Below are 144,179 nucleotides of genomic sequence, written 5' to 3' on the forward strand. Positions count from 1 at the left end.
TTTTTTAGATCCTTTTGTGTTCTGTTAAAAATGTGTTACTGACTTTTGATGTTGTCTACTTTACAACATTACTTCTTTTTATATTTCACTAAGGGCATAAGTTACTTTTAAAGTCTGTATTCATTAAAATTGGGAGGGTTTGTTTGTTTGCAATATAAATGTACATTTTATCATATATGTTTTGATTAACAATTCATTGCATATGGTTCTATGCTTGCTTATAATTGGCAATACTTTGCATTTAGTAATAAAGTTCACAATATTATTAAGTTCAGTATACTTAAGGAAATTGGACATAGAACACAGTGGGAGGCACAGTTTGGTATCATTGTCATTGTCATGTGTGTGTCTCCCCTCCAACCCTGCCCTGGATTATGAACATAATTCAAAAGCCATGATGATTTGAAGAACATTGCCCCCAGATATCCAGGATCTCTTAGAATGTGCTCCACTATTTGTATATTAGCAACAAAGAACACTTACAAAACCATCATTAAACTTGGTCCTTAGAGAGCTGAGAGCTTATACATGGAACAATATATCTGTAATGATTGGGTGTGATGATTGCAATCAATCCATTTTGAACTGCCAGATTATGGATTTTTAGTATTTATATTTATATGTTTTATTCCCAGAAGTCCACGTTAAAAGGTGTCCTATTCCTCTGTACTTACAACTGCAATACACATTTATAATTTTGCAAGAGTCACAAGATTTTAACCTTCATAAATTCTGGTTTATTTGATGGTGTTTGACACATGGATTTTCAGATTGCATTCAAAGTAGCTCATCTGTTTGAATGAATTTTATTACATAAATAACATAGAATATTATAAATTCTAGCCTCTTCTTAGTACTCAGAAATATTGAGCATTAGCATAATGTAAATATGCTTTACCTTCAGTCAAACTTGACAGAAAATGAGATAGCATGTCTCTCAGATCCTGTTCTCAAAAGGGACATCTTTGAGAAACTCACACCTTATAAGGTGCTGATGATATTGCCCACTATTTACACTGCTGCATTGCTCAGCTGATGAGATATCAGCAAAACAAACCTGTCTGCTAACTTGTCTTTTTGGAGACAAAAGCATTTTATTGCTGAAAACAAGATTTGCATTTAAAACTTCTTTATAGCTTAACTGAATGTAAGGAATGCAGAAAGTGGGTGAAAACATTTGGTTTATTTATATTTATACTTTTCCAGACATGAAGCTTGTTCTGAAATTCAGAAGAATAGATCATCCAGACTGCAATCTAAATCCCTTGCTTTTAAACTGATGATATTGGCTGAAAATCAGGCCACCATCATTTCAGATTACTCATTTTTGCTTCATTGATAACATATGCACTTAGAAGCAAGTTCTGCACGTTAAAAAAAAAGAAACCACCTCCCCTTCTATGCATGCATTTTTCACATATAGACCCAGCTAGTATATGCTAACACCAAGCAATTTGTTTTGCAGCATGTCACATAATTCTCTTTTTTTTATACCCAATATCTATGATTAAGAAATGTAATACATACTAAGAAAGTCTTAGATAATTTACACTATGCATTAAAGTGTTTTGCATGAGAATATAGTATGATGCAGACAGCAGAAGAATTATGTCTTTCATTAAAAGGTTCGCAACTCAGTGTGCTATGATATAACTATAGCAGTTTTTCTGTCTCAGTGAAGGTTTTTTATTTTAAACACTGCCTTGAAGACCAAAGGATGCATATGCAATGGCACTATTTTGGCTATATGTTTTAACTTAATATCACCTCTTAGTAATTACACACTGTCAGTTTACCTGCTGTCCCAGTGTTATGGGTGAACAGCTATGCTGTCACTGTTCTTCATCTCTCTGAATTCTGAAGTAAGCAGTAAAATAAGATGGCATTTTTTTCATTATTTAACATTAAAAAAAATCCTTGTTCAAAGCCTATTTGAAGCAGTTCAGCAAGAATGATATACATTAAGGTCAGGATTAAAAGAAAACCAATTACCTGGAAGAAATATGATTTTTGACACAGATCCTTTATGTGCAAATTAGGATTTGTATTTGCCACCCAACTTAGAAAGCACCAAAGGGACAGCTTGCAGGGATGCAAAGTAGGCTTTGGATGCATTCAGCATTTGTGTTTCTTGGGGAATTTATTCAGAGGAGAGGAATGTACTTCACAAGAAGGTTTGTGTTCAGGGTAAATCCTGGACATTGGTCAGCATGCTTTTTACTATCAGAAAAACACCACTTTTGGTGTAGACCAGAAGCTTGGAAGCTTCTCTGGCTTGGAGTATGTTGGCAGTGTGCATGTTGAGTATTCTGTATCCTCTTCTTACCTTCCCTAAATGAATAAATGACAGCTCTAAGCTGGTACATTTTGATGCTTATGACTATAAGAATGGTTCACAGACGAGGTTTCAGCTCTTTGTTTTTCAGGGTCTATTTCAGAGGCACTACAAACCTGCCTAGAGCCTTACAAGTGTCTTCCATGTCTCCCGTCCACTGAAGTTAAGAACACCCTTCTGGGACAGTTACTACCTGTTTTCCCTTTCTTACATTGTCGTCTCATCACTTGTCTACCTAATTTTATGTTCACTGGTTCTTCATGTCTTTACACTAAGTATTTGCTTGGAATATGAAGTTATGAAGCTGTTCTTTCTTTCCATGTCAAAACTCCAGTGCTTTTTTTTCAGGGGACAAAGTGGATTGTACTTCCTTGAAACATCCAGACATGGATAACTTTATCTCAGTAGATAGTGCAGACAGTGTAGATCAGTATGATGTGTAGTTGCTTCAGACCCTCCCCAGCTTCACCCAGGTCTATGCATCTACAACATCAGATGGTAAGTGGGGATATGATACTTTGTTCCCTGCTCACTACATTGACTATTGTTTCACTTGTGCTGCTTTAAACATAAAATATATTTGAGTTTCTGGTCCAGATAAAAATGACAATACCTAAGAATGATGACTATAAACTAAAATGCAGGATATTGAGTTTCACTTGATAGTAATTAATATTAGCTTGTATAATAACTAATACCATTTTAGCTAAGTAGTAAAATAGATTGTAATGTTTAGCACTCAAACATAGCTCCTCTATTATGCTGTTCCAGGCTAATATAACACATATATTTGATAAATCCAAGGCATTAAAAGGACTTTTTCTGTAAGATATTTTGTTAGTATATGGGCTTTAGTTAAATTTTTCAAGCTGTAGTTAAAAACAAATTGAAGAAGCAGGAAATCTTTCGGCTTTTGGCCAGAGCTTGCTTTTACTTTGGTGCAGAAAAATAGTTATGTTCTCCTTGGAGTGCAAGGCAGCCAACATTGAGGGTCTGTATATCCTCCCAAGACCTTGTTTATAAAGACAAGAAAACTCAGCATGGCTTGTCAGGACACTTCACCTGGGTTTTTTCTCCATCTTCCTGCCCAGAGCTGTGGCAGGTTGGAGTCACAGCCCTTGAGAGTTTGGCAGGCGTTCCCAGAGCAGAGGAGAAAACCTCAAGAGATGTAGAGCTATAACTAACCCCATGCAACACAGTGTGCTCAGATTAAATGTAGCAACAAGCAGATTTTTGCCTACTGTAATGGCCTTTAAGGCTGTAGGCATTCTGGATGCCTTTTAATCTATCAGAGTCAATGGTACCATGCCTCATGACCTGAATGGTACAGTGCTATTTTGGTCTCTTTCTTCCTACTAACAGCTGAATTCCAGACCCCTGTAGTGAGATCCGTGACCCTCACTCACTGCCTAGTTAATTTTCTGCATGAATTGCAAACTATCTCCCAAATGCTCTGGGGATCTGGAAAAGTGAGAGTGACACTGACTTACCTTTGGAAAATGTGCATTGAGCTATGAATGGAGCTATGTTAATGTGGCAATTGGTGTGTCCTGGGGCAGGTGAACCGACAGTGGGCTCTTGCTACTCTTCAAGGAATAGTCTTGTGGGATCTTCTTTCTTGCATACCCAGTTGGCTCTGATGAATACTGAATCTTCAATCTAGTTGATCATCCTTCAGCTCAGATGTTTGGAGCCTATGAGCCACAGCTGATACTTCACTTACTGTAATTCTCCCAAGACCAGGGCTATACCTGAAATCACTGATCAAAATTTAGGAATTTAAATTGAGTTCAGCCAAAGGAAAACTCTTCCTGGATCTTCCTGGGTCCATCTCTACCCCACAAGGTCTTAGTTATGCCATGTATCTTGCTCTGCAGGAAATTTGCACATGGTCAATAACTCTTATGTGCTGTGACTTTCAGCACTAAAGATTGCTCACAGCGAAAGTCACTGGCAGATGAATTTTGAATGTATGAAGTACTACATGCTGTTAATCACTCCTCTTCTCTTTTGCCAAATTAACTATCTAAAATGTGTAGTCAAATTTATTGGAAACTTCTAATTTTAATATCCCTGGGACATGGCATGCCTGGATGTAGGGACAGACTGGGAAATGAGAGGCTGGAGAACAGCACCATGGAAAGGGACCTGGGGGTCCTGATCGATGGTGAACATGAGTCAGGAGTGCCCTGGCAGCCAGGAGGGCCAAGTGTGTCCTGTGGGACAGCAGGCACAGCAAGGCCAGCCAGACAAGGGAGGGATTGTCCTGCTCTGCTCTGCTCTGAGGCGGCCTCACCTCCAGTGTTGGTGCAGTTTTGGACACCATGATATGAAAAAGGTATTAAACTATTAGAGAGCATCCAAAGGAGAACCAGTAGGATGGTGAAGGGTCTGGAGGGGAAGCTGTATGAGGAGCAGTTGAGGTCACTTGGTCTGCTCAGCCTGAGGAGAGGAGATTGAGGAGAGACCTCAGTGCAGTCACAACTTCTATCAGGGGAAGAGGAGGGTCAGGCACTGCTCTCTTCTCTGGGGTGGCCAGGGACAGGACCCGAGGGAATGGCCTGAAATTGTGTCAACAGTGGTTTAGATTGGATTTCAGGAAAAGGTTCTTCATCCTTTCAGTGTTGTCAGTCACTGGAACAGGCTCCCCAGAGAAATGGTCACGGCACCAAGCCTGACAAAGCTCAAGAAAAATTTGCTCTCAGAATTATTAAAAATATTGTGATTCTTAGGGCTGTACTGGACTTCTGTGGGTTCCTTACAGCTCAGGATATTCTATGGTTCTCTGATTCTTATCCATCTACCTTCAATCAACAGCTGCAAATTAGAGGTAGTACCTGTTTATCTCAAAGAGGTAGTAGGAAGATAAGTGCTTCACAGAAAGTGCTGTATTAATGAGGACCACAGACATTCACCTGGTAAAATGAGGATTTCTGTCTTCAGAACGTGGTCTAAATAGTGCATAGGAAGAAATTCATAAGCTGGCAATAAGAGAAAAAGTAATGATTCAAGAGCTTCTTATTAAGGGGCCACTGCTCATCCTGTATATATTACCTTATCTTGGAACTTGAGAAAAATGTTGTGGAACTTGTGAGAAATGTCTTGTAATTTCTATCAATAGCCACATGTAGTCATGTAACTAAAGGCTCTTGTAAGAGGCATGCATGTAAGAGGTTTGAATTAGTTTTATACATGTATTTCCATTTTTCTAGTGTTACTTGCTAGGCTTGGCTTTGTTAGCTTATTAAAGGTATATTAGAACAGTTGGGTTGAAAAATTATCGGAATTGTTATACTGAGAGGAAGAGATGCTTTAAGATATATAATCCACTGATTTTTTCAGATCAGATTTTGTTGATATTTGCTATCTGAGCCAATGAGTCAAAACCAGATAACTGACTATGAAAAAAAAAATCTTTGTGCATTTTCTCAATATCAAAAAGTCTTGCATATGTGATTAGGATTTTTTAAAATATAGTTCATGTTTGTTTTTTACTGACACATGCAATTTATGCTGGTCTGTCTTCTGTACTCTGACAGGACAAAAATTCAGAAGTGAGATGAGGATGGGAGAACCCCAAAGGATGTCCCAGGATTAGTAGTCTGCATCCTAAGGGCCCAAAACATGGCTCTTCCTCTCTCTTCAGAACATCTGTCCTTTTCTTGCATAAAGATACATCTTTAAGAGATGCTGTTTATCCTTAAGAAGCTGTATGTGTTCCTATAATGCAAAATAGATACACCCTGAAATATCTGCCCTGTGGAAATGTTGTAATGAAATGGCAGTTCATTTGAAAAAATGTAATGAAGTGCCACTCAGATTACACCAGGAGTCGGTTAATATCTTGTGTGTGAGCCATCAATGACTTACTGTTTACATCCTCAGGAAAACATTTCACACAATTGAAATGCAAAATGTTAGAGATTTTCTTTCTTACCCTAGTTAATAGCAAGTTTGTAATGCAACATACACAGATATCAGGGGATGTAGAGGCTTATTACCTCTGCCAGCAACACCCACAGTTTTCTATTGATGGAGCAAGTGGTTTTCTCCTTAAAGCTGCAGACCATTATGAAATGTCAGGCTTCCTGCTGGTGCTTTAAGATGGGAACCAGTCACAGAGACTGGAACAAGTAATATAGCTAGCCTAGTTTACAGCATCACTGCCAGAAGTGTTTGTTTTATTTACTAGCATTAGTCACTAAGTTCACCTAAAGCCAATTTCAGTCATCAGTCCAATGCTGAATCAAGGGCTGAAGTGAAAAGAGGCAGTTAAATGGAATGTGTCCAATGATGTTCTAATTTAAAGTGCTCTAATCAAAAGCAATTCAAGTTTTAGCATTGCATATTCTCATCCAGCTGGTGCAGAGATACTGTTGTCTCTATGTGGAAAGTAGGTGCTCAGTAGTAACATAGCATCATAGCGTAATCTGAGTTGGAAGGAACTCACCATGATAATCCAAGTCCTACCCCTGATCCTGCACAGGACTTCTGCAAATATCACACCATGTGCCCAAGGGCATTGTCCAAATGCTTCTTGAACTCACAGAATGGAAAAACCCAGTACTGTGCTTCCCTTCCTCACAGGCTTCTGCGCATAAAGAACTGCAGAATAGGCTCTAAGCAATGTCTCTTGGATCCCAAGTTCTGTACTCTGAGGTTTTGAAGGCTCGTAAGGCCTTCTAATGTACTTGTCTAGTTGAAAACTGAACAGAAAATACTGATAATAGTTCTTTCCCTCAGTGTTGCAGCTTGTACATAAATTTGTATGCCCAGGAACTCTCCCAAGAGCTGTCTTACACCTCCAAGGAACTCAAAATATAGTGTTACAATTTGGTCCCCTATTTACAGGTAGGCCCATTTGATAATGTCAGGAATGAATGAGCTGTTTTCTACAAGTATGGGTACATTTTTTAGAGAATATTTGTTGTCAATATTAAAATTCACATAAACAAGGTGATATTGCAGGATACTGAATGTAGCTATGTGCTGTGTGCCTAATGATGGCTCTTTTAAAGCCAATGGGAGTCTGACGTCAGTAGCCTCATTATGTTAATTGCTTTAGCAGAAATTAAATGTTTTGTTACAGACTTTTTTTAAAAAGTGAATCCTTACTTTTGGAACATTTTGCTGATTTTTTCATAATTACCTATCTTTACATGAACTGAGAAGGCTTCCTAGCAACACTAAATGTTTGAGTCCAGCAGGGTCTTAATTTTGGTACTGCAAGTCCAAATTAACAGCTTCTGAAAACTAAAAAAGTTTAGTTCTTGTAACTACCCTCGTAGTTCAACAGTAAATATACATGTTTGTTGGCAGAGGAACATGCCCCTAGACTACTGAGGTTGAAAGTACATTTTCTATGGCTGCTGAGAAAAAAACCAAGAATTTAAGTCTTGCATCCTCTAAGATGCATAGCAAAATTCCCATAAAGTTTAACAGTCAAGGATTTATCCAGATGCCTAATCTAAACTGTAGTCTCTGACACCATCTACAGAGATGGAAAGTACCTTAGAGTGAAATCAAAGCTTCTTTTGCCATATATTTAAAATTTATATGCAAAACATACTGATCATAAGTGAAATATGTTCTTTCATAAATTGATTTTACCCCACTACCATTGATGCATCTGTTTTGGCAGCAATGTACAGACCCATTACTAAATAAGCAATTTCTAGGCACCCTGTAATAAATTTTGCACATTCCTAATACTTCAAGTTTCTGGCACTGCTCTCCTTGTTTGAGAAAAGACAATGTTTCTCATATTTTAAAATAACATGAGTAATTTTCTAAATGTGTGGAGTGAAGAATGTTTATTGTTAAGATTTAAATTGACTTAAAGAAGAGTGGAGAAAGGCAGTTTAATGTTAGCATCTTTTTTCCCGTGATGCTACAAGGCAGTGGATGTAGCCATGTGATCTACATAAACATGACCCTTCCAGAAGAGGCTGCTGGCCTTAGAAGCACCTTTTACCAGCAAAATTATAGAAGCCTGGATGGCCAACAGTATCAAGAAATAATTGCAACTTTATCAGGCTGATTTCAAGTATGTGCTGTCACTGCCTGAATCTCGTGATAAATTGCATTGATCACATAGGTTACAGAACCCCTATCAGTATCAAAGGAAAGACATTATAGTTTGACAGTGGTGTCTTCATTGTCAACTTCTGGAAGTATTGTACTGCACTACATTGAATGGCTCATTTAATAACTATTTACAAATTAAACAAGCAGAAAAATTATTTCTAGCAACTAAAAATGCTTGAGAGAATTTTTAGTTTTAAGAGACACTTCAAATTAGGTAAAAGTTTGAACTTTGGATGTTACAGTAATGTTGGCCAATGTTATTGTAAATAATGAATAGTGAATGTGCACTTTAAATGGTAATATCAGGCTCAACTATTTTAGGAACACCCATTTTTATGCTATATGTATTATGGTCAGTTAATAGGAGTTACAGAGGAGTTTCCACAAGACATGTGGAAACCCTGACCTCAAAACCATCAGGAGTTTTCCATATTATAGCAAGACTGATCCAACATTCACTTCTTAGCTGTGTTTTGAGATTGCTTATAAAGCTTTGAGATTGAACCCCCCGTTCAAGTATTTAATTTGAATGGTATATTGGCAGGCTGTCACACTGTATGCTGCTATATACAGGTAAAATGTTACGTGATGGCACTTGATTAGTTTTAAACAAAAGGTGGAGCTCACAGTAGTCACAGCCCAGACCAGACTTACGCCTTAAGCCTTGAGGAAACCTTTTGTCATCTCTTCTGGTTTGAACAGCTTGCCAAAATTTAGATTTTGAGTTACTCTTAGGAGGAAAATTCATGATCAAGTCAGAAAATTTAATTTGGAAACTTCTACTTTCTTAATATGAGAATGTGATTTATAAGAACATGATGGAAAAAGAATTTTCATTTAAAAGTAGCATGAAATGAGGGTAAGTTTTGCAATTTGTCTAGCAACATTTTTTTTCCTCTATACTTATTATTGACACATACAGAATAGACTGTTATGAACCCAAATCTGTAACTAGAAATTGACTCTTTATAGGGAAAAATCCATTATCCATGTTCCTTGGGCTTATTGGGCCTAAGAAACCGGAAAAGTTTTGCGTATTTTGAGACAGTTTTCCCCCACGCCTTTTTTTAATTGATTCCGCTCTGAGTCTTAAGAAATCTGGGTTTTAGTGCTCGGCCCCATCTCAGCCAGCTTCAATGAGGAGAGCTGGGAATTCAAAATAAAGTGTCTCATAGGTTATGTCTGCTAACAAATTTCCACTAATTGACATCAAACTGGTTAATTTCCATATAATAAGTGTTGATTGATTCAAGGGCTGGAGTCAGCTGGCCAAGACTGTCCTTACAATGATCACTTATGGGCTACCTTTTTGGAACACAGTGGAATATTTAATGTCTTGCCAGATTTGAAGGATGCTGGGAGTTGGAACAATGTTTTTAATCTTGGCTACTAATTACGTGGCAAAGGTATAAACTGGGCTTTGCAAATCATTATTTCCATTAGAAAGGTGTTGGAAGCAATTCCACTGAGGGCTTCCCTCCTATTTATGCAGCTGTTATTCCCATGAGAGGAGGCCATTGCAGTCATGGCTGAAACATGGGCTTCTGTTCTGTTTCCACAGCACTTGGAAGAAAAACAAAACAGGACTAATGAAAAACACACACGGGAAATGCTTTATTATTTCATCATCCTCACCTACTGAGATCTGGCACCACTCTGTGTTTAGGAAGAACTTCTCCCGCCCTCTCTCTCTCGCGCGCAGTGTGGTTGTATAAGGCTGACACTCTGTCATTTCCTGTCAGATCATTTCAGAGGAATTTGCTCTTATTTCCTCCCAGCCTCATCCCCTCCTCCTGGCCTCAGCCTTGGCTGTGTGCCCCAGCAGCCATGCCGTGTTTATTTAACCGCATGGAGCGCTGGGCTGCCCGGGCTGCTGATGCTGGGGCACACACGCACATCGGGAGCTCGCTCACGGGACCCCACAGCACCCCTCAGGAAACACACTGTTCTTTTGTGAAGAAAACATGCAGGGACAAAGCCAATCCTTACGCAGGGTCTTTGTAGGCTGTAGGTGAGGGAGTTCTACATGTGGAGAAAAAGAATGGATTTTTTTTTTTGGCCCACAAGTGTCCATGTAAATTCTCTTGGAAGTGGCGTTGTTTGTAATTTCAAGTGTTCAAATTAGGGCATTTTTTAAACTTATCTGTGTGTCATGGAATTCATAGTACGTGACTGCAAGTTAATTCAGCATTCAAGTTATCTCTTAGCATTAGCCAAACATATCTGGCTCGAATAGATGTTCCTGCTACATTGCAAATATAAGTGATTACTGCTAGTAGTTCTTCTACTCTGGCATACTGGATAGGTTTGCTAAAAATGTCTATGGTTTATAAATGGTATAAAACTATTTTAGCACCCAACAATGGTGTGAAAATAAACCATGCAGAAACAGGACATTTATACTTGAATGATGTGTGAGCTTTTCAGTGGGTAAAGTGGTCACAGTTCATTGTTTAAAAAAAAGTAGTCAAGTCACTAACAGTCTCCACAGCAAGATTTATAGCAATGGAGAAAAAGAACTAAGTAAACTATCTGACTGAGAAGTCATTTCTTCCTTCCTTGGCAGCATAGGATTTGTTTAAACGCTGTTAGGAGAAGGCTAATTAAAACAATTTTGCCAGAAGTCTGTGAGATTGCTAAATACAACACCAGCTCAGTTCTCTTGATCTGGAATGACAACTTTTTCCCAATATTAACTAGGAGTTTCTTTCTGATGCAGAAAATTAGAAGTCAGAGAGAGAAATACCTCCCTCTGACATAGTTAAGACAATAACCATTATTTTGAGTAGCAGTCATAAAATAAATGATATTTGACATTTTATGACAACATTTAAATTTTATTTAATATTACTGCTGATATTTATTTAATTTAAAGCTAATGGGCTATCTGCCAGGTCAGAGAAAGAATGAATAGTTTCTATTCAACTTATGACAGAATTTTCTTGTCCAGAATACTGTCAGAGTTTAGAGCAAAATCATGCAGTCATAATTTGAGTAAGTGAGGGTTTTAATCCATTGTCTGGAATTAATGTTTAGTCCATGTCCTTCCATAATCAGATACAATATCCGGTGAATTTCAGTTCTTTGTTTTATGACTCAGATGATTTTTGTTTTCTCAGTTCCATTGTACATTTAATAGAGAAATAATATAACATTTAACACAAACATAGAAAAATATAACACAATAATACAAATAAGAAAATAGAAATATTTATTTTCATTTGCTGTATATCACAGTATTGGGCCCTAAATTCACAATCTTGCAGTCTAGTATTAAAACAACTTTTAGAATTTTCCAGTTTCTAAATTTATGAAATGAAAATTAGAAAAATCCTCAATTCCTTTTTAAAGTTAATTCTTCATATTGGAAAGTTGTTCCATTATGAAGTTGTTCTATCATGAACTTTGCAATGCAGCTATGTCAGTTAGGTCTTTCTTCAAGTAAACCAATCTACCAAATAAGATACCTTAATTTTCCCAGAATTATATACATATTTTCTTTTTATTTTCCAATTTGAATCATATTTTTGTTAAGTCAGAGGTACTCTTGTGCAGTTGTTTGTTTTCAGGATCATCACTGCACACTTTTAGCTTTCTAAAGTTTCTTTATATTCCTATATTTCTAGGTCCTTCATAGTGATGACTGACCAAAACAATACATAATCTCAGTAGAGACATTTCAAACCAAAAGAAAATTTAGCATTGTTTAGATCTAAACATTTTTTCCAGAAAAATAAAATACAAATGATACAGATGTTGCTAGAGTAACTTGCTATTTGTGGTAGAAAGTATGGAAAATTTATCACAAATGCTGACACCTCATTTGAACATGATCCTGCTTGTACCCACCAACAATAAAGATACTTACTACTCATTTCTTATATATACTCAGTTTTTTTAACTCTGGTTAGTTTACTATGTACATTTTCTGATAAATATTCTTTATATATTACTTTAAGTCTGCGCTGTGTTTCTTAGGGGTAATTGGGCAGGGTGTATGGTCTCAGTGTCTGCTCTTGAATTTCAATATTTTTTTCTTGCTGAACCAATCTGTGAGAAGGAAGGGAACTGATTATTGCTGCTGGGAATTACTCAAGGCTATTACAATCCAAAAAAATTAGGATAAGTCCATTAAGATGCATCCTACTGCAAAGCAGGAACATCCATGGAGTTTTTAGCAGATCCTTATCCAATCTGTTCTTAAAGGCTTGCATGGATGGAAACACCTTACCTGCAGATTACACAGGAGCCTAAAAACCTGTTTAACCACTGTGAGATACGGTAGTCTATGAAATACCAGTATTTTGAAGAAGAGAAGAATTGAGGGTTTCCAGATTGAGATAGATCTATTGAAAATTTGCCAAATTTGCCAGAAAATGACTTTGGTCACCACCAGTGACTAAATCCTCTGAAACTGTAAGAAAATGGACCAAAAGGAAGGTGGGATGGAAACCTAGTACTGAAGATCAATAACAAAGTGGTTTCAAGTAAGTGTACTCAGAAAGGGAAAAAAAAAATTCATCCTGAGGCAATAAGCCTAGAAAAAAGATCTAGCCTAGGACTGTGGTGCCTCTTATTCTTTTGAACCCTCTGAAGAGCAGAGCTGAGTTGGAAGAAGATCTATTGCAACTTTCTGTGGTAATGTCTCACGTGGTGGTTTTTTTCTATTCCAGGAACTATAACTAAACTATTTTAGCAGAAAAGACATATACACTTATCATGACAGGCTTTATGACAGGTTTTATGACTTATTAACCAGCAGCAACAGAATGACTGAGACAGCATCTACAGCAGCAGAAAAATTGGAATATTACTCTACTGGGAATACTTTTTTGTGATCTAGTATTTTCCAAGGGAACGTTACAAGACACAGGGAGGAATTTCATGTCTATTTTGATGCACAGGCTGTAGATAAAATCTGGGATTGTACTGCTATATTACAAGTGTTTTATTATGATTCTAAAAACCTCAGTCAGTATATATCTGCATGGATAAGGCACAAAGTAACTCTAACAGTAATTGTTCATCTAAGGGTGACCTAAGAGTAAAAAAAAAAAAAAAAAAAAAAAAAAAAAAAAAAAAAAAAAAAAGTCAAAAAAGTTTCTCCTCTGAACTCACATATGGAAATAAGAGGTTCCATTAGACCGGACAGTAAACAGAATTCAGAAGTAGAAATGTTGTTAAAATGCATGCCTTTACAAAGTTTGAAGGTAGTCAAACAGCATATTCAGACAGCAATGCTGAAGTCATACCATATGCAGCTAGGAAGAAATTATGAAAACTGTTCTCACCTGCATAAATATTAAGGTTCTTGGACAACAAATATGATTACTTTAATATACAGACTGAGTCCAGTCATCAAGCTGAGCGCTGCCTCTGTCTCAAGATGTGCTGAGATTGCCTTGGAAGCATTGTAGTGGCCAGCTGGAGGAGGCATGGTGTGCCCCCTGAGTGAATGGTGCTGGTGTGAACAAGGTGTGACTGGAGAGGGAGATAGCAGTTGGATGGTCAGGAGCAGCACACTTGTGTGGATAAGGTCCAGCATACTCTCAGAACAGTTTTGTCTAAATAAACTGGGCTTATGCATTTTAGCACTCCTGAGATACTTAAAAACACATTTCTATAAGCCCTAAGGAGATATAGGTAAGAAATAACAGACCATGGAGCACAAAGACCAGGATTATGAGATCAGTCAGTTCATAGTAGGAAATGTCTCCCATGCTGCTACCAAAGCATTTACAATGTCCTTTCTAGAGAACCCAAACACACTGAATCTTTCTCTCTGATCCTTGTGGTGATTTGTAAGTAATATGATATCTTAATGATGAATTTAATAAAGGTATTGCATTTTTGCAAGTAAAAGTTCTGGATGGGCAAAAGGCAGCACTTGTATTTGAGGATTCTGCAAATGCTCCTTCATAATGTGGAGGGAAGGTCTCTGGAGCAAGAAGACTCAGTGAAGATGATGTGTAACAAAAGCTGAGGGCAAGGCAGGAGAGATGCAAATGTATAATCAATCCTCTTCAAAGAAGTATTCAGGTCGTTTTGCCAAAACTGAATATCAGAATTTGAATTATTTCTTTGTATTTCTAACTGCTGACAGTGTGCTAAGTACTGCAAAAGAGAAAGCCCATTTTGAGAGGCTTCCAAAATAAATATTAGGTTTTTTTCCTGGAGTTTGGCCCAATGCCCATTAGTAGCCAAAGTGTGATAGTCCTAGACATAATGATATACTGTGCTCATTTTCCTCTGAGAAAGATGACTGATGATAATGCTTTTGAAGAATTTCAACTTTCTCACACGGGGACACGTACATGCACAGGCTCCAGGGCCACGTGTCGTTTGGGAAACAAGCATGCATTCAGTATCTTTCAATGCTGAGTTGCTTGCGTTAATGACCTGAATTTTGCGGGTAATATTCACATGTATAAAACTCACCAGGAAACAATTAGGAACCCAAGATAAAATCTTGATCCCATTGTAGATAACAGGAATTTTCCTTTTGAATTAGAGGTTGATATTACCTGCATTTGGCTAGGTAAAGACTGATCATTTTTTTATTCTAATTCTGTGCTACCTAGGTCCAAAACCTACAGCTGTAGTATGGAACTGTCTTCTGTCAACTCATTAAATATAAGTTCCAAATGAAACCTTAGCATAGCGATTGTATAAACTAAAACTTCACATTATTTCTTGATCATATTCTGCTAGTTTTAACTTATCCTTTTAAATAAAAAATTAAACCAGAATTTTACAGAGCAATAAAATAAGGAAAGGTCCTTCTTTTTCTGTCTGCTAGAATGACAGGTTAAACCTAATTCCACAAGAGTAAAAAAGAAATGTATCATTGTAATGAGAATGAGAATCCAGATTTGAGTATATTTGCACATAAGCAGGGATGTTTCATCTATACCCTCAAACAGGGGAAACTGGTGGATATTTTTATGTGTTTTGCTTCATTAGGTTTGAATAGGGTCTTGTTTATGTGAAATCCGGCTTGAATTCCAGTTCAAACATTGTTTGCTTTCTTTTTTTGTCTTCCTACTCTTAACTATTTCTTTGCAGTGTGAAAATACCACAGCTTATGGATGATGTCTTCATCACAGTGGAATGCTTTTAAACTTAATGAAGAGTTGCAATAAATCAGTAGACTTCATTCTGCTTTCTGTCATCAACACATACATATTTTCTTAGCTATTAATCCCCTCAGAGATTATTAGAAGTCAATAAGAAACATTAAAAATAATTACTATTAACTTTAAAAAGGGTTAGATAGCTACTAAACCTAACCCTAAGGCTAAACCTAAGCCTAAGTCTAAGCCTAACCCCTAATCCTAACCCTAACACAAAACTAACCCTAAACCTAACCCCAACCCTAATCCTAAACCTAACCCAAAACTCACCCTAACCCTACACTCTAACCCTACACCTAACCATAACCCTAACCCCTAACCCACCCTAACCCTAACCCCTAACCCTTATCCCTAACCCTAATCCTAACCCTAAGCCTAACCCCTAACCCTAACATGATAGCTGGCATCATAGCTACTAGATGTCTTGTCTCTAGTGAAATTATATTTGTACATTGTCCACTTCTGAATTTCTCAGAAGGAAAAAACCCAAAATTACATAACTTGCAGCATTTGGTTACATCCTTGCTTCAGGATACTGAAGTTAAGGATGTGCATTTTGTGCAGAACTGGGGCCTTAAGAACTGGGATGACCCTTTCAAGCAAGAACTTTATGTCGTTCCATGTTTGCCTGGTACTTACCCCAATGCACTCAGATCCTGCAGGACTCTATTAATGACCATAAAAACCATCATATTGATTTATTCTTTCTGATGTTTCTTAGTTCTAGATGTGGCAGAATATTCCAAGGGTAAGGCATTTTCCCCCTTGAGTTAAGGGTTCAAAGGTTTTTACCCAAACCCTATAGTCTGTCAGGGCCGTGAGGGCACTGTCTGCCTTGCCTGGCCCACAGCCCATGTCCCCATGGCAGCCCCCTGGGGCCAGCAGCCACTGCCCCAGCGGTGCCACAGCTCCCCGCCAGCCCTTCTGCCAGCCCACATCCATCCCAGCGCAGCCTCCGCCCGGCCCGGAGCCCGGGAGGTGCCCGGGGCTGGGCTGCCCCTCTCCTGGCCAGGACAGGAGCCCCCGGCCCTGAGGCTGCCATCCCACGTGTGTCCCACCCGCACAGCTGGGCACAGCTGGACACAGCTGCTCTGCCCTGGAGTGGCTGCTGGGGCTGTGCAGGTCAGTGTGAGAGCGCTGCTTCTCATCCCATCGGCGACAAAAACCAGGCTTAAATAGCCCAAACCCAGACCCTGGTGTTTACTTCAATGAACTTGGAAAATCTTCCATTCAAATTGTAATCTTTCAGCCTTCTCTCTACGGTTGTGCAAAACTAAACCAAACGTGGTTCTGCCTTTTCTTACCTTTAGAAAAACTGAGAGGCGTGGATCTGCTGGGAGCCAGGAGCTGGGCAAGGGATTCCGCAGCTAGTGTTAATTCTTAGAATTGCGGTTTTGATATTCTTGAAAAGGTTTTGGTCATTTTCTGGGCAAATGTACAAGTCGATTCCTTTGCTATTTGAGTTTGGTTTTCCTTATTTTCCCTGCCAACATAGCTTAATCATAATTCAATGTGCTGTACCTGAAACATGCTTTTTAAAATGCTGAGAGCAATGAATATGACAGGTTGCTACATTTTGTAGCAATACATTCAGGCTTTGCCTCTTAAAGATAACAAGGAAACTAATAAAAGGGCACAATTTTTGTGAAAGCAACACAAAAAGCTAAACTATGAGAGTGAATTCATTATAACAGAGAAATTTTTACAATATATTTGCTTATAGGGTTGTCCCTAACCGAGGCTACTATCTTAGTAAGGAGGTTACTATGGGAACAGTGAAACAGGGTTGCACTGATTTCTTGATTGCCCTTCTCAGGCTTATTATGTTCCTTGTTGAAAAATAAATTTTGAAATCTCTCGAACAAGTCCCTCTTGTGTGCAATGGGTATTTAGGTTAGTAAATAACTTATTGACATCTTACAACATGTCAGAAGTCCATTTAATGGTTTCTTTTCCATGAGGAAATAATATATTTTATGAGATTTTTGGTCTAGAATGAGTTTAATACCACTCAGTATTTAATGCCATTTAGTATTCAGTTTTTCTGTCTTTGGGCCATGAGTAATAAGCCTGTAGTAGAAACACAGTTGACTGATAGGCAGCATATGATAGAAAATCAGTTAATAAAGCTTGAATTAAAAGCATTTTTTTAAAAGAATAAATCTTTAAAATAGTTCTTTATAAGAAAAATGCCAAGCATGACACCATGTGCTCTGGGATATCCCTTGGGTCAGTTGTGGTCAGCTGTCCTGGCCATGTCCCCAACTTCTTGTGCACCCCCAGCCTTCTGGGATGGGGTGGGGTGAGAAAGCGAAAGGGCCTTGACTCTGTGTAAGCCCTGCTCACCAGCAACTAAAACATCCCTGTGTTATCAACACTGTATTCAGCACAAATGAAAACCACAGCCCCTTAGCAGCTACCATGAAGTAACTTTATCCATCCAAAACCTGCACACATTTATATTGTAGATGTTTCCCTGAGAATGACACAGGAGCAATGTCCACAAGACATGTTCCACCCATGAAATGGGGTGCCCCTCAGCAGATTCTGCAGGAGTTCAGCTCATGTCCAGAAAACTGCTCTGCTTTCTTCACTGGGAAGCAGCTGCTTTTCAGAACAAATTGAATTAAGGCCTAAGTCAGTACCTTTGTGCTTCAAGTCTCAAGTGGTGACCTTAGAATTGAAAGTTGATTGGAAACAACTCTTTCTGTCTCTCCTGGTTAAGAAGAAATGCTCAATATTAATTTGCAGTAAGAAATACAGTTTGTTTAAGTATTGACTGCCTCTACTGAAAGCCATGGTTCATTGTTTTATTCCAAATCGGAGCAGATGTTCCCCTTCTTCCATGGAAATAAAATACAGACTATGGAACAGCCAGGGCTGGCCTTTCCTTAGTGCGGTTTGGAAGCAATTTGGGAAATTGGACTTTTTGTCTGGTGCTTTTCTTACAGTGCTGCGGAATCACGTGGCATCGGGACAGTCAAGCAGTGGAGAGGCTGGCCAGACCCTGTGTAGGCTCCATCCACAGAGGTTTCAAACCCAGCCCTGAATAATTTGGTCTGGCCTCAGAGCTCATCCTGCTTTGAGAAGTCTGCGCCAGAGACCTCCTGAGATCCCCTTCACTACCTTGTGATCCTGTTTCTGGAGGAAACTCTCCCAAACTGGTCATCTGTAGTATCTCCACAAAGCTACAGCTTTGCTAAGGAGATTAAGATATCTGATCCACTCCCTTTTCCCTTGCATTGACATCGAAAGTCTTCTAAAAGATGATTTGAGTATGACAGGAGCAGGTTACTCCTCTCTGTACTTTCAAGTGCTGCTCCAGAAAAGAACAACTGCTTCAAGAGCTTTGAGATGTGAAAAGCAGCAGAATGTTGGATTAATACACGTTTCAGGCTTTTTCCCTAGCCATGCATGCTCCTTGTAGTTGAAGACAGGAGCTGAGAAAGGTCTCTGAATTTCCCAACAGATTAGGACTGCACTACAGTTTGAGAATTTCTCTAGTAGATTGGTGTTACCTAAGTGACGATTGTGAGGAATGTCAACTGTCCTGTACAGCAGATGAATTGAGAACACCTTTCCATACAGGGAAACACTCAGCAAAAACCTTCCTGTAAAAGGCTCAGCTTTGAAATGCCTTTGAAATCTTACTTTTGCAGATGATGCACAGGCTAAAAGATTTCCAATTGTCTCTGCTATTAATGTATGACATCTATTTGTTAAATTCTGCCTTGGGCTTAACCTGTTTTCTCTAAAGTACATCCAAATCAGATAGTCTAAATTCATTTTAGAGTTGGAGGTTTACACTTTATATATCCTAACTAAGAGATACATCAGTTTCTTAAAAGTTGAGCTTGACTGTGTTCCTGTGGGCACTGAACCAGCTGTGTATCTAACTGCTGACTATACTGAACAATCATATTATTGTTATGTTGCTCCTAGAGGCCTATTTTAGCCTGATAAAAATTATAAATTAATAAATTAAACTGTGTTTCCATATTCAGCCTTTTACTACTGCTAATAATTTAGGAGTTGATTTCCTTTGCCTATTTTATTAATGTATTTATAGTACACAAGGTATATGCAGAGGTTTAATTACTTTTTATTTTCAGTGCTTACAGAAATTAAAGTTCTTCACTGGGCCAAATTCAGTTCTCAGAATGGAATTTAATTTAAAATTTACCCTCAGTGGTGTCTGCAGGAAAAGTGTTTAAGCCTGCTATGATTACCCTGTTTTCTTATTTGGTTTAAGTGTTTTAAAAAGCTGAACTGAAAATGTTTAAGTATTAGGTAATACTTCAGGCTGTCTAACAGAATCTGAGCAGTTTTTTGAGGAATACAGATAAACAAGAATGTCTCAAAAATTTATTAGGTGTAGTTGCTCTTTTAGACAGGTGCAAAAAAGACAGAACTAAAAAAGAAACAGTCAATTTGTCAAAACCAGCCTTGTTTGAAATATATGCAACACAAACTGCAGAAACTTCTTGTTTTGCAGAGGAGAAGAAGTGCTGAACAGAAAAGGTTGGCTCTTATCACAGACATCATTTAAACCCTTCTTTTATAGTGCCATAGGTACACACTTTACACACTTTACAGGGTTATAAAAAGTCAAGGTACTTACCCTAGTGGGTTTACAACCCACAACCATGAGGTTAAATGCTTTGATGGATCAGGCCCTTAACAAGAACAAACTATGAGTGAGACAAAGTAAGAAGATGTGAGGTCATTAAATGGAGAACAGCGACATTGTATTTATACCCTGAGTGAGAGGGGTCTCTGCCTCAGAAGGCCATGGCTGGGGGACAGAGCTGTGGTACTCTGGGTGCTCCAGACACTTCTTTTTCTTTCAAGTATCTTTCTGCTATTGAACCCTAAGAGTATAAGCCCTGTGTAAGGGCAAAATGTGACAAAACATAGAGGAAGATTTTTTTTTCTGTAAACAGGAAAACTCCCAGCTCAAGTTGAAAGTTAAGCATTGTAGAAATAGAAAAACTAGACTTAGCTGAAAAGGGGACTTAGTAAAATAACATATTTGGTGCTTTCTCAGTATTCGTGGACAGAATTAGAACAGACCCATTATAGTTTTTCATGGAGCAGACTTCAAATTTGGAAAGAGTGAGTTTGCACGGTTTACAAAGGAAATAAATCTGCCTGTCTTTTACTTGTGCTTCCACACACAGTGAAATACTTTTCAGTCATGGTCTCTGTCCTCCAATCAGTTTTTCAGCCAAGTAAAATAAAAATACAAGAATGAAGGGGAAAGTTAATAATCACAAAGACATGTTGCGTATGTGCCATGACAGCCATAGCATCAATTATGTCCTGCCAATTATGTCCAACCCTTCTCCAAACTGGGACAAATAATGTTCAAACAGCAAATGGACTTTTCAATCATATGCTCTTAAAGCAGACCTGTGACTCTTCAACTTCATCCTTCTGAAACCAAAATACCAATGTCAGATGTATCTGTTTCTTGGTAAAATTAGTACCTTAGCAATGAACAGCAAAGACACTAACATTTGGGTGAAGTTATTTTGCAACTGTTTTCTCCAGCTGGCAATTAATTGCCAGAGATTTCCCAGTTAACACCCTGAAAACAATAAGAATGTAATTTTTTATTATATAGGTGTGTAATAGAATGGGGCTGATTGTGATGGAGATTTCCTCATGTACCTAATAAAATCAAAGTGAAGAATAAAAGTGACAGCAAGCTTCAGTATACAGTCATCCAAAATGACATGTGACCAAACTTCAGTCATTCAAAACCTATATGTGACCAGTCACCCTCACAAGAGCTGGGAGGACAAGACTGTTACAACAGCCTCTTCAAGTAAAATATAGAAAAGAATGAGAGTAGGCAAACTGGCATAATCAAATCATGTGTGCTGTGTTTCATACTTCCAGAACAAAAAATGTTTTCAATCACAGCGCTTGAATGATGGATATGTGCATTGGGCCTTGTCAGAGTCCTCGGTCTGCCTACAGAGCCATTAACCAATTTGCTGGTTGAAACCATAGCTGCTGAAGTAAAACTTAATTCAAAGCAAATGAATCCCTAAATCCTCTGTCTGTAAGGCCCAGACGGGTAACTGTATCTTAATAACAGAAGAGATCTAGTGACTAGATTTTTAGATCAATATATTGAGGAAAAGCATGAAATGGCTAGCTGTCCAACTTCCTCCTGAATGCTTCTGCTTTTGCAAGTAGCTGATCTTCTTGAAAAGAGGGAATTTATATGCATCTCAGCTATTCAGTATTCTGAAAATGTATTTACTTAACAAAATGCAATTCAGAGATTGAAATGGTCCTAGCATAAGTAGTAATGACCATTCATGAGTGACAAGAGCATTTTTGGGTCCCAAAGCCAGGCACCTTACCAAAAGAAGAAGCCGGCCGGTTGCATGGAAACCAAAAGCAGAAGAAAATCTTAATGTACTGTCTTGCTGGCAGCTCAGTGTATCACTGAACCTCCTGGGGCATGTCAAATTGCAGGAAGCAGGGAGCATCAGAAATATCCTATTCACAACCAAATCCTTGCAACATGCATAAACTGTTTAATCCTCAAGGCAGGCCTAAAAGATAGGTCTGCAAAGCTCAAACCTCTGCTCTTCAGAAGTTATGTTGATGATAACAAGTGTTTGAGTAAGATTCTTCCCATTAAATTAGGGTATACCTCATAAAGGTGATGATGAACCTTTGATAGTTGCAGACAGGGAAACATGGTGTAAATCCATTTTCTGATCCTAGTGGAGGTTGGCACAGGTGCAACAGAGAGGCTCTTGGGCTGGGTTAAGGGTCACTGTGGACACTTAGTGCAGTGCACAAGATGAACACAGCTTTGGAAAACTTGCAGATGCTTGAAACATGAGAGTCAGTTAAACAAGGAAAGAAAGAGATAGCAGCTGCTGGAAAAACAGCACTGTAAGAGCACACAATAAAACAAAGCATCTCCAAATGTTCTAGCATCATCTGTGGGACTAAATTCAGCTCTGACAGCTTGTGGAGCTCCATGTGTATTCTTTGAACATGCTGATTATCAGAGACTTGTTACTTTCCGTTTCTAGAGCAGTTGAATGACATATTGATGTTAATTGTTGGTTTGCTGAAGTGTCCAAGAGGCCTAATACTTCCAGCACATTCATCAAATGATGCAGAAATATTCTCATGTGGTTTTTATTCCAAAGAAAGGTGCAGAGTTTCACAGAAGTGGGCAAATTAGATAAAATAAAAGATCCTTTATGAATTATATCCAGTAGAGGAAGTTCATATGGTGAATGAAAAGCAGAAAGAAAACATTTAATATCTCTTTGCCAGCAGAGCACTGTAACTTCAAGCCTTAATTAAACTAAATGCATGACTGAATTAAATATATTGTTCCAAATGATCCTCCAGGTCAATGAAATTATTAACTGATTGATCTGCAAAGTAGGACAGGTAATGAATCAACCCAAATTTACTCAGTTTTCACACACATACACACTCCCTCGTGCAATTTGTTCTTGACAAACTGGGTAAGTAGATAAAAATGGATAAGTCATTCTGCTGATAGCCTGTTAAAGTGTTCTTTCTATTTGTGTTAATAGTGCTTATGTGTTTCTCAGATTAATGCCAGCATCTCTTCTTTCATGTATATTTTTTGGCTTTTAATGGCAGGGCCAGGCAGGAGGCGGGAAGGACTATAAATGACTGTAAAAAAATAAGTGTATCCCAGATTTTTTTTTCAGGTAACCTAACCTGTGAACTGCAAATAAGGGGATGTTTGCAGGGCAAGCATTCTGGATTTCAGCATTCCAGAGATTAATAGCCCATTCAGTCAGTTAGTTACCATTCAGAGTTTCAGAAGCTCTTTCAGAGAATCAAGTATTGTGTGTTTATACTTTTAACAGTGAATCAGGTCAAGGAGAAACCCAAGCAAGCCCCAAAACCAAATATTCCTATGCACCATGAAAAAAAGATAAGAGACACAAAGAAGAACTAAATCTATATTTGCAATATTTCCATTGCTTTTCTGCTAGCCACAATTACATTTCTGTAATCAAATAGAAGGTGAAAGAAAACATATCACAATGCCTGATGCCATAAATAATGCATGAGTGGCTGTCTGAAACAGTGAAAACCAGGTAGCAAACAGGCCAGTTTTGTGAAATGCAGTCCTGTAATGCTGCCAAAGACAACGTCTGCCTAGATTATCTGTGCTGTAAGGGTTGGCTGTGTAAACTAAAGTCACCTGGGGACACGTTAAATTTTACTCTTGAAGGTCTTAAAAATGTTCAAATGCTTTAGATCATAAATCAGCATCTTTTGATCACTTATTCCCCTACTTTCTTGGTCTCTGAGCCTGTTAAATTTCAAAAGGCAGGTAGGGGCTGGAAAATGGAAGAACTTCTAAGGAAGGCATAGGCCAGAAAAGATTACTTTTGTGAGTTTTGTTCTTCCTTGTGCATTGACACAAAATGACAATTAATTAGAGAGAATTGTAAAATGCAGTTAGTGGTATAATTATCTAGACTGAGCTTTAAGGCCACTGGGGTCACTTGCAATCTCATATTTATTTTCAAAATGACAGAGTGATTTAAGGATCTTGTGTTTTATTTTCAAAAGCGACTCTCTCCCGTAATGAGATTTAGGTTCCAAGATCTCTTTTGAAAACATACCTATGCACTTTACTGCATTCTAGGGTACATGTAGGTTTTATGTCTTTAAAGCACAGTGAATTTAGGTTACAAAATGTCTTCAAATATTTAATTCTACCTTGCTCTTGAAACCAGAAATTTAAGCCCATAAGGCATTTCATTTGAAGGATTTTCCTTCACTTCACTTCTTTCTGATAGGAGTAATTTCCAGTTAAAACTGTGTGACTATTAAAACTATCATAATTCACTGGAGTTCTTTGGGTGCAGTAACACAGCTAAATAAGTTCAAGTTTTAACATCCTGCACATTCTATTTTGAAGGAAAATACAAGAAAAAAAACCCTCCTTTTTTTGTTTTAGCAGGATAACCAGTCACATTTATCTGCTTTGCAAAATCTAGCGAATAATACTGCTTGTCTCCTGAGGTAGATGATGGTGCATCTATGTAGCACACTGAACAGGAGTTCATGTGAGGTGACAGCCATCACTCAGCCACTGGCATCTTATAATAAATCTGGCACAGCAAAGGAAAAAATTGCAAGTCCCATCACTTTGTGATAGTATCAAAAGCTTGCTTGTTCCTGTGAAGGACACAAGACAGCTTTGGCCACAAACCTGCCTGGACAGAGCCCTCCACACGATGTTCTGCCATGTGTCATTTGAAAAAGGTTTAGCAATGAAACCAGAACAGAAGCAGAGGATGTGAGTGGTGAGAGCGTGGCCATTGCTGGCAGCTGAGCAGGTCAGAGCCCAGAACAAGGGCCAGGGGAAGGGGCTGCTCTCCAGGCCTTGCACTTCTCTGCAGACAGGAGACACTGCAAACACTGCTGATGTGAGAGCTGGTTAGGGAAACCATCTGGATTTGACCTGCCAGTACCGAATGCTTGGCCGTACTCATAGCATCCCATAGAGTGTTGCAAGACGTATGAAATATCTGACAGAAAAATTACCTATATACCAGAACTAAAAGCTGCTTGGCCCCTGGAAAATGACAATTTATTCACTGTGAGGGAAAAGTGCCTTTGAAATATATCCTGTCCTATCTTTTGCTTTGCTTGAAACTCAGGTTGAGTATAGTGAGTACAGGGTTTTGCTTTTTTTCTTTTGGTTGTTTTTAGGCTGAGTTGGAAGGGACCAGTAAGGATCACTGAGTACAATGCCTAACACTGCACAGTGCCATCCCCAAGAGAGTCACACCATAAGCCTGACAGCATTGTCCAAATGCTGCTTGAGCTCTCTAAGGCTTGGTGCTGTGACCACTTCCCTGGGGAGCCTGGTCCAGTGCCCCACCACCGTCTGGTGAAGAATCTTTCTCTAATATCCAACCTAAACCTTCCCTGACACAACTTCAGGCCATTCCCTCAGGTCCTGGCACTAGTCACCACAGAGATGACATCAGTGTCTGCCCCTCTTTTTCACCTCATGAGGAAGTTGTCGACTGCAATGAGGTCTGCACTCAGTCTCCTCTTGGCTGAACAGACCGTAATTCCTCGGAGTTTTGCTGCAAGACCATAACCTTTTGAATGTTTCTTGAAGGAAGTGGGTTTAGTAGTTAAGTTAGAAACAAAATAGATATGCATGCTTTTTCTGGGCAACTCATAAAAACTGATCTCACATTAGTAAAGGTTTCAGAAATTAGTCCTGCTCCTTCGTGTGTGTACATAAACTGCCTCTTGGTGAAAAGGGCTGTGTGACATTTAGTTAAATGAGATTGATTGCATTAGATTATACAGATTCAATTAAATCATCTGTTATTCTGAAGGCAACGAATTCACACTGTTCATTAGGAATGTGAAAAACGGATGTTGTATCTGCCTTCCTTTATAACTTGCTCTGTTACATTCTACCACGACATGCTGAGCTGTAGCACAGTACATTGGTTTGGATTACATCAAATACGAAAATTCATCTTTATCTATTCTGTTTCTCTGTGGGGATTGAAGCCCTTCCATAACAGTGTTGTAAAGCCAGAATGATAAGGAGTCAGATCTATTTTGTTTATTTTCCTTAGCACCTGCAAGCAACAATTTCAAAGCAAAACTATTGTTTCAACAACCACTAGAAACAGCATTTCAGAAATCCAAAAAGACCCATGTAATTGCACTCTTCAGTCCAAACTGCTTTGATCAATTCCCTCAACTGCCAGCATGGGGACCAAAGGGAGCAAACAATTGTCATTTTATCAGCAGTCCATCATCCTTGGTAATAGTGATACTAGGTAATACTGATGATATTGAGGCAAACCAAAGCCTACAAAGCCATAGAAGGGCAGAAACATAGTGAGACCTTGACTTCACTCCTGCAGCCAGCTGACCAGTACCAGAAATTAATCCTCATGCTGGATCTTGGAGTCTTTTGAAACCATGCAATCATTTGAGAGATACCCAATTTTACAAAGAAAATATGATTATTTTGTCTGATACACAACCATTTTCCCTATCCAGTAGAAAATTCTTTCCTGTATGGATGCAATGGACTAAAATCATCTGTAGTGGAATTTTGTTAATAATTTAAAGGAAAAATATATCTTCTGTTTGCCTTTCAGGGTCATGTAAGTGATCCTTCGGGGAAAATTGTAGCTAATGTGCTTCTGTCTCCTGCAGAATACAGAGAGTCCAATCATTGTCTGCTCAGAGGCATAACCTGAATCTTAGAAATGAGTGTGTGTTTATACTGTAAATAAAGTAATTATTGGTGCTTTGATAAGGAAGGCGATTGTAGCTGTGACTGAGCATACTGCTGATAGCTGCTTATTAAAGAATGAGACAGCACACTAATCCCTATTTAATCTTGGGTAGTCTACACTTATTTTCCTGATAATGGCAACAATCACTTTGAGCTCCTATGCCATCTCAGTGTCATAATCCAAATAGGAAAACAATTAACTCTTTGCTTTGATGGTGTTATTTAATTCTATGTTATTAATTTAAACCTTACAGACTGTGGATTGTCACACACAGTTAGCTTTAGAATACATGCTGAATCAAGCTCCAACAAGTACCCAGGCAGAGTTCCCTTCATATTTGTAGCTTTAATGTAGTCAATTAAAATGCGATGAAATGATAAATCACATGCATGAATTCTGTTTACTTTTCTATTAAGAAAAAAGCAACTGCTTGAATTTATGAATCAGGTGATCCTTCTAGGGATTAGGTAACTCAGAGTCTTGAAATCAAATCTTGATCATATTTTTAGGGCTATGAATATAAATTGTTAATCTATCCTTTCTTTTTTTTGTTTTTCTTTTTTTTTTTTTTTAAACCCAGTTCCTTAGAATAAATGCTTGGTGTAGTAAAATAGAGCTCTGAAGTTTAGAACCCTGGCATATATCAGCTCTTACTACCTTTTCATATAATGTGAAATGCAGCAATCATTTTGTGGTGTCAAAAACTGTTTGGGCTGCAAGACAGATGGGACTTTCAAAATGAAATGTACCCATGACCGTTTGCTACTATATATATAAAACATCTCATTTAGTCTCATCTGTGATTTTCCAAGAGGAAAATGTTTCTGCAGGTAATTTATCTCAGTCTTACAGGTTCGGATCATTGAATGACCATTTCCAAACAGGTCTAGCAATTGTGTTTCTAGTTTTGTTAATTAAACTTCAGCTTTTTGTGTAATTTATCATGAACCCTTTAATGCTTTTTTGAAAACAAGCACACAATTAATATAGCTATCTTGTAACACAGGAATGAACAAACAGAGTTTTATTCCAGATTTTGTTGGTTAGTAGGTGTTTTTTTCAGACCTTAATTTAGCAAGATATTATGTGTAACTTTAAACCTGGAGTCAAGTTCATTAATGTAATACATAGGGCATACATAAAAGTTCAAGAGTAAATATATTTCAATATGAAAACCTTAAGAAAGTCTTTGATCAACAGGACAGATGTTTCACCCCCGACAGGTGCCTGGTTGAAGCTCGGAGAGGGAAGGAAGGGAAGACAAGAGTTATTGCCTTAAAGATCAGTGTGAGAGCAGATTTTTTCAGAGCTAATCATATGAGGAGTGAATCTTCTGTGTTGCTTGATACAGCAACTTCAGCAAGCAGCTTTGCTTTTAACTCTCTTTGTAATGGACATAAGCATGGGAATTTTATATCTACAACATGGAAAAGAAACATTTACTCATTCTAGAAGAAAATGGACATGTTTTCTGTGTTTTGGGTAATGAAGTCGAATACATTAGCAATAATGAGGACTAGAAGACATGGAATAAATTTAAAAGCTTTAATTTTGTTTTCATTTAAGCGAGGCTATTTATGATAAATTATTTTTCTGTGTACTAACTTTAAAAATTATTCACTTCCTGACTTTTGCAGAGTATAAGGATTGTTTGATAGAGAACATGACTGCCATGTCTAGTTCTTAAGCATGTGAAACAAGAATCTTGAAAATCAAGCAGAATACTGGAAGCATCTAACTAATACAAGGGCTTGCAATGCATTCCCTATACTGTAGTTGGTATGAAAATTCCTGCAGTGCTTTTTTTATGCACAATAGATTTTGTTGTGTTTATAAATACTTTAATGAATGATTAGTTTTCTATAAAATAGTGATTTTAATCTTAAAATTATCTTTTACCTTCTGTGTTTTCTCCTCTCCATGTCTTTCTCTCTGGAGCTACCATTTTGTTTTGCATTTAAGGATGCAATTTGTTCTGGTTATTTTGTATTTAAACAGAAGTTTAAGTACATTTTCTACATACTTGTTTGATTATTGTGTTAATCTTTCTTCCTGTGTTGGCACCTCCTCTTAGACTTTTAAATGCAACAATCTAACAGCGGATAATCCCAACTAAACTGCCTTTCTATCACTGTGAGGACAGAGAAGGGTCTGACTATAAAAGTATCTTGGTATTAATGGGGAGAAAAATATGTTGCTGGAAGACACCTAAGCAAAAAAAAACAGCAATCCTGAGGAGCTGATAAAGAACCACATTCTTGTCTCTATCTCCAAGTCACTTCTGCTCAGGGGAAGCTGCACTCCAATGACAGCAGGAGCACCTGTGTGCCAGCAATGCCAGCACTGCAGGAACAGGGTGAGGCAGCACTCTGAGTGCAGTGGATGAAGAGTGGGGCACTGAGAGCTCTGTTCCCAGGTCTGTCAGTAATTTACTGGTACAAAAGTAGCATTGGGGCCAGTTGTAGAGGGCTGGAGCTGAAACAACAAGCCAAGCATCTGGGGGGAAAAAATCAATGTACAAATGACAGTTGCCAGTGGTAAGGCAATAGAAGGTTCTCAAAGGTGGTTAAAAGGTGGAAACAATGTTTCAGAGCCAAAGGAACAAAAACAACAGTGCTTTTTTACCTTTTATGGTACAAATTGTACTAAGTACCGCTTTGGAGAAGGGTGTTTTACAATAGTTAAACCACAACCAAAATTCACAAAAATCAAATTTATTTCAGGCACAGTTAGTGACTTTCTGGCTCAAGGACACATGGCCTTACAGTGACATGGACTACTTCATGTCATATCCCTTCCTCTGTGCTGGTTTTCTCAGGTTTCTGAGCTGCACTTCTTTTTCTTCCCCTCTGAGCCCGTGCCCCTGCACTGTGCATGTGCCCCACCACAGAGCAGTTCATAACAGGACAAGGTCATGTTTCTGCAGAGGTTGCAGGGTCACCAGAATTCACATTTCTTTCTAGCCACATGTCATTTCTCTCCTGGCATGGAAAAAGTAATTAGCTTTCCCCATACCCCCCCATATTGAGAACAGAGTTCATTTCCTTTGAGAGGAAGGGTGCCGCTTCCTTTCTTTACTGGGTGAACATCAGCAAATGAAAATCATTACTGGGTTCACTCAATATATTTGTCAGGAGACATTTTAGCTGATTGTTTTGAGTGAAGGGAAATTCTGTTCACAGGGCATTGCTCACAAACCCTTAATCTGATGTTCAGAGAGAAAATGAAGCTGAAAATGACAGCTTTCACCCAGTTGAGATAGAAACATTTTTACATGGTTCCATAAGATGCAGAGAAATTTCTCTTATAGTTCCATTTATTTTTGCACTATTGTCTTTATGTGGGAACATACAGACTACAGCTAAAGCCTTTTTCACTACTTTCAACCAAAACCAGTATCCAGATTTCTTTCCCTTTCTCTACGACCTCCTTTTCCTACTAAACCAGTCATCTTCTACTGCCATTTCAACATCCTACAGATTAGGTGAATTTGGAGGCAAAAATCCTGATTCTTCCTAATCCATTATCCAATGTCTTAGCTGAAATGTTCAGCTCTAACCAAATGGCAATGGGGATGTTCTACACACAAGCCTCAAATACAGGCTGGTCATTTATCACTTCAGTCTAACTTTGGTTTTCTTCTAGTGTGACCATTTGACTTCATCCACTCCATTGTGTTCCAGATTATCAGCAGGTACAGGTTCTCTGACTGATGTTTTCTTCTTCTTTACTGGAGCCTTGTTAGAATCAAAATCTACACATGTGCAGATGAGTATCTGAAGTCTTTAGTGGTATATGCTTGGTATAAATTTCAGAAAGATCAGAACTCTGACTCTTTCTTATTTTCTTTGACTAGTTGCCATCTTTATTTCCTGTGAGGTTATTGTTACACCACAGAGCAGAATTGATCATGTTTACTGTACATGTTATTGAATGGGGCTTTTAAAAGCTCTCGTCAGAGCCCTGCTCTCCTTTGTGCCTCTTATCACACTGGTGGCATAACTCCTGATTCACAGCAGCTGAGTAGTAGAGTCTTGATGAAGGGCAGATATACCTGCACTAATTTTATCATTTTTCTATGAAAAATCATTCCAAGTATGACCACAGATAAAGCTGAGAAAGGACTCACTTGCCTGAAGCTGGTCGTGGGTTAGTAGCTGTACAGACAGGAAGAGGATTATCAGCTCATCAGCAGTGAAATGATGCCACATATTTGTCTGAACTGTTGAAGATCTACATGGCAAATTGAAGTCCCATACAATACTGAGAATTATTAACCCTAACAATCTCAGTTCTGTTATTTCAGATCCAGGTGTGATTATCTTTCCAAGAGCAGAAATTAATTAAGTTTCTGCAGCTTACCATGAATTAGAAGTGTATACAAAAATACTCCCTTCTGCAATACTTAAACTTGATATTTTGCTTAGAAACATATTGAAAAAATATATTCAGTCATTAGCTTTGGAGAGGAATTAGGGATGAGAAAGGAAACCAGATCTTACTGCTTCTATCTCAGCCAAAACATCTCAGAGTACAATTTAAAGAAGCAAAAGAACTGCTTAAAATAAATGGTTCCCACTAACCAGTGAACCTGCAGCAAGCTCTGTGCAGTGTTCTTTGGTTCTTCTTTCCTATTTGGAACAAGGGGAACAAAGCAAGAAGCATTGCTGCATCCTAGATTGTAAGGGCAGCTTCACTGGCAAACTCAGCAGAGTTAAGGCCAGATTTAGGATGTTTCCTCATACTGAGTATTATTCCCCATTGCCAAGTAATTTCACTGATTTCAGAAAGGAAGACTTATAGCATGAAATGCTGCTTGGTATTAACAAGTACAGTAGAATCTACTTTCTAGATCCTCTGATTTTAATAGAGATACTTAATTTTGCCTTACACAACAACTCTCTTAAAAATTCTGACAGCTACGCTTTGCCTTATAAGTCTTTCAAAAGACAGAGTGCTAAGCTAGCTGAAGAAAATGCTTCACAAATCTGACATGTTCAAACTATCCATATCAAAAGATTACTTTTTTATCTTCAATTTATTCTGCAAAAAGACTCTGGGGGTTTTATTTCAAAAAATGAAAAATGGCCCAGCAGAAACAGTGGTATACAGCTCCTATTTATCTGGTTTACAGCTATCAGTTTGATTGCTAGAATAGCACTAGAGAAACTTGATGCTTTCTTCAATGTGGTATAACAAACATTCTATTAATACAAAGGGAAAATGAGTTAAAAGCAGAAAGATAAGCCTGAGATGCCAGATATTTTATTTTATGGACAAGATGAGATTTGACTCCTGAGATCTCGTGAATTTAGCTGCAGAGGATCCTGCTCCAGTCACAAGGAAAGCAGAGCGGGGTCTCAGTGCTGCAGCTCAGACCTGGCTGTGTTGCAGGCTGTGTGCTGGGGAGAGAACACTGCTGGCTCTGCCCAGGACAGCCGCCCTGACAGTGCAGGGGGCAGCCACTGCTCACACAGCACGGCTCTCTCTTCTCCCTGACTTCCTCAGCCTAAATCAAATACACTTTCTAATGGGCTGTTACCTGAATTATCTCGGAAAAAGTTCAACGTTTTCTAGGCACCAGAAGCACAATTAAAAGTCTTCCCCAATAGGAAATAAGGTATTTTTAACAGCCCATTTCTTTGATCACAACATTTAATTTAACCACTGCTGTCTGCTTCACATGGGCTGTGATCATTGAAGCTGTTCTATTTTCTGAACAAAATGGGAAGTGCACGTAGGTACCTCTGCTTCTGTTACAGACACATTGGAACAGCTTGGGGAGAATTCAAACCTGTCTGATGATCAAATTACAAACCAGCAATAACAGGATAAAGAAACACGTTTGATGCGTTATTGCAGTTAGGTGAGAGCAAGGGCAGTCATTAGAAGTCATGTGTATCCTGTCCTGCTACAGCTTTTAGGAAAATCAGAGATCACTGGAAGTTTGTAAGACAACTAATTTATTTTTTATGGGTTTTTTTCCCAACACTAGTTGTGTTTAAGGGATTGCCATCAGAAACAATCAGTGAAGATTTAAACAAACCCCAAAAGCAGCAAGTAAAACAGGTTTTTTATGATATTTGAAAATTTTTCCTTTGTGATAGAAACTCTGGACTGCACACATGGTGCTTTCAGGACACCAACTGAGAATAAAGCTGCTTTCACAGGCAGTAAGTGATTTCATTCTATTAATGTCCAGGTGATTTGTGGTGCCCATTACAGCATCACTAATGTGATGGCAAACATTTCCTGGGCATGCCATGTTTTCAATGTTCTGCAGAACATAGTCAGCTCAAGTGCTTGTACAGTGCCTGATTGGAAAAGACAGCCCCTGGGGTTCATTCTTTTCATCAGTCAAATACCAATTCTGAAACAAAAGGGGATCTTTTCATTTTCAAAGATGCTGAAATAAACCCAGTGTAAAGGAGCAGAAGGACACAGTAGAAACCCCTACAAAGCAGGTGGATAAGTCAATAGAAACAGTCACCGAAATATTCTGTATACCGTTCCTTTTGCAGAATGCTTGCCATGTTTGTTCCATATTCTTCTTTGTTGAAAAAGCAAGTCAATATTTAAACTATGTCCATATATGTTTGTTGCTATCTAATTATGTGAGAAAAAGCAAGGACAAAATGAGGCTTATACTTTGAGTGGGAAATGGAGATACTCCTAGTGAAATATAAATAAATGTCCCCACTGTAGACAGACCCTTCAAGGATCTCACTTAACCACTGCCTTTCTCCAGGGAAAAAAAGTCAAATTTTATCTGTCTAAAGCTGAATAAAACATGAGACTAACCAATCAAAGTTCCTCTCTTCCCCGTTGTTTTGCTCAATAGAGAGAACAAGGAAGTTATGCCCCATGGGACTAAAAAGAGGCAGCTGCCTGAATCACAGCCTTCCCCACAGCTTCCAGCTCCAGCGAATGCTGGGACACCTCGTGTGACAGGACCTCATTGCTGTCTGTCACCAGGAGAAGCCTGGGGAGGGGCAGGACTTCTGAAGAGAGGGCAATGTCTGTACCTCAGATGTCACATGCTGTAGTGCTAACGCTAAGGAAAGTGGCAGGGGCTGCAGGAGAGGGTAACAAGGTGGGCTGTGGTTTGAGAAGTCACAGTTCAGAGGTGCCAGTGTCACAGCTTGAGAGAGTTGTTCAGCTGGGAACTGACAGGTCCCTTGCATCTTGCCTGATTCCAAAGGCTTTGTTTCCCAGGAGGAGAGTGTAGTGAAAGCTCCATGTAGGTCAGTGTGTGGTGTTTCCTGGTGTTTCTCTCTGGGGAGTTGCGACAGGAGTGTAGGCAGCAACTTCAGGTGAGAAACAGGGAAAATTCACAGAGGAATGAATGAAGCTTCAGGGCACTGCCTTACACTACACTTGCTTCCTACTAACAAAGAAACTAAGTTTCGGTTTGTGGTTTTAGTGATATAGCAGAAGAAATTATTGAGGCAGTGGAATAATTATATAACACAGTATGATTTTAGAATGAAAATACCACTTGATCCAAGGTTTGGATTCTATGTAAACCAACAGAAATTTTAAAAAGAATGATAGGGTAAAATCAATATTGATTATTAGGAGTAAAAGTGCTATAATTGAGGCCATAAAACCTTTTAAGATCCAACTAAAATTTTCCAGTAAAGCTACAATAAATTATTCCTAAAGAAGTAGAATATTTGCATGGAATTCAATGTCATTATATCAGAGCCTGTTTAATGAAAAAAAAAGACTATTACTGATTCTGCCATGAAAGCTATTATGAGGAGGATTAGTGTAGTTATTTTGGCAAGTTACCTTTCCCTACTAATATTTCATTGCATTCTACGAAAGTCCACTTTTGAAGTCTCTACATGCTTTTAAGATCTCACTTTTCATTATTGCTTGTTTTTCTGCTTCTCAGACCTTTCAAATCTGACATATTAGCTCCCTTATTATAGCTCAGCAAGAGCAAGCCCTTTTAATTTATGGAGGGCCCTAATTTTTATAATCTGATATCAGTGCAGGCTGTAAATCCTTTTAATGATAAAATAAATGGAAGCCTAACATGGCATTTTTGTCATCACTTCTTTAATAGTTTCTATCTAGTTTTTCAGATTTGTGATTAGTAGAATTATGCAAAGGAATAAAATCAAATAATATTGTGAATCTACATTTACTGTGTTTGTGAGACGAGTCACTCATGCATTATTCGTTTTACCCCAAAATAACTTGAAGGTCACGGATTTAGCTGATTGCCCAGCTGACTTTTCTTGTTCAGTGGAAATCCCAGAACTTTTAACTGTTATCAAGTAAGGAAACAGACATAACTACATGAGTTATATCTGTCACTTACATACAGCAAGAAGTTTTTGACTAGTACACAAATGCAGACTTTTTGATTATGCTTCCTTCAGAATCAGATACTGCAAAATCCCCTCCCAGACTTGGAGTGGAAATTATCCAGAAACTGAAGCTGAAGGAGAACACAATATTCTGATAGTTCAGGGGTACTTCTTCCTGCAAACTGACCACTGTCATGTAAGGGGTACCTGTGGGTTTACCTGTGAAAATGGAGGCTTTGCTTTTAACCGAGAAAGCCCGGTAGTGTCTGAAATCCAAATGTCTGAAAAATTGCTTCTCCTTCCCTTGTGCTGTAAGATCAGTAAAAGATCCTCTGAACAAAGAGGCACCAGACTGAGCCAACCATGGCTTCTGAACCTGCTCCTCTGTGAAATAGCTTGGTTCTGATGGACTTGCATCTGGTGGACTGCACCACCCTGAGGAACACCGGCCATGTTCCTCTGGGTGAATTGTTGATGCTGTTAGAGGAGCCATTAGTTTAGTGTCCAGGATTTATTCTTGTTTGGTGAGACATGCTTAAGAATACTTCTTGACGCAAGCTTTCTCTTATTCCAGTATATATACATCATGTGATTAATATTTATATTCACTGTGGTGATTTCCACTGTGCAAGGGTAATTATCACCATGGTCATTTTATGTTGCATTAAACTTCAGATGTATAGGAGTTCTCCGAAGAAGCATATTAGTCTGATGTGTGTGTACCCAGCCCCGGATGGGAGGAATTTCCTTTAGGCTCTGACAAAGTGCTGAGCTACTTTATGTTAGCATTAGCACTCTGCATCTCATGTGTGTCTCTGCTTGTGAAGGAGGCTAAGCTGGCCATACCATGAGGTGCCGTGGACACTGGTGTGGCCCCACAACAAAGGTACTGTACAGGAGCCACCTCCCAGCACACCCACAAGAGCCTCCCCTCGTGTGGTGCTCTCTGCCCAGAGAGCAGCACCCATCCTGTGGTACAAGACTGCTCCCTCAGGGGTGAGCAGCAACTCCCAAGATGTGTGAAGCTAATGGAGGTGTTCACCACTGTGCAGGGACTGGCTCCTCTAGGATCATCTGTTGGATTTCACTGTGACATTTGGGAGAGATAAGTTTTGTCTGAATGCAGGGCCTCGCTGCAGATGGATCTGTACATGGAAGTTTCTCACCACAGCATGCCAAGAGCATGGAATTTTTCACATTGAGTTCTTGTGGTTTCACACCACAAGGTTTGAGCCTAACACGGATCAAGAAAAGAGTCAGGATGGGAAACTGGTGGGTGGGTTTCATTCAATTAATTGGTGGTAAGACAGCCTTCTGCTCTGCAGCTCCCACCATCTGGAACAGCCTTTCTTTATCTCTCTACCTCATTGACTCTCAATCCGATTTCAAATCTCAACTGAAAACATCTCTCTTCTGTGCATTATACCCTGTAATTTCTCTTTCCTGTTATTATTTCTTTCTTATCTCTAACGTGTTTTCAGATGGAACATAAGAGTTACCACACAACATTAAGTGATGCAGCACCGTTACTCTAATCTGCATCAGGCCAGGCAGCAGCAGTGAGCATTTTTCCCACTAGAATATAAATAGATTTTAAATGCCCAGATGTATGTCAATTGTGTCACTTCATACATACATTTCAATTATTGTTTTAATGAGTGATTTTGTAGGAGGCTTTATTACTTTTACTTGCAATGTTGTCTCTTTCCTCAAAAAGTTGCCTTAAAAATTGGAAACCATTCTGACTCTAAGCACTCCAACCACTACTGGAATTTTGCATCTCTTGTTTATAACAGTGTATCTCTACTACACTGAAAAGTATCACTGTAAGTCATGGACACATGCCAAAATAGCATTGACCTGACCAGCTTGAGTTGCTCAGACTGTAAAGGCTGTAGGCTTCGGCACTCAGTGTAAAGGTATCTGTGCAAAGAGGGTTGAACAATGTAGGTGTTGCTGATGATGGCACTTGCATGCTGCAGAATTTTTCAGCCAGAGCACATGGGAATGGGGTGTGGGTAAAGGAAGGAGGTGAGAACAAGTATTCACATTGTGCCTTATAATAAATCAACTGCCTCATGTTAAATCAGGGTATCTGTGGAAAGGGAATGAGCACTAAAATTGCAATAAACCTCATCATTCCAGTACTTAGAAAGCAAGGACCCACATCAGAGAACAGTGTGTTACTGTCCAGATAGGCCAAATTTTGAGTGGTAGTTATCTGAGTGCCTGACAGGAATTATCCTGATGAGGATTTGATGTTATGAGTATGTGAAAGAGTCAGAGCAGCAAATTTACAGGGATAAGTGACATTTCATAAGGGTGATTGTCATCACTGAGAAAAAAAGACACTTGAACTTTTGAGTGCATGAACCTTCCTCCTGGCCTGAATAGAAACTAAATGTCAGAGGGCAATAGCTCATAGCATCCCCATATGGCTTCTTTCTTGGGAGACTGATGGTGTTTCAAGAGACCACTAGTACAGAGACTACAGTATGGAGATGGCTCCATAGGTTTCCTTTTCCCTTGGTCATGGCTCTCTCTTCCCTATGTGACAGGGAATGATGATTTTCTGTGACTCGTAGGTAGGCAAGGAGTGTTCACCATTGCCCTTGTGTGTTTCAGATCTGCCACAAAACTGAGCCATTCAGTTTGAGCTAAGGTGTTCCACCTTGAAAGCAAGGATAGAATTTGATGGCCTCTACTACAACATCAATGATAATAAGATTTAGTTTTAAAGGAAGTGCATGTGCAAACCCCACCTGGCTGCTTTGTCTCCCATAGATAATGGTAACTTCTAGGAAGACCTTCTTTGAAAGTGTCAAGGTATATGAGCTTATTACTAAATGGGTTGTGAACAGATGTTAGGACATTTTGTTATTTCTGTATAAAGTAGTCTTTGTGTGAGACCTATGAATGTGGTTCCTAATCTGGGATTGTCCCAAGCAGTTCAGGACATGTGGTAGAATAATGTGTAGTGAACTAAAATCACTGATCATAAACCATCTTGAAAAGAAAAATATGTGTGTTTACTGCCAGAGATCACTGAGAGTAAAAACCTGTTTTAAATCAAGAACTGGAGCCATTTCAATCCCTGAAACTAGCTCTGGTTTGGCCTGGAAGTTAGCCCTGCTGTTAAATCGAAAGCATCAGATTTAGCCCTCTGTAAAAGCAAAGTAGCATAATAATTGAAGTATAATCTTCTTTAAGTACTTTTTAAATATAGGCATTGACACTGTAGGATTATACATTTTATGTCATATACTTATTTGCTGAATAAGTTCTTGTAACAAGCTAATAGCAGTTGGAGGCCCAAGCATACCAGATTTTACACATTCTCCATTCTGAGTTGAATCAAATTGGAATTGAGGGCTCTACCTTGCTAAAGTTCATAGTCCATTTGTTGCAATTTTCTTCTCTACTGTTCTCTTGAACCTTTTATCTGCAGAAGGTAAAAAAGGACCTTAACAGAGAAATGGTCACCTTTATAGTACAGTCATCTTGGATGAGAGTTCAGAGTTCTTCTTTTAAATATTTGCTCTTTAATTATTTCTAAGCATATAATTTAGATTTCCATATAGAAGCCAGTGGATTTCTGAGAATATTACACAAAAATCTGTTAATTACCCTCCTGATCATGCCCAATCAAGAAGACATTGCAAGTTGTATTTTAGGGAGCATTATTTTAGTACTTTTTTGTCATGGTTGGTCATTTCCTAATACTTAGAGGCTTCAGTCAATAACTGTGGGCATATGTCTGCTGTGAAGAGACATCTGTTTACTCAATAGATCTTTTTATTTAATTTTTAATAGAGCTTTTCTAATTTGGCTTGACCATTTGTTGTTAATGTATTTATAATGATTACAGTAACTGTAATTCATATCTAATGGTTTTTCTTAATCTATAAATATTATTTATTAAAAGATAAAAATTCAATATTTCTTGTAGCAGCCACTACAAAAAACTCAGTTACTGCAAAAGGAAATAAATATATTTCACACCTGTACTGCAACAGATTAAAAAGAGAAACCTAAAAGAAGCAGTTCTGATACTGCCTAATATATATTATCTAACTATTCAAATAATAGAGAATAGAATTTGGGCCTCTGTGAACCCTATTGAGGCATGGTTAAAATTCTGCACTGCATATTGAAAAAAAAAAAAAAAAAAAAAGGAAAAAAAGTTAGGTTTTAGCAGTTTGGAAAACAACCCAACTATAAAAGTGAAGCTGATTTTATTGGTTTTAGAAAACAATTTAAGATACAAAGAGCCAGATTCTGATGTCTGCTTGCCTGCTGTAGTTCAGTGACTAGACAAATAGTCCATAAGAATGTATGGGATAAATTCTGCTGCCAATTACACATTTGTGCACTGGGATAATTCTAAGGAAGTTGGTGCAATTTAAAACTGCAAATAAATATAGGCTCAAAATCAATTTCTTCACTTACCTGCCAAAATTGAGTTCAGGGTTCAACATACACGGCACTTATTCCATCTAAAGAATTCATAACACTTTACAGAGCTGAATTAATATTACTCCCACTTAAAAAGCTGAAAGAATAAGACAGTCAACTATGTTGGACAGAATCCGTGGCAGATTGGGCTAGAGATTGAAGATGGTGTTTTTTCAGATGTTTCCTCACTCTGTACTTGAATTCTAAAGAAATGCTGAAAAGATTAGGAAGAAATACCTATAATACAGATGTATTATCCTTTCTTTCTTTCTTTCTTAGCATGATTTTTAAAAATCAAATTTATACAAAATAAGGGTAAGTGTGTGATTTATCCACCCAAGTAATTTTGTGCTTCTATAGATAATGCACCCCAGGAGTTATCCCCAGGTGCTGAGCTTACAGATTCTAGCTGGCCAATGATGAACTGCAGCCCAATTTGGTAGTCATTACTAGGCAGTGTGCAGGTAAATTACATTTTGCCCTGAGTGCACTTGTACTCTTCTGTCAGCAGAACCAGCTAGGAAGCAGGCAGCTTCATGGGAGCCTGTTTCCTGGGGACTGATGCAGAGTCCAGTGGGGGATGCTCTGTCTCTCCCTGTGAGTCCCACAGTTTCTCTCCAGGATGTGGTCAGTCTCCACTAAGAACTATCAGAAAAGGGCAATCTCAGTGATTTCACCCTGCAGAGTACATTTCCTTACATCAGACTGGTTCTTAGGTGAAGATTTCTCCACCCTCTGTGACATTTTAGTTGGTAGACCTAAAGGAGGCATTCTCTCCATTTATTTTTTTCTTTAAATTGCCAAACTGCCATCAGTCACTGAGGCAAACACTGGTTCCTCTAAAGCACCAGTCTACACAGTTTTGCTGACTCCAATTATCAAGAGATCAAACACTACTAAGGTATAAAACACAGCTTCACAAGATGAGCAGTTCTTGTAGATTAGTAGCACAGTTTCATATATTAATACTAACCCACATGTCAACCCACATGTCTCATACTTTTATTGAGTAATTTCACTTGCTATTTTTCTGTACTAGTTAAGCTTTTCCAGTAGGATGCTAATTTGATTATTCCCATATTAAAATGGACATATACAGAGATTATTTTAATTTATATTTAATGAAGTTGTAATGCTAACTGTACAGTTTCTAGCCATTGGTAGTTATGCTGCAGAGCAACAACACAGGGAACTTCATAACAAGTCATATGACATATATGCATTAGAAAAGATCTCTTTTTTTCCATCAAGCTTGTATGCCAGCCTCAGGAAACCCCACCTGTCCTGACACAAAGTCACCTCCTACCCACACAGATATTCAGATAGCTTTAGTCTGCATTCAATAGTTGACTGTCCAAGGGAAATAGTATTTCCCTTCTATTTTAATGCACACTAACAGATGCATTAAAAAAGCATAGCCTAGGAGCTACTTGCCTTGCACATGGAAAAATAAAAGCACATCCCTGGTATTTCTGAAATTATACAGAAATTGTTGGTTAATAATATTAGCAACAACAACCTTAAAACAGTGAGCCATCATTGTACGTGACCAATTGGTTCAGCCATTTGTGCTCAGTGGGTGCTATCAATGCATGACACACAGTAAGAACAAGACACTGAACATGTCTGAAGACTGCTTTAGGCTGGTGGATGAACACGAAATAGATCTAGGCAGAGGTAAGGCAGAAGAGCAAGCAAGGAAGAAAGAGGAGAGAGGCTTGATAGGGCCACGAGGAGTAACAGTGGAGTCTGTGACAGTGCAAGTTCACATCTCTGCAGAAAGGGCTGAAAGAGAAACATTCCTTGGATGCTTTCACTTTTTCAGCCATGCTCACATCCCTTTACATTTTCTCATTTTTGCATTTGATTTGCCCTGACATGAGGACAGCTGTGTGTGCCAAGCCTCAGAGTAACTTTGTGATTACCTCACACTAGAAGTCGGGGAAAGGATTAGCATTATACAACAGTGTATCTAAAGCCAAATACAGCTATTAGCTTCCTGCCAATACTAATCCACAAATTGAAACATTCTTGAGAAATTGCTAAGTCATTACAAGAGATAGATCTGACTATCTGGAATCTAAACAGCCTATGAGACACTGACAGATGGAAAGATTTTGGTTTGTTTCCTTCCCTGAAGTGGGGAGGCAGAATATGGAAATAATAGGTCCAAAAGTGGTGAGAAAGGGAAATAATTTCAGAGATAAAGCCACACAACAGATTTAATATTGGCATCTAATGAGGGTGGTAATTTGAAGTATGTAAATTTAAAAAATAAAATTAAATAGCCTGGTTGCAAAACCTTAGAAGTGAGGGGCAAGATAAGATTGTGTAAAGCCTTTCATTATCTTGATTTTTGCCTTCAAACTTGATGTAGACCAAAACAACAATGGAAAATGGAGGTTTTGTTGTTTTCCTAAGAAAGTTATCTGATGTTATCTTTAGGAATCCTAAGAAAATCAAAGTTGATTTCATTTCACTATTGTTTGTTGCAAGGTTTATGAAATAATATAATGAATCTCTAGACAATAACTAATTATTACTGATTACTAAGAAATAAGTCAACAAAGATATTTTCCTGTTTACATTCTTATCAGACTGTATCAAGACCATCTGCATTTTCCAGTCCTTTATCCCAAGGGATAAATAATTTGTGTTGTTCATTGAGTATACACATGCAAGCATGTCATTTGGATTTGATACACATTTACCAAACAAGAGCTACAGAACTTAAACAGGAAAACGAGCATTAATATACAGAAAGGAAAGCTTAAACATGCAATCACAGCCAATAGAAAAGTAAATATTTCAGTGAAATGATTCAGCAAATCTCTTGTTCTGAACGCTGAACAGCATCAGCGTTCATACTCAGAAACTGCTCAAGGTGTATCACTTCTATTTGCTGCTGATCTTTTTGCAGATGTCCACCCCAAGACTGTGTGTGTGTTTGTGCACACATGTGCCTGTGTGCATTCATGTGGGACAAGTGCTTTGCCCAGTTCTGGCCCACACTGAAGAATTCAGGTCTGGATTTGGGAAGGGAATTAATAGCAATATAAACTGGACTTTTGCAATTTCAGAATGTGCTTATGTCTGTAGACTCAAAGCTGTTGAATGTCAATACGACTGCTTTATGTATCCCCCACTGCCATCAGCAAGCAAACTGCTCCCACTTCCACTTCTCTTGGTCTCCAGTCCTGCAGAACCTGCTCTTTGCTAGATCTTGGGATGCAACTGGAAGTTTGTCCTTCTTGGCAGGCTAGGATTCTCAAACTCCAAGATCAATTTTTCTCTGCTACTGTTTTTACATCTCAGCCCTTTGCCTTTGCTCTCACATATTGCTGGAGTGATGGTGGTAGTGATGAGAGTATTTTCTAGTGTGACTCTGGGGCTTGGAGTTTTTTCTTCCTTCCTTCCTTTTACCTGGTTTTCCTGGCTTCAGAAATGGATGGCTCAGGAAAAGGCAAGGCGTGCAGGAGGACAACTGTGTGGGAAGACAGATTTCCTAGTAAAGGCTAGAGCTACTGGGGGACAAACCTTGCCCCACCTTACAGCAAGCAGGAGCTGCACCTTCCCTGAGCACACAGGAATCTCCCTGCTTCCCCTTAACCTTTGGAAATTACATCCTCCTCCTGCAAGTCAGCAGAGAGCCCACTCTTCGCTCTCCAAAAGGCACTGCAAAATAGTTTTCAAGTACTGCACTGTTCCCCTTGCAATATTCAGAGGAAGTGTAAGTGTAAGAGGCCACTGAAGGTTACTAAGTTTTCCTATAATTTATTTTTGCTCCGTGTATGGCTTTACTGTGATCTTTTGTTTTACGGCTACATTTTAAATTTTTTGCGGTCTCCTAGCATAATAGGATCTGCCATCTTTGGCACTACCCAGCACAAAATAGTAGTCAATAAACCACTCTGACTGGACTGGAGACTGTCTGTACACATGCCTTTATATGACTGTCCTCTGTGCCCATGGGGATGCAATCACGGCTCCCTAGGAGCCAGCAGAAATTACTTGTTTGTATCTGCTGATCTTTGATTTGATGGCAGTGTTTGTCTGTTTAATGGAATCACACTGTCTGTGAAGCTTAGCTATGAAATGGCTAATGTCTTTTCACCTTCATAGTGCCCTTAATACAAGAATTATTTTTGACTCGTGCCTTTCGAGAGCTACATTATGTTAAAAACACAGCTAATTCAAAATTGAGTGAAATACCCTTTTTAGCTGGTGGATCAATATGGCTCAGTAGAGTAAAAATCCTTGGAGGGCTAGTGGGAGATTATGTGTCCTGAAGAAGTAACAGGCTTCCTTGTGGCAGTGAGAGCTAGTGTGCTGATCACTGCAGAGGCTTGATTAATGGAGTGATTAAAGCAGCAGAGAGTTAGTGCTCTGGCAGCTGGGGCATAGGAAATGGGCATGGAAACTACTGGGAGAGGGGAAATACACAGCTCCAGAATCACAGAGCTGACTTGCCCTAGCAAACACTTTGATGTTGGAGGTGGGGAAGGATGAAACACATCAGGCAAAAAGAAAAAAATACCTCCCGCCCCCTTCCTCTTTCCCCTTCCCCCCTTCCCAGCCTTACGCTTACAAGGGAAAGCCCCTGACTTTGGCTCACTTAGCAGAGGGCAATAAAGCTTCCTATTATGAGCCTTTCTCTGATGTATCATAACTGGTCTCAGGCTCCAGAAATCTGATCCCTCAGAACAAAACTTACAGTAGATGTTAGTAGAGTCTCTAGCCCAGCAGTACTATGAACAAGTATGGACCCAGAAAAACTTAAAATTCAGTCCTATGCTTTATTCTTCTTTCCTGGCCTGTTTCTTTTTCCTAGGCTACTCCACTTTTAAACAGAGGTGAGCCAAATTCAGACTACTTGTGCTCAAGGAATTAATTCCCCCAAAGCTACAGGCTGAGAGCCAACTTCTTTTTCTGGGTCTTTTGCAATGGCAACAAATCTATGTGTGGTTGTTTAAGTTGGTCCCACTAAAGATAAGGATCATCTGCAGAGCCGGAACCTGCATCTGGAGTCAAAATTCCCAAGACTCAAAAGGTTTAGATCACATGTCTGGGAATGGAGCCCTCCTTGTTCACTTTAGACATCCGATCTAAAAAACCTTCAAACTTGTAACTTTTTCAGATTATCTTTAGCTGTGAGAGGTCTGGGGATTCACATTCTTGGCTTTTTACTCCTCCGTGCCTCACATCACCATAGCTGATTGGAAATACCTTCTTTATTAACTTTCTGCTCCTGCTTCGTGCATGAAGGTTAATAGCCGAGAATATCCTTAGAGAAGGTACGTTGTATTTAATAAATAAAGACTAGGATGGGGTACGAAAAGGGGAATAAAATTCCCCCTCAGTCCGCTAGAGGGAATCTCCCCTCTGAGTAGAGCTGGAAGCCTCGGCCCAGCCCCAGGCACAGCGTACAGGGTTCCCCTGGGTCATGCTTGGCGTGACAAAGCAGCACCAACAGCCTTTCCCTCATCCTGCTACCCTCAGTGATCTCCCGTCTCTAATTTAATAACCGCGACAAAAACATCAAAATTCTGTAATGGCTTTCCTAGAGAAAGATAGGAAAATTAGCACCCAAGAGCAGCATGAGTCTGAAATGGCTAGACCTTTAAACAATAGATAAATGGCCACTAAACAATGGCATTTCAGTATATAACCTGGATTAACAAGTTCAAGTCCCCTAATTTTGTATCTCTGGTATATTACTTATGGTATTTGTGGGTTACAAACATTGATATGAAGAGGATAGCTCATGTGCATTATGTGGGAAGCATTTACATTATATATAATGCATAAAGAAATCTACACAGCCTTCAGCATGCCAGCTGTTTCTGTTTATGACATCGAGTTATTAATGAAATCCAGGAAGACATTTTGTAGTAAAATATGCTACCTGCTTGCTCCTAAATGTCTGAGCTGTCTGTCCATCTTCCTAAATAATTAAGGGAGCGATGTGAAATTAAGTATCATATTTCAATTTACCTTTTCCCTTCATCAGTTCTTCCTTGTAAGAGGAGCCAGGAACTAGAGAAAAATATGACTCACAGGGGCTGTTTAGGTGTTGCTGTCATATGTACAAAAGGTAAAGAGAATGATAATATGCTTTTGCTGTCTGTAATAGTGTTCACTGTGGCAAACCTTTCTGCTTGTTACAGTAGAGTAAATGGGGTGTTTAATTTGGGATTGAGTGTAGTCTGGAGTCAAGGTGCAGCAGTTTTATTACAGAATACAATTTTATTGGAGACTGAAGATTTAAATTCCACCATACATACAATATATGCACATGGAAGTTCTGCTCTGCAGCTACAGGCTAGTACGCACACACGGAGTTCTTGTATGTTAAACACACTCCCTGATTTTGATTTGAAGGAACCAAGGGATTATGCCATATTTCTGCATTTTCTAGTGCACTGTGAAACCTCGTTAGAATGCAGGCTCCTCCAGCCATCAAGGAAAGAAAACACACACATGCATTCAAAAGGAGCAAGTGCTATTTTTCATTTCCTCTTTAGATTTTTGACAGTACCCGCAATGTCTCCAGTTCATGACCCTCAGAAAGAAGCTTTTTGGTTTGGAAAATATTTTCTTTGTTCAGCTTTTTTTTTTTTTTTTTTTTTTTTTTTTTTTTTTTTTTTTTTTCTCTCCAGCAAACACATCATACCCCACTCCCTTCCCCCAGAAAGGTGCTTGGATCATGTAATCGTTTCTCCTTTATTTAGTTTAAATCTTAAGACAGAAGACTTTCAATAGAACGATTTTCTGGCTAGGCCACCATATGATGTGTATATTTGGAAATCAAATTATTTAGAATTATGACCGTGTCATCAAAATAAGCCATTTTGAAATGCACTGCTAGCTCTCCAAACAGATTGTATGGGGAAAATTGGATAACACTTGGCTTGAGCGCTTAGAAGTCAGTAAAATCAAAACACTAGGGACCGTTTCATTTCATTTTCCTCCAAAGAGGAGCCCCCCTCCGGCCGCGCGGGGCTGGGGACCCGCGGGGAGCCGCTCCCGGCCCCGCGCTGCCGCCAGGTGGTGCCCGCAGTTTAGGGACATCTGCCCGCTCCTTGGCCCAAGGATGCGGAGATAAATAACAGCCGAGCAAGGATCCTGGCGCAGACAGGATATTTAACACCCGCAGATCAAAAAACGTAAAGCTTTTACCTACCCTGCTACAATAAACCTGGCTTTAAGAGCCTTGTTATTCCTAGATTTAATAGCTTAGTCATTTCTTTTTTCTATTTACAGCCCTTGCAAACCAAAGAGAGAAAAATAATATTGTTGTGCAGACTATAAATACTGTTGCTGTGAATCTATTTTATCTGGGGAGAAAGTACACATAGATTCTCAACTGGGAGTGTATTTGTGTATCATCCGTGGTTACTGGCACGCTGTAAGCTGCTTTCTCCAGCACACTACAGTGACTGTGTACCTTGGTGAAAGGAAATTATTTCTTCCCAGGCAAAAGAAGATGCTCATCCTGCTGTGGGTAATCACACACGATTTCCATTTCGTTAGCATTTTCACAGCCCTCTTTTTTGGAGCTCTCTGATAGCTAGCTAGTGGTAGCCAGGGTCACTGGCTGCTTTGGCTGCTGTTTTGCCAGTAACATATTTATGCTGCAGGGTGGAATAAGCTGTTTGCATCCAACTTTTTTTTAGGAAAAAAAATTCGGCTGAACACAACTCTTATGAAAGACCGATACTGACAGTCAAGTATTAATTCTTTTATTCACATGTGCACATAGCTTTAGAGTGAGCTTATGCCTGGATCCTGCCAATGACCTCAACCTTGATCTGGAGGGACCATTTATTCACGAGCAAAACATTCATTCTCCTTACAAACTGGTCCTGAGACTGCTGCCTGTGTGACATTTGGTCCTCTCTTAATAAACACAAGACACAAAATTACTGTGATTTTGTCCTCTTAACATTTGGGGTTGTATGTCATGCACACAAGCACTGTGGCTACTCCCGAGAAACTTTAAATTAGGAATTAGCATTTAGTGGCTTTGTAGATCTCACAGAGGAATTACGATCAGTCCTAAGGCGACCGAGGGTTGTGAAAGCACAGGGAATCAGGCACAAAGGCAAGCACTGGTGAGAGAAGACGGCCTTTTTTTAGCTGGGGTGAGGGCATTTTTCATGGTCGCACTACGAGAGTGCACGATGTGTGTAATGCAGGTCCCTGTTCATCAAAATCATAGAACCACCATTTTGCAGCCCACATGCAACAGCGAGAAAATGGTGGTTCAGAACGACTAACACACCCGCCTCAGCACTGGAGTTCCTCTGCTCACTCAACAGCCCTGCTCTTTTTTTAATTATTATGAAATGGCAATAGATTTTAGATTAGGAATGAGACAGGAAATGAGAGGAAAATACTATGTGCATCTGGAAAACACACAGGGTAAAAATTAACCTTGAAGCTCGAAGAAAACAATGTATGTATACATGTGAAAGCAGTCTCCATATGAATTTTCTAATAACTGTAAGGTGTCTCTTCATCTTAAATCATGGAACTTTAAGATGATTTAACATGATAGGTACCGTTGTATTGCTGCAGAAGCCAATGAAGTATTTTTTAAAATAAAATCATATAGCAGAAGTAATTACATTCAACTCTGAGCAGGAATTAGCTTGGCACTACAAATGATGAACCTTGCTTTATAAGAAGGGGACTTTTTAATATGATGATTTGGCAATTTGGAGGGATGGTTATTTTCATTTTAACAGGCCTCTGCTTAGTGTATGTCTCCCTAGGGATGTAATGAAGGTTAACAACTTACACGTGGGGAGAAGGGATTTTAGTGATTAGGGAAATTGCAGGCTCCAGTTTATGTGAGCATGTATGTGACAGAGAGGGAGAGATTCCTCCTTGTTTCAGACACTGCTGCACAAAAGGCATGTAAATGTGAAACTTTTTCCAGGAAAAAGCCATATGTAATATAGATAGTAGTTCACCAGGAGCTGAATTGAATGGCAAATACTGGCCTCTGGGCTCTTCACTGGCATCAGATGAGGTCAAAGCAGAGAGGGATAGTCCACTTCCAGCAGTGCATCAGCATGATCTATCTTACCAAAAGTCTTGCTTTCATGAAACAATGCAGATCAGTTGGGCTCAAGCAGTCATGACTGGCAGCTCAGAAAAGCAGGACTTAACCTCTTTCCTTTCTGTACTTCAGTAATGTTTTTTCACTGAAGTCCCTATGTACTTCATGCAAACTAAATTCAGATCTAGGAAGAAATTCCAGCTGAATTTTTCACTGCAATGTTTTATTTTATAACATTTGTTATTAAATTACTTTAAAATTGATTTGGTATTAAACAGCAAATCAGAACTCTGCTTTCAACCAAAACCAGCTGTCCACTTACATTTCTGTGCATTCTTGACCCAGTGTGACAATTACCAGGGGAAAAACATCCCTTTACAATATTGAATGCAGTCCTGCGCCTGGACATTCAACAATATTCATTGGCCTGTATAATTTAAACAAGAGCAGTTTGTTAGCCTAATAAATACAAGATTTGGGCTGAAAAATAAAGGTGCTGTCAATAATCCTTTAGCCAGATAATAGAAAGGGGATTATGTGATTATTCTGTCAAAAAATTAGGTTTCATGCTTTTAATTGGCATCATATCCTGTCATGAGTCTGTAGGGTTTAAATCACAGTCCACCAAGTTAGAGTGAGAAGGAAACCAAATAGTAAATCCTTTCATCCCAGAGCCTGTAGAGTTTTTATGTGAAGTCCTAATTTCTGTTAAAATACTTCCAAAGAAAGACAACAGGAAACAGTAAACATGGCAACACCACAAATATATTTCTGACTATTTCTGTCAGTGTTCAAAGAATAAGTTGTATGGGCTGGAAAGGAAACTGCTGTATCATTAAAACCCAAGCAGGCTCAAACAGCCACCCTTTGTAAAATGGCCCCCCTCCCCACCATCTCTCATAAATCTTGTTTCAAACTCGGCTAGAGTCATGGATTGACTTTGCCTCTTGCAGTAATGGCTTAAAACTGTTGTGTATCACAGCTCTGCGTTCAAAGGGAATCAGGAGTGTTTAAAAACAACTTCTGGTGCAGAATGCAATTATAACTGACAGCCAGATGTCTGCCCTGTCTGGTACAGCAAGCCTAGAAGAGATTGCAAATGGTCCCAAGACCTTTGGATCTAAACAGTGCATCCGAGCGAGTGATACACAGATAAACAACAATACCACAAATCACTGACACCAGCCGAGGGGTTGCTGGTACAGATAAAGATTTTAGATGTCAGGAAGAGGCTGACCCTTCCACCCTCTCCTCACTTATTTTTAACTGTGCCAAAACCAAAGTATGTTAGTGGAAAAAGACTCAGCCCATGAAGGGTGTTTATATATCCACTGCCAGAAGTTCACCTTGTGAGGAAAGTCCCCCAAGTAATTGTTTAGTTTACAGGGGTTAACTGGACTGCACTGAGAGGTATTTGATATTTTGATTAAATTATATAGCTGGAGCATTTGCAGCAAATTCTGTAATATCATCCCATGTGTAATTGCCAACTAAATACATTTTTAAATGGACTAACACTAAAAATGGACACTCTTCTCTCTCTCCAGTCTGCATTTATTACTATGTACAAGAGGCAATGCTTTGATGTCAGTGTATGTTTCTTATAACACTTGTAGGAATTTTCAGATATCTCTCTCTCTCTCCATACAGCATCCCACTTTGTGTATATTTTGTGAGCATTTACACAGACCTACTGACTTAGCAAGCACAGGTTTGTATGCGGAGTACACAGAGAATGTACTCTGTGTACACGCAAAGTTTTCAGGAAAGCAGCTCTTATCTTCTTATCTTTTACTAATATTCACTTAGAGGCTTTAGAAGACAAAGGTTTTAATTGATTTTCCACAGGCAGTAGGACCAGGTCCTACCTGGTTCTGGTGATATTTTTAAAAGAAAGTGCTATTAAAATGTCCTACAATCACCATACCATAATGTTAGCTTACAGGGAAATGGCTGAAGTGTGTTTGGATGGTAACAATTTGAAGGAGTGAAACATGTGAATCATATGAAGAAAAATTTAGACACTTTAAAAATAAGTATTGTATTTGATATGCCTTTATGATCACCTTCTTCCTGTGATATTGGTATTGTCTTTAAAATATCTCACATCTGATAATAAGTTTATCTGATTTGAATTATCTCCTGCTTTGTAGCAGGATTTTGTAAAATTTATGAAAAAAAAAAGAAAAGAAAAAAAATAAAGACCAGAAACTGTCCAGGAGACATCTCTTTCTTATATCCCAGTAAGAAAATTCACTGCATCACTTTATCACAGGTCTTCAGTGTGTCACAAAGACAGGTCTGTGCAATATTATTAGAATGAAAGATAAGGGACTCCATAATACAAAGATGTCATCAGTGATGGGAAAATTCCAATTTTGAAAGAGGACACCATTCCAAATATCAAGCTTGAAGGATTTAGTATCTTGAAACATTTTTCAGGTTGGTTCAATGTCATTGTGATAAAAAGGATGTCACTTAAATCACAGCAACCTGATGTGCAAAGTTGTCCTGCTGGATGAACTGCTAAAACTTTTACTCACAGAAGACTCCTTTCAACTAGTCTAAATACTGGCCAGACCCCTGCACATTCCTTGAGCCAGACTGACTTCATGGCCTTTATGGTGAAGGATGACCAAAGGCTGTCTTTGTAGCTTCCCTTCCTGCCCTGGCTGTCAGTGCCTCCTGTCTGGCTGGCACTGCCTTTTGGACATCCCCAGTGGCACGGCAGGGCTGCTGCTGGTGTGTTGGAGCTGGGCTGGGCAGTGGGGCCGTGCTCAGGCACTGCTGCAGCGCTGCACCAACGTGCCCCAGCTCACCTTCAAGCCAAGAGAAAAGGGCCCGGGCTCCTGCTACATGCCAAGAAACTGCTGCATTCATACAAGTGTGAAAGCATTTCAAACCACATCTTTTTTGAGTGTGAATGAAGATAAAGGTCCTAGAATTCCCCATGGAATATGAAGAGTTGCCCAGAGTACGGATGTGAGAGGGAGGACTGTCAGGTTTGAACGTCCTGTGAAAAGCCAGATCACACAGGGGGAGGGACCTGGAGCCTAGAGGTGACCCTGTTTTGGCTGGCATTGAAGTCTGGGGAATAATTCATGAAAATGTAATATATAACAATATATAATTCAATAAAGCCTCTGGAATCTTCTTTAAATCAAACTAGCACATGAACAAGTGCTGAGTTTTAAGCATTCCAGCTTTTTCAAGTTTGTAACTTTAATAAGCTTTGAATGGTCACATAATCCAAATCCATTTTGACATGTTGAATTTTATTTTGTTTGTAATAATTTTTAAAGCTAATGATTTTTATGTAATATTATGCATGGAACTCTTCTTGTAGACAGTCTTTATTTACATGAGCAACCTTTAAAGAGCTACTGTCAATATAATGTTCATTGCCACAGCACTTCTAAATGGTATTTTAAGATCCTGGTAATTCTCATTGATATGGGAGATATAAATATCTCCTCACCTTTGCCTCAGAGAGCATCAAGAAAAAGAAAATCCACACAGATCAAGATGGAAAAAACCAGTCTGCAAGCTGTATCAGCCCTCCCTCTCCCATGGCAAACATCCCAGCAGTATGGCTGGGACTGTGCAAGGAGAGAAGGGAGAAGCAACACGGTCTGAGAGACCAGGGTGAGCTGTAGGCTCCATAATGCTCTCTTAAAGGCAGAATTTGGGTGAAAAAAATGATGCTTGAAATGGCCCCTGTCCTCAGCTACCAGGAGAAAAGAGACCTTTCTCTCCAACCCAGAGTAAAGGGGAGAGGAAAGCCATTGGACCAGGCTCCCCCGTGCACTGGCTGCTGTGCAGGCACTGACCCTGAGAACCCTAAATCCCTGGCACCTGCACATGCTGGGCCACATGTGACACCTCAGGTTAATCCTTCTGCCACAGCTGCCCTGGCACCCACTTGCCCCTGAGACCCCTGTGTATCCTGCCCTGCCACACCGTGCTTTACTCAGGAAGGAGAGGGCAGGTTGCTGTTGGAGATTTCATGCTGCCTTACCTGCTGGGTTTAAGGGCTAATCTGGTAACCCAAGAGGCATGGATTATCTTCCTCATTTTCCTCTCAGATCTGTAAAACCTTAAAGATACTATTTAAACTCACTACAATATTTTAGGCAGGTAAAAATGAAAAACAGAAGTCAAGCAGATTCTGTGAGAACAGAGCAGCTGGAGGGACTCTCCTAGGGACCTAAATACCTTCAAGCCAAGTGCCTCAGTTTTTCCTCTGGAAAATGGTTATAATCATATACTCGGCAAGTTGCAGGGTGTTGTCCTGTGAGAGTAACTAGAGCAGCACTTGGGCAGCCAGACACTTCCCAGTGGCTCTGGGAGCACCATTGCCATGTTTGTTACTTCTGCCAATGCTTCACGTGCAGAAGGCACAGGACAGGTTCAGGGATGTTAAATTAACCTAAGAGTCCCTAATCTCTAAGAGGTCAACAGGATGACTATAGAAGTTTGGTAAGACTTTCCAGTATGAGGTAGGAATTTCTCCAGCTGAGTTTGCTGTTTATAATTCCTCCCGCTAAGAACGGCATCTCGGATTCCTTGTAGTTATTCTGCGTGTTTTAATGTGGTCATGTTAGACTTAATTTCTCTATTGCTATGGTTACCATTAGTGAAGTTGTCTCCATAAGTTACCAGAAAAAGAGACAGTAAAACAAATGTTAACAATTTCTTGAGAACTAGTAATGAGATAGATAGATAGATAGATAGATAGATAGATAGATAGATAGATAGATAACTATGTTCAAGCAAATCCGACTCTGGTTTGAGAACTGTAACTGCTATTCTTTATGCTCAGCCACAAAAACCATAGTCTGGAGCTACTGCTTACTCCTCAGGAAAAGTCTCTGAGCTTTCAAAATTACCACAGTCATAAGAGGAAACTGAGGGACCCAGTTTGTACTTCAGATGAGAGTTCAGAAAGTAAATCCAAGGATGTGGGTAGTATTAAGTTAGATAGGAGTTTCATTGATTGAATAATCTATAGCTGCAGAAAGTACAGCTATTTTTCTACTGAGTTTCACTTATCTGACTTTCTTCTGAGGAAAGCTTTTATGGGGTACATCTATCAGATTGGACACAGAGGCACAATGCTCATCGGCGTATGTCCATTAAACTATAATAAAATTACAATGTAGGTAGCACTTCAACTGTCTTATTTTTATATGCTTTAAGTTTATATCATTATCTTCATGTACTTTCATTCTTTAATACATCGGCAGCATACTAAACTTTGTAGCAGATAACTACATAAAAAAATGGATGGAGTTTTGATAGGAATGTGTGTTTTTCTGAATTGATGACCTAGGCTGGAGTTCCAGCCTCAGTCACAAGCCACAAACTCCCCAAACTTCAGGAATTTTATTAAAAATTCATAAGACAGGTTAATTAAACTCTGCCATTATTTTCTTTCTTCCCTTGAGCTCCCTGGAGTGGCCTCACTGGAAAGATCCCATCACTTAGGCATTAGGCACTCATCTGGGACATGGCAGATGTGGACTCCAGTCTGTGCTCTAATTTACAGAGAAGGAATTGTCTTATGGTCTCCTGGATACCAGGGGACTATGTTAATATCTAATCAATAATCTTCCTTCTCAAGTAATAGTAACCAAGGCCCAGGGAATGTTTTCATTGCTTTGAGGGACCCACAATTTTTGTTACATTTTCTCCCGATTTGGAAAATGACAGCTTTCAACAAGCAAATGATTTGCCAGCCAAAAACTAAAACTAACGAACAGCCCTGGAAAGGTACCTATTGCTTGTTTTGCCAGCAGTTTTGCAAAAGGAAAATTAAAGACTTGATTAATAGATTTCAGAAGGAAGTGTATTTGATTCTCTGGCTTCATCATCAACCTAAAATTTGTTTTCAGAAAATTGAATGGGCTTTACCCATTACACCTTCTCTTCTTTACTTAAGGACTTCTGGGTCGAGTTTCATGCTGTTGGCATGTTGTGTGTAAATAAGTTGTTAATTTGCTGTTGCTCATCCATCAGTCTATAGCATACTGTACTCTAGCTTTGTACTTAGTACAAAGTCATTACAAAGCTCGTAGGTAACTGCCTATGAATAACTAATTAATCATGACTGCACTTTTAGTCTCATTGTGAGCAATGGGACTAGTTCCACCGGCTTGAACAGGGGTAGGGTTTGGCCCATTCGAATGATCAATATGTATCTTCTCACGTTCACCAGGGCATCATTAGATCTGGCAACACCCGGCATACCGAGTGTGCAGCATTTCACCTGCTTGATGGGCTGTTAGAGAAGGAAACAGGGGTTTACAGAAACAGGGGGTATCTGTAAACACAGTCACAGACTATCCACAGATTTCTCCCTGGACCCACGTTCTCCATGTACCATCTTCTGCTCATCCTCGGTGGAGGGGAATGCCTCAACCCACCTAACTGCACTGACAGTGGCCAGTGGGGTCTGAGGGACCTCTCCAGGGGATGGCATTGGTGCATCCTGGGGATGGGGCTGTCCTTAGTCATGCTGCTTCCTTAAATTATTCCATGAAGGTTGCCCTCTTTCAGCTAGGACTATCTTGCCCATCCTGCACACCTCCTGTAGGCACCAGTCCAGGTCCAGTTACTGATTCCTGCCTCTCTGTTTGTTTCCATGATGGTGGGAACTGCTTCCTCAGGCCTTTTCTGATGTTCCAGAAAAAAACTGAAGCCCCCAGGAAAGGGTTAAATTAGTTAGATGCTTCATTGATTAAATAATGTGTGGCATGTTTATATATTTATATCCAAAGCATTTCAAAGTTAGCTCGTTCTCTCAAAAGAACAATAGCAACCACTCCTCTTCCAAATTTAACAGTTTCCAGTTCATCACTTCTTTTACCACATAATTTCATCCTGCAGGTTTTCAGTTTGATTGCTGTTAAAGGTTTAAGAAGTTTAAATTGACCTTGACCTGCAAATGTGATTTACAGTAGATTATATTGTTCTGGAAAAACAAAACTTCTGTCCTGAAGCTAAACTGCATTTAATGATTTATATTACTTCTCCTGAGCCAAGTTCTGGCATATTTACTAACACTGTACATTATTTTAACTCCTCCTGAAGCCCCATTGATTTTGGATGCACTCCTCCAAAATGAGGCAGATTCACAGTATGAATAAATACACAAACACGTGGTCCTCCAATACATTGTCATGATTTTGAAGATAAATTCTTTGATCACTTCTAACCTTGTCTTCAGATCTGTTTGTAAAGTCCTTGCAAATTATTAAAAATATTTTTAAAATACACAGATACTGCCTGTTTTCTTAAAAAGAAATCCCTATTGGCAGTATAATGAGATACCTTGGAACATAATACATATGTTTGTGCTGGAAGAAAAAAGTCCCCTTTCTGATTTGGAAATTATGAAATATGTTCTTGTTGGAGACTTTAATGGGGCAGGGTTAAAATCACAGGGAATTACACAAGTAATTGTAAAAATGTGAAACAATATCCTTCTAGTCTCCTTGTGAAGCTTGAAAGTTTGGAACAGTATGTGTTAAAGAGAAAAAACTGGCATTGAAGTGTTCCTGGGCTATTGCTACCTTTTACCTTTTTTGGCATGTCTTTAGGAAACAGCAGAGAAAAAAAAATATGAAATTGAACACAGCAAATTTAATTATGAAACAAAGCCACCCACCTTGCTGTCAGGGTCAGGAAGTATAATCGCCTCCTTTTGACGCAAGAATGACTTTAACAACGTATGTTAAATGAACAATTATTTAAAATAAAAGGAAATTGCCTTAAAAACAGCTGCAGTATCTCAGGCTATAGCACTGCAGCAGTGCAGAAAAACAGACCATTGTGGAAGGAAGGCACATGCACAAACGAGAGCACTCCCACAACCCTGCGCTGGCTAAGACAAAAGCAAAAAACAGTAATTTCACAGAATGCTCTTAAATATCTCACTTGTATTTGATCTCACCAGCTTGTTCTGCTTTTGATTTTTTTTATGTTTGTTTATTTTGGTCTTTCTTTTTTCTGTGTATTTATTTGTTGGCTGCACGACTAAATCCTAACGCCCAAAGCCACTGTTTGCTGCACAATGGCATGATGACATTGGGCGTTTTCCAGTAAATTGTGTTTCGCTGAGTGTTGCAAGCAGTGGAAACACCAGAGCAAGCGCGTCAGCGTTAGATGCATACCTAAGAAAAATAAAAAGAAAAGAGCTTTTTGCACCAGAATAAATCCATTTTTCTTGAAAGCACCGGGAGTCACCTGACCGAGCCCGGAGCCTCCAGGATAACACAGCATCAGCCTGCAATGGGAAAGAAATTAAGCAGGGCTGCCTCCGCCTCGCACACGCCTTTTAGCCTGTCGACGCGTTGCCTGTCCGTATCCCTCACAGCGCATCTGTAGAGCCATTAAATTGGATAATCCCTCTGGCCTTTGATACATTTCTGGACATGATTATTTCATTACTCGCAGTATATCAGTAGGATCATAATAAAAAGGACTTCTGACAACCTGCCAAGAGTTTTGTGGCCTTGTAAACACAAAAGTGCTCTAATAAAATTTTATTAAGTGTTAAAAAGTCATAAAAAGTGAAATAACATAAACTACAAAATTTACTGTCCTCAGCAAATGCTGAAAATATCGTCCATAGTAAAATTAAATTAGCATGTAATAGCGCGGCAGCGTGGAGTGGGCTTGAAAGAGATTCCAAGAGGAAAAGAAAAAGGGGGGGGGACCAGAAAAGAAGAAGAAAAAAAAAAAAGAAAAAAAAAGAAAGAAAGAAAGATTGCACTTGAACGGCCTGTGGGTCACGGGGGGCTGGTTTACGGCGATCCCCGCGTGTTCCCGGCGGGCCGCGGGGCGGCGCGGGGCGCGGGCGCTCCGCCAGGCGGCGCTGTGGGAGCGGGAATGCGGCGGGCTCCTCCGCGACCCCCGCGGGCCGCCGGGAGCGCCCCCCGCCCCAGAAATGAGCCATTTACGGGGATTTTGGCGTCTTCTTGCAAATCAAAAAAAAAAAAAAAAAAAAAAATGGTGTGAGGAAAACAATACGGGTATATCAGGCTGGAAGGCTCCTGGCGGGGCAGGCAGCGCGGAGCGGGCTCCCGACGGCTTCGGCCGCGCCGCCGCCCCGGCTCCCAGCGCCCGGGGCAGGGCGTCCCGTGCGGGGGCGGCTGAGGCGGCAGAGAGAGCTCGCCCTCTGAGCCTCCGGGCCGCCCCAGGAGCCAGGTAAGTTCAGCCTTTTCTTCGCCGTCGGCGCTGCTCAGGGAGAAGGCACGGTCGGGACGGGGGACGAGCATCGCCGCACACGGACGGGACGGGACGGGACGGGACAAGCTGCCGCCGCTCGCCGCGCTCCCCCCGCGCCGTGCCGGTCGTCCTTGCCCGTGGGAAGGGGCTACGCTCGTGTCCCGGCTGCTTCGGGCAGCGGCAGCGCCAGGTCGCTGTGGTGAGGGCATTGAGGAAGCAGGCGCGGCGGCGATGCCAGGTTCTCGGGGCATCGCTTCCCCCTCGGCATGTCCCTCCCTTGGTGCTCCTCGGATTTGCCTGGGGCTGGCCGGGAAGGAAGCGACCACGCTGCCGTCACATGGAGCCGCTTGCCAGAGCCGCCCGAAACTTAGCGTGGGAGGGGGGAGAGAGAGGGAGGGGGGAGACAGGGAGGGAGGGGAGTAATAGTAATAAAACAAGGAAATTGTGGGGAGAAAATATTTTAGGTTCCGTTTTATTCAGGTGAAGAGAATAGCTGCCTCTCATGTGGCAAGGCTGATGTTCAAGGCCAGCGTACGAAAAATAGTGACTCGCTGCCTGAGCCTCGCTTGTCTTTGAGCCTGAGCTGGTGCCCGCTGAAGTGCAGCCGGAGCAGCCCCGGCACGGAGCGGGCAGTAAGGGATCCATAAGGGAAAACTGGCTGGAAAACAGACGAGCCTCGTTCCTCTGATAGGAACCACGAGCCTCCTTCTCACTAAGAGGAAAAAAAAAAAAAAATCTGTTAGTTTTAGCAGAAATTCTAACAAATCTGTGCATTTCAGTCGCTTTGAATCTCTACACCGTGTATTGAGGCAGGGTTACGAAGAAAAAGAGAAACAGTATTGTTCTTTATTTTGATACATCTGAATGAATGAGAAAGTTGTAGGTATAGTATAGAGCAGTGCTTGCTTTACTTCGGCTGTCTTGAATTAAGGCTGGTTTCTAAAAATAGGTATTTCTTTTTGGACACAATTGGCCCTGTGCATGTGCAGACCATACAGCCTTAAAACGTATATTTATCTCACTGATTCAAAAGTTGTAATGTTTTGTATACCCTTACGTTCATCACCTCTAATTAAGACAATGAGGATATTACTTGGTAATCCATAAATACATTTACTGACAAATTACAGAAATAAAATACTTTTGGAAAAGGAGCAAAACCCCTCCTTTTCTTCCATCTCAGATTTTTATATATCTCATCCATAATTTTACAGTAATGACCGGAGTTACTAATGCTCACAGAAAGTTGTACTTTTTAAGCAGAAGAAAATGACCACGTCACATGGTCTACTGCATTTTTTAAAAATCTGAGTTCTACACCATCTGTGGAAATACACACGTTTTCAATGAAGGCTAAATAATTATTTTCTTTTCTCTCTAATTAAATTTTAAGTCTTCTCTCACCAAATATAATGTAAAGGCTGCAAAAATGCAAACCAAAGTGTAGGAACACTGTGATCAAAGCTTTGAACTTGAATGAATTAAAAAGTCAGCAAAGCACTACAGAATTCCACATACATGTGGCTAAGGTGTGTGCCTGCCTACATAACTTCGAAGAGTTTTTAAGTGAAATGAAGGGGTTTGGAGTTGGTTTGCTTTACTGAAAGACTTTTCAGGATCTATACTAATATTTGCTGGATTTTGGAAAGATTCCTGGGAATTCCCTCTTTAGGCTATGGTGTGCAGACCACTTTTATTTTTAAATATGGTCTTAAAAACAAAACTCTGTCATCTGGTTGATCAGCTGTTTGCGATTTTGTACTGCTCTCTGCCCGAGCAAGTACTTGTATATATCACATGAAAAATCCCATTTGTTCCCTGGGGTTTACAGACAGGAATTGGGGCACATGCTTATACGTGCAGCATCCGGGTTTCAGTGGTAAGAGAAACTTTTTTCCCTAAATTTAGCATTCTAATTTGTGATGGGTGGTTTTGAGTGTGCAGCATTACTTCCACAATAGAATTTTTATATCAGCTTAACGTGATGTAAAATTCAAAAGATAAAAAGATACACCAGACAGTTGTAGGTTGTGTCTAAATGAACACAATAAAGGTTCAGTGGGCAGATGTCTGTCGCTGCGTTAGGCAAGGCTGGAACTCCTGTTGTTTACATCGAGCTTCATCCACGGTCCTTTCGGTATCCGACACTGCCTTGCAACTCCGGCTGCCACAAGCAAACACTGGAGCTCTGCCTAGGGAAGTTTGCAGTCTGCCTGTCAGAAGGGCCTCAGAGGGTGAGGAAGGGAAGCACAATTACGGCAGAGTGTGATACTTGCCGTGGGCAGGATGGATGTTCTCTGGGCTCCACAACTGGGGCTGCACATGTGGCACCTTTTTGGCAGGGTTTCTTTAAATGCTTGCAGAATTTAAAGGCATGCACCATCCAACAGAGGCCTACCTTGCAATACATTAACCAGATCTTTCTAGGTTGATTAATAGCTTCAGTCTTTTGTTGATAGATTTTTATTTTTACTTTCCTTTTTTTTTTTTTTTTTTTTTTTTTTTCCCCTGCAATACAGCTGGACATTATACTACAGAAGGAGATAATGGATGAAATCTTGGATCTCCTGAAGTCAGTCACAAAACTCACTGACTTCATTGGAGCCACGTTTTCATCAACTGCCTCATAATACTTTGTATCAGCCATATGGAGGAGATTTAAAACTGGCTTTAGAAGAAATAGAAATTAGCTCCTCTACAAATGATTTGCATGGGTTATCTGGGGGGCTTTTCTCCAGGTAATATAAATGGCAACACAAAGTATAAACTGCCAAAAAGACAAATAGGTATATAACATTTTGATTTTCTGTAACTACAGCATAACTCAACTAAAATATTATCTTAAAATCAACAAGGTTGGATTACTCTATGTAAGACCACCGGGTCTGATGTAGATGATGCAAGGGCATGGGAAGACATTCAAAGGCACAACTGGCTATTTACAGTTCATGACACGTTTTAGAAGATGTGAAACTGTGTGTCAATGACGCTGTAACACGAGATGCAGGGAGTTAAGCAGGAGAGGCAGTATTAATTCACAGCCCTCGCTTTTGTACATTTAGTGTTATTGAATTGTGCTTCCCCTTGATATTTTAAACAGATGCATCATAATGGGCTTCTCAAAATCTGATTTAAACCATAACACCAGGAAGTACAATTTTGCTAAAAGGGGAGGGAGGAGAAAAAGAAACTGCTGGACTCCCAGCCACTGCCACAGTCGTCTTTTCACAGACAGTTTTTTCTGATCCATTAGCCTGCCAGACAAGGATGGCACCTATCCAGTGTAAATATTACATTTTCAACATTTGGATGGCATTTTGAGCAATATTTCTTATTCCCCGAGAGTGCACACTTTATAAATACAATATTATCTGCAACTCAGAGCTAGGTTGTGGTAGGATATGACTTTATAATGCAAAAGATATTTAAAGAAGGCCATGTATGGAGTCACTTACTAAAGAATAAAACTTCTTTCTTTCATTTATTTTAATTTACAGTGAAAATTGCTTAAGTGCAGCATCAAACACACTTTTTTTTTCTAGAATAGGGAGGATCCAGACATGATTTTGGAGGAATGGAAGAATAACTCCATGTGTAGACAAGATCTGTTGCTACTGTTCAACATAATCTGCACTGTGCATATCTTGAAGTGGAAAGCCACACTAGAATTTTTGGGACCTAATATCCTCATTGGATTAAACTCTTCACTGTGTACATTCCAGTAATATCCCACTAACAGTGCCAGATGCTGACAGAACTCCACGTTGGAAATAATTATGAAATTAGTCAATCCTCAGCCATTGCAAATAGAGAATCTTCTTAGAGCAAGAACTTGTTCTGACATTCCCATTCTGGTTTAAATCCCCTTTCTTGTCAAAGGGAAAATAAGCCATCTTTGGATGGAGCCCCAAAACAATTTCTTTCTGTTTGTTGTTCTAAGTAAAAACAACATAGCTGTTTTGGATAGTCTTGTGAAGGCAAGGAACAACCACACCCACACACAGCATTTCTATCACATGCTCAGGCTGAGCTATACACCCTGAAATTTGTGTTTGCAATGAAAAAACTGACCCATCTTTAACACAGAAATTGTTGCTTAGGGCTGTTGTAATATATATACCGGACATAGTCCATTAAACTGGAATAAATATAATCCTGATAATACTAGGTGCACATTTTCCTGGTTGTAGGTATTTTTCCATACTCATTATCTGCTGTTTTGAAAGAATGTCCCTGTTTCCTGTCTTGGAAGTACAGAGTAATACATTTGTCTAGTTTAGTTTCCCACCTTCCTTTCAGTTTGTGGCTCATGATCCTTTGTGTCTTGGGCCTTATATTTACTCACTTTCAATAAAATGTTATCAGCTGCTGGGTGATTCTCATTTCCCAGTTGCTGCCTGCAGACACCAAACATGGAGGTCTGGTAGTGCAGTGGAGGGCAGCTCATGGAACTGAGTAGAGAAAGCCCCACACCCACCTGCCTGCAAATGCAAACTGAAAAGGAAATGACAGATTTTCATAATGGAACACTGGGTAAGGAGATTGATGGCTTTCAGGCTGGTAGAAGTACTTTACTGTGGTCCTGAAGGAGAGACACATCAGTGTGACTGGCTGACTCTGGGCTTGTAACCAGAGCTGGGGAGTGCCTGCTGGGGTGGCCGTGGCTTTCCAAGAGCCCGTGGGATGCCCCATGGTGCCCCAGCACAGGCAGCCAGGGCACAGTTCTCTCTGGCAGAGAATCGTGTCTTACATTTCCAGCCTTTGTTGCTGCAAAAATAACCTTGGAAATAAGAAGCCTGAGTAAACTAAGGAGCTGGCAGGAAGCTTGGAATAATAGTTCCGAGAAGTGTGGATTGTGCCTATCAAATGTGATACTTTAGAGGCCTGATAACAATGCATTCAGTGCCAGACAATATTAACTATTAATGGCAAGCCCAATGGCAACACAAACAACTGGCTAACCTGCTCATCCCACTGGGAGAGTCCATCCATATGTAGAGGAAATGCAAACTTATCAGGGCTTGAGCATTCCCAGGAAAAAGGAATGTCCCAGTTCAGTACCAGGACATCTCATTCTTGTCACTCTGCTCCCTTGGTAGCACTGTGTATTTTACTGAATCAGCACGTACATGGTGTGCCCTGTGAGGGAGGTGAGATGGGGAATAAGCAGAAGCATGTGGCTTATTCCATCTCAGTAGCTGGACACAATGATCTTGGTGGGTCTCTTCAAGATACCCTCTGATTCTGTAAAAGCAATACAGGATGATGTGGAATGCTATGGGAAGGACTGATACGTTAAAATTTTGAAGATTAGCAACAACAACAAAAAAAAACCAAAATAAGTTACTGGGTGACAGATACCTGCTTTGGCCTTATGAGGGATGCTAAGACCAGCCCCATTTTTGTCTGGGAAGGGAGTTTTTTTATACAAACCACACAGCTGGTTACATCAGGGTACCTGAGAGTCTAACATGGAAATGAAAACCAAGTCATGATGTCATGGGCATTCTCGACAGAAAGGTCTCCTCTTCTTGTATAACTGTTCCTGTAGCAGACAAGCTGAGTAACTCCTGAAATGCTTTTGGTCCCTGGGACCAAAGGCTTAAGATGGATTCAGTCACACTGCCTGGACACTCTCTACCATCCTGAAGTTCTGCCTTGCTCAGGGCTCTTCAGAGCACCCAAAAGCACACATCCCCCCCTTCCTCATGGTTTACACATTCAATCCATTAACCAGTAAAGCATCTTGGTCAGCTTCAGGCTCCCATGGTTTAGCTGTGAGCAGGGTCAGCAAAATTTTGAGATCAAATTGGAAGGCACATATCTTCTGCTATAGATTGGTATATATACCTTCTGGTATATACTTACACCAAAACTAAAAGTGCATAAACTATCATCCATTCCCAGTTTACTGTTATTTAGAATGTGCTGCATCTGAGAGCCAGAGACATTGGAGTAAGGAAGAACAGCTGTAGTATCTCTAATGACATCCAGTGCTAGAAAGTTCTTTGAAGTTGCATAGCTGCTATTTCTTCTCTATGATTTCCAAATGCAGAGGGTGGGGGAAGAGAATATCAGTGTTAAAAGCATCAGTCAGTCTACTTATTTAAACAACAATTGTCTGTGTCACTTACTCCTATGGTGATCTGAAGAGGGAAAGCAGACAATTTTTTGATGGTTATAAAACATGCATTATTTACTTCTGATTAAAAACAAACAAACAAACAACAAAGCAAAAACAAAAACACAATCAAGAAGAAAACCAAAAAACAAAATGAAAAACAACCCACCCACCCCCCCCCCCAAAAAAACCCCACCCCACCCTACATAGTACTTGTCAAAGGCCAAAGGCCAACATACTTAGGCATTTCCAGAAGGGCATTTTTATGATTATGTATGATTGCTGATGGTGTGCCTGATCACTGGGTAGATGACTGGGCACTTCTAAAGTGCCACCACCATTTTCCAGCATCATCCATTCACCAGTGAGACTGTCACTTTTAAATCTATCAGAAGTTTGCTAATTTTACTTTATTCCCATTCCTATCAGGTCACTGTTATTCCAATACAGAAGAGGGCCAGAAAGAGTATGGCCTGAGCCTTAATGAGCTCACTCCTCAGACCTTGCAAGTAAACCCGGGGCTGCAAGTTGCCGTGACCCTCCTAGGATGGCCAGTACAGTCCTTAGTGCTCTGCTAGCCCAGTTTTGCCAGGCAGTGTAAGAAAACACCAGTTTGGGTGAGTTCTGGGTTTCTCAGTTCTGTGGTGTGTGTGTGGAAGGAGGACTGAACCCCAGGGCTGGCAGACCCCCTTTTGAGACGCACACAAGCTCCTCCTGGAGTAACGCCAACAAATGCTGACACAAGGTACCTTACTCCTGCTGTGAACAGCTGATGCTGCCCTTGCTCTCTGATGGTGTGTATCTGGATCTGGTGACAATCAGAACATTCACTCCACAATAGTTGTGTTTTATTGGGCATTGTAGATTGTTACTTACTCTGTGGGAAGTAGTAAGACTGTATGCCAAAGGCCAGATTCTGCTTTCTTAACCTAAATAAGCAGGTTCCTCAGGTGGCTGCAGTAGGAAAGTTACTTTTCCGCATGAGCAGAGCCAGCAGAAACCCTGCAAGGCCAGTGAGCACAGCATGGCTACCCATGACCACAGGCTCCCATCAAAGGGCCAGGCTATATACCAGCATGTGCTTTGGCTTGTGTTGTAGCTGAAATAGTGAGATTGACAGTTCACTGTTTTTATTATTTTACTGTTCCAAAGCACTGAGAAGACTTTAAGGATTTTTTTTTTCTGGTACTGTCCCACATTTCTCATTCTTTGAATGTGCAAGTACCAGTTTATAACACTTACTTTATTATCAGGTAATAAATTTGAAATCAAGGGCATATCTGCAAGAGTCTATAACAGCATGGTAGTTGACAAAGAAATACAAATCTCTGCTGTTACTCTGCCAGTGACAGAGAGAAAAGAAAGAATAAAGAAAGAAAACTGCTGACATTTAAATGCCCACACAAGAATTCTAAAACACAAAGCTGCTTATGAGTATTTTGTAATAAAATATTGTCCTGATAACAGATTTTGTTTCAATTTTGTGCTTATATGTGATTTTAATGTATCCAGACTATTTTCATATATTGTTAAAGGCATTTCCTCTTTTGATTAGGTACAACAAAATTACAGGTTTCTTAAATATAATTGCCTGGAAAAGGGAGTTGTTGGTACACTTTGAAGTAAGTCCCATGATTGACTTCTCCAGCATGCTGAAATAAATACACAAGTAAAGTTAATCACTACATGGTTTAAGAGAAGGAATTGCCCTAACTTTTATGTATGACTAAATTACAATGTTTAGATAAATTGCCTGATGTAGGTCATTAAAGAGGGACCAATTCATTTTGGTCTGTCTTAAATAGGGCTCGGAAAAACATGATTTCTCATCAAACATTCACTGAAAAGACAACTCACAGTAATACACTGAGATAAAAAATGGGTTCAGGAGGGGAACATGCTTCTTTATCTGGTGGGTCCATTATCCCAGTTGTCCTTGACAGCCAATGAAGAATCACATAAAGTTTACATTAATTGATTTTTTTGTTAATCTGCTTGAAATTTTGTAAGTCAAAAGGGAAAAAAAAACCCAAACCAGAAAAACATGCAATCAGCCACTTTATATCATGTTTAGCCATAAAAAAAATGCTGTTCTTCTGGAGATCCAATCACCAGCAAGCTGAAGAATGCTTTGCAATTTTTACACACAATTTCTTTCATCTAAAGCCAAAGACTGTCTATATTTTACATTGCCACCTCTAACATTTATATTTTACCACTGTGGGCTGCAATGTTACATTACAATGGTGCTGAGCCCACCTACCTCTAACATCTCTTTTCATGAGGTATTTTCTCCCACTGTTAAAGATGGCCTGTAACAAAAAAAAAATGCTTTCTCAGTACAGGAAGATTATAACACAGGAGATTTCAGTGCAAAACTACACAAAAAGGACTTTACAACTGGCATATGTTTCTGTACATTTTATTTGCAAAGATGGAAAAACTCCAGTGTAAAGGAAATCTCTGCTCAGAGGAGACTTCATTAACTTCCTTTACTTCATTTCTGGTGATTGGTGTGCTGTGATATCTGATTGCATTCTACTCTTTAACCTTACTTGTCTCCACACATTGCTGTCAATAATGAATCCAAATAGTTAGCAGAGTAGAATGTTAGTTGTGTTCTGGAACTAAATATTACCTGTTTAGAAAAGATTTCAGATACAGCATTGCTAACCAAAGGTGGGCAAAATACTCCGCTCAAGTAATTTATTTATCAGAATATTACATGAACAATTTATTTTTTTTTCAATTCCCCAAATGTAATAGAACTCTTTTTGTCTTTGGATTCAACACTAAAAGATCAATCAAGACACTTCTAACTGTGCAACATTTAAAAATTCCTAGTACTGAGTCTACAGTGTGTAGCTAGAGTCAAATTTGCTTGTGCTAATTGTTGGCAATTGAGGTGATGATTATTTCATCCACAGCAAGCTTGGTTCCTGAGGGTTTGATTTGGAGGGAGCCTAAGTCACTCCTGTGCACTGATGAAGCTGTTCCACTGTGTTACCCTCCTGTCAAAATGGGTTAACACAGTGTAGCCCATGGCCACCATGCTACGGTGTGTAGCATTTCTAAATGAAAGGTCCTGACAAAAGAGGGGGATGAAATCCTGTCATAGAATGGAGCTTTTCTTTGCTCACTCCCAGTGAGTTACCCAGCTCGCCGAGGACAGACGTTCACTGCATACACACATCTGGCCCAGCCTCTCTTCATGTAACATCATTCATCAAGTCCTGTCATGTTAGCCTTCTGCCCACATTCCCCCAGCACGCCACAGAAAACTTTCCTCTCAGCACCTTACATTTCACTGCCTCGTAGGCATCCTTTGTTCACTTTAACAACAAAATGGTGCCGTTCAGGAGCTGTAGCAACATAATTGGTACTTACAGAGCACAGTCCTCCAGTCACCGAGAGGTCTGCAAGTGCATGGCCAGGCTAGGATTGCTGCAGTGACATTCACTGCTCCAAAAAATGCATACTTAGTATTTTCATGATGCATTTTGTCCCTGTGATTTCAAGAATGCTTTGTAACTATTCGCTCTCTCCATGTACATACTAGGTGAAGCTGGGAAGTATTAAGTCTCTGTGGAATATGAGAGGAGAAAAACATAAAATTATACTTGTCTCATTGCTGCAATATAGATGCTGTGAACCCTGGTGGTCAAAAGCACTGTTTCAGCTCTTTGAACATAATTTCAGATTTTTCCACTTCATAGTTCAATCCTGACAGCAAAGTAGGCCAGTGTATTGACTGGCAACTTTATGACTTTTGAGACCAGACTCGTGTAGACAGAGGTGTCTTGCTGACTGTGAAATGGAGGGCTGCAAGGGCAGTGCCTCCCAGGTATGATATCCATGGAAGAAGCATGGACAGGACCATCAGGCTGTTCATGCAATTCATAGGTTGAGCCACCCCTCAAAGGATGATGTTTTAACTTTGATTTTTACTGCATTTTCATCTGTTGAGTATCTGTCTGAGGCTGTTTTTAACAGGCTTCCATCACTTATACGTAGCTCATTATCAACGAGGACAAGAGGAGAAGCTCCTTACCTGTGTACTTCAATACACACTCCAGTCAGTTCATGAGTAGGTAGATAAGGGAAATGTGAGGCAGCTGCAATCTCCTGATCCCTTTTATCCACGGTGGTTCTGGGAGGGTTTGTTTTTTTTTTTCAATTTCCACACACATTTATCTGTTTCTTCCTCTCCAACTACCCCTCAAAGCCTGGGTTTTGTCTTTTTGCTTTATCCAGCACCCTTGCCCTTGCTCCTTTCTCTGCTGTTTGTTCTAGATGACTACATTAGACTATCACTCTCCAAAAGAAAAGTTATTTTCTTTTCTTAATTTTCTCCATCACCTCCCATTTGTCTCCTCAGTCATCACAACTCTCTTATCTTGTCAGGCTCAAAACCTTGGCACCATCATTAGGTATTTGCTTTCTATTGCCAGTATCTATTCCACTACTCAATATTATAGATAACCTTCCCCTAGAACATCTATTTTCATCTCTTTCTGTACATTTTCTCACTGTGCAAACCATGGAGTTACTCGGCTCTATGCTGCCTTTTCTTAGCATGGCTCTGTTTGTATTTGGTAATGATACTCACCTCAAACAGTCATTTAAAATTTAGGCATGTAGACAGCACAGTAGGTCTGTCAACCTGTGAATCCTTTGGACCAGTCTTTGAGTTGAACAATTAGCAATTAACTCAAAAATAATAAGCTACTGAGGTTTACTAATGGAGAACCAGACAGTTCTGCCAGCATTGCACTATAGATGAACAGAGCACAGATCTATTCTCAAACACCAAATTAACCTATGTATTTCAGAATAAAAATGAACAGTTAAGGATCTGTGTTCTTTCCTCAATATTTGACATGCAACAAATGTCACTGTGCCCTGAATATCTTGCTGCTTGCGTGTGACACAGTCCACGAGGCACAACAGCTATGAAATGTGGATCCTTCCGAGACATTTCATGCTTGTCAGGTTGGCAGCCGATTTGTGCTGGTGATGAGACTTGCCTGAGTTGCTGGGTATTGCAGACCTATTTCTGTTCACCTTGCCAGCCCATTTGCAGCCAGCTGTTCTCCAGCAGGAGATAATGTTAAAGTAAACACACACATGGAAATTGTCCGTAATAATTAAGATTGCAAGGCAGCAAGTCCTTTAAACATGTGCTTAACTTTGTTTAATCAGGTGACCAGTCTAAAGCTTCTCCTGAAATATCTTCTACGCTTGTCCTAAAATTTCCTCAAGGTGATAAAAAATTATGTTGGTCTTCCACACGTATGTCATACAGAAATGCCCATGCGGTTTCCAAGTGGGCATTTTCCTGCATTTGTTTCAAAATTTCTTTCATATTTTTGATTCCTCCTACTGTTGATTCTCTGACAGTAACTCTGCCTGCCAAATAGTCAATTTGTTGATAATTTCTCTTCTCACTCATTTTATCTTTTTTATTGAAAAATAGAAGAAGACTCTTCATTTATGTCAGAAAAACTGTTTATATATCCTATCTCTGCACCCAAGATACCATGGCTTATGTGCTTTGTGGAAATACATGTCCTTATAAATGTCTTTGGACATCATCTTGGTCATTATAATCAATATTTAGGATATGAACTTCCCCATATTTTGTTGGTATTCATTAGAAGATTGAAAGTTGTTGATGTGCAGAAATAGAAGTAGGTATCTGTGGCAACTCACAGTCTTGGAGGAAACTTAGCAATTAGACAGATAAAGCCTGGTATAATAAAAGGTCTTAAGACACACGACTTAAGACATAGCCAGTCATGGGCTCAAACATTTTTCTCAGGGACAACCCTTGTCAGACCATCTTTTGCTTCTCGTTTTTGCAAATTTCCATTTTGGGTCTGCCAAGTGAAGTACTTTGGTAAAACAGAGTTGCCCCTCTGGAAGAGAGGCTTTGGTGGGTTATAAGGCTGCAAGGACACAGAACAAAACTGTCAGCTCTCCCCAGAGGGGTGTCACTTGTCAGGAACATCAAAACAGAGGTTTGGTGCAGCTGGGCAAATCAGACTTGCCTGCAGTACAATCAAGCTCACTGTAGTTTAGCTGGAGCTTTCAGCTAACATAGCCCTGAGTAAACACAGTTACCTGAGCTTTCAGTTAACACAGCCATAAAGGTAGTGTGCTTCTCTCTTAAGCAGTTGCAAGAAAAATTATTAGTAGGTTTAAGAGCTGAAAATTTCTAAAAGAAAAAAATTAAGAGTCTGACCAGCATTTACTAGAAAACTTTTCTGGCCATTACTTCTCTGACTGGAGGTCTATCACAAACTTGAGGTTAAAAAAAAGCAAATACAAACCTCCTACAAGTTTCTCCACCATGGTTAATTCTTGGCCTGCTACATAAAATATACACAGAAGAAACTACTTCTCGGGATCTGAGTGTCAAGAATCTCCTCATCTCCAAGCTTGCCTCAGACAACTGTATGCAAGCCAAAACCTCCTGCTTGGTCATTGGCTCCCATGTTGATAGAGAGGAGCTATGCTGCTCCTTTCCCACCCTCACATGGTGGTCAGAGGAAATACCAGAGCGGACACCTCAGCACCACTCTGTGTTCCTCTGGAAAAATAACCCATGACAAAAGGAAAAAAGGCTCCACAATGGTTACTGCCAAATGCCATTAACCTGCCATGAACAAAAATCTACACCGTTGCATGACAACAGAGCAGTGTTTCTGTGTATGACAAAGCATAGTGGAGCCATCTGCTCGCAGTGTGTGGCCTGAGTCTTGGGCTGCAAGAGTGTCTGAAAAATTTGTAGCATATTTCTGAATGTCCCATCTCTGCTGCAGATGTTTTCATTTGCACAGTAGTGTGTTGCTGTGCATCTCACATACCACAGCATTTGCAGTTTCTTAATCTCTTTAAAGGGTGGTTCTAATCATGCTGGTTAGCATTTGCAGCCACCCTTCTTCCCCTCATGACTGGATGGCATGAGATATAATAATGGTGGTATTTCATCTCTGCAGCAGCTGTCAGAGGCCCTCAGCCTTCAGAAACATTGCTATCAGAAATTAAGGACGAGTGTTTCATCGCTTCTTTTCAGGGAGTCTAGCTGTGGTGCCACCATGGCAAAGGGACAAGAGAGGGTTTCTGTGAGTAAGATCCATTTGTACCCTTTTGGCCTCAGAAGAGCCACACTGGAGACAGTGCACACTTCTGTGGGTCCACATTGTCCTGTTGTGCAGGGCACTGATCCTTCTTCCTGTTTCTCAAAGAAGGATGTGGGGTAAATCCCCAGAATAGAGAGCTGAACAACCAAGAAACTGAATTTCAATGCTGTGGAGGATATTCCCCCACAAAGACACATAAAAATCATAAAAATTGAATTCTAGACATTAGGAAATCTTAGCCAGCACTTTTAGACACCATGGATACTTATTATCATGTCCACATTGTAGGGGTTTTGATAATCTATGATGTAGCATAGATACAGTCACAGAGACTTTACTTACCTGCATTTATCATTCTGGAAAGATCATGTCTATTAATCACAGATAAGAGCACAGCCTATTGTGTCCCTGACAATTAGAGCTCTCTGCCAGCAGAGCAGACACAAATGCTAAGACAAACGAAATGTAAGGTCTCTTTACAAGGTTTGGTTTGTTTGGGGCTTTTTCCATAAAATCTTGTACATGCTCTAAGTAGGCTTTTGAATTTCTGTGGTGTTCTGTAAGTGAAATTTCAGCAGGGAAGAGGAGGCAAATCCCTGTTTCTAGCTGCTACAAAGATATGCTGCAATTTTCAGTAGGGTTGGAGGGGGGTGCCTTGTCTTTGTGAACTGTGCTAGAGAGAAAGCTCACAAAATACAGGTTTGAATATACAGGAGCTGACGTGGCACCCCAGCACTGAGCACACACAATTCCTTGCTTTTAGAAGTGAGGGGAGCCTGAAGGAGAGCAAGAACCTTTGTGGGGGGAAAAAACACCCTTTGTAAAATGTTAGTAGAAAGGAGAAAGAGAAACCATAGGAAAAAAAAATCAAAAGGAACAAACAAATAAGCAGGTGGTAGATGTGATCCCTGATTCTCTGATTCTGCAGGTCATGGTATGAACTGTTTGAGTGCATTGGCCATTTCCCAGGCAGGTCTCACCTGTTTTGAGTCTGTGGCTCTTCTGCTAGGCTGGGCCAAGTCTGCCTATTCTCTTTTATCCATGTTTTCAACTGCAGAACAAAGCTAAGAAACTTTTCCTGACAAAGGAACATTGTCAGGAAACATTGAAACTCTCCCTTGAAAATGTCTTCATTTGACCAATAAGCATGAAGAAATTACCTTCTCAGAAAGTCCTCAGTTTTGGAAAACAATCTACCTATTTATGCCTGAGCTAGATCAAAACTTTCAGCATTTGATTGTGTGTTTTGCAATTTCACTTTCACTTTGTCTAGATAAATAATAGTATAAAATAGTATTTTTGCTGGGTTTTTTTTTTTGTTTGTTTGTTTGTTTGGGTTTTTTTGGGGGTTTTTTGTTGGTTTTTTTTTTTTTTTTTTTGGTCAGAACTTCTTCAAGTGGCTTTGCTACCTTCCCAAGTATTAAGCCACTTTTAAAAAAATAACACATTTTTTATGAAGCTCAATTTATTTATTCCTTCTGTTGGACTCTTGTACACTCTTGAGGGCAGTACACTCTGATCTTCATCTCTCAAGCACCTAGTACATAAGGCTGTAAAGCACTGATGCAGGAACTTGGAAAACTGTTCTTGGTTTTTGTGGTTCCCAGTACAAGGGGTCCAAGTCACAAATGTGTTTTTCAGGATTGGGGCAGCTGATGGTACATGCTGGGGGCTGACACCTGGGAAGCCTGAGGCAGCTTTGGGATACTCAGGGCTGTCAGAGCCATACCCTTCAGTTTCCTTTCCCTGGAGAGATGAGGGACAAGCTGGGATCAGAAAATCCAAGCACATCTGGGTCTTACCTCCATGAGGCTCTGAGATGGCTGGAGCAGGCACTCCCACTGCTGGGTGCACACTCCAGACATAGCCTGTGTTTCCTGTCTCAGATATGGCCTAAGGGGCTGCTGTGGTGCAAATGATAATTTATCATAGTAGCACATACATCTGTAAGAATAACATGCTCGTAATAATTAATACATGCTTTCAGGGTGATTCAGTGGCCATAAAGAGCACTTTAATTTGCTTCTTCATTTCCCCAAAGAACTTACCTGCTATATGAGAAATCCAAAGCAGTGTTCTTCAAGCTCTAGCAAGATATACATTCCTGCAAACAAGACAAAAATTGCTCCCATTTTTTTCCTTATAAACTGATCTGTAATTTATTTCTGTCAACATTCTGAACTCTGAGTAAGCTTGCTGCTGGAAGACCAGAGACAGAGAGCACATTTTAAGACTATTTGGTTTTTTGAGTTTTACAGGTTTGAGGAGAAATAACATTTACTCTTGGTTGCTATATATTTCCCCTATATTTACTTTCAAATCAGCTGGGTCTTCTGCAGAAAACAGAACTCTCCTTTTCTTGCCCTTTTATAGAAGGATTTATTTATATTTTAATTAAGGAAGGCTGCCATTTGGAGAGAGTGGAAGGTTTAGGAGGAGGCTGCAGCATGTGTCATTTGGGCAGTTGTGTATTTGAAGCACTTGTTCAGGAACCAGAACTCTGAGCCTTGGCTTGGCAAGAGAAAAGCCATTGGCATTCTGGGTCCTGATACAAGTTTTTCTGAAAGGCATTACGCTTGCACACACTGCTTTCCCAGTCGAAAATTCATCCTCTGCTCCTGCACCTGCTCTCACTGCAACACACCTTTGGAGAGAATCCACAGCAAGTGTAGTGGGATGGGGGTGTTATGGCAGGAGGGACAGACATGTTCCTATTTAGCTAAAATGGCAGAAGCAGCACTATTACAGCAGTGTAGGCATTAGTTTTCTTCTGTAAAGATGAGTATTTTGCTCTGCATTTTTCATTTATGCTTGTATATCAGATTTTGTCTGACCAACAAAATCCTGTTTTCCCATCAACCAGATCCTGACCACTCCCAATATCCCATCAGGACTCTTGTGAAGTTTCTGATATTCATGAACATTATGGGTATTTTAAGATAATGGTATTTTTTTCATTGTTAGGTAGAATAAGATGGGTCATTTAAAACTGCTGGGTTTGGGATCAAATTTCTCCCTTTCAACCATGCAGAAAATATAAAAGAAAAACTGACAAGCTAATGTTAGCTGAAGCTTAAAGATCATTTACAAGCTTTATTTGGGGTTTTTGTTGTGTTTGTTTGGTTGGTTTGGTGGTGTTTTTTTTTTTTTTAATTTAGATAAATTTACCTTTAAATTCTTACATGCAACAGAACTGAACCCTAAATAATCCAGAGCCTTGGAAATGTTCTTGGGAAGAAAAGGATTTCTCTACAACTGAGAAATGCTTTCAGAATTGTCGAGAATGAAATCTCTGAAAGGGCTAGTAAATGAAAATTTGTTGGAAGACATAAATGTGGTTCACAGGTGCTGTCAGTGACTGGGAGTGTTTGGGGTGTTGGCAACCAAACTCAGGTCTCTGTCACTAAGACGAACTGATGTCACCTCAGCAGAGCTGAAACCCGTTTACCTCTCATGTCTGTTAGAAGGGCTGTGCAAAGTGAATTGTCAGTGTGGATGCAGTCTTTAGTAAATAAGGGATTCTCACACCCAGGACATCCTTCGTTGTTTTACACAGGGATTTAGGAATTGATGTGGCTTAAGCTGAGTCACATTGTGGGGACACAGAAAAGGAAGTCAGATGTGGTTTTCAGCTAATCAAAAATTTTGAAACTCCTCTAGAGATAAAGTAGACCTGTGTCTGAAACAGTGTATTAAATTTTTCATAAAATGTTCTTTCACTGTCATTGTGTTCAGGAACATGTTCACCAGCACAGGCAGATGTGCAATAAAAATGTCTGAAAATACAGCACAAAAATATCTAGGAAGTGCATCAACAGGCAACTCACTTACACAGGCCACCAAGGAGACATCAGATACTAATGAACTTGAGCCTTTGCTGAGTTGATGTAGTAGTGTCATTGAGTTGAATGAGTAGAATTTATTTATTAGAATTATTTAATTGATTATATGTGATTAGAGGACATAAGCATTGCTAAAAATACAAATTGAAGTCACACATGAGGAATCAACAAATAATTTGCATGCTGAAATATGAAACTCTTATCACCCCAGGTACGTGCTTTTAAATCTCACTGCTGGATACAGATGCTCCAGTATTGAGCTCACATAGCCAGCACCCAAAACTAAAAGCATCACACTAACCTGGTGCCTTTGCTTGGACTCAGCCCAGAGTGACATCATTGTGCTAAATCACTTGTACAGGCAGAACTGAGGTGCTGAGTGTAACAGAGACACCTTCAAAACAGGAATTTAGGAATTCTGTTCTGCAGCCAGAATGCTGACAATGTTCAGAGTTGGTAAGTGCTGTAAAGAGCATGTGTCATGGGAATCAAAGAAAAAGCAATCAGCTAGATTTGTGTCCAAGGTGCCCCTCCTGCATAACAGGCATGAGAATAAGTTCCTGAGTAGCCAGTGATATCGGCTACACTTTTGTAGAATAGATATGCTTTTAGAAGCCCTCTGGAGCTTCACTACATTCTGCCCTATCAGTTCTTCCTCCTACTGAAACTTTCTTATCTTCAGCCTTTTGTTGCTCTTCCTTGTTCTACACTTCTCCCCAGTTTTACTGGGAAAAACATGGCATCTCTGTTCATACAGCTTAAGTTTCTCCCCCTTTCTGAAAAGCAGAAGGAAAGACGGAGCAGAGTATTAGAAAAGCCTTAGTGTTGTTTTGATCTCAGTAAGCGTTTCACATAAGTTATAACAACAGTCCCAAACACAGAAAGGACTATCTATGAAACTTTTTTATAAACAACATTTTGTATATGTTATGTAAGCTGAACTTATCTGCAATACCTAAACTTTTCATTCCTTTTCATGGCAGAGGAAAGAAGATATAAATATGTAAAATAAGGCACTAGTACATTAACATAAATAACTAATAAATTGTAAAGCTTTGTAGAAAACAGAAAACTGCTAATGGAATAATGCACATTTGTTGATTCTTGGAGCAGACACTGGCCGTACATCATGCCCCAAAGCAAGTGCTAAGAGCATCAGCATGTAACAGCATTATTTAAACTTCTTTTATGGGAGAGATTAAATAGTCATTAAAGCAGCCCACACTGAGTTCCATTTTCTATTTTCTATTTTTTCTTTGCATACAAGAGACTATCACAGGATTTGAAGTTTTCGTTAGTACTTATATCCTTACAGCAATTTCTTTCATGGCAGTTGACTACTAAATTATCAATAATGAAAACTGCCCTTCCAAAATGACCAGCCCAGAGATCAGAAGCATAAGATTCAGTAATGCCATTGGGTCATCCTGCCTCACTTAAGTTTGCCAGACGACCTCAGGAAAGGCTTATCATGTGGTCAGTCATTCCATTTCTTTGCTGCTTTGACCAACAGATACTACAAGGGGCCAGAGGTGGTGTTGACTCCTGGCCCACAAGAACTGACCCATCAACCATTGCAGAACATGAAATGCAGTGACAAGATAAATGATAATTACTATTGGTCCCCCTAGTCTGGTATGGATTTGAATGAAGGAGTACAGGACATAGACAAAGGCACATGAAGAGAAAGCTCCTGCAGAAGTGGTTATTTTCAAAAATATGGATTTGTATGTTGTTGGGAAAGATGGGACAGGAAAGGCTTATGGATATGATTGTCTGGTAAGAAATACTGGAGATGTAAAACCTGTGAGTGAATTAGAAATGAAGGCCAGCTTTGAGATGTAGGCATGGCAGGCAGGAAGATGGTGATTAGCTGGAGATAGGGTGAAGGACAGAAAACAAAAGGACCCAAGAATGCAGCATGTCTCCACCCTGCTAAGGCATCAAGGAAAAAGTAGACAAGAAAAGTAGTCTTTAGAGTTTAGAATATAGGATGAGATGGTAATTTAGTAGTCCTCATAGGTTGCATGCAAAGTTTGTAGGTTTTGTATCTTGTGCCGGTTGGTCACTGTAAATTAGAATGTTCAACACAAAAGGAGATATAATGTGTTGTAACAAGGTCCTCGCTCTCTTTTCTTCTTCTTCCACCTTCCTCTCTCCTACCACTCTGATCCCTGCACTCTTCTTGCCTCTCTTACCCCTCTAAGCTTTTTTACCTCCCTTACCTCATACCCCCTCTCTCCCTCTCTCTTTGGGGCTTCCCTTCAGCCGAGGCTGGTGGCTGAAAGCAGCTCCTCTTTACCCACGACTTTGCAATAAAACTACATGTTTCTAGGATATCTCAGGTCTGCAGAGTTCCTTCTCCCTGCCATCCACGGATGCCCCTACAGTATGTAAAGACCTTGATTCAAGTATTTTTCCCAGCACGTTTCTGCAGCTCATGGAGTTACTCACATTCTAAAAAATAAGTTGAAATGGAAGCCAAAAGTTGCCACCCACACAAGCCTTTCTCCATTCAGCATTAGGGACACCAGGAGCAAAAAGTAACTCACTCTTCTGAGGAGGAAACTATTAAATCCCATACATCCAGCGAGGGCATGGGGAAAGCCAAGTGCCATGGCTGTGCTCTGGTACATGCTGCAGCTTTGTAAATTTGGCCCTCCCTTTTGTTTAGGAATGAAAATACTTTAGACCCAAGCTAAAGGGATGCATTGCAGATTGAAAGTCCTTGGGTTGTTGATGCTTTTTATGCCAGATAAAACAAATACTAGAGCTCAATGGAATGGAAATCTCTGTAGTCTGCCATACACTGAATTTGTTTATGGTTCACATGGCACAATTTTTTCCCCCTTGGACAATAAATGGACTTTACAGCTGAAAGTTGATTTTTACTTTAAGAAAGCTCTGGCTGTAAAAAATCGACAAATTAACAGCAATGAGCACTTCCACACAGGAGAAAATGATTCATTAATTGTTCTTTTGCCATTGTAAAACAGCCCATTTTTGGCTGATCCTCAGAGAGTCCAAGGATGCTTATAATACAAGCAACATTTAGAAAAAACTTCATTGCACAGGGAAAATTCCAGGCTTCAATTTTCTTCTTGAGAGAGTTCAGTAGTTGCTTTATTCTCCGTGTGTGTGTGTGTGTGTGTGTGTGTGTATGTTTATATACAAAATTAGGTTCTAGCAAAGGGAAAGTGCATTTATGCAAAAAGCAATTCATCAACCACTTCTGTGCTCAGAATTCACTGAGGTAATTTAGATACTTTAATGGCAAGGTAGTTTAGGTAAGGTATGCAATAAATGTTTCCCCCAACCCCTTCAAACAGTTAGAGTAATGGAAAATGTGCGCTCTAAATGAATCTTTTCAGTAAAGTAATTCTTGTTTTAATTATTTATCAGTTAGAAAATATGAAATATAATGACATAGCAAACTTCTCTGGAATCTCTTTTCATGCTGAGGGAGCACTCTTACATTAGCTGGAATTTTTTGCTAACATAGTGCAGTGTGCAGCACTAATCTGTTTCTCGTAATATTAAATGTGCAGTAAGCACCAACCACAATGAGGAGACCCTTTGGATCTATTTGCAACATTTTCACCATGGCCTTGACCTTGGTGATGTCAGGCATATATTATATCTCCAGTATAATTTACTATTGACATCATGGATTAAATTTGTTGTTTCAGCTAATGCAACAGAGCAAGCAAGGTAGATTGTGAAACAAAGCCAGCTGCTGAAATACGAGGGTTGTCAAGTATAAATTTACAAAAGATATTCAGACAGAGCACAGAAGACAAAAATAAATGGACAGAGAAGCCGTTTTTGACAGACTGCAAAGGGCTAGAGACTTAAACTTGAGCATTGTAAATCCAAATGTCACAAAACACTGCTACAGAATGTGAGACATGTCTATTTCTCAGGAATATAAATGGAGATATGAAACCAAACTTTCAAGATGCTGTGCATTTTTGAAAAGTCTATCACGATCTCCTGATAAGAAACTTAGTGATGTTTTAGTCTTAGCCTAAAAAAGGGAAATTCATCATTTAAATTCAGTGACCAACATAACAACTGTATTTAGGACAGGTAGTTTATAAAAATAGAAAAAAAAAAACCTACCTTGCTATAGTTTTTGGATTTCTAAAAAAAGATATTAAACTGATATGTTTTTTCTCTTGGTAAAATTTAGCCAATCATATATAATTAATTCTTATTTGGGCATTCATATGGATAGATGGTAGTTTTCAGCTGTTATGAGTCTGTAGAAGAACAGCGCTATATAAAAATAAAATCCTTTTTTTATTTTTCAGGTGTTATGTCACTCACATAACTCAGGGTGGGTTGTCTTGCCATGGCTTTTCTGTGATCTCCAGAATGATGTACTGCCTGTCCACCTGAGAAAGGACTCAGTAAAGAGACACCCATGGAGCAAGGTGGGCAGCAGTGCTCATGCAGGCTGCAGCTGAGGCTGGGGAGTATCCTGCAATGGCCTCAGCTTCCAAATTCTCATATCATGAAGCCAGCAACTGAGGCTGAAAAAAGAGGCACAGTATGCTGGCCAAAGGCTCCACCTTGGAGACTCGACAGCAAGCATGCACTTTCTTATTTCTTTGCAGTTAAGGGAATAAATCTCACCCGAGGAAATTAAACTTTGACTCCATGACCTAAATAAGTTGTCAGCACAAACTGAAGAGGAACATATCATAGCCACAGGACCATCAATGAAGCAGATGTGGGTTCTACCAAAATATAAACAGAGGGCACTGTTCTGGGATAAACACAGAGATAGGAATGATACCTTTCCATGTGACATCTGGAATTCCTCCAAAATAGCTGCATTTTGTGGAACCCTTTTCTCCAGTGCAAATCCATTCATGGCCTGAGTGATGGGGTGGTAAGACAGGGTTTGTTTTGAGGGAGCTCATGGTTTCTTGGGTTTTTTCACTACTCAAAAGGCATCATCTTAAATAAAAATTGGGATGGGTTAAAGCAACATTTGACACATGACTAAAAGCAGTGATAAGACAAATGGTCTATAGCTTTCTCCTATTGTGTCAAAGATGTTGTGGAAGATGATCAATGTAGGCCAGACCCAGAGAGATTCCACGCTCCACTCACTGCAAACCCCTCTCTGGAGCAGCTCAGATACACTGTGCTGCAATAGGTAAGAGCAACAGCATGCCACATGAGCTTAGCATTAATTTTGATTCATTTTGCAGGTCAAGCATGAAATGCCTCTTGTAGTGCTCTCTGGTGCTAAACGATTTACACCAGTTTAGAATTTTCCAATCTTAGCATCAATTATTTGTGACAATTTCAGATAGCTATCCAATTTTGGCAATGCAGTATTCATACCTAGGACTTCGTTCCTTATATATTGATTTCCTCTAAGCTCTGCTTTTTTGGGAAAATCTTTTACACTGATACACCTGGTTAGCAGATGTGGCTTGGCTATTATATGTGATGCAATTAATCTGGAAGGCTGGCGTCACAGGACTTTCCGTGATGCTGTGGCAGCATTATTGTGATTCATTAGTGACACTTCCTCAGCAAGTTGTAATTGGCAGTGCATATTGTTTCTGTAAAAAATCACTCACCGTGGTGGTAGGAAAATGAATGGCATGTTTTCTTTTCTGAGGAAAACAAAGGTTATCCTTGTTTACACATCAAGTGTAAATGTAAAATGAACAAGCTCCATCCTTAATTTGCCTCTTCTACCTCACTGCAATGCCTAGGTGTTAGAGGATGGCGTTGAGATGCATTCACCAGACAAAAAGTGTTTCCTATTATTAATGGCTGGAGGAGCCCTCTGTGTAATCAAAGGGCACAGCTGCAGTGATATACGGCCAGTGACAAACGGAGAGATCTTTCCTTCTCACTGCTACAAGCTTGCCAGCTTGCAGCCAGCAACTTCCAGCGCTGTATATCTGCAAGATAAATAGCACGAGATATGAATATACGTAGTGCTTACAGTCTTGAAAAGTATTGTTATATCCCCCACATACAATCATTCTAAATATGACTTGAGTGCATTTTTCACAATTTCAGAGCTATTCTTGCTGTTTGGAAATAGATACAGTTTCTGAGCAGAGATTTAAAACCCTCTAACAGTGCTGCTTTCAGAGGTCTGGTTTGGAAGCGGATGTTGTACAGCTGATGGTGTCAGCAAAGCAGCTTTCATGAGATTCATAGCTCTCTTTTGCAGTGACAAGCAGCACTGAACTTTTCAGTGAAAGCAATCAGCTAAACAATATACAAGAAATCTTTTTTATTTTTCTGATGCACCTATGACAAAGCAATCTAAGGAAAGAACTAATTCTCTTCAATTTGTGTGTATTTGAGAAAAAGCCATGTTAGCCATTTCTTTTGTAGTTGTTTCTAGTCACATTTTAGTGCATTTGTTTTTACAAAAAAATATTCTGTGTAGCACATTTCCTTAAGCTAAGGATCTATCTGAACTGAAACAAAACTTTAAAGCTAAATAGGGAGCAATTGCCAGTGAAAAGCAAACAAAGGTTCTTGGTAAATAAAAAATTATGTGCCCTTTAGCCTGATTTGCTGTTGGTATAAGTGGGTCCAGATTTCCACAAACATGAATCTAAAGGTGTCAGTGGGCAAGGCCAGCCCTTGCATGGAGCCAGTGTCAGGAGGGTGTCCCCATGCACACACAAGGACACAGGCACACAGGCACACATGGAGGAAGTTGGTGCCGCTCTGTGACCTTTCCATGAACTTTCTAGGAGATGCAAAGATCAGTCAAGAAGCCAAAGGTCAACATTCATGCTGGTCACAAGCAAAAATCAGTTTTAACCAGTCTCTGGAAGAGTGTTTCTGCCCCTCGAGTTACCTCAGCAAAATACTAATAATTGCATTTTGTATCATGGAAAATTGACTCAGTCAGTGTTTAGTGTCTCTGCATGGCTCAGTGTTGCTGCACTCATTTGACAACTCGTTAGAAGCTATGTTCACTTTTTCCCTGTAATATATCTGTGCAGGGGAAAGATGGAGTTAAATAATATGAAGGAAGTGGCCCAATGTGAGAAAAAATCTGGGAATTCAGAGTGAACAGTGCCACTGCTGGTGTTCGTGAGACAGAAAAGTATGACCTGAAGAAAGGAAATTACATGTTGATTGCCTATGAAGAAAAACATTGAGTTAAAAGCAAGGCAACAGTAAAGGAAGTCTGCAATTTCAGTTGTAATTGACTTGTCCAGCCTCTCACACAGTACTTGGTATCAGATTATATCACAGTGGTATCTTTGTTTAAATCGGAGTTTAAAAAAAAAGAGAATCAGAATGAAATATACAAGTAATATAATCCTACTTTCAGCAGGTCAGAAGTGAAAACAAATGTGGTGATTTTGCTTCTGCTGTAGCCTGAGGTGGACATTTGCCCATGTGACTGCATACAAGAGACGTTTTAGCACAAAACTCACATTGACTGCAACAGGACTCTGATGGAACCCAGACACAAGTGCTGTATCCTAGAAGAAGCGCAAACCTCTACCATATGAGTGTCTTTACTACAGCAGGCTGAGAGGATCTTGTTCTAAGAAATGAGTTATTAGAAACATTATTTTCTTTCCCCTTGCCTTTGCTTTTCTCACTGGCACAGTCTAATAAATTAATAGTAAAATTACACTTAGGAAAAATGATGAGTGAAGCTCAAGAGATGTGAAATTTTGGTTATAGATTGGAAAAGGATACCTTCAGTTTTTAACACTGTACTTTAATAACAGCAAGTGGTTCATGAATACATTTTAATCTAACATATTATAAAATATCTCTATATATTCAATTCAGAAAGTTTGTTTTCCAAGTAAAACAAAGTAAAGTGAAAAGAACATATAATATTTTCCCATATTGGCTTACTGGTGACTTCAATTATTTCTCATGCTTATACTTTTTTAGAGTCATCTGGTTATTTTGACCACTTCCTCACATCTTATAACTTCTAAAGCAAATTATTTCACCAATAATTGCTCACTCTGGGGCCAGTGTTACTGTGCTTTCTTTTGTAAAAAACAAAACAAACAAAAAACCAAAACAAAACAGCTGGGTTCGTTGTCCAGTTTTTGCACTAGAATATGAGCGAAAATGTTTCTGCACAACCCAAAATTGCAGCATTTCCTGCCCTGTCACTGAGAACTGAAGTGCTTTTCAGAACAGGGTCAGGAGCCATCAGGAGCACTGAGGGTGCTTTGTCCGAGCAGAGGGAAAGCAGCTCCTTGCAGCTGGGAGCTCCCACCTGGACCAGCACTGGGCTGAAGCTTCCAGCTTCTTTGTGAAGGGGTCTGGGCACTATGGACTCAGTGGTAATGCTAGATGAGGTTTATGCTGGGATAGTAAAGCAAGGCATAAATTTAACAAGTTCAGGGCAGGCAGTATTTAATATAATAATACAGGGAGGACTTAGAGCCAGGGCTACTCTTCTGTCTCCATTACAGAGGAGAATAATGCAAAATCCGATCTTTTGATCTTTCTGCAAATATTTTAACTCCTTTTAAAGTCCTTCTGATGACTGCATTTACTTCACACTTGTGCCAGCATTTGTGTGTGGGAGCGCTCGTAGATCCTGAAGTGACTGCAGAGCCTCTTCTTGTTCCATCAGCCAGTAGAGAAATATTACCCAGCAGCAAATAAATGGTGCTGGCCAACTTCTACTCGGGTATGAAAGCATCTTGCCAGGGAACACTCTGATCCACATACACTGACTTCTTTTAAAAGCTGGAAGAGTCTGAGAGGACTATAAAAGAAGCTAAAGTAGTGCTAATGTTTTAAAATGGTCAACATGATGACTAATAGACGTTCAACTTATTGAGATGAAAAGAGGCATCATCCGAGTCTTGGAAGCTTAACATTGGAGACAATCAGTACATAATTAAATGACAGCAGCAGAACATTCATCTTGGCACATTTTCAGGGAAGTTAAGTCTTGTCAGACAAGCATGGTCTTAGTTTTTTTGATGAAATAGCAAGTTCTGGTGCTAAAACCCCCAACAAAGCTACACAGTGACATTGAATGGACTAAATCAAACAAAAAGATGGTATCAAGTAACTGGAAACTGAAAGTCACCATGTTCTCTTGAGGCCTCACGGGCCTCATTCATCTCCTGTCCTACAGTTGATGGTAACAGCACGGCAGGGGCAGGAACACACCACCCATGCACGAACAGACCCAGTCCAGTGATAGTAACCTGAGTCAGCCAAAATCCTTGCACCCCAGACAAGTCCAGGGCCTCAGCTGGGATTTGGGAATCATGGTAGCTAAATGAAGGAATATAGATTTGTCATACAATATCCAGAGGAGGATGTGAAGGCAAGAAGATACACAGCCTTAACTGGATTTCAGAAGGGGCTACCATAGCTGAAAATAGCTGAAAATGCTCCTGGGAATATTGGGTTGCTTTTTGAAGTACACTATGAAAATAAAAAAATAAAAAAAAGGTTTAAAAAAATCCCAACATTCAAAGAAAAAAAGAGTCAGAAAAACATGCCTTAATCTGTTGAGGTTATCCAAGAAGGAGTTAAAAAGTGACTTAATCAAAGTCTGCAGGTATCTACATAAGGAAGAGATTTCTGATAACAAACAGCTATTTAGTCTAACAGAAAAAGGCACAATAAGATCCAATGGTTGGAAGCTGTCGTACTTTCTCTAGCATAGGCCATTAATCATTGGAACAACCTACCACAGGATGTGGTAGATCATTTGAAGTCTTTAAATCAAGACTGCATCTTTACAAAAGAAATTCCTTCTCTCAAACAGAAAATCTGCATCTGATGCAGAAACTGAATTGTGCAAAGATTGAGGCGAAAGTCTGTAAAACATATTAAATTAAAGAAAACAACTCAGTGGAAAAATAGTAAAGACAAATAAGTGGGATTTTATAGGGCAGCATAACAGATTCCTGTGCCTTTGTCACTAAAACTCACACAGCTGTTTAGAAGAACAAATTTATGGAAAGGAAGCAGAGAGGGGAAAGGAAAAAGGTATTCTTTCTAAAATATATATCTTCTGTCCTTTAAACACAGTGTGAAAAAGACAAGCTTTTTCCTTGAAGTTCATCTGGTGGTGTTCTAACTGCACATGGTGATGGGCTCACCAATTGTTATTTATGAAGCATGGATACTTGGGCATGGTTAAAAAATACCAGTTGGCCTTCTTTCAGTTAAATCCCATTCCTTTGAGGTAAATTTAATCATGCCTGAAAGATATCTGTAAAACAGAAGCACTTTGAGTTTCCAACAGAGAAAAAAGGAAGATACCAGCCTTATGTCAAAAAGAGCAAACTGATAGGGTGCAATTCCAGGGCTATACTTTTGAGTTCAGACCACCAAAGTTTATAGTCAGAGCTCCAGTGAGGAGGGACATGAGTATATGAGGATATTTGCTACTTGCTATAGTTAATAACACAAAACATTTACGTAATTCTAGTGTTCTGCTTTGATAGAAATTTCTTTGTGCTGGGAGCTGCAAAGAGAAAAGAAAAGGGCAGGGAGTAAACAATCCATGCATGAGAAGAGAGCGGCAGCCCAAAACCTCCAGCAGCCAGCACAGAAAACTTGAGCTGGTCTTTCAGAGTTGCTGCCATGACAGAAAAAGGACTCTGTTTTCCCGCCTGCTTTGACAATGAATGGAAAGTCTTTCTCTGGGATCTTCTTTATGATTTTAGCCTCTGATACACAAACAGCTGTTGGATAAAAGTGTGTGTTACAAGTTCATTGGGCTTTTCATGATCAGAGAATAATAGTAAAGAGCTGGTTGCAGAGATTATGCTGGCTTTGCTCCACCTGTCCTTTAGGATCCAGCAGTTATGTCCCTAACCCTTCTGTGACCTAAGCACATGTAATACATGTAGCATGGCTCGAGACAGCACATGAGGAAATGAAAATGCACAGGGCTATACCTGCTAATTCAATATCTGCACACCAAGGCACACAGCAACAGGGCTGTGTGTGTGCTCTGTGAACGTGCATACCACATGTGCACCCCATCCCCTGCTGCAACAGGACAGATGCCCAATTAAAACAGGGACCTCTGTGGAGTAAGGGCTTCGTGCCTGTACTGTTCCTGGAAAACCTGCTGCAATACAAATAAGAATCAGACGCAACAATTCAGTACAGTTCCTACTGTCAAGTCTTTAAATTCATTAGCCATTTCACATGCTTTGCTTTTGGATCACTTCTCTTTCCATAAGCTTATAAAAACAAACAATTAGTTAAGACAATGTCTATGGCTTTTCTCCCCACACAAGTCACTTTTAGTATTCCTTTTCCTAAAGCCTGCTGTTGGGCTGAGCAGCATGTTTCCCCCCTGGGGTCTGTGTTTCACCAGTGATGGTCGCCAGATGAGGCTGTTCCAGGCTGACACAAAGTACCATCTCCACAGAGGCTGAACATCTCTGAATTACTCCACAAGTGCCACTGGCTAGAGGAGCCAGGGGGAAGGCAAGAGGCTCAGCTGCTGTTCAGCATGTCACAGCACCAATCTGTCAGTCAGCACAGCCCAGATCCCACACAGAAGCCTCCATGGGCTTTGAATCAAGCCTTGAGCATTATAGTACTTTGGGACTGTGTGTGCATGTGTGTGGTTTCTGGGTGTATGTTTTAATTTTGTTTTGTTCTGGAAATACCAAGTATGTCCTTCGAGACCATTAAAAATGAAGTTTATATAGACATGGTAAAAGACCACTGTAGGCAAGGATAATAAAATATGAAATTATTATGAGAGACATAACAACTGGTTTAAAATAGGAAGTGCTGAGTTTTTCAAGTTCGGCAAGTATGATTATTTTTCTCTTTCATTTTCTGAGCGCCTGTGAGTATATAGAGCCCTAATTTGAGAACTGGAACAAACTGGGTTTGTTTATGAGCAAGCAATATAAACTCATCTATCAGACTCATCAGTATACGGGCCAAATCATAAATTACCATCTCACTGTTGGCTTTTAGAAAACAGTGACACTTCCTCCATGTGAAGATATGCCCCTTATTTTTGAATCAGGAAAGCTAAGAGCTTTGCTTCTGGCAAGGACAACTCTAAAAGGAATCATTCCTAATGCAATCTGCCCTTGAAATAAAGCTTCCTCTCATCTGCATTCCCCATGTCATCTGATATGGGCTTCAAATACAAAATTGTCATTGTTTTTCTATGACATTGTCAGGATGGGAAGAAATATTAGCAACATGATTCCTAACAGAGTCTGCATGAAGTCGTCACACATTTGACTTCCTGCTAGACATAAATCCATTATCCTACAAACTGTGTTGCTCACATGACATTCCTACTAAGCAGCTGCAGTTGATAAGAGCTATTCTGCATAATTTGCTTTGAAGTATCTTTTAAGATAGGATTAACCAGATGATGGATTCTTTTTATTGTTTCTCTCTTTCCCCCTGTCTCTCTTGGTGGTGGTGGTGTTGTCATCGTCATCATGGTCTTGTTCCTACAGAAAGGTTTGTGGACTGCAGATACCCATGTGGTATCTGTATAGCTTGTGAGCAGATTGTCTTTATCTTACACTAAATGTGTTTAAACTTTAATGTTTGGACTGCCAGAAATAACATAGAGAAATCTGGAACTGCTGAAATCAGAAAATAAAAAGCCACTCTAGTTACCCAATATGACAGTGCTTGAAAATACATCTGACTTACCAAGAAATGAATGTTCTGTCTTTCCATCAGCTTGCTTTCAAGTCCAAGTATGCACTGTTTTTCAAACATGATCTCATCCACAAGGACACTTTGGTGTTATCTGAAAAAAAGAGAATAGTTTATACTTGTATTGAGTGACAAAATCCCTGTCTCTAAGACACTGAATTGTTTTGTAGTTTCTTCCAAGGGAGAGTTTTGTTGTGTGGAGAATCACATCTTTGCCCACTTGTTTTCTGCATCACTTGCCACAGACAATGCAAAGGAAGTAACTGTGAAAATTCAGATGAATATTCTCATGTCAGTGGTGCTAATATGATAGCATGCTGTACATCTGAGTGGCTCAGAAAACTAATGGGCACCATTCTGAACTGCGCAAACATGAGCCATGGTGAAAAAGTTGGAATTCAGATTTATTGCTTCTTTCTTCACATCTCCAGTGCTTGAAAAAAAAGAAAGAAACATTTAAAGGATGCAAGTTTAAATATCTTAATCTCATCAGCTTTGGTTTGATTTTTTGCTCTCCTATGTTCAAGTCAAGCACCTCATCAAAATTACATTACAATTATAAATAAAATCAAGGTCCACTTTTTATTAACTTTTTCTTTTTATCTTCCCTCTGTTTAAATGCATTGGCTCTCAAGTCTCTTGGCTGCAGCCGCTGGGTGTTTAGAGGCAATACTGCAGACTTTTATGTTTTATGGATTCTACAAGAACAATATAACATGATACTGACAATCATAAACAGATACTAAGTTGTTTCAGTTTGGAAACAATTGCAGCCATATAACCCTTGGTGGGCTCTTTTATATGAACTTTTATTTTTCTCCATACAATGGCTAACATGGGAACTATCCCCCATCCAATAGAGCAGCTTGTATTTGCTCAGGAAATGGTTAAGTTACAGCTGGTCACCCCTGTTACTTCATGGAAATGCTTTGATTTGTCTTCCATACTAAAACAGTTAGAGTCATTTGTTTTACTAACAACTCCCCTCAGAGCAGAACCTCAATACCATCTTAAAGCAAAATTAACTTCACACATGACTTTGTCAAGAAGCTTATTTCCATCTCAGGAGAGTTCAAATTTCACGAAATCTGGACACAGTGTAGTTAGGAGGACAGACTGAAAATGTTATTTCCTTCTTTGTGCTGCCCATACTGGCCTAGCATTTTTCAGGTGACATAAAGGCAACACTTTCTTAAATGTATAAAAATGCCTGTACTTGACCAGGCTACCCAGCTTGGCCATTGCCAAGAGGGCACTGGGCAAAATATTAATTGTATCACCAACCTGCACTCTGACTTGTTCAAAGAGTAACCTCAAGGATGTGTCCACAGCAGCTACACTAAAATAACTTGGTTTTGGAAAGCTTATGATAATTTGTAAGATATTTGGCATATCTAAGAGTAGGGAATAATTCTGGACTGGCTCATCACTTTCAAAATGGGAAAAATGTAGCTGCAGCCTCCAAAATCAACTGACAAGGCAGATTAAAGATACCAACAGGAGTAAATGGACAGCAAAATGGGGTCTGTATGTATCCTACTCCACCCTTCTCTGAGAAGTTGTATGAATATGAAGCTTTTTACTGTTAAATTTTAAGTCCTATAAGGAAAGAAAAGAAACAGAAAAAATATTATTGTAGTCCAATGGTGCTAATTCTAGTTTGTCTAGCACATCCAGATCAGCTAAGAACACTTTTTGGACTTGAAACAGAGGAAAATAAAAGATTTCTCTTTGTTAGAATTTCAAAGCACTTCATTCACCACAACCCGCCCGCAAACAGTAAAGCTCAGAATACCAGCCTGTAACAAGTCATTAACCTTTTAGGACTCAATCAAAGCAGTGTTGTGTGACATTAATGAATGCTTTAATGTGGTATATAAAAGCTAACAAACATGGAAACTGCCAATGATTCATCAAATTTAATATTCCATCAAACATTTAATTTTGAAGACTGACACTTTTTTAAAATAATGCAATAGACTACAAGTTCAGAAGATTGCCTTTAATAAAAGTCATTCCCTTCTTTTTAGGACTTTTCTAAATTGTATTTAGATGCCCAACAAAAGCAAGAAAAGTGCATAAAAACTGAAACAGTTATGCAACCTTCTAAATAACATTTGAACATATTTTATGGAATCTGTTGAGAAGAGTGAAGGAAGTTGTCCTTATAAATACACTTGCAGTTTAGGTCACACATTGTCTGCAGTCATTGCTAGGAGGCAAAAGCCCTGTTGTAAAACAGCTGGGCTTCTTGGCTTGGGGCAAAGGCAAATTCCACAGCCAGAAACCTAATTAGACACTTTTGGAATTCACAGCACCCTTTCATACTATGACCTTTTCCTTTCTGCCTTCCCCTTGCTTCTCTGCAGCTCACCCCCATATGTCCTCCTCCCCCCTGTTCCCCAAATGAACATCTGATCCTCTCCTTACTGAATATGTTGTTTTTTATTGTGTAAATACTGTCTACTGGCCAAATTCAATCCTTCTGGTAATAAGACCAACTTGGAAGTCAACAAGTTTATGTCATGGATAAATTTGCCCCTGTGATGCATTTAACTTGTAAGAGACTCTGCTTATCCAGTCTCCTAAAAATTTTTGAAAACATGGACTGCAGAGAAGTGATTTCAAAGAAACAGCTTTATCTGTTTTGGAAAATTTCAGTCCCCAAAGAATCCTCATGTTGCCCTGGAAAGAAAAGCAAAATAGTCTGACTTTTTTTAAAACCCATCAACACAAGGTCTAACCCTGCCCCATTGCCAGGGCACCCACCTGAATGCAGAAAGCCCAGGTTCAAATTCCTGGAGGAACTTGAACCTGGGTCTTCCACACGTGACAGGTAGACATGGCAGCTCCTGGTCTCACACTGGCATCTTTTTAGACTGAAGTAGCAAATCTGTTCTGAACCTGGCTTTTTTCACTGAAAGATTTTGCATACCCACAAAGCATTTTTCATATTGACAGGTATTTTTCAATCAACGGTGCTTCATCACAAACTTGCCAACCCCTTATACCTTCAGACAAACACATTCAAAACCTTTATAAAAGACTGGTACGCTTTAATTTAAATGTTATTTGTATCAAAGAGAAATAATATCCAAAACCACATAGATACAAGAATCTAGGTGTCTTATAAAATAAATGTGCAACTGATAGAATGACAGGCTATTAAATGCCACTGAAGATATATAATTTACAGTGAGACTATTATATATCATTTTCCTAAATTGTTTTTATAACATAAACTGCAATTCTTATCCAAACTTATTTCCAGTCAAAGAGAATGTTCCCTCACACAGATTTTTCACTTAACTAAAAACTGCAGGATTCATCCATTTAAAAAAATAGTATGATAAATAGGATATTTTAACTGAATTGGGTAATGGAGAACTGCTGTGCCACTCCTGAGAAATGTCTATAATTCACTTATGCCTTCTGGTATTTGTATAGCATGTTGACTCATGAATCACAGAGTAGCTATCATAAAAAAACCCCAATGTCTCCTTGACAAAAAATACATTTAACTCAGCTGAGATTTGCAGCTAAGATTCATGCCTACATTTTTAAAATCACAAATGCTATTACGTTACACTTGGGGAAGTGTTTTTGTAAACCTGTGCACTTCGGTGGTACATTTCCTGTTCTGAATCCCAGAAAGCACTAACAAATTGCTTCTTGCTGTGTTCCTGGCAGCACTGTTCTCACTTTGCAGATGGTAAAACTGAGGCAGAGGAGCTCCGTAAGGAGATCAGGGGAGAAACAAAGTTCAAAGCTCAAAGCAGAGGGCAGAAGAAAATGCTGCTTTGGGCAAGTGGTGCCCTGTATTTTCCATGATTGCCAGCTCCAACAATAGGTACCTGCTTCCTCTGCAGCGACCCACCAGCAGTACCTTTCCTCTAGATGGCCTTTGGCAGAACCAAGTGGAGTTGTTAAGCTTTTTGGTTTTTATGGAAATGCAACTTTCTCACTAGCCAAAGGCATTCTGATATGGTGTTAGCCCATGAAGAGAGAAACAGAAGGGTTTAGGCAGATTTTTATGAAACATGTAGAGCAGCTGGGATAGGAGGAGTTGAGAGGTGCCTATCAGGGGATGTTTGTCACATCTGAAATGGTGAGAACCAGTACTTGTCATAATCATTGGCAGTGGGAAAGGGAAGAAAGTACCTACACAGTGTGCAGACGAAATGGCCAGATTTGGGGTTTCTTCCAAGGAAAATGCGTTCATCTCTCAAGGCCCGTGAGGCAGATATCAGTTGGTATTTGGAGGGTGTCAGAGGTGCCAGGTGAGAGGAGATCCTGCAGAATAAAGTCACAATATCAACAGAGAAAGAAACAAGAACCAGAGGGCTCTTTGTGTCTTCAGACGCACAGAATATTGCCTTTACCACAGCAACTGGGGATGTAAAGTCCTGGGCTTCGCTTCACAACCAGAACCAGGCACCTTGGGCTGACTTCCAGTTCACCCCAGCCTCGTCTCTTCAGCCAGGACTGAAGGGGTGTAGCATCTCCTTCAGCCTGGGCCCTAAAAATATCCCTTATTTCATCTCCCCCAACAAGCGTGTATCTACTACATGCTACTGCTTTTTGCTTGAGATTAAATATTTCAATCACTGAAAAATACCATTCATTATCATTTGCAACTATCATTTTAATCATAAACTAAACCTCAAAGCAACACTAGGTGTGCATGATTGCTAAGTGGTCAGCATCATCAAAGTCCCCTGGAAAAACTAATTAGTATGTTACTTTATATCTGCATACCTGGGAGATAAATGTTGTTCACATCCCCTCCCCTAAGGACAGAATGGAGATGGTTCAGCAAAGCACCCTGCCTCTTAATATGCAGGGTTTGTTGTAGGAGCAGCTCAATTCATATTTCCACCAGTTTGATGGTAAGTGAGCAGCAGTAGCAATATTAATCTGCAGTAACCTGTCAGTGAACTCTACAGCTAATATGATGTAGTTATGATTTTACCATCAATCAGAACTGAACAGGCCCTGGACAATCCTTACAGCACTGCCTCAAAAAATCTAATTGTGCAAAAGCTTCATCGGTTTCCAACATTTCTTTTTTATCTGTCACAGACTTTTGGCCTACAACACAACCTTTTATTATTGGTCTTATTGCATTAGCTGGTAGGAAAAAAAAAAAAAAAAAAAAAAAAGGCTAAATCTAAGAGTTCCCCTGCATTCCATCATTTTTTACCGTGTAGGACCCTATTTGACAGTTCCATATTATTTTAGATTTAGATAAATATTCTTAGGACATATGGTATTGCATGAACTTTTGAACCACTGATTGCCAATGTATAAAAAAAGGCTAGCAATATTTTTGCCTCTGCATTTACATGTTCAAACGTATAAGAAATAGATAACAAAAATGGGAGAATTAAGCTGTAACCAGGATTGGATTAGATAAAATGTAAACCCAGACTTTGTTTTTTTCTTTTAATTAATTGCATTCACAGAGCAGAAGAATAGTTGAAAAATGAATTATTAACAGCAAATATGAACTTCTACAGGAGTTAGAGTTCTAATATAATTAAGATAACTGTTCATTATTCTTTTCAGGCATTTTTAGTACAACCATTTATTATGTAGTTTTGTAGCTTAAATTAGATGTGGATGTGTGTGTGTATGTAAATATCATAAAAGAAGCACAGATAGGCATTCTCAGCCAGACACTTTCCTTCAAACAGTGGCCATAAGAGATTACAACCTGCAGTGAGAGACATTACAACCACACTATTTCTGGTGAGTTTACTATGCGAGAAGTTCTGGTGTAACTTTTGTGATTTTAAACATATAAACCCATCAAGGAAGATGAACTATTAACATTATCTGTTTAGTCATTTTAATCTTTTGCATCTTAAATGTAATCAGGCTTTTCAGAACTGAAATTGCTAATCAGCATGTTGGATAAATGTTTCCATTTTAAAATGTGCACATTTAGACATAACAGCTGGCTGTAAAGAATATATTTATATTTGTGATTTAATGTATCGCAAACTTTATATTTTATTTCATTTAGCTTTACCAAGAAACTGAGAAAAATTTTGCTAGCATGATCTGTTTTGACAGCAGTTTTACAGCAGCAGAAAAGCAAGGAGTAATAAATGAGGTGTGCATACAATGCATTATGTAGTCTTTAAAGCAAGCATGTCTTTTTAACAAAGCAAATTTTTTTACGCAATTTCAAGTGATTTCATCCCTTTCTAACATAAGCTCAATTCATGCGCAGCAATACAGATTGTGCATAAACAGAACCCAGCACTCTTCTCTGCTACAACGGCTGTTCATTCATTTAGCAAAGTGTGTTCAAAACTGAGGGGAAATACTGTTTTTAGAAGAATTTTAACTTCAAAGAAATATTTTTGATGATACAAACATCAAGTGAATAGCTGAGGTTTAGCCTTCAGTCAATCATAACGTAAAGTAATTGTAATCTAATAAAAATAGCCATACAAAATAAGGAAATGGCAGTTGCATCCTGTTAAAAACATGCAGGAATGCAGCTTTGGAACTACTGAGAGAACCGAGGCTGTAGAAAGACAAAAACAGGATGTTAAATTCTTATGGCAATTGGAAGCAACTGATTTTTTAAGCACCCACCATCACCCGTGATAATTTGTTCAGCAGCCTCTAGGGGGTTCTGTGCGACTGCAGAACCCTGCAATTTCATGAGCACCTAAAAGCAGGTTATCAGAGATACAGGCATTTACACTGATGTTGAAAATGTCCAGCTGCATTGTCGCTGCTGCAAATTTGATGCTACACTAGCACCAGTGTTCTCTAAAGTGAAAATCGCAAAAGAAAGTCCTTGGGAACTTCAGCCCACTTCAGAATCTGTACTGTCATCATGGCCATAATAAACGCATTTGTTATAATTAATATAATTACATTAAACTGCGTATAGTCATTCCTTAGGCAAGCGTATTTAAATACAATCACAAATTTATTCACTTTCCTTCATGTTTTTAACAATTATTTAACTCCTTGTTTTAGAAGACTGTCAGTAAGGAACACTAGTTTTCCTTCAATATTTCATATTCCTGTTTTTGCAAGAGGCTGGAACTTTAGCACCACATACTAATTCTCCTCTGTACTTTACGAATCAACTACAAGATGCTGTAAGCTTCCTGCTATTAAAATAAATAAATCATTAATAACAGAATGAAAAAAAAATCAGGTTAGTGTGGTACAATGTGTCATGCCTAGCCAACCAAAAATATAGCAATAGAATTAAAAGTGCAGTTGATAAAAGAACAATAAAATTACATCGAAATTAAAAAACTAATAACAGTATAATTATCAAAAAGAACTCAAGCCATTCTTTAATGAATATTATAACAAAAACAACAACATTTGGGTATTTTAAAATCTCTATACATGAGAACATGTAGTCAGAAATCCTGATTTTCTCAAGAGAAGGTCATTGAAGAAAAGGCTGAATATTACCAGAGCCTGCTAAATTATTCTGGTTTGCTCTGATACCTGCAAAGCAGCTCAGACATTGCAACAAATCAGTCCTCTTAGTCATAGCTGTCACAAGAGGGTGATTCTTACCTTATACTTTTTGGGGAAATTGATAGAACAAGCTATACAAATAATTCCTATAATGAGGATTTTCTTAACCTTTATTATTCACATGGCCTCGCCATTATGTAAAAGTTAAATAAATGAAAGTTCGAGCAGGCACAACTTTAACTGCAAATTATAAAGCACCTCTTGCTAGTCAGTAGATTAATTTTAAAGTCAAACCTAGACATTCTATAGAACAGAGCTGGATGAGTCCAGGAATCAATGCCTGGCTTTGCTGGCCTCATAGTTCATAGCTAGAGGAATGCTTGAGTACATTTACTTCTGGGCAGGGCCCTTCTTGTTGAGGGACTGTCAGGCAGGCATGTCATGCCCTCTTGCACCTGACACACTTTGGCCATCCTACATCTTTGGAAATCAACATTTAAATGAGGTTTGTCCAAAATGGAATATAATACCCTGCAGTTTAAGCCATCTGTGGCACTTAGGGCGAGTTTTGTCCTGGTCACAAACCACAGTCACACACAGCCGCCACCACAAGTATGCTGTGACTGGGTCAGAGGTTTGGTGGTTCCTGTGGCATGGGAAAGCTCCCAGGCAACCTCCTGAAAACACAGTCCCACCCTCCTGTAGATTTATGGAATGGAAATTGAAATAAGATTAATAAAACCAAAGTGATGGGCTATAAACAGGATTCAAAAATACACAGTGAAATTTGATATTGCCCAGCTCACGAGAGCATGTTACACTTCAGCCAGAACACCAGTTACCAGTGAGGTCACTGTACCTGCACACAGCTTATTTTGCATTATACTGGCACTGCAATACAAGTCTGAGTGAATACCAGTTCCGAGCAAGCAGAGAAGTTGAGTACTAAAAGTTGCCAGGTTAGACTGTGAGAACACTGGCACATAACAGGTACAAATTTTTTCACATTTTAGACATATTTTTTAAGATTTATACATGTTTGAAGACAGTTAAACCCAACCTTTTCTTAGACTACCTACTACTCAATATACATTACACCTGCCTGATTCATCTCCCAAAATAGATGCTTATCTAGTGAAAGCAAGAGAGCTAGACAGCATCTTCTCAATTTCTGCTAACCATGAGATGATGCAACAAGTCCTGGATGTTCAGAACTCTCTAAAAGGGTACACTGAGAATTCATTTTTTCCAAAATGTCATTGAGGGATGGGTAACATGCAGCATGAGACATGGGCTACCTGAGAGAGGCAGACAATGTGAATGACAAATGTCTGTTACCTTGTGGTCAATCATAGGAGACATCACTCAAAGTACAGTCAGGTTAATAACATTTTGAATATTTACTCCAAATTAATTTCTCTCAGATTTTGTATAACCATGGGGAAGTCAAGAAGGACTTCCTTGTGTTAAAAAAATATATCAAAATTTACAAAAATGAAAATTAAATGTGACAGAGAATCAAACATGTCCTCAAAATACTAATATTTCCTTTTTGGACATTTAATCTTGTATTGAAGTAGCTTGAGTTTCAAAGGAAAATGTCACTTAAAGCAATTTTTGTTCTCCATTAACAAAATACTGACACAAGTCCTTCAAAAATTAAAAAAATTTCCCACTACTTTCTAAATCAAACAATTTTGAAACTATGACCCTTCCTTAAAATCATTTTGTTTGCAATGACTCACTAGTTTTATGAGAAAACATACCACTGTGACTACACGTGACTCCCTATGCCCTTGTGAAATCCCAGAGAGAGCAGATTCCCATCCTGTCACATATTTGGGTCCATCGCTTAACATTTCTGTGAACTGGGTAGACTGTTTGGGAGTATTTTAATTCATCCTTTCATTAAAAAAAAACCAAAAAACAAAAAAACACTGCCTTGTGTGTACAATGCAATAAGGAGATAAATGTCAATCTTAAAAGGAAAATTAACAATTAAGTAAAATTCATAATCAGGGCATGAAAGCTCTTGAAACTAGCAGCTGGACTGACTATTTTCTGATACATTGACCTTATGTATGCAGAGAGGGCAGTGAACACAAGCCTGTTCTCCATTCCCATCAGAGCACAGGGGAAGGGTTACAACAGCCATCATGCAGCTTCTCTGCTTCTAAGTCAAGAGTCCAATAGTTTCCTCTGTAACTGAGCTGAAGGATATTTAAAAATAACTAATAGGACTTGGTGTAACTAGTATTATTTGTTGTGTTGCGTGCCTTCTAGTTTTTTATTGCCTGCTTCCAGAGCTTAAAGACTTTTCTTCGGAGAGGTTGAATATCAACTGTTCTGAACGTAGTCCCAAGGCAGGACAGAATATAAATACCTCTGCAAGCACAACAAGCTGAAGGCTCCACAGAGGCGAAAGTACATCAAGTAATTAAAAAATACTGAATCATATAAGTAGGGAATATCCCTTTACAGTTGCAGGACATATGTACTAAAAGCACTGCCAGGATCTGAGCTGTTTTTAACTGTCGTGCCAATGGGAATAATGCGTAAACAGGAAGGGTAGATGCACAAGGGGAACAGTCTGGTCCACATGCAAAACCCTCCCTGAGGCAGGTCCACCTTCCCCACTTCCCCTGAAGGAAGGAACAAACTTTTGTCACCCTTCTAAGAGCACGTAAGCCACGTGTCCTCTTCCTACAGCTGCAGACCCACCAGCATCGTGTGCCTAAGCTATCCAGTCTCAGGTGGCTCTTGCCTCCTCCAGCCCCTCTCCAGAGGACCAAGGGCTGCCAGAATGATGGGCATGGGGTGGACCTGTGGATGAAGTCCCCACCACAGTTCCCTTATTTATTGATTTACTTACTTTCTTCCTACACCTTACCTATACCATGACTACTTCATTTTCAGAGGATCTGGTTTCTCTGCATTGCCACAGGTAGTGTACCAGCCCTCTGCAACAGCAGCCAGCTCTGATGTGAAGCAGCTATCTGACTGCACAGGGGAAGGCTGTGCTTTAATTGGCTCTTTTTCTTGGGCCTTTCATACTGGGATTGACTTGACTTTATAGGAAGTCCTGACATGGAACCAATGCACAAGGCCTTCCCAAGTCTCAGGAGACCCTGAAGAGGGGCTAAGCAGGGCCCTACCTGACACTGCAGCACCATCCATCATGTCAGCAACCTCCACAGCTCTGAACATGATTGTTTGTTAACATACCCTTTGTTAGCTCACTCTCCAGCAGCACACACCAATGGAGACCTACAGCTTTCAGAAAATTGCCAACAACAATACACAAAGAAGGGACTTACCAAAAACTAGACCAGGTCCAAACTATGTACTGATGTGAATCAATCAAAAATGTGCCCCAAAATATTTGTTTCTTTATTATCAATATGATCTTTCTTGCCATGGAATCTGAGGCAAACTATCTTTGCAATTAAAATTAGATTGATGCCCCTTAAATCTAGTTTTTATCTCCTTTTAAACATTATGAAAGTGGTAGGAAACAGAAACCTTATGGACATGGACTTTTGCCTGTTGCTATTTACCTCTCTATTTAAAAGAGCAAGCATATATGCACCACAAATATTCTAACAGCTACTGGTGGTGCACTGCATGCTGTATCAGAGGAATAAAGAACAGAGCTGATGGAATGGGGAGAATAATTTACTGTGCACTGCTTTCAGCTGCCAGTGATTGCAACGGGAACTCAGCAGATGTTTTCTTGATAAAGGCTGTTTCTTGTTGCAGAAGCAGCAGCAAAATCCATAGTGTTTTTCTGCAGGACTCTGCACATCATGATTCTGCCATTCCAGTTAGTCTTAACAGCTGGGGGATAAAAAAAATGTTCCACTGCATTATTTGAAATTTGTCACGTTGATTTAGTTTCATTACTGTTATTAAATTTTATTCTGGAATGGTTTACATATCAAGAATGTATAATGGGTTTCTGTGTGGCCTGGGATTTATTCCTTGAATGAGGAAAGGACTCTACTGTGACAAAGTCATAAAGCCTTATTGACTTGATCCTTTGCCATAAACATTGGATTCAGGGAGTTAGACTGAATATTAAATTGATACAATGGTTGTATTTTCATCAGGAGAATAACTCCTTCCAAAACAGAACCTAACAGTAAGCCTAGATCTGTGGAAATGTTTTAGAAATCTTTTATTACCAGGGACAAATAGGAAAATATTCTCCTAATTAGGCAGTAAGTGTAGAGACAAACAGCACAAATATGCATATTTAACATATTGTTCAGATCCTGAAGGAAAATAAAGTAAGACAAAAAATGTAACAAAAATTAAATGTGCACAGACATATGGAAGGATTTAAATATGCAAAAGGATATTTCTAAACAAAGAACTACCGAACACAAAAAGGCCTTTTAAAATGAAAGCTGTATTGAAAGACAAGATGAGCAAACAAATTGAAACTGCAGATGACATGCCAGTTTGTTTCAAATTCTGGTTTTGAATTTTCTTTTCCAATGGGATCACTCACGAGTCCAAAAAACTTTTAAGTTGGCTCTAAATTTTGTGTTATAAGCCAACATTTAAATGTGACTGACTGCCATTTTGTCACGTTCCTGGAGGGCAATTTGCACACAGGAGAAAGTTGCCGTGTCATATAATGTAAATTACTCAAGATCGCATGTCACCTCAGAGAGATATACTCTTGCTGATTTGTAAATTAAAGACAAGCCACAAAAGTTCCTAATTCCTTCACAACATAACTACTCATGAGTTCCTGCTGAAAGACTGCCATCAAAAGGCAATAAATCTTCAGGAAATAATATCACAATGCTAGCTCTAAAACACTCATGACTTTTCCCCAACTTTCTATGGAATATTTCTTCCAAAAGAAAGCAGATGGCAAAATACTCAATGGGTCAACTTTTGTGTTTAGACACTCCCAAGGGTTTCCATTAATTCGAGTTGTCTCTGCACAGACATAGACAACAACAGAAATTGCTACCCACCCTTCCTTAATATCACCACATTTTTCCTTGCCTCACTATCAGAAGCATTATTTGAAACCAGCATGGCTGTTCAGTGCATTCTGGATGCATAAGGGGAAAAGCAAAATAACGCCTCTCACTGAATTGGATTCACAGATCCAGAACATGCCTGGGTCCAACCCAAATCCATGCTTTTCCTTGTGAAGCCCTTCAACAGATGACCTGACCTTGCTGCTCCCCTGCCAACCCAGCCACCCAACCAGGCAAAACCAGGTCTTCTCTGAAAGTTACACAGCACTGCTGAGCTGAAGTGTCTCAACAAGCTAAATCACTACACAGTACCAGATTTATTTATTTACTGGTTTACTGGGGAAAAACAAAGTCCTTAGAGGACAGATTCACAGAAGAATTCAGTGCTGACCTCATTGTGTCATTACTGATGTCAGCAAAACCTGCTAAAACAAAATAAGCCAAATGATGGACGAGTCTGAAAACCTCATATGCTGTAAACCATGAAGAGGTCCACAGCACCTTCATTTGCTGCACTGCTGCTAAGGAACAAAGCCCAGTCAGGGACAAGGCTTCTGGCAGCTCACGAGGGAGCGTGTCAGGCCACACAGCCCAGCGCCGTGTCCCCAGCCGGGTGGGCGCCGCAGACGTGCGCTGGAGCACGGGGAGCCCCATCCAAAGTGTTTGTGCCGAGGTCCCGGGTGTTGCCAGGGGTTACTGTGCACACAGCGAGGGACAGGGGCCGCACAACAAGGGGAAAAGAGTTTCAGCCCAAAAAAGGAAAACATCAGCTACAGAAATGCAACGGCAGAGACAAACCACCAGAGATAATCAAATGTTAATAGAGCCACATTCCTTTGCAGCGTAATGAAAAAACACCAGAAAGCACAAAGAACATGTTTCAAGTAACAGAGGGGTTTTTCTAACAATAAATTCAAATAACTCATATGCAACTGTATGAAGACTAGAAGAGAAGAGCCACTGCAGACCTACAAAATCAGCTTGGCACACCTCCATGAGAGCTGTGCTGTTGGGCTGGGGCCAGGCAGGACCCCCTCACTCTGCCCGCAGCTGCTCCCAGTGCCCACAGCCACCACCAACCCTGACCCAGCAGAGAATGAGGCTGAAATATTGCTGCTGGCATCAACCAGCCATGAGGTTCAAGCAGTCCACAACTGGGAGGCATTAAACCTTTACGGCTGCGTACACACCAATGGCATCTCCTGAGCAGCTGTGCAGAAGAAAGGCGGTGGAGCCCCCCAAAACACCTATTCTGAATGAAGGCAGCCAGCAAAACACCCAACACCTAAATGTTGCCTGCTCCATCTTCAGACCACACACATTTGCTGTTAGTCACCTAAATGCAGGCTGTTCTTCAGGTGCTTTCATTTCTCAAGCTTGCACCCTGTGAGAAAATAATACTCTGCTAGACCTAGGTTAAAAAAAAAAAATTCTTGAAATTTTTATAAGAGCAAAAAGCTGTCAGCTTGAGAGTCCTGTTTTCCATAAAACTCACATTCATAACAAGCAATAAAAATGGAAGTTTGCTGGAATATAACTCATGAGTCTGCCTCAAACTTAGATCTGAAGAGATCTCCATTAAAGGTAAAATGTAGCACAGGCTTCATGCCAGACTATTCTTTTGTTTCTTTTCAATAAGAGAAAGAGTGCCAACTATGATAAAGTTTTATAAGGAAGTCACCTATTTTCTAACAACATGACTGAAATTAGCCATTCATTACATGTAGGCTCTTAACTACTATTAATTGACATCTCTTTCCTTCTATCTCTGAGTAAGCCAAGAACACTTTTTTAATTGTATTTATAACTCAAAATTGATATTTACTGCATTCCATATAAAATTAGACATTCCTCTGTTTAAAAGGAATCAAATGAAAGCTGGAGACCTGAGCTGCTAAGTGTGGTACTTTTCACAATTTTTATCAATTTTTTTGATAAGGTTCACATTTAAGGCACAAGGTTGTAGCAGAACATCAGATGACACACATGCAGAAAAAGCATGCTGCTCTGAGTCCTTTCTGCCTAAGCACGGTGGATTCATAGCACACTGAATTCAATAGCAGACTTTGTATAGACAGTATTGAACTTCAGCTGCATCCAGCAGTGTGGAAAAAGGACAATATGCAGTGGGCTGAAACAATGGTTCTGTCAATTAACCTGGCTACAGTGCACTGCCACCATATCCACGAGGACTACAGAAAATCATTGTAGCATATTCCAAGGAACTTTTGAAAGAGTGAGCCCTACCTAGTGAGTCACTAAAAGATTATACCTAAAAACTTAAAATTAGATGTTGATAGAACCAGACAGCATCTTTAAAAATTGCTCTATTCAGGAATATAACTCAGAATGTTAAGTATTAGAAATGTGAACTATTAGATCAATCTCATGACTTTCTCCTGACAATAGGAGAATCTCCTGCAACATTTCCTAGTGCTTTTATGTGCTTGTTATTTTTTATAAATATATCACACTAAATGGCAAAGAATGTTGGGTAAACAGAGTAAGAAAGGGATTTTATTTTTACCTCACTATAGGTCTTGTTTGTGCCACATGGCTTATTTGCCTCACTGTCATCCCTTTGCTTTTCCACCTTTAATAGGAGAGAGATAGTAATACCTGTCTGTTCCTTAAGACATTTATGCTGATTATTTATCACTTACCAAAATCTTTCAAACTGAAAGAAGTGTCACAGAGACAATATGAGATATAAATTTGTCTTTCACTCTGTTTCTTACTTCCTTTTTCTGTTGAAAGCCAAGACTTGCTTCTGATAGCTATCATGTTCTACTCCTTCTCTCATCAATTATTTGAAGAAGGTACTGTCATTCAAGGCTATGTTTCTAATGATTTTTTTGGCTGTGTAATTTAAAGAGTACAAAATCATTCAATTTCATCTTATTCTGGAGATCGCTAACTGTAATTATACATGGAAATGATGAAATGAAGAAAAACTAGATATACTCTAATCCACTTTCAGGGTCTAGCATAAAAAATCCAGGTCAGTTAAGCTAATTTCAAACAATGTAAGTTCACCAGTGCTTCATAAAAATGAAACTGGTATCAAGTTATGGAGCAAAAGTTTGTTCACAACTAGGATTTCACTTTCCTCACAGAAAGAGTGGAGCTAAATAAAAAGACAAATTATTCTCTTCTGATTAATTGATCAATTCTGAATTGCAAGTCAAATATAAACACAACTTGAACCCAATCCCAAATCCTAAAGACACCCTCCCTAAAACCTTCAGCCCACCCAAACCAATTGAAAAAAACATATTGCAAAATTTCATGTTATGCAGAGATGTCAAGGAGGTTGACCTTGGTTCTTTCAAAGGCTATAATAAGTATTCTTTGAAGAAAATAAATGCTAGTGAGAACAGATCCTTTCACACATGAGAAGAGTAAGTGAAAGATTCAGAAATGGTTCTGATATTAAGTTCCTTTTGATGTATTTCCTCAGTGGGAAAAAAAAAAAGGAAGAAATGCTGGGAGCACTGAGAGAGAGTCGGATTAGGATCCTGTGAAAGAAACTGCAACAACTAATGAAGGACATATAGGGAAATGCATTAGGGAAATGTGAACAAATAAAAAAGCCTAGACAACATGCATTCTACAGGACTTAAAAGAATTAGCTAAACTCCTTAACGCTCACTGTGCACAAGTCAAATAACTGAAAAATTCAAGCATAGGGAAATACTAACATTACCACCTTGAACAACAGCAAGGATGCTGCAGACAGACTCTCGTAAATCCAGTTTCTGTTCCTAGTGGTCACTCTGTCTTCAGCGAGCCTTGGGTGCAGGGCCTTGACCACAGACAGGGGAGTATCCAAGTGCAGATAAGCTTTAATAGGGGCACGATGTTGTATCTCACAGGATCTTAGCTGAAAAACTAATTCACATTGGCTCAGCCATTTCCATGTGGCTTTCAAGTTGCTGAGGTAATGAAATTACAGGAAATAAGCTGCAATGTAGCAAGGTGGTGGGAACTGTCTCCTGGCTGCCATGTGGATGACTGCTAGCAACAGTCTGTTGGACTTACTTTATTAATGATCTGGAAAAGACAGTCCACAGCACTTCAATGAAACTCACAGATATGAGTGTGAAAAACAGAAAGACAAGTGTATAAAGAAAACAATAGAGAAATTCCTAGAGAAGATAGAACCATGGAAACCAAATAATTAAAGGAGACTCAACTTGGAAAATAATGCAGCCTGGGAAAGCATCTAAGAAGGAATAACAGGAAGACAAAATCTCAGATGCAATAATGATGAAAGAGATGTAGGGAGATAGCTCACGCTAAATGACATGAATTGGTAACGTGCTATGGCGTGAAAAGGCCAGAACAATATTGGACAGGGTCACATCACTGAGATAGGAACAAATACCACTTTCTGCATGCTGCTGGTACAGCTCCATCTGGAATATTATACACATTTCTGGATATTGACAAATTTGAGAGTTCAAAGAAGAGCACCAAATATGATCCAAAGACTAAGAGGATTGATTTATGAGGCGACATTAGAAGAGTTAAAAATATAAATTGCTTGGCTAAGAAATGATTAATGGGGGACATGATAACAACCTACTGATATTTGAAGAAGACCACCAGTGAAGGAAAGGCATTTTTCAGCAGAATTCTCAAGGAACATCAGAGTCCAGAGAGCAAGTGAGAAGCAAAAACATATACTGAGTATCAAGAAAAGCTTACTGATCATAATTATCATAATCTGAGGAATAACTTCCTCCATAGGAGAGGAATGAGGCTTTTACTTGTGGCTTTTAAACACAGACTTGAAGAATTCCTTAAGAAATCCATATATCCACAACTGCAAAAGTTTGTACTCCGACACCTCTGATCCATTCCAGCTTAGCCAAGCTGGGTCCAGTCCACAACTCCCTCTTCCCCAAGATGATCCCCAAGATGTAAAGATGTTACATTTTTGTGTTCCTTCCTATGCTGTTTGCTACCCTGGCATTCATCAAACTAAAATAAACAGTAGCTGCTGATAGGGAAGTACTTTTGTTACTTGAGGGCCAGTGAAAGTCTCAGCACCTGTCTTACCACTGCATGCAGATAACAAGCCAGCAGTTGGACACCTACAGAGCCTTTCAGTCACTGGGTTCTTGATGAGCTACATTCAAGGTAAATATTAGCTGCAAGTGCTTCTTCCTTTTTTTTTTTAAGGTGAAAAAATAATAGTATAGCAAAGGCTGACTACTCTGGTTTGTCACAAAGCTCATGGTTGGCCAATAACACTGGAAAAACAGTATGAACATGGCAAGGCATGGAGCTGGAAGGTAATTGGAATCCTTCTTCATCCAGCCATTGAGTGTTTCCCAGGGAGACACAATGCCGTAACACGTGTCATGCAGCAGCAACAGAAGTTTTAAATCTTGCAGTTCCCTTAGCTAGATAGATCTCCCAAAGTTAGATTAATTGTGTATCTTTCATCTTCAGCCATCTCTGAAAGGCCTTATCTTTATCTCTCCTTTCAGAGGTCCATAAATTTCTCTGTGTTCAAAGGCTTCATCCCTTCCCCCAGTCCCTTTCTAGTTCAGATATCCTCAAACTCCAGCACGACTGGCAAATCTCTCTGCATTTAATCCCCTTAAATTACCTTCCCCTTCATACCTCCTTCCATGTCTTTCACCTATTTCCTTCCAGTGCTTCACTGCTAAGTTCATCCTTGCTGAATCCTTCTGTTGGCAACCTCCTTTCTACCAAAAATTTCCCCATTATGGAAATCAACATTGCTACTCTCTTTTTTTTCCTGCTACATATTTCCCTGGTATTGGAAACCTAAAATATATAAGGCTAAGTCAATTTTACAACCATGAAGTTTGTTTGAATGTTTTCACTTTTTCCATGGACATCCTGTCCCACTCTCCAGAGGCAAAATTATCCCTAAACTGTTGCCAATGATTATGCTTAAAGTGTTCACTGAAGAACGTAGTGTGAAACACACTCAACTTTGACACTCGTTTTCTGCTAAGTAAAGGAATTTAAATCCCGCCCTCTCCCCTCCAAAAATATATTTAGTTTATAAGCAGGCAGCTATGTTTTCAATGTAATTTTTATTCATGTTTTTCTTCATCAGATATGACTGATTCAGGTAGATCAGTCCCTGTACACTAGGTTACCATAATTATGCACTATACCCATTTCAAAATTAGTTCCAGCTAGTTAGCTTCACTGCAAGACAATTCACACTGCCAATTGAGAATTTAACCTAGTTTGATGATGGATACATATAAACAGCAAATTCCATTATTTATACACTGTAGGAAATAAACTCTCTGGCTGGCCAGGGACATGAAGCATGTGAAGGGTTTTCATTTTAGATGGTTGGAAATTTTAAACTCAAGCAGCTTTTAATCAACATACCATTGAAAACAAATTTCAGCAGTTGCATTTCTTATTTAATGTAACTGAAAATAGAAGCTCCAAAAGCTTGATGGTCTATTACTCAACATGTGCTTATAATAAATTATATGTAAATAGTTACGGTGTACTAAGAAAAGCCAGAGAAGACAACCAGTTTCAATAAACTGGAGGGGCTGAGAAAAGGACCATTTCTGTCCTACTGTTCTGAAATAATTCCTATAATTCAAACACTCGCATGTATCACTGGTTTCTATTAATATTAAGTTGCAGTAGCATCTAAATGGTCAAGTCCCATAGTACTATAATAGCTTTTAGAAAGCTAGCACCAGTTACCAGCAGTAGAACAGTACAGTGTTATCCCTCACTCTCAGCACCAGCAGCGAGGCTGGAGCAGGCTCTGGGCCGAGGAGGAGCTGCAGGAGCTGTGCCGAGGGGTGATGAGCACTGAGGGGTGCAGGGTGAGGGTACCTGTGCAGAGTGAGCTCCCCCAAGCCCACAATCCCGGTAATTCCCCAGCATGGAATGGAGCGGGGCTGCAGCAAACCACCTCACACCTTCCAACAGAACTGGGGGCCTTATTCCCCAAGAAACCAACAGTGTAAAGACCATTGTTAATTGGGCTTAAATAGCCATGCTTACATGAGTAACAGGGAATTTAAAAAACTGTTCAGCCTGAAGCACTGGAGCAATGAGCATCTCCCCACACAGGCAAATTTTCTGAAATAGAGTGAATTCTCCCTGCAAGTAAAAGGAAGACAAGCTGGCTTTATTTCTGAGTTTGGTTTCCAATACTCTTAACAGCTTTCCTTTTACTCTAGGTGAAGATGGCTAATTATGAACCACGCAGACAGTGAAGACTGCACACTCCACCGAGTGACCAAGACATGGGCTACAGTTTTTCACCCGGATATTATAAGAAGAAAGTGTTACAAGAATCAGTCATGGATTCACCATGTGAAGCAATGGCCTCCATCACTCCCCTCCATTAATTCCTATCCTGCACCCTGTGCTGTAGCTGTGAACCTCTTTCATTCCTGCCGTGCTGTGGGTTCACCTTAATCCCTCAACTCAGGGTGCTGGTTGGAGGGAGCTGGGTGCTGCAGAAAGCAAAAATATGCTGGAGACCTGCCTGTGTAACACAGGACATAGCACAGGCTGAGAGAGCTAACTGCTTCCCTTTGGACTGTGCATACTTCTGAGGTGAATGACAAAAGTTTGTTGCAAAAGTTTGTGACAGTTTGGTACAGAGGACTACTTGGGGTGAGTCACTGGTAAGACTTCAAGGTTGTGAGTTGGAACAAAAATCTCAGTGGAACAGTACAAGAATTAAATTTTTAAAATTTTAATATTTCATGAAGAAAAAGAGAACACTTCATCCAAAGGAAATTTTACAAGAGTGATTGCTCTGACACGAGCAGCAGACAATATGGGAGGTACCAGCCCAGGAAAATGTGTGTGGAGCCCTTGGCAGGACATGCATGGGAAGATAAAAACTAAAAACCCAAGTGAACTCTCTGGCATAACAGTAGACAATATTGCAGCTGATGACAATAAAGTTTCCACACTAATAATTCACTAGGAGAAGGTGCAAATAAAGAGCTTATTGAAAACCACACAGAATCAGAGCTTGATCTATATTTAGAACAATTGAGTTTCAGTGTATGCATGGAGCTGTCACCTGAGGACACTTTTTCTAATAGAAAACAGAAACCCAGACTAGTTGCATTATTAGACACTGGGGACTTGTAAAAATGGAGGCTGAGACAGCAAAGCAAACTCCTCAAACTCAGGGCTGTCAAATCCATCTTATCCTGGAATGAGTGCATCTAGTACTGAACTTCATGGGGATTCTGAGCTTCCTGGAAATTGCAGATGTGTATTTTTTACAGTAATTGCTACATAAGTGATCCTTTAATTTTCTTCCATACATCCTCTTAATACCCTCTGCAGACCCATCAGCCTTCACTGGTTATTATCCCTGACCTGATCTATTAGGTCCACTTGTATTACAGTACTGATCTTTATTTTATATCGCACAAATAGGGTCAGGCACACATTTAATGCAAACCTGAAATGGGAAGTGTTGGAAATACGCAACTGTAAAGAGATTTTTTGGGGGCAAAATATGCAAATACCTAAAGAGATGAAGGAAAAGAGCCCTTATATAATAGGCTTTCACAATCTGTACCAGAGAATTCCGAAATTGCCAGCAGAAGGAACAGAACTGTAAAAAGCACAGAGAAGAATCACATGCTTGTCACTCTGTCATGGCCCACCACCTACTGCACTTCAGAACAGCAGACTGTGGTGGGGCCGACCTTTTCAGCAGGGCCTGTTGTAATGGATCAAAGGATAACGGCTCGAAAGGAGGGTCCATTTAGATTAGACACAAGTTTTTATGATAAGGGTGGTAAAACACGGAAACAGGCTGGCCAGAGAGGCGGTGAACGTCCCATCCCTGGGAACATTCAGGCTGGTCACGTTGGTCTAGTGGGAAGTGCACGGGGATTGGACTAGAGGGCCTTTAAAGCTCCCTTCCAACGCAAACGGCTCCGTGTCTCGGTGATCGCGGACCCCCGCAGCTCATGAGCCCTTCTCCGGTGTCCAGCAGGGGGGCCCGGCTCTCAGGGATGGCGGCTCCGGGGCCGGGCCCCACACCGCAGCGCCGCGCTCAGCGCCGCCGGCGGGCCCGCCCGTGACGTCACGCGGGGCACGGGGAGCGCGCGGTGACGCGCGGGAGCGCGCGGTGGCGCTGTGACGTCACGCGCGGAAGGGCGAGCGCGCGCGGTGTGACGCGGCGGGAGCGGGCGGCGGCGGAGCAGAGGCGCCGCTGGGTGTCGCTGTTGCCGGGCGGCGGCGCGCGGGGCCGCGGCGCGGGCACAAAGCCGGGGCGGGGAGGCCGCCGCCATCTTGCGCGGCCCCGCCCGGCCCCTCGGCGCCTTGGGGCGCGGCGCTGCCGGGCGGAGCTCGCACTCTGCGGGGCTGGGGGTCTCGGCGCTGCCGCGCTCGGGCGGCCGCCGGTCGGTTCCCGCCAGGCCCGGCGGGGCAGCGCCCTCACAGAGAGGGCGGCTCGGCCGCCGCGTGTCCGTCGCTCCTCGCTGAGCGGCGTGTGCCACAAAGGAGCGTACTCCGCTGCCGGCGCTCGGGCGACGCTTGCGAGCAGCTGGGATAATTTGCTGGAAAATTGAATTTGGGGGCAAAGAGAAAATCAAATCAGGGACAGAAAAGTGATCAGAATGCTGAACAAGGGTTTGCCGTAGAAATAGCAGATGAGGATGGTTTTGCAGCTGTGGCACGCTGAGCTACCTGGCATTCAGGAAGGATGTGGGAGGGCGTGTAAGGCATAAATGCCCAGCACAGATGCGTTTGGGTTTTACCTCTCCCTTAGACCGGGCGTCAGGTTTATAGGGAAGTCAGAGCTGGGCAAATGGACACTCATTCCTGCTCGCTTCTTAGGGAAGGTCACATTGAAGGACATTTTTCACTCTGTGACTTACGCCTTCCTCCACTTTATCCCTGAATTTTGTCCCTGGAGATCGATTTAGGCCCCGATGTCCACGTACATGTTTGGTGGTGTCGTCTGGTTCCAAATAGGAGATGTTTCCCATCCCCAGGGTAATCCCGAGTGACAGGGTAACACTCCCCCACCAGGGATGCTCCACAGAAAAGGGGACAAGGAGCCCAGGCTGGGTGTGTCACAGCCCCACATGTCACACCTAGTGACCCCTCTTCAGGAATGTGCCAGGAGCCTTTCTGGCTGGGGCAGCTGTTCAGCAACAGGCCCTGTTCAGATGGATCCCTCCAGCACTGCCACTTGAAACCACTCCTGTGGGCAGGAGTAGTCTGAACACTTAATAAAAGAAATCGCAGAAGAATGCAAATTAGGAGATGAGAAGCTTGTAATAGCAATGATTTGTCATGACAACTGTGTGCAGAGGTGAAAGATGCTCAATGCCTTAGGCAAGTAAAGGGCATAGTACTACTCTGACACAAGCTGTTGATTTTGAAAGGCAGACTCAATGCAGAACAGCACAGAATCAAGCTTTTGGGCTGTTACAGGAAAATTATTCAATCCAAATGAGGATGTGTGGAAGAGTAAAATACTGTCTTTTTCTATCATTCTGTGATTTTGTGAGAATTACTGAACACCCACAGCAAGTCCACATATTTCAGCTCAAGCAGCATTTTGAGGCAGGTTCCTACGTCTGCTATGTAGGATTTTCTTTTTCTCTGGGCGTGCTGCCACCATTAAAGGACAGAGATGGGAGAGATCCTTGGATTTAACACCTTTCCTCCTTCCAAAACTGAGGTGAAGAGCAAAATGCAGCCCCTCATTCATGCCCTGGTAGGTGATTACACAGCCACAGCTGTCACCAACCAGACCCTGCAGGGCTGCTGGTCTGTGATGCCTTAGCAAGTTGTAAAAGGAACTAGTGGCAGTTTGTTACTACAACATAAAAAACGAATGTGTTCCTTTTGTGCCCATCTCCTTTCCTCCTTAGTCCATGAACTTTCCTAAAGAGCTGGTTATAGCAGTTGCCTGAGTTTACTGGGAGTTTATCTTGTATCTCTCTAATAAAACAAGGTATTTCAAGAGCTCTGCAAATCCCCTTTGGACTGAGGGGACCTTTGGAACTCTCCTCATCACAGCAAAGTGCTGTGTAAATTCAGCTTTAAAAATGTTGCCGTTTGAATGACAAGCCTGCATACATCAATAGTGGCAGCACTGATGCAAGAAGTTTTGGCAGTCCATGAGAACAGCAGCAGGGACGCTTTGGGAGCCAGTTGTGTTTTGTATGATTTTTCCACATAGTACACATACCAAGGCACACACACTCAGTCCAGTCTGTCCTGGCAGCAGATCGCTGACACGTGTGAAACAATCATTTCTAGACAGGCTTAAACCATTCCATGGCTTTGTCCATGCACTTCTCATCCAAAGTAGGGAATTTGCCAGTTCCAGCTAGTATTGAACTGGAATGTCTGCAACTCAAGAACGTCTTTAGAAAGCAAAGAAAACAACCTGTTAAGCTGGAGTTGGTGGCCCTCAGCCTGTTAACATTTGGCATCCAGACTGAGTGTCTCTGCTGCTTAACATGAAACAGAAAGCACATATAGCCAGAACAGGTTTTGGGAAAGACATCAAGTGAGTACTAGAAGGCATTAATGAATATAAGGGTTTTATTTCTTTTTTATGTTTTGGTTAATCTTCCACATTTAACAGCTCTACTAATTTCCTTGATTTTAGGAATGAGCAATCTGATGTTTTGTACACATTCTAAATCCTGCTATAGGAAAGGTGTTGGGTCCCAAAACCTGCTGTGTGCAGTTTGTGTCATAGCCTGACATCAATTAAGGCATAAAGAACAAAAGAGATCTTGCTACTCCTGCAAAAGGGGACATATTGAAGCCAATCCCCAAGAACATGTGTTTCTCCCCTAGACAGATGAGATTGGAGCTCATCAGGGAGTTGTTTTATTTCTTACAAGTATTATTCCCAACCTTGTTTGTGAATTTAGCCATAGAATAAATAAAACATGTATAGCAGCGTTGTGAGTAATCACCTGAGGTATGTCCATCCCAAAGGACAAAGCCCCACAGCTGTGGCAGGGATGCTCTCTGCTAGCCACACAGCCAGTAGGATATACTGGTGACAGTCTGCATGGTGGAGAGTCTCTGTTGGGGCTACACACCTTTTTTTATGTGGGTGACCATCAGATGATCACACCAGTCCTTTTTGGACCACTGAACTGAATTTGAACAGGCAAATGAGATTTTTGTGCTTGTCAACCAGCAGTTGCAGTAATTGTCCTAGGCACAGTTGTTCTAAATAAAATCACAGATGTTGAAGTCTCCCTCTGTTTTGCTGCTGGTAGCAGAACACAGCTCTCTGCAGCTGATTTTCTGGTGCTTGCAAGCTGGTTTTGAGGGCCATATAAAAATAAGTTGTTTGCTTAACCCCAAGTAAGCACACAAGAAGGAAGTCTTTTGCACAAATGGCAAAGATCCTCAATACAGTCCCTTTAATGTAGTGGAATGGAGTTGTAAAAGTCCCAGTTCTGCAGCAAAAGGATTCCTTTGATGTAGAGAATGTGGAGTACGCTTTGTAGAGATCTTGCACATTCCAGTGCATGGTATGTGTGCTGACAAGCAGGGGTTCTAGATAGAGGTGCTGTGGAGTGAGTCCAAGCAGTGTCCTGGCCCCGGCAGTGACTCAGGGGAGTGGGGCTTGAGCAACTTAGACAGCCCTCCACACAACTTCAGTGGCTCAGCAGACTTACCAGAGGCTTCAAAATAACTCAGACTGTGGGCACCAGGGAAATTTTCCAAGCTGCTTTACACTCAACTTTCCAATCCCTTCCCATTGATTTCATATATATTACTAAAGGATGGCAAAGATCTTGGTATCACCTGTATTCCTGAAGCAACTGCAGTTTATTCATACAGAAACCCTCACAGGTTCAAGGAGACTTCAAATGAGCTGTGTTGCTTGCTTTTATTTCTATTTTATTCCATTTGTATCCCAGCTATTCTGGGATATTTACAATTGTTTTCATTCTTGGTTCCCATCTACTAACTCTGTGTTTCAGGTGAGTGGGAAGGAATTCTATGTGTTATTTTGAATAAAAGATCTATTGCAAAATTTAGAGCATGACATAATCTTTTCTAAATCCACAGGTAAAATCCAGTGTGTAGGAATGCAACGGTCCAGCCTCCCTCATCCTTTGAACCATCTACACAAATCTTCACTGAGCCAAGACCATAAAGGGGGATGAGGAACTCATGAAGAGGTTCACAAGTGGCACATGACAAGAGGTCCCATCAGCCCACTCAAAAGGGCTCAGATAGGCTGGGCCATTCCCTCTCTCCCTCCCATTATGGAGGGTTCAGGTTGATCAATAACTGATGAGTCCTGGTTATGTGGTGTAACCCCAAGATGAGAATAGCACTCAGACCAAAGGAGACAGGCCTCCTTGGAGAACAGAGGCCATGTGTGAGACAGCAGAGGAGTACTAGGATTTAAATATGAATCATTATCGTGTTAAAGTCTGATGAAATGCATGCTTGTGGCTCAGTTCTGACCCTACCCCCACCCACATGAAATTTTTGAGAGCTTTTCTTTACATTAGCAAACATGTCCAAATTCTAAGTTTCCTGCCAGCCAGAACTGGCCTGCTTCAGCTTCTACAAAGAGGCAGCTGCTAAAGCATGTGTTTTCCACTCGCACCAGGACTCCAGCATCAAACATGATGGGCATTTTCCCCTCTATTTTCCCCTCTACTGCTTCTCCAGCAGTAGAATGTTTCACAGAAATAACTTGGTCTGTGTGAATTTGCATGAAACCATATTCCCTGAGCTGTTTGGTCCTGAACCATATAAAGGATATAGAGAGGGTTCCTGAGATAGGGAAGCTTCATTTTATACGGAATAATTGGAAATAACCATTTATTGTGATAGAAAAAAGCTACGTAAAAATTAATTTCCATTCCTGCTGCACAGTAATGGCCTTGTTTCCAGAATCAGAAAGAGAGCAAAGTAAGTAACACAAAGCATCAGACCCATTTTTATTAAATAGGCTGTTTTTTGTCAGTGATGGAAAGGACAAGAGAGAAAATGCCTCCATCAAGCTGTGCTTCCTGGTATATTTAGTGTATATTCAAGTGCTTCCTGGTATATTTAGAAACAACCGAATGACAGAAAATACAGTTTGTACTTAAGGTCCCTTATTAACACTTTGACTGAGTGCAGAGTAAGGAAATACACAATATTCTGCAATGAATAAATGAATATTTAACAAATCTGAATGAAGATAAATTGAGAAAATCCTGTCATAAAGACAAACAAATACATCTTTATTGCATAGGCAGCAGCTCCACATCGCACAAGACAACGTTTGCTTTATGTAATAGGGTGAGGAGGTATTGCTAACAGTGTGGAATACAGTTGAATTGAGAAAATATATTTTTAAATTTCCATAATGGAGGAAGGCAGCATGTCTGAGGTTACTCACATTTTAGATTATTATTACTGAAGACATTTTTTACATCATTAGTTTTTAATATAGATTCTGTTTGCTTCCATTTTACAACTTAACTCTGGTTTGTAGATTGAAGATACAATACATGGGTGCCTGGAATGTAGGTTCTGTTAGAGCTAACCACTATTTTTTACTGATTTTTACACAGATATATCTAGAAGAGTAACAGTTTTCTACAGTTTTCATTAAACAAGCCATCTGTTCCAGTATTTCTCCATGTTAAAAAAAAGGCAGAAAAAGCAGCGTAGCAAATTCAGCATGCTAATTTTTGTAATATACATATTTGAGCAAAGAAATTTTCTTTCTACTGGCATTTCCCAAAAGAAGATAAATATTATTGGAAGTTTGCAATGGCGGTGTAATGGAATGCATTTCTTCCCATCCCCTTTAGAGGCCCATATGGATTCCCACTTGATCCCAGAGGAACCGCTGCAGAGGTGCTCTTGCACAAAGCTGCTGGTCTGTTGGCTGCTCCATAAAGTCACGTTTAAGAACATAGCTTCAGGTTTTAAGCCTTTGTATCTTTGCACTTACAAATCAATGCAAGTATCTATTTTAATATTGTAATAGGCATTGACGGCTAAAGTGACTGTAATGGTTTTTCTTCCTCTTCCCGTATTTAATATGTATTCATCAGAGATGAATAATCTGAAGAATATTTCTTGTAAGATTCTACTAGGTATGTAAGCCTCTGGAATTCTTAGAAAGCAAGTCTTCAAGTGGTTTCAACAGGGTTACTCAGAGAAGTCAGTCCTTCATATGGAAAAACCTCATTTGCAGCTCACTTGCTCTGTTTATATTCAGGGGTACCAAACAATTGGTAGTAATGCAGTTCATTGGCATTGTAGTGATTCAGTGTAAAAAACACTAGCATAGATGTAAACAACGTCTAGCACTGGCAGGAAAATACTAGGATTCCAAGTGCAGGGCTCGTTTTACTTTGAGAGAAGTTGAGATTAAATCTGGGAATCTACCATATGCCTGAATCTTCCTATGGAATGTGGAATGCCATCAAAACTCAGCTGGTGTGGAGCCACTGTGAGGAGTTTGTAGCAAGTGACTTTTCTAGATCACTAGACCCACTTAGCCTATTGTTCAGTATTTGCAAATTTGAGAGAAACATCATTTAGTACAGATAGCAATGCAGCTGAAGAAACCCCCATTCCACAATTCTTGTGGAACTGAAAACACTCCATCAATATCCACTATCAACAGCAATATCTTTTTTTCTTCACTCTCTGTTCCTTAAGGATGACAATGAATTAAAAGAGAAAAGTATGGGAATTTGCAGCCACTGAACTCAATGATTATGAGAACCAGGTAAAAATAGTGATGCTTGTTGCTCACATAAGCCAAATAGTCTTGGTGTTAAAACTTTGTCATTATGCAATAAATACATTATGCAAGAGTTTAAACCCAAGAAATTAAACTTTTCATTTTTAAAAGTTATAGTCTGATGAAAAGGGAAACTATGAGTCCATTTAATAGATCTGCAGTCATTATGGATTTTTTTCTTATTAAGTTGCTGGAGTTTTTTACTGCAGTAATGGTAAATTTCTAAAGGCATTGTACCAATTTCCACATTTATTTTTGACTTAGTTCTTACTTCGAGTGTATAATGTATAATTTCACTAGTCTTCACTGATTCATAGGAAATGTGATATGGCTGCGTCTTTTTATTAATTAAAGGGAAAATAAGAATGAAGATATAGATTGTGATGAGGTTTAGAAATATGTTGCCTTCATCTTATAGTAGTTCTGATGCAAATTATTACAAGATTGGCAAGTCTAAGCTGTGTATTGCTTGTAATACAAACCATGCCTAATGAAAAAAATAATGTAAACAAAAGCTGTATTTTTTGAGAGGCAGTATTCCTCTCTATCCTTAAGAACAGTGCTTCTTGTCATAAACTAATGAATTAACTTGGATATTGAAAGAAAGGTGTTACCACTATAATAAAGAAATGGATATATTATTCAGAGAGTAAGAGCAGGGGAAGAACAGGTATTTCATTCTTTTTGCTTCTTCTGATGCTATGTGGTTTAAAGGTTAAATTTAGTTACAGTATTTTCCTGAAGTGTTTCACAAACTGAAAGAAATCCCTGCTTGCTCCAGTGACCGTTAATAGTCCAAACCAGCTGTTTGATAGGCCGTAGGAATTTGATACAAGTATTTTGGACACCGAACATGCATCCTGGGGGTAAAGTTTGTAGTGGGAGGACTGTTTAAATTGGCACAGATTCAAGGCTAAAACCTTCTTATAAATTATAAAATATATTAATTTTCTTAGTTTGTAGTTTATGACAAATGACTGCCTAAAGGAAAACACATACGAACTTGGCAAAAAATTGGGAAGGTAATTCCAAGAAAACCAGCTTCAATTTTCAGTATCCTGGCAGAACATATTCAAAGCAAAACTGTCATATTAAGGAAAAAAAGGCACAAGCCATAGGAGAAATAAATAAAAATGTTTTCCTCTTTTTTCCGTGCAACAATGACTATACTTCCTATTTGTTCAAATCTTTAAGTAGTACAGACAAATACAGCCTTTAATACAACAGTCTTTTCACATTAAGATTTTGAACAGGGAATTATCCTCCCACTCGAACTTCTAATTTCCTCTTCCTGTCCCATATATAAAACAGCTGGGTGCGGTTGTCTGATGAGACCAGCTGCCTTGGTCTCCAAAGCTATTTTACCCCTTCCTGTCTGGTATATGAGCTCAGCTCAGTTTAGGGGAAGAGGAGAGTGGTGAGTAATTCTGATCTGGTTTTCCATGTTTGTTTTAATCTTTATGTTTCTAAACCCTGAGAAATCAAATGAGTACTGTATTTGTTCCATTAGAAAACTCAAAAAGAAAATGCAGTAAGGAAGGAGTAGCACCTCAAAAGGTGCTTAATGAGAAGGCCCAGAGCTAAATCTAAAAGAAGGATTTTTGTGCTTTGCTTTTGAATGAGGCAAAGCTACTTCAGTTAGATGAAGAAAGAAGGGTTTTCAGCCAAGCTACGAAAGGATGCAAACTGTGGGGAGTTTCAGCTGAGAAAATCAGGCCTGGTCTGATTGCAGAGACTAGAGAGCTCAAGATAATGAGAATCTTCTCAACTTTATAACTCAAGCAGGCTAGTTGTGTTATGCTGATCATGTGGTGTAGTTCCTTGTGGCTGAGGTCAAGAGATGGGTGGGAGGTGCTTAAAATGGAGGAAGGAGGAAGCGTATCCTGAAGTTGTGCTGGGCTTTGGCCAATGGTTGTGTATGCATTGAGTTTCAGTGATGCTGCTAGAGATTGCTGCTGTGAACCTGGAGAGTCAACGAACAGGTCTCTAGTCTTGAAATTAGGCCAAAATAATCTATAGGGTAACATTTTGTGTGGTACAAAGCAGAAGTCCCACAGGAACTGGAGGAAAGAAGGGGAGAGTCCTTCTAAAAGGATCAGGAGAAGAAAGAAGGTGCTTGGGATATGATATTGTTGAAATTAAAAGGGTATGAGAATGTAAATATTTATTTAAACATATGCACTGGAGAGTGTCAAAAATAATGACACTTGGAGGGAATGAAAATTGAATAAATGATTGTGAGATTTGTCTAGGAAACAATCTCTTGAAACTCTAATGACAGCATATTTATTGAAATGTGAGGAGGAAAGTCACACTAAAGAGAATCTTGGCTGGAAGCGGTGTAGGAAAAAAAAAACAGCTATGTAAGGGTATTGACATCACAGAATGAGCCAAGAGATTAAAGAAGTTCTGTTTTTGTGTGGTTGGATTTTGTATATATGTTTGAGGAGGAAGCATTTGTTCTATATTTCTATTTTAAAAGAAAAGAGTTAAAAAAGAATGCAGCAGAGCCTGAGGGGGAGCTTCAGGAGGTGGTAAGGGACTGGCTGGAGGAAAAAAGATGAGAAATTTGCCCACCTGCAGTAGAGACCATATGGAGGAGTGTTGGGGGTAATTGCTGACGGCAAAGGTAAACTGATGAGCGATCAAGTCTTTCTCTGTTAAGCTGCTTTTGTGAGATTGTCACTGCCCTGTGCAGTGAGAAGGAATGCAGAGGAAGGCAAAGAAGATTGGTATCAGTAAAAACTGCAGTCCAGAGATTTCTTTGTGCTGGAAGAGGTGCTCTGCTGGGGTGAGACCAAGAGAAGAATAGGTTTCTGATGGGGAATGTCATTCCAGGTTTTTGCCAGATACATTCTTGAGCCCAAGAGCAGGAGTGGAGGAAGCAGATGTTTGAGGGACTTGGCGAAGTGGACAAAAATGTTGAGGCACAGAAGATCTAGGAGAGGGGGAAGGAGCATGCAGCAATGGAGGGGGAAGTGCTTGAGAACAGATGTAGGGTTTCTGCCCTTTGCTAATACTAGGCAGGTCCTCCCCTTGAGAAATGTGAATGAGTAAATAATAAGAATGCATCCAAATAGAATATAACCTAACGGCATCTGCCTGGAAAACTAATTGGAATCAGAAGGGTAATTTTATAACTGTCAGTGCAACTCTTTACATCAGCAGGAAGAGCCACATTAGGGTGTATGGGGAGAGAAGAAATCCTGAGAACATTGATTCATTCTTATGCTTCCTAGCAGACTCCCATTGCCTGAGATTGAAAAGGGCGCAGAGACAAGAGTAGGAAGCCCTGGCAGCTGCAGACAAGGCAGAAGGTGGAACAGAATGGTCACTTAAAATTGGGGGTTTTTTTGTAAAAAAGCTGATTAAAAAGCATCTGGTTTTCTTAGGGAAAATAGTCTTGCACCTAGTGTAACGTCCATCAGAGACAGGGTGCCCTAGATGTGGGGAAAGGTAAATAATCAGAGTTGCAGTTGATTTTCCTTTTCCCCTCTGATTTTGTTGAGATAAATAATCGTCTCCAATGACATCATACAACTACTTCACTTCTTTTTCTGTTTCACATCATGATGGTGGTTCTTAGCATTGTTTTTCTCATCAAACATGGATTTCTGTTTTATGACCTCTCCTGCATTTTAGTAAGAGAAACATGATTTGGAAAGAGTTTTAAGCAGAAAAGCTAGTTCTGTCAAACACATCTGTAAATATTCAGCTCTTCTTCGCCAAGAGAATTTCTTCTGTGAATGCTGCATCTGGGAGTCAAGTGTAGCAGTGAGGCAGAATATTCTCAGTACCTACTTAAGTTGGTATAAAATACGATAAGCTCTGTCATGTGACAAAAGCCACATAACCCAAAAACTCTTCACATAAGCCCGCGCAAGCAGCAGAAGCAAAACAAACTGCTTAAAAACCAACATAATTGAACATGAAAACACCATCAGGAAGCATGACAGTGAGTCCACTGTCATTTCATGCAACACAGAAGTGGCACCTTATTCCTTAGGTTGCTGGATATTAATCAAACATACAGCCACCCTTGAAAGGATACTGCTATTGAAGGAGAGAAGCCTTTTGTATATTCACTTTGTATTCTTTAAGAACTGCAGCCCAAAGTAATGAATGGCATCTTAGACCATTTTTCACATGAGGAGCCAGTGTGTCACACAAGATTTTTTTATTCCATAACAGACTGTCCTTTCTTGTTACACTGCTTTTTTTTCAGTATCAGGATATCCTTTATTACATGGCTTTTGGGTTTGGTGGGGCTTTTTTTAAGATTACTTTTTGGGTAAAATAATGTCTTTGCTGAGCTCCACTGCTGTTAGCATTTTGTATTACAGAAGCAGGTCTTACAGTTATGTCCACATTTTAAATTCCCTGTCCTCTCCTTTTGACTTTGCCCTGTGATTTCCCTAGAAATGTGACAATTCCTGACAGGTCATAGTGAAGGTGGGAGAAAAAAAATCCTGGTTTGAAAACCCTTGAAAGGCATTCAACCAAGTATCAAGGTCAGATAGAAGAGAACAGTGTCTGGCCTGTTCTGGTGGCTGTGATCTATGAAAAGCAAAGATAGGGCCAGATCCAAAATACTTTGTTATTATTCTAGTTCTCAAATGCTCAAGCTGTTATGAAGCATATTTTTGCAAACTCCTTTTCCTTCCCCACCACCATGCTCTCCAGTGTCTGTGCTGTACTTCCTTGATCCCCATCCCTCCTATTTTAAGACAAGCAGTTTGAAGGCTGGAAACTTACATGGTGGTGTCTTGGCTACCTAGGTGTTGGATAGAGCCCAGCATGGTCCATGAGCTGGGGTTCCTGTGGAATTGTGCTGTGCCACTGCAGAGCATTTAGGGAGGAGTTCCTGCAGGATGTGGGACACAGCCTTGCCTGACCATGGCAGGCATGGGGAATTGCTGAAGCCTGTGTCCTGCTTTAGCCTGGGGAATTTAAGCAGAATTCTCTAATCAGTTTGTGTGCTAGGGAAGGATGACAGCATGGGTTTAGACTTCAAATACAGCCATGACTGGGGTGCCTCTGAGTCCTCCCTACTTACATGTTTTTCCCAGGGTATGGCTTCTTCAGGGGGGAACTCCCCCCAAGTAGATGTATGGCCTGACATTTAGCAGGGTGGCAAGCAAACCTGTGGAGTCTGCTAAAACAGTTGTGGGAGTCTGGAAGCACTTTAGAGGCTGATAGATAAGAAGTTAGGAACATCTGAAGTTTTGAGGAGGAAAACAAGATTTATGGCGTCTATGAAGAGCAGGAAATAAAAACTGTTAAGAAATCAGCTTCAGGTCATCATAAAGTTTTGATCCCTAGTTTCACATTAAGGAACAGAATACTACTAGAAAATCTTGCCTGTGGTAATAAATAAAATTAAAAATTAACTACTATATACTGCTTTTCATCTATAGATTGTGGTGATAAGAAGAACACAGTGAAAGTCTAATTTATTGCAGCTAAATAGTTGACTGTTAAACATTCCTTTTTGTGGGACTGTAAATTCTACCTGTTGACATGAACTCAATCTTAGCTGCTTTCTGGACTGGATTGCTTTATTGTTTAGAATTAACTCCATGCAGACGTTTTGAAGAGTTATTGTTCCTTGCAAGTGTATTATGAAAAGAAGAAATCCCAAAGGAGAGAAAGAAACAAATTGACAAAAGACTTTGGCACTAATTCTAGCTGTGGCTATGTTTATTGTTATACAAATCAATTAGGACATATTTTGTGAATTTTAATTGAAGAAAAGTGCCATATTTTTGCCTGCAAAACTTGGTGCTCAAATGTGTAATTTTTTAATCACATCATTTGTCTACAAGGGGAGACAGTTTTTGTTGTATACTCTGAAAATGTTAAGGTCATGTTGCAATGGGTACCTACTGTACATCTTTTTAACATTAGTAATAAAATTCTAAAGTGCTTGTTGAAACAAAACGCTAGTGAGTTTTGTATCATTTAAAGGCTTTGGAATTTGCCCTATATTTACCCGTACATTATGACCTTAACTCTGCAGAATTACTGATCCTTTGTTTTTGTTGTTCAAGCTGAGCATTCAACATGACCCCTTGGAGTGGATTCAGGCAATGAAGAGCAAGTTTGGAAATTAGGTTATTTACAGGTCTCCAAAATTGGTTACCCAAATCATTGGTTAGAGTTGCAATGTATGTTTATAAATCTATTTCCAAACATGATGCATGTGTCAAAGATACTACAGAGAATTACTGCAGGCATGAAGAAGACTCATAAGCATTGGTCAATGTCTTGGTGAAATACAAAGGATATCCTCTGGTGTGGGCTGGTTTGCTTGAACAATTAATAGGGATGTATGTCCCAAAACATGTCTGGAAGCTCACCTTGGAAGCCAGCCCAAACTCACATGCTTAGACGTCTCCTGGTTTCATCTGGGGTAGAGTTCTCTGATGGTTTGCTGGATCATAGAAAATCTACTGGTGACCCTTGGGAGTCAAATCTTTTTAGGGAGCTGTGAGGGAAAGGAGGCAGAGGGAAGTATGATTCAAATCTTTTATTTAATTAACTGGAGGAGGGGCTTCTGCTTTCTTTTTCATGTCTGATGAGAATCATATGAAGTCTATGTCCTTTTAAATTTACATATGACATGGATACTGACTGGCAACAAGGCTTACTTATTGTGGCCATGAACCAAAGCTGAAGATGGTTGTGGAAAGTTTGGATACAAATGTACACCTTGAAGCCCTGAGTCATCATTTGGTGAGCTAAAGGTGTGTTAATGTACTTTGTACAAGTAGGACTTTATTTATTAGGTCAAGGAATCTCCCCTGGAACTTAGTGACATCCTCCTGACAACCAGAGTGATTGCGCTGATGGAAAGGAAAAATCACTTATTTGTTGCTGTCCTTTAGGAAGCATAAGCTGAAAAGGATGAGGGTGGCAGGGATCTCATGGGCAGAAATGTTTATGCTTGGACAGAAGGAAGAGGGCTTCAGGAAGAGATGCTGCTTTGGCAATCTCTTTAGGGGAGGGGATGAAGGGAAACTTCTAAAAATAGTCAAATATGATTGTCCAGGACTGGCTTTTGTTACCATCACCCACTTGAGTTCTGCTTTCAAGATTTATTATATCACTCTTAAATCTCTTGGAGTCATTACAATCTTGCCTTTCATCTAGTCTGTATATAAATAATTGATCATCATAAGGATTGAAAACTGTGGAAATGAAGACAGCTTAACACAGATATTCTTTATGACATCAATTACAGGGGGAATCATTTGATGAGAACAGAGAATATTTCAAACGGTACAATAATGCTAGCTCCTAAAATTACTTTGTATTTGAAATAAGATGTGTACACTGATTGGTTCTGTTGCCAGTTTATGGAGAAAGTATATTATGGTTCAATGAAAAAGATGGTTAATTATCTGCACACAGGGCTTGCTTCACTCCTCCCCTACTTCTTTAACACTCGTGTAATTCTCTTGAAGTCAGCTGTGTACAAATGGTGTAACGCAGTGGTGAATCAGGCCTATATTTTGCAAGTAATTTATTGCAAGCATTTGTAGTACTGAGAGAGGAAACGTTCAGGCGTTGTTCAGTGCTGAGGTTCAAACTCCCCAAGTGTCTGTTCTGTTGGCAGCAGTCACATGTGCTGGGCCGGGGTGATGAAGGGTTAAACACTGAGCACTGTGACAGTAGCTGAGCACACCGATTCTACTAAAACCTGGTAAGATGCTAAAATACTGTAAACAGCATTGTTAAGTGTGATTAAAGGAAGTCAAAGTTCCAGTGAATTTTTTTCCCTCTTTTTTTAAGGCATTTAATATAGTGTTGACAGGTGACTCTATATATTTGGCTTGACTGGAGAGGACACTCCTCTCCCTCTAGTTAGCTGCCACTTTGTGTGCTCCACTGTTCATCTGTGTGCGGACCATAGGTGGTTTGGACCAATATTCAAACTGAAAGGAAGTGTAGGAGTCTTCATGCTGTTCTAGGATGTGTGTAACAGTGCCTGGTGGACTTGTCTCCTCCTGTACCTCTGGCTGCTTAGGAGCATGTACAGAGCAGTAAAGCAATCGTATTTAATCTATCTGTGGAAAGAGTGTCACGCTGAAAAACACCCCCTGTACTTCAATCTGTGCAAGCAAGTAATAGAAATGGCATTGTTATAAATTCTGAAAAATTAATCTGAAATGTTTCATTTTGTATGAGCCACTTCTAGAACTAGACAACATCAAAAAGAAATACTTCACGTAATGATTTTATGGTGGACAGTCCCAGGAAATTGTAGGAATTGAGCTGTGAAAGCAGTGCTAAATGGTGAGCTTGAGTTCCTGTGCATTTGTAGATGCTGAAGAAGATCCCAATTAGCATGAGTGAGAAAAGGCAATGTTAACTGTGGGCGTGTCTTGTGTTTTTCAGGAACAATAGTTCTGATTTGAATTAAGACGTGTCTGTTCCATTCCTCTCTAATGTAAATTCTTTTTGCAACAGAGTTAATATGGTTATATGTTGTAACTGTAAAGTTTTAGGAACTGGAACGTGAGAGATTCCAAAAAACCTTTCATTCTAGATGATGAGTAAACATCACCTTTTATTCCAGACTCATTTCAGCAAAATACTGGTGTGTGCTTTGCAATCGTGTCTTCAAACTAAAACATTTCAGTTCCAGTTTTCCACAGGTACTGCATGAACAATTCACATATGGATTGTCATGGCTGTTCTTTCTATCCTTTGACTCTTGACAGTTTCCCACAATATGTTCTAATAGCTGCATTTCTTACTGTTACTTTTTGATTTTAGGGCAGACCTCAGTAGCTCACAGTATTTGGGCCATCCATGCACTAGGATCAGTAGGTACAAAACATTTGCTTTGCAAGCAGAACCATATGGGGGCTATGTGAACAGCACTTGGAAGCCTAGGATGTCTAAAGAGCCTGAGGGAGATGCTTGGTTTTAATGTGAGATATTTTGGAATTATATAGTATTTTATAGGTACTGTCTTAGACAAAGTACTTCTTTTCTCTCTCTTCAACAAGTTAGCTGGCACCATTAAACCATCAAACCACTGCTTCCAGAGAGAGTTTTGAAAGGCCATGCATATCCATTGCCTCTTGCAATTTAAAGTAATGCTTGTATGGTCAGAGAAAAATGTACTGACCTCACTGAGAGATAGGAACAATGACCCACCACTAAATGTGAGTAGGTTCAGCTCAGAAGCCTCCAGTGCTCCTTATACAATTAGTTCCTTCATGAAGTATTATTTATTCTGGATTGTTTACTAGAATTCTTCCAGAATGCTTCCTATCTTAGTGAGGATCACATCTAGCACAGCTGAAAGAGCTCAAGTATTGCTTACTGACCCTGTCAGTTATGCTTGTGTCAAATCTCATCTCTTAATATCATTGAGTTGTTTTTGCAGAATGTTTTGGGATCTTGTTGCAGTTAGCATTTCAGGGGGGAAAAACCCCAACCTAGTGTTAACAGTGAAGCATGCATGCATCTAGCCAGGCATGGCTAAAGAGTAGATCTGTTGTCAAGACAGTAAGTTAGAAGGGTCATCCAGGGGATCAGGATTGCAGAAGGGAACTTTGTAGGACAAAGAAGTTCAGAAACAAGACTGTGACATTTTGAATATCATTTCCTGAACATTTTTCAGACAAGACTTGCACAAATCACAATCTAAATAAATGTTCAGATTTTTGTATTTAGGTAGACCTTAATTGCAATTATCTTTCTTTATGTAAAATTACATATGATTAATGCTAGGGTTTCATTTTCAAGAGTTTGATTGCTTTGAGTTAATGGGAACCACAAAGTGTAATACAATATCTTGTTGATTTAGACAGTAGCTTATTTTCTGTATTTCTTCATTTGACAGACACAGGTTTGAAGAACAGATGTGCAGATGTTAGCCTGGTGTGTACTGTGCCCAGAGGGAGAAGTGTAGGTCAGGGATGAATTTTAAAACTGATTTCTTTCTAAGGGGTGGGATATAATAGTGCCTTTAATCACTACCTTTCTGAAACTTCTCGATGACATTTCTAAGATGCTTCTGAGAAAAAAAGCCCTTCTATCTCCATAATATGAAAAGGAAGCTATGCCTAAGTAAATGTAAGATCTAGCCCCACTGCTGAAAGATGTGATTTTTGTTTGCTATTTTGGAAAATGTTCCAACTTGTTTTTCATTGCAAATCACAGTAATGTTTTCCTCTGGGAAAACAAGTAGAACTCTTTAAAGTTGTCATTACAGTTACCTGAGTTCTGCAGCTCAAGTTAAAGGTGAGGAAGCTGCACAATGGCCAATTGAATATGAATAGTGGTGGACATTCCTATTCTAAGGGTATATACAAGAAGAAATTTGAAGGTGTGAAGCAGAATTTGTACATATCCCAGGACAGGTTGCATCTGGTGACACTAAGTCCTGAACTTTTTCAGCAATTCACTTAAGCAGCTAAATCAGACTGTAAAAATGCAGCCTTTAAAATCCCTGTAGTAATTTCACACCCTGATTCTGTATGCCCTTCATAAAACATAGCAGTATTGTGTCGACTTCTATGGTGCATGAGCCCAGATGAGACTGGGGCACGGCTTAGGTGCTGCTTTCTCTGCAGGAGAACAATTTGAATGGCTCCAGATTTCCATGTGGTGGGACTGTATTGGCTGTCTAGGTTCTTTGCTACATATTTTTATGCATTCTATATTTTTGTCTCCCTAACCTGTATTAAAAATAAAGTGGGCGGTGATTATGGATATAGCCCAGTTTAGAGATGTTTTAGCCTAAAAGTATTAATGCTTTTAAAGCTCTTGGAAGACCTGTGCAGGTACAAACCTTAACACTGTTAGAGCACTTTTGGAGAGCTTCTGAAGTCAACAGCCTTTACATTTAGAAAGTTGTGACCCGTCAATAAATTCCCACCTGAACTTGATTCAGGAAAATATTTAGAAGTCTGATTGAACTCCCAGACTCTTTGGGCTAATAAGAACTTTCTCTTCAGCCTGCTCTTACAGCCCAGATTGTCTAGATAGCCACATAAAAATGTAACTAATACTCATGTAAAGAGGAAAGCTGGACTACCTCCATGGCAGAACTTTTGGAATAGCTCTGCTTGCTTCAGTTCCTTTTCTATTAAAATCATTGGAAAAATCTGTTCTTGGCTTTAAGAGGGGGCAAGGTTAAACTAGCACAGTATGCTTTGAAAAATCCAAACTAGTAATTTAATCTTCAGATTTAACCATAGTGGCCCTTGCAAATTTTTTTCCAAAGCTACACTCAAAATAAATGATGTGTTAGTCCCTAATAAATGGTCCTTAGTAAAAGCATGTATTACACTTCCTTTGAAAAGTCATTTATTTCTTATGGTGGGTTTCTGATTCAGCTGCCTTCCAGCGTGCTGTTCCAACACTTTCTCCCTTCCAGGAGTTTGTATAAACCCTGCAGCGTGCTGTGTTTCTGTACAGCAGCACATGTGCATCTGTGCATAACAACACAGAGAGGATAACCTCAGACGCATTAGCATGGTTGTCTTTGGGTTGAAAAGTATTTTCTGGAGGTTCATTTCTTAGAATCAGCTTCCTGATTTCTTATTAAATCATGTAGTGTTTATGAAATGAAAAGACTCTCAGTCTGCCAGTCAGAATTCTAAAGCATTTTGCAGACCATAAATTCATATTCCAGTAGTTATAAATAGAAAACACAATTGCAGTGGTCGTAAAACTCTGATGATTGTTTGTTGTAGTGCACCAACAAATCAGAAAAAGAGATGGTTGGAATACTGTTGTCAACATCTTTTTGCACAGAATTTCCATCAAGCCAGTAAGTGAGCTCATGCTGATGATTTGTAGTGTCTGTTATCACCTTTCATCAGACTCTGAGGAGAAAGGAAATACAGGATATTCCAGATGGGAGTGTGGGGCATGTGCACTGAGGAATCTGTTTGTTTCCTCTGATTGTTATGAGGGACAGTGGGGGTGCTGCTGCTTGTTGCATTATTTTTTGTACTAATGACCATATCCAAGTGACTCCTGTTAATGTGCTGTAAATTACAATCCCTTTGGGATGCAGTTATTCATCTTTTTGGTAATTTTGGCTGCTGTTGAACACTTTGCAACACTGCAGATTAGAAGCTGCAGGAATTACTTTTCAGAAGACTACATTTCCTTTTTAACTGTGATCCAATGTTCCCCAGCTTTTCCATTATGTTTTTACTTATTACTCTTACAATCATTCTCACTAGGTTGCTAACTTCTGCAATGTCCTGGTTAGTCAATGCTCATACAATTTTCTGGACATGTTTCCCATGTTTCTGGCCCCTTTATTTAAAACAGAAGCATTTGATGTTGAGAATTAAATCTGCAGCACACCAAGGGGTTTTTTCCTCTATAACTGCTGCTGTGGAATGGTATATACCATTTTGGTTTGGAATACTCCCTCATGAATCATTCCTACTTCTCTCATGCATCACCACAGAAGAAACCTGTACCCAAGTGGTTGGAGCTATGGCAGTGTATTGGAAATTACACTGCCTGTTATGGGATGGATAGGGTATTTCTCTGTTTCAATGAGAAATTAAAAACAACACAACACCAGCTGAGATGCAGAAGCTGGGCAAAAGTTCATAAAAAGAAATACCTGAGTGCAGGAAACCAATGGCAAGTCCAGCATGTTTTGCCTCCAGCAGAAGGCAGTTGGAGAGGTTTTCAGGGATAGCATTTAGGGACCACTTCCATGGTCTCTTCTGTCAGCATCACAGCTGGTGTATTACAGATATTAGTGGCCATATACCTGCTTGGTGTTCGTGGCCACATTTCCCATTAAATTACCTCTTTCTCACATGAAACTGTTGATACTGTATGTTGGTGCTAACAGCTTCCAGTGGCAGCAAGTTTCAGAGGTTCACTACTCACTGTGGAAAGTATTTTCACTCTGGTTAAATCACTCTGCTGTTAGTATTAGTTTCATAGAATGTCCTCTACTACTTTTTCAAATATTGCAGCATTTTTATTCAGTTTGATCCTGCTTGCAGTTGAGCTTTTCAGTTTTTTCTCCTTTTTAGCTCTCTATTTTCAACAGAAGGGTCCTAGACTATTCAGTGTAGGAAGTAGCTGCTCTATCCCCCTGATGATTTTAACTGGTAGTCTTGAACTTCATTACAAATTTAAAAGAAAATTCTTACCCACGTGCTACAATTAGTATGTCAGGCATAGGGATCTCCTGAACCACCTCAGCAATAAAGGTGGAAACAAATAGTTCCCTGAGTGTCTGCAGTGGTAATATCATCCTTTTTACGCCTTTGTCATCAACTGGTCCCACTAATCACAAGATAGCTTCCTGCTTTTGATGTGTTCAAAGAATGTTTTACTATCAGTCCGAGCGTCATTTGCAAGTTGCTCTTCAAGTTCTTATTTAGCCCCCCGTCTTTCCTGTTTACACTTGAGCTCCTTTATTTTATGGGATTTTTCTGTGCTTGCTTCAGAAAGCTTTCTGGTGATTTTGTTGTTTTGTGTTTGTTTTTTTTTTAATGTTGATCTACCTCTGAAATATTCCTTTGCTTTCCAATTGAGCTATCTGTGCAGAAGGGTTTTGGACTGCTTTGTTTTCTTCTTGTTTTGTGTCACACACATGACCTAAACTTCTAGTATAGTGTATTTCATTCTATAAGCTTTACGTAGACCTCTTGGCTTTTGAAATAACCCTTTGATTTTTTTTTATTTTTTTTTTTTGAAGGGAAAGGAGATATTAGGTTTTTCTTTTCTGTAATTGCAAATTGCTAATTTTTTAAAATCCTTTTTTTCCCCTTGAAATTGAGTAGTTGCAAACTAGATGTATTTAGCCTTCTCTCTTTTTCTAGTTTTAAGCTGTAGTGTGTGTGCAGTGTTGCACAGGAGTCACTGACTCGGGGATGTTGTTAGTTACTGACCAGCCTGTTGTGAGTAGCAGGCTTGAGGAAGAGTCACATTCGAGGGATGTCTGCAGAAAGTCAGATTTACCACTGTCAGAGGAATACTGAGGAGTAAAGTGTCCTTTTTTAAAAAAACTATTTTCAAAGAAAAGAAAAGGTGGGGCAATTGTCTTTGTTTTCGATAGGAAAAGGTGATATCTTTGTAACATTTTGGCAAGTCTCTTCAAGGCAGATGAGGAATACAATCAAGGGGTAAAATTTGACATTCTTCTTTGAGGAAAAAAAGATACAGTGTCACTTAAAATGAAAATGTATTTTCATTGCTAACAAGGGAATTTTTTAATTTACTTTGAAAATGTATGTTCCTTATCCATACTGGAAGCATAGAACACAATCTTTGAAGACATTTAAAAGCAATGCAAATGTTTTCAGATTTTCATTAGAGGAGAGTCTCTGCAGACAAAAAGGCTTTCAGAACAGAAAAAAAACCTTTGGTGCTTCAGTAAACTAAACTAAGTTTTGCTTGACAGCTGAAAGATATTCCCTGTGGGTCATTTATGCTCCTGTCTGCAGAGTTGATTGAGTAAATATGCAGCAACAAGGAACATTCTCATACCTTGTCTGGTATTTGCTGGTTGATATTTTTAACTTAAGGCAGATACAGTTTGATAATGTAGCTTGCACAGCTTGGTGGAATTCATCAAATACGGAAATGACTTTGATGAATACACCTTGCTGTATCTTCAGTTTTTAGTAGCAAGATTTTAAGTTGGAAGAACTTGGATGTGGACTTCTGGGAGGATGTTAAATCACCACTGAGGCTCTGGATAGGCAGTTGGTTCCTGAGGTGGAGCTAAAATATTTTAACCATGAAGTCCAGCTGAAAAGTTTATGGAGACTCTTTAGATAAGGTGGCTGGAGATTCAAATTCAGAAGCTTTTCCTGTTTGGAAAGGGAAATGCGTTTTCAGCTTAAGTGGATCGTTTCCATGGGTACTAGATCTGTGAGAAGCCATGCAAATTTTCCTGATTACAAACCAGCAGACTGGTAGGTGGCAGGACACAGAACTGGTCTCCAAGTTCTAAGGACACATCAAATGGAACTTTCCATTTCTCCCCATTATGGACTGTTTGAATGTGACATCACAGAGACCCCTGTTCGGACAGAGAATCTAAGTTGTCTCATGCTTTCTCTAACCAAATGAAACTCAGTGCAGACATTTGTATTGCTGTTCAAACACTGAAAATCATTTCCACATCCTTATTTCAGCCCCAGCTGGTTTTAGCTGATACATTAGTGATGTTATCAGATCTTTAAACATGGTGATCGCATTTTTTAAAATAGTGAGAAGTCAGAGTAGCCAATAATGTGTGCTTGGTTTTTTAGTAATAATTTTTATGAAGTTGGAGTTGTGTTTGCCATGTTTTGTGATCATGTTTGGGTGAAGAAGTGAAAGATAATGCCAGAAAGTGAAGGGAAAGTGTTGTCATACCACAGGCTGTAAAAAATTTGGGTTTTGAACAGCTCTGTAATAACACATTGCACATGTCCTGTGTGGGTTGATGTTTGTGCTAAAACCTTTCACTTTTTGAGAGTATTTTCATGGATTTACAGCAATTACTCAACTATTTACAAGGGACAAAATGTGACCCCCATTAATCATAACCAATCAAATTCAGCATGTTCAGTCATAAAGATTTCAGCCACTGTTTTCACTGCTTTCATCTTTATTCATATTTTCCAAGCCAGTCATGATTCATAAATTGATATTTACGACTAGCATGTGCTGGTATCTGAGAGCTTGGGGGGTTTTGGTTTTAGTTTGGCTTTTTTTAAATAGACATTTAGTTTAACTGGTATGTAGCCTGGAGAGATGAGCTACTCTAAGGTAGAATTGCTATCTTTCCCTGAAATTAATACTCACACAAGTAGCAGGACTGACAGCTTCTGGAGATTATAGTGTGTAGGAGAGGGAAAAAGAGTGTGGCAGAGGGAGCTTGCAGTGTCTTAGTGTACCTCGGCTCTGCTTTTCAGGGTTGAAGGAAATGCATTTTCTTCAGGTGACTCACACTTAGCCACCTCAGACTGCCCCCAGGCAGCCGGCAGTGTGCTGCAGTTTGTAACTCTTTGAAGTCATTTGCTGAAGAACAACTGAGTCCTCACTCCTGATGCTTTTCTCTGTAGCAGCTGTTAAGATACAGTAGGAACTTTGATCACAACTAGAGAATTTGTCCCTGCAAGCTGCTGCTGGCTCCACTGGTGGTGTGAGGTCTGCACGGCACTAAACAACAGAGACATGCTGTGCTCTGGTGTGTACTTGAAGAAAGGCCATTAAGAGCTGAAATGTCAACAGTGACCCCATGTACCTGTAATAAATGTAAGCTTTGTAATTAGTAGCAAGCTGTCTCAGAGGGCTGCAGATAGTTACCAAGATTAATTTTCACTATGGTGTGCCCAAAGTTCTTCTATGATATAAGGCAACCAGTTAACATTGTCAGGAGAGACTATCAAGTTGCAGCACGTGTAGTCTGATGACAGAGGCAGGCTCCAAGTATCTTGTGGCACCAACTGTCTTTCCATATGTTTTTCTGGAGCTTACCACACCCTAGGACAGCACACAGAATACCTGTAGAGACACACCTTCATTCCCTTTGTTCCTCTGCTTCATTCTCCATCAAACCTGTGTAGTAAACAATACTGACAGGGTAAAATAATACCAATTTATGTGTATATGGATATCCGTATAACATATCTAGATATACTTTAATTATAAGTACTGTAGGTGTCAGGGAGTCAGTGAACACTAGTCTGCAAAAAAAAAAAAACCCACGTTGAGGAACTCCTGTGCCTCTCTGCTTCAGGCTTTCCTCCTGCCTCTGGAAGGCAGGTGGCTCTGGGCTCGTGTAAAGAAGCCTCAGACAACAGTAACTGACACTGGAGCACACTTTTCCAAAAAGACATTTCAAAAGGCATCCTAAAGCATGTCTAGACTGGAATTTGCAGTTGAAAGGAAAAACTATTATCCTTTGGCTTGAAAAGTGACCCATGGCTTTAGGCATGAGTGATTTTTGATAAATGGCCTGGTTGTCCCTCTCCCTGGTGTGGGAGGCAATTGGTTTCCACTGTAAACCTGGACTACAGACAATTCCCTTTGTCACATTTGTAGCAAAGGTAGCACAGACTAGTGCAACAGAAAAGACGGAGCTCTTGAAAGTTTATTCTTTGTCTATTAGTAGAAATAATCTCAAATAACAATATATCACTTCAGACTTAAACTTTGAATATATTTGCCAACATCAGGGATCTTTTTTCTCCTGTTTTATGAAGTAGCTGTGTTTTCATGGAATACATATTAGCATGATTTTTGGTATGTTATAAATGTGACACTGATATCGCATATGAACTGTTTTGGTCGAGAGCCATGTTAACTGCCCCATCAATTACACTTCTAAGTACCTGTCACATTAAAAAAATGTGGCTCTGGGCCCCTTAGGGTATTTCGTTCTTTTAGGCAAAGAGTTTTTTCCTTTCACTCACTACTTTTGATCTCCTCGTTCTGGAAATTTTTTTGCTTGCATTTCATTTTTGGGGAGGTTGTGGTTTTGATTTTTTAATGAGAGAAGTATCTTTTGTGTGGGAAGCATTGTGAGATCCAAAACTCCTCAGGATGCTTAAAGAGGGCATTTAGTAACCCATCCAGTTCTTATGGATGGGTTACTATTGCGAAGGCAGCATTTAATGTGTTAGGTAGAGTCACAAAGTTGCAAAGGTAATTGCTTTTATCTCTTATTCTGTATGTTTAAAAATGCATACCATACTGTGCAGTGTTTCTGTTAAGAAAATAATGCCATTTCAGCCATGGCCAGGTATATATTTGCATATAATTCTCCCTTAGTATATTTTTGTGCAGAACTACTTTCAAGGGCCTATGACAAAGTATCTATGCCACTTCAGAACACACAGGTGCTTAATTCCGTATGTTCAGTAGAGCAAACATTATTGAAATGAATGTGGTGGAACACAGCTGGAGTTAAATGAACTATTGTTCTCACAGGGTAGGCTAGATTAAAAACCACGAAAAAGAAAAAGTTAAAAATCCTGTGTTTTTAATAGCTAGCTCCAGCTACAAGCACCTATCGAGACAAGCAGCTGGCAAACATATGACATTTTTCCCCGCTACAGATCTTCTAAAAATGCATTTCGTGTTCACCCACCCTTGACTTTCTGAGGGTGCCTGCTGGCACGTCATTCCTGAAGGAAGTGGTTCATCTGGGAAGGTTGTTGGGGGCTGGGAAGGCACCAGTCTGAGTGCATAGGCAGTGCCCAGGGACTGGGAGCAAAACACTCCCAGGGAAAGCTCAGCTTGTACCCATGCTCTAATGGACAGGTGTAAGGACAGAAACCTGGACTGCTAAACGTTCTTTCCATCTCAGATAAGATACCAGCACATGGGAAAAGCTCAGTGCTTCCTTTTCTACTTGTGTTGCTGCACTACGGTACTGCAGGAGCGTACAACTGTATGAGAACCTCATGTGGTCCTGAGAGCCTCTGTGTAACATTACTTGGCTTATACATCTTTTATTATGTTTGGCTGTTGGTGAGAGTCAGATGAAAATTATTTCCAGATTACAATAAAGCAACTTCAAACATAATAAGTGTTGTTAGATCATTGACCGTATTAAAATAAAATTCTAAAAGGCCGTACATCAAGGCTCAGGGAACTGTTTAAAGAAGAAAAAATGTGTAGCATTATTGCCCTAAACATACTGCTGAACCTTGGGAAAAGATTTGTGCCACGTTTCTTGTGACAGTAACATCACAGAGGATATAAACCAGTCATTGGCACTCTCTCAAGAATCACATCACTGTAATTCATTATAACAATACCACTGTGGTATTTGTTCATAATATTTATGAAAGTTAGGCTATGAAAACAGTATGCACTGACTGTTGGTGATGATGTATCATTCTGCAAAAGAGAACATACATGACAAAACACTTTAAATGAACTCTAAAAATATACTGGGGACTTAAAACAATTTGCCTGGTCTTACACACCATGCCAGGAGGGGCTTCCCAGGATATGCTTCTGGATGACCTTTTTGAGGACATATATCAAATAGTCATGTATTTATTATGGTCCCAGTCAGTCTTCAATAGCAATGATGAATGCTGTGTAGTGTTCGCAGTCATTACAGCTCTGTGTAATTCTCTGCTCAGTTTCCAGTTGCTGTCTTTTCTACGGAAAACAGAGTGGCCTGTGTCATGTCAACCCAATAAACCAGTTTTACCCACAGTGTTCTCCATGGCATAAGGCTTTATTTGACCTGGCAGTGGGGGGCAGATGTCAGAGAGCCTGCAAGGAGGCTTCTGTTCTGCTTCCCTGGTTGTGCCTGGGCAGAGTGTGGGGGAACAGCCTGGCTCTCGTGAGTCAGGGCTTTACAAGCCCTCACAGCTTCCAGTACATGCTGGGATTCACTGCAGCTCTGACGTCAGTGTCAATCTGGATTTCTGGGCACTGAATAAAGCAGCAGGCTTATTCTGTGGCTGAATGGTGCTGATGACATGCCATTTTTCCTCTTTCCCCATCAGCATTGTGGGGAACATAAGCAACACGAATGTTCTGATTATTATTGTAACCAGGCATGGGCTCAGCTCAGTTCTGGTGAGAGGAAGTCAACGGCCCTGGATAAGCTCAAGAGCAAGAGTAGGCTCCATCTTAAAGGTACAGATTTTTGAGCTGAGGCTGAGCACCAGTAAGTTTCTACTCAGCAAATAGGTGAGATTCCACAGTGGGTTTGGAATGTCATTTCCTAGGAGGAGAAGTAGAACTGCAACCTCTGTCTTCCCGGTCTCTCCAGGAAACCTTCTGGCTCTGTCCACTCCAGGTCATTTCTCCCCAGTCACTAGATTGCTTCCTGTGATGGCATGATGGGAGAGAGATGAAAAGCAAAAGGAAAGGCAGTTGCAGCTTATCACCATGCTCAAAGCCTCCAAAGAGAATTCAAACTTGCCTGGCAAAAAAGTGGACAAAACCAAAATGACATTTTAAGCTCAGTTTCCTGCCTTCACTATTCATTGCAGGAATGCTTAGATTTGAAAACAATAAATACCATCACTGCAGGAAGCCCCAGATTTAAATTGTGTGCATGCACAGCTGTTTACAAATCATCCATTTTTACTTAGCCACTTCCATCTAAGGTAGTTGCCTATAATAATGAAATGGTGTCTCCAGAAATGCTCTGCCAGATCATCTTACTGTTCAGGGAAAAAAAAAGGGAACCTCAATGCTAGTTTTCAGAAGGACTTCTTTTAATAGGAAAGATACAGTAGATGCCACACTAGACTAACTGCAGTCAAGGACTAGAGGTTAAAAACATGAATGGAAAGAAGGGGGATAAATGGCAAACTTAGATGGAATAAATAAATGATAGGAAAAACAACTAAGACTGGATAACAGGAAGAGAGATGAAAACTGGAACTGAGATGTTTATATAATAGTTTGGGCAAAAGATTATATTCTACCATGTACCTATAGTTTCTTTATCATTAAGATAAAGCTAGCCATCTTTCATCATTTAAAGCCATAATTATATATTATTGATATATTATCCTTTTGATCTTATGGGCTTTGAGGATCTGAAATTGTAATCCTATTTTGCCACCTTTTTTCCCTGGTTTGATTAAATCTCATGTCTATGCATTTCCTTAAGTTGACATATATCATTGGCATGAAAATTTCCTATTCTCTTTCCCTACGAAGTGCATCATTTGTTTGGAAACATTACCATGAATCAAGAGCTGATGTTCAGGTACATGCATTTTAATCATATTGAAGATGACTGATTCATGCTGGGATTTCACCTCTGCCAAAGGTTACATCAGTGATTCTACCAGATAACTCAGACATGTAATTTCAAGCACAAATAACTGTCCAGGTGTACAATGAAGTTTCACCTGCAACACTAGAATCAAGGCCAAGATGAATCTGGCTAGAAGCTGAGACTGTACCCTTCCTTTTTATAGGTCTGGAGGAATAACAGGGTGTTCAGGGCAGTAAGAAACTCAAGACTCCCATTAGCACTACAGAATCTTTCTCATTGAAATTGTCAGCATCCATGAAACAAAAATTAAAAATGGAAGCCAGTAAGCATTTGGTAGCAATTTGGTTCCAATTTGAGCTTTAATCAAGAAGACTTAGTAACCAGTTTAGCAGCATTACTGATCACTTCAGCTGGAATAATTAATAGAAAATGTGGTGTTTAGATTGAAGTGTAAGAAGTCAAAGAAGGATTTAAGAGTAGGATGTAGATTAAAAAGAATATCTTCATCTGGCCTAAATAATGGTTGCTTAATATTTGCATACAGCTCAGATAGAAATTCACATATTGGATGGCTTGTAGAGACAGAATATATAAAGTAACAATTAAGATGTAAAAAATGTGAATATATATCAAGCATGCTATAAACAGTCTCCAGATGATCTTATGGGATCATCCATTCTCTTGAATGAACAGCCTTGAATGAAAGAAGATTTCAATATCATCCAGTCTGAATTGGAATTCCAGTTTTTCAGTTCTAGACCAACTAATCTCCTTTTAGGCATTATTTTCTCAGTCTGTTCCTGATACTGACCTCAGTGATAACAAGCATTTTACTTTTTGCATAGCAGAGAGATAAGGATTTTTTTTAATACTGTATAAATAGCTGAGACTGTGAAAACTGTGTCAGTGGAGAAATCTGTGGATGGTGCTGTTTAATCTGAGCATCAATAAACATTTGGAATAACAAAAACTTAAAAAGGGATGAGGACTTATGCAGGGTGTTAGTGTCAAAAGTATTCCCAGCTCTGACCCACTAGATCATCCAGTCATGCAGAAACAAGAAGTTTCTTAGGGAGTGTTGTAAGTCATATCATTATAGAAATCTTTTGACCTGCAAGAATTGATGACTTCATTTTCCATTTTCATCTCAGAGGGAAGATTGTTTTATGAATGGGGAGAGTTGTTGTTACTTGTGAGCTTCATGTTTTCAAATCACTTTCCTTCCAATGTCTTTGACCAGTCATGAACTGGGTAGTTTGCCATAAAGCAAGTTGTGTGTGATTCTTCATCTCCATCTATGCTCTTCTTGAAGGTTATTTTCTCTCCTTTCTAATCTCTACAATAACTTACAACATTTCTTCTTTAAACATTCTACTTTCTGAAATAGCAAATTATGTATCCTTGACCTCTTCTGTATGAAGTGCAAAGGACAGAAAGTAAAATTTTCCAGCCAAATGAGTGTTTTACATCAAGCTGAATTCTAATAAATGCCTACAGTTTATAATTGATACTTCCAAGATGTTCTCAAGGAATTTAAAACAATCCAGAATTTAATAGCAATCAACAGAATCGAGACAAAGTGAAACTATTATGCTGAACTTATCGAAAAGCAGGGTTTAAATTGATGCTGCATATTATTCATTTTGACAGTTGCAAATTCACATTAAAGATAGCAGAGACCAAAAGACAGCAACTAGAAAAGGAAATGCTAATTTATTACTTGCAGAGAAACAACTCTGAAGCTAAGCTGTTCAGTTAAAATTATTAAATACTTTCCATTTCCAATGTACCCTTGATCCACAGAAGCCCCAAAGCATAGTGCAAATTATGAATACAGCTTAAATTTCCTGTCATGGCAGGTGATAGGCAAATGTCTCAGGAGTAGAAATGTAGCAGACATCACTCAACAGCAACTCTATGCAAGGACAAAACGAACAATTATTTTTAAGCAAAATGGCATGGAAAGGTTACATTGCTAAAACACGTGTCCTTATCATACTATGCCACTTGAGTTAGAAGAATAGGGAATGAAGAATTCCAAACTCGATTCCTGGGCATACACACACTACTTGGTGCATGACTTGAGACAAATCACTTAATTTCTTATGCTTTGCTACAGAAAGGGAATAATGCTGTCTAAATTCAGTGGTGGTGTGCTGATGGCAAAAGAATGATAAAGTATATTCCTTCTTAAAGGAATTGTATCTCAGCATTTGTGAAGGTTGAAGTATTACAACTCTAAAAATGCTCTGCAATATTTTAAGCATGTAAATTCTTTTAATACAAGTTACTACATAATTTAGAAATTTATAAGCAGAGGGATGTAAGGCTGATTTTTTATTTTTAGGCAATAATTTCAGTTTCCTGTACAAAAATAACATCACTTCGTGTAAGTGACACTTTAGGGAGACTTGTTTACATGGAGAGGCTCAGCACGGGACTTTTAAACCATTAAATCTTTAGTGATAGCACTCTTTAATGAACAACTATTAGATGCGAATACAGTCACTGTTGAAGAGAGGGTTATCAGCTTTCTAAAACCCTTGAACCTGACTTAAATTCATAACTTAAAGACCTGATGAGGCAAGGTAAACCATTCTGGTGATACCATGCTTCTAATGTTTTGTTCCCTGAGTATGTCATTTGATTCCTAAGGTACAGCGTGGGTGAAAAGTCCTAAACTCCCTTTTCTCCCTGTAGTGTACTGAACACTCTCTTAACTGCTACTGAATTGATTAACATTTTTGCTCCAGCTTCACTCTGTTCCACTTAGCAGGTGTCAAAATGTTAGCTGGAAAGCAGTAAGGAAGTGGGTGAGTTCCTTGGAAACCTATGGGGCTTCCTCCTTTCCCTTGGGAATATTTAGAGGTACTACACTGCAGACTGGGGGGTTGAATTGGCAACTTTTATTAATGAAAGAGGGTACAGAAGCTGTGAGTGGAAATTTTCAAATATTACACTGCTGAGCAAGGGCTCAGGCACCCCTAAAACATGTGCAGTAAGGCATCAGAGCAGTTTGCAGGTATGGTCCTGCATGGCCACAAAGCTGGGACCGAATCCCTCAGACCAGCATCTTCTCCTGGGACCAGGAGGATACGACTGCCAGAGTTGGCTCAAGTATATTACTAAAAATAGGCCAAAGCACTTCAAAATTAATGAGCTGTATGAGTTTAGGACTACTGAGATTTATAGGCTAATGGATAACTATCAGAAGGAAATTTAGAGCCCTTATGTCTCTCTTGGCTTACACTGATGTAAATCAGGATTAGTTGCACTGAAGTCACTTGACTTACAATAATGTAAGTAGGAAGAGATTGGGGAATTTATGCTCACTTTGCAGTAACACACAGATAGAATTAAGTCATCTTTTTGGAAATGAGAAATGGGTCATTTCTGAATCATTTTGCAGAGATTTAAGAGTAGCAACCAGATGCTTCCTTCCATGCAGATTTTAGATGGGGAAAAAACAAGCCTTGGGAGACTTTCACAGTACTTCTCAAGAGTGTGTAGTATGTATTTGCCAGCTTTAAGTTTGTGACATTTATATACACTGCAGACTATATTAATTTCCAAATAAATGAAAATTATACACAACAAGAAATTCTGATAGCTTCCTATAAACACTCTAAAGTAGAATATTTCTATAGTCAGCTAAAAATACGATAAATCTGCAGCATAGGACAAGAACTGCTGCTTATCCCAGACCATTTACTAACTATTTTCTGTTTCTGGACTACTGTTGAGTGAATCTCAAAAGGAGACCACCTACTAACACTGAGAACAGCCAATAAGTCTAGAGTCTTATTCTGTGAATTGATCCCTCCCATCAAGGCAAGCAAGAGGTGTTCAGCCATGTAATGCTTTTTACACTCCAACACTAATTTAAGAAAACACGAAAGAAACCCCACCAAAACCCTATTTCAAAAAAGAGAAATGGGTACCTGGGACTCTCTAATGCTGAGCATGCTTTATTCCTCTTCCTTAATACAGCAGTGTGCTTTGAAAACACCGGGGGCACACTGAACTTCAGGAATACGTGGAAGTGCAGGAGCACACTGAAGGTGGCTGTCAGGAATTCTCCATTCACGCCTCTCAGTTATCACAGAATTAGGGCACAGTTGCACGGTGAGCTTCAGCTTTTACCAACAGATAAAGCCTTGGGCATCTGTTGTGCTTTTGCTGCCCTGAGTCATACATTACCTTATCTCCTGCTCCAGCACAGCTCTTGGGCAGCCCCATGCATGTAACTACTCCTGCTGTCACTTTTCAGGTGAGAGCATCCAAGCATCCCTCAGCATGGCTGGATGTTCTGTAATGGTTGCAGTTTACTTTGAGAAGATCCTTCTGATCCAGTCTGCCGCCCCCACGGGGTTTGAAGCTGTGCAAACACAGAGCTGGAGGTGCAGGGAGCTCACAGTGCAAGTGTGCAGAGAGAAGAGCAGGAGAGAGCAAGGACTGGGCAAGGGTACAGTGTGATGCCCACTTTACTTCAGGCCTTGCTGTGTCCACTCAGTGAAAGCAGAGAAGGCAGGAAGAGATTTTATTATGCAAAATGTGTCTCTGCACTGGTATCTCCCATCACCTCTTGGCAGCTGGAGACTACAGGGTTGGTTTTTTTCTTCCATTCAGGGACCCTTCTCTTACCCTTTCCTCCCAGTCCTGGAAAGCCTAACTCCACCAACCATGGCTGCTATGGTGGAAGATTTCCCTGAGCTTCTCTGCCATGGAGGAGTGGAAGGCAAAACTGCAGGTGAAGCATAGCATCAGCAGTCAGGTTTTTGTGGCTTCAAATCTGAGGTCAAGAGATTTTCCTGGGTGGGGAGGCAGGAAATCAGCTCTGATAGAGATGCTGGTAGAATGGAAGTGGGGTGGTTTGAAGAAGAGCAGCTCTTTGCACCTGCCCATCCTGAGACTGCTCTGGGAGCTCCCACAGCTCCAAACACACAGACCTTCATTGCTTCCTCACAGGGTGGAGCAGCCATGTGCCAGGAAAAGATAAATAGGAACTAGCTAATTATACTCCTTTGCTTCTGTTTAGAGAAAAGTGTTTTTTTGGAGTAAATTGGTGGAGGTCTAACCTGAAATTCTGCAATTCTCAAAAAGAATTCTCTGTTGGTGTTCAAGCTTGTAGGTAAACATCTTAGTTAAGTGTGAAAGTCAGAAATAAAGCATTCCATTTATTAAGTGCTCCAGAGCATAAAATATACTTCAAACAATGTTAAGAAGCTGACTTAGAAAATCCTAAATACCAAAATAAACTTGTCATTCTGCTTTTATATATTTGGGGGTGTTTCAAATTTGGGACCAAATAGCAGCCTTAATCCAGACTTTCCTTGTTAGTTGGTCTATGTGGCTTAAATATGGATTTTTTTTTTTTTAAATTACTGTTAAGTATGAGACAAACTATTAATCCATTAGTGAAGGTATTGATATTCTCAATGAAGCTCCCTAATCTCCTTCAAATATTGATTTAATATTATTATAGCATGGCCAAATACTCTATTACTCTATCTAAATTAACATTTTTTCAAGATATATTTAGGAAGGAAATGTGTGTTTATTGATTGTATGAATGAAATTACTTTAATTAAGGAAACAGGCCGACTGCCAAAAATGGCATGCATGATTATTAGTGCAGGATGCTTCCCACAACAGCCCAAAAAGGCATCATCAAAAGCAGATGCCTGAATTAGTTACGATGTACATCCTGGCCAGACAGATGCTTCAGACTCTTGGCCACTTGTGGGACAGATTCTCCTTCCTTTGAAAGCAAGCCAGGGCACAATAACACTTTAAGTTTTTTCTACCAACCATAATTTAAGGCTTTTCAACCTTAAATTAAATGTTACTTCAGTGAAGCTTGATTCTCTTGAGAGTTGACATGGGACTCTCCTGACAATACTCTTGTTTAAATTAGTGCTTGGAGTGGAGGATATGAGATTCTAAAATAAGTGTTAGAAATTTCATCTTTTTACCTGAAAATACAGGTTTAAAAAGTGATAACAGGAATAACTACTGAAAAGGAAGCATCAGGCTGATGTGCTTTGGTTTATTTTGTAGCAGCATTCTAGTATTATGACTTGCTTCAGCTGCATTTAGCCTGAGAATTAGTTAGAAGCCCACTTTGGATTTGCAGGGCCATTACTACCTCATATGACAAAGAGGAAATCCTCAAAAATGGTCAGGAATTTATGGTTTAATAACTTCACATAAGAATGTGATTTTGGGATGTTGTGTAACTGGAAAGTTACATGAATTTTCTGAATACAGTTTCCATGCATTTTCTGAATCCCAACCTAGTCGTTAATGGAGTACTATATTCACTGAATCTTCCTCTGGTGCCTGACAATAAAAATTATTTCAAATACAAACATTGTGGAATGACTTTTCTCCATTCAAACTGGAAATGGTTAAAAAATACGGCCTCCAGAGCCAAACCTCACAGCTGAGGGTCTTAAAAACCTGCAGGTGGGACTTAAAAGGGAGAATCCCATCACATCAAGGGGTGTTAAAAAATGAGTCCTGTGATTATTGATCCAGGAATGTCCGGGCAGCACAAGTTTCCTGGATCTACCTTTGCCTGATGTGACAGTCGAGTCCCAGGAAGCCTTGTGGCCTCCCTGGGGCTCTGGCTTGGGCTGTAATCAGGATAGAAAGAGACACTCATCGCTTAGCAAGAGCCAGGCTTAGCTGTGCTGCTGTTGATTTGGGCTGTAGCATGATCAGCTCTGCTGCACTTTTCTTCAGAAGCTGGGAGGTGTTTGTTTTGGGAAAATATTTGGTTCCTGACTTGTGCCTGCATCGGGATACATACATGTGTATGAACTATGTAGAGGAGATAGTTAAGGGCTATGTTCTGGGATTTATTTTCATTATTTTTTTGCAATCCAGCCATCGTTTGGGAGACCACAAGTCAAGCTGTTTGTACACCAACCACAGGAGAACACTTGTCAGGGAAGGAGCCTTTTCTGTCAAGCCAGCTTTCTAACAGCCTGGGAAAGGACATCTGCCTGTGTAGCTGGGAATAAGTGTGGGGGCACGTGCAAACCATGAATGTCAGAGAAGTGTGTGGAGAGGTTGTAGCTCTGCCCCCAGTGCTGATGGGCAGCGTGCACCCTTCATCTCACACTGCAGCACAGTCCCTGTCACTGTCAGAGGTGGGCCTTACCTTGTGATAGTCGGACTGCCCAGCTGAGGAGCCTGGTTAGCCTGGGCACCTGAGATTTTTCTAAGCCCCTGACCTGACTGTAGCAGCCCTATTTATTCAGCCTTCCAGACTAAGGTTTGTAATTTGTCTCCAGTGTAAAGGGGAGCATCTACAGACATTCCCACCTTCTGCTCTCTGTGTATTATGTACGCATAGCAGCAGATGTACCTATACAGAAGAAAAAAAATCAGTGTAAAGTGCCCAGTTGCATGCCATGGGAAATGGAGGAAGATTTCTTCCAGTGTTCCAAATGGAAAGGAAAAATGTGTTTCTTCTGGCCTTTTTAAAATAGAAATAGGATATTTCTTATTCTGGCAAGGTAGACT

General features: G+C 39.8%; 1 long non-coding RNA gene across 1 annotated transcript; it reads left to right on the forward strand.

The window, feature by feature from the left end:
• Positions 1-57,580: 57,580 nt before the first annotated feature.
• On the forward strand, positions 57,581-108,182 carry LOC136363478 (uncharacterized). Its single transcript, XR_010743996.1, has 2 exons — positions 57,581-57,926; positions 107,388-108,182. It is a non-coding gene; the product is annotated as an uncharacterized lncRNA (long non-coding RNA).
• Positions 108,183-144,179: the final 35,997 nt, after the last annotated feature.

The sequence above is a fragment of the Sylvia atricapilla genome, chromosome 7, assembly GCF_009819655.1.
Source record: "Sylvia atricapilla isolate bSylAtr1 chromosome 7, bSylAtr1.pri, whole genome shotgun sequence".
NCBI classification, from domain to species: Eukaryota; Metazoa; Chordata; class Aves; order Passeriformes; family Sylviidae; genus Sylvia; species Sylvia atricapilla.